General features: G+C 40.5%; 3 protein-coding genes across 3 annotated transcripts; 2 read left to right on the plus strand and 1 right to left on the minus strand.

Annotated features, from left to right (window-relative positions):
- The first annotated feature begins 12,548 nt into the window (after window positions 1-12,548).
- Window positions 12,549-45,780, plus strand: gpt2 (glutamic pyruvate transaminase (alanine aminotransferase) 2). The gene is made up of 11 exons (XM_043706909.2): window positions 12,549-12,903; window positions 27,262-27,351; window positions 28,546-28,654; window positions 29,590-29,723; window positions 29,877-30,120; window positions 32,102-32,181; window positions 32,330-32,466; window positions 38,016-38,190; window positions 38,973-39,128; window positions 42,134-42,246; window positions 44,759-45,780. Exons 1-11 carry the CDS (start codon window positions 12,604-12,606, stop codon window positions 44,847-44,849), a joined length of 1,629 nt encoding a protein of 542 aa, XP_043562844.1. The 5' UTR covers window positions 12,549-12,603; the 3' UTR covers window positions 44,850-45,780.
- Window positions 45,781-63,268: 17,488 nt separating this feature from the next.
- On the plus strand, window positions 63,269-72,159 carry LOC148147321 (uncharacterized). Its single transcript, XM_087996142.1, has 6 exons — window positions 63,269-63,398; window positions 63,993-64,105; window positions 70,117-70,197; window positions 71,276-71,366; window positions 71,828-71,832; window positions 71,993-72,159. The coding sequence occupies exons 1-6, from the start codon at window positions 63,269-63,271 to the stop codon at window positions 72,098-72,100; spliced, it is 528 nt and encodes a 175-aa protein (XP_087852268.1). The 3' UTR covers window positions 72,101-72,159.
- A 20,382-nt stretch (window positions 72,160-92,541) lies between these two features.
- On the minus strand, window positions 92,542-121,592 carry dnaja2a (DnaJ heat shock protein family (Hsp40) member A2a). Its single transcript, XM_043706912.2, has 9 exons — window positions 121,446-121,592; window positions 113,215-113,274; window positions 112,290-112,513; window positions 112,129-112,209; window positions 106,430-106,563; window positions 102,736-102,932; window positions 94,874-95,018; window positions 94,068-94,195; window positions 92,542-93,848 (listed from the first exon to the last, which is right to left on the minus strand). Exons 1-9 carry the CDS (start codon window positions 121,521-121,523, stop codon window positions 93,657-93,659), a joined length of 1,239 nt encoding a protein of 412 aa, XP_043562847.1. The 5' UTR covers window positions 121,524-121,592; the 3' UTR covers window positions 92,542-93,656.
- Window positions 121,593-136,922: the final 15,330 nt, after the last annotated feature.

Below are 136,922 nucleotides of genomic sequence, written 5' to 3' on the forward strand. Positions count from 1 at the left end.
ACTGGAGGCCTATGACCAGTGGAGTGCCACAAGGATCAGTGCTGGGTCCTCTACTTTTTGTCATTTATATAAATGAATTTGATGCGAGCATAAGAGGTACAGTTAGTAAGTTTGCAGATGACACCAAAATTGGAGGTGTAGTGGACAGCAAAGAAGGTTACCTCAGATTACAACAGGATCTTGACCAGATGGGCCAATGGGCTGAGAAGTGGCAGATGGAGTTTAATTCAGATAAATGCGAGGTGCTGCATTTTGGAAAAGCAAATCTTAGCAGGACTTATACACTTAATGGTAAGGTCCTAGAGAGTGTTGCTGAACAAAGAGACCTTGGAGTGCAGGTTCATAGCTCCTTGAAAGTGGAGTTGCAGGTAGATCGGATAGTAAAGAAGGCGTTTGGTATGCTTTCCTTTATTGGTCAGAGTATTGAGTACAGGAGTTGGGAGGTCATGTTGCGACTGTACAGGACATTGGTTAGGCCTCTGTTAGAATATTGCATGCAATTCTGGACTCCTTCCTATCGGAAAGATGTTGTGAAACTTGAAAGGGTTCAGAAAAGATTCACAAGGATGTTGCCAGGGTTGGAGGATTTGAGCTATAGGGAGAGGTTGAACAGGCTGGGGCTGTTTTCCCTGGAGCGTCGGAGGCTGAGGGGTGACCTTATAGAGGTTTACAAAATTATGAGGGGCATGGATAGGATAAATAGACAAAGTCTTTTCCCTGGGGTGGGGGAGTCCAGAACTAGAAGGCATAGGTTTAGGGTGAAAGAGGATATAAAAGGGACCTAAGGGGCAACATTTTCATGCAGAGGTGTGGTACATACATAGAATGAGCTGCCAGAGGAAGTGATGGAGGCTGGTACAATTGCAACATTTAAAAGGTATTTGGATGGGTATATGAATTGGAAGAGTTTGGAGGGATTTGGGCCGGGTGCTGGCAGGTGGGACTAAATTGAGTTGGGATATCTGGTCGGCATGGACGGGTTGGACTGAAGGGTCTATTTCCATGCTGTACATCTTTATGAATCAGCTGTGTTTTTACAATAGCCAACAATTTAATGTATTCCACAACTGAAGTGAGCTTTAAATTTCAAATTTAAATTTCCCCCAGCTTCTGTGGAGCAATTTGAACCATTATTCCCCAGATAAATGATCCATGACTCTATAATTAGTCCATTAACACTAAATGTGGTCACTATCTCGATCTAAATTTAATAAATTGAGTCATCTGCTTGTAGTTTACAGTTGTTGGGTGTTGAAGCTTGCAGATAATTTCTAATATGGACAGTTACAAAGCAGGAATAGAAAATTCTGGAAATAATTAGGTCGGGTAATGTCTGATTGAAGGCATCATCAATAGTGCTATCAAAGAGCTCTTGCTTGTCACAATAACTTGAGTCTATTATTTTTTGTCATTTATATGAATGATTTGGATGTGAGCATAAGAGGTATAGTTAGTGAGTTTGCTGATGATATCAAAATTGGAGGTGTAATGGATAGCCAAGAATATTTCCTCAGATTACAATGGGATCTTGATCAGATAATGGGCTGAGAAGTGGCAGGTGGAGTTTAATTTAGATAAATGCGAGATGCCGCATTTTGGGAAAACAAACCTTAGCAGGACTTTGACACTTAATGGTAAGGTCCTAGGGAGTGTTGCTGAACAAAGAGACCTTGAAGTACACGTTCATAACTCCTTGAAAATGGAGTTGCAGGTAGGATAGTGAAGAAGGTGTTTGGTATGCTTTCCTTTACTGGTCAGAGTATTGAACTTACTTTGTTGGTTGCTATGCTAGTTTGAACAATGGAGGGCACTAACTAAAAAGGAAAACCTCAGTCAAAAGCTGTTTAGTAAATAGCAACTATTCAATGAATAAATGTGTTTTCTTTGAAATGACAATTGTGATATAAAGTAAATGTCCAATGATTAAATTTGTTACAAGCAGAGAGAATACGGAGAAGCTCAGTAACTCTGGTAGCATCTGTGGAGAGAGAGAGACAGAGTTAATGTTTCGTGTCGTGTACGTCTTCTTCAGAGACCCAAAATTGTTTGCATCTGGCTGTGTAAATGTATTCTTCTTATTTACCTAACAAACTGTTCCTAATTTTGAACAACAATATAAAACATGTTAAACGTCTTTAATAACATAAAACATAACGCAATATAGCACAGGATCAGGCCTTTTATTCGAACAAAAACAACTTTAGTCTCTTCACATAACTGAAATCCCAATACTCGTAAATGTGGACGCACTGGTTACAAAGGTCCAAAAACATTTCTTCTTCCTCAGGCAGCTAATGAAATTTGGCATGAAAGCGAATAGCCTTGCCAACTTTTATAGGTGCGCCATCGAGAGCATTCTATCTGCATGTATAACTGTCTGATATGGCAACGGTATCATTCAAGATCGGAGACAGTTACAGGGAGTGGTGAACTCGGCCCGGACAATCACAAAGGTCAAGCTTCCATCTATAGAATCCGCTGTCAAGGAAAGGCCGCTAGCATTCTCAAAGATCAATCCCACTCTAGCAATGTTTTTCAACAACCTTTTCCATCGGGGAGAAGGTGCAGAAGCCTGAACACATGCACCAGTCAGTTTCGAAACAGTTTCTACCCGACTGTTGTTAGATTACTGAATAGACTCACAAACTCTTAACATTCGCCTGTACCTGTGTTTTTGTTTTTGCTGCTATTTACCTATTATTTACTTATCTATGCTACTTAACTCTGCCTGTATTGCTCACAAGACAAAGCTTTTCACTGTGCCTTGGTACACGTGAAATTCAATTCGATTCGATTCAATTCAACTTGGCATCTTTCCAAAATGTACTTTCAAACCTGTGTTTTGCACAACTTCTTCATTTCTTGCTCAATGCTTCCAGTAATTAACTCAAAGATCCAAAGTGTACTTCTGCGGTCTGTATGGTGCAACCAACCCTAGCTTCCAGTTGCCAGCTATTTCAACTCCTCCTCCCATTCCCTTGGCGACATGGCCATCCTGGACCTCCTCCTCAGACAAAATAATGTCGCTCACACTGGAGGAACAACAACTCATAGTCTGCCTCAGGAGCTTACAGCCCAATGACCTTAACATAGAATTCACGAGCTTCAAAATCCCTCCACCCCCCCAACCTTATCCCATGGTCAGCCTTCCCTCTCCTCTCCACCTCCTTGACCTGACCTAACCTGTCCACCTTCCTTCTCACCTATCCACTCCATCCTTCCTACTCGGAGGAGAAAGTGAGGACTGCAGATGCTGGAGATCAGAGCTGAAAATGTGTTGCTGGAAAAGCGCAGCAGATCAGGCAGCATCCAAGGAGCAGGAGAATCGACATTTCGGGCATGAGCCCGAAGGGCTCCTGAAGAAGGGCTCATGCCTGAAACGTCGATTATCCTGCTCCTTGGATGCTGCCTGACCTGCTGCGCTTTTCCAGCAACACATTTTCAGCATCCTTCCTACTCACCAATCACAATAACCTGCTACCTGTATCCACCTATCACCATCCCAGCTACCTTTTCCCTCAACCCAACTATCCACCCTTTATTTATTTCTCTGCTCCCTTCCTCCTCCCTCATCCTGATGAAGGGTCCCGATTCGACACATCCACTTTCCTGCTTTCCCGATGCTGCCTGACTTCCAGGGTCTTTCCAGCTCCATGTTTTATCGACCCCGTTTTTTTAAAAAATCAGCCTTCACAGCTTGTCCTGCCACCTTCACTCATTTGTGATCTTTCACTTCCAGGTTAACAGTCACCATGCTTAAAACGTGAAAATCTGCTTTCTTCCCACAGATGCTGCCAGACTTGCTGAGTTTCACCAGCAATTTCTGTTCTTGTTTCATTGATTCTCTGTGCTTTTAAAATTGTACCATTTAGTTCATGTTTCCCTCTCCTGTTTCTTCTGCGTTGTGGACAGCAGGTGTAGGTTATTGAATTTGAATGATTTATTGTCACTTCCATTTGACAATGAATAATTCAGTTACATACAATGAAGAGCTTGAACTGCGCCACAATCTAGTTGAATAGTTTAAGAATAAAAAGATGTAACAGAAACAGAATCTATCCTTGTTTCGCCACTTCCACCATGAGTCCTAAGTTGGCTGACCAGCCACATGACAACTCCGCCACCACCCATCCTCCATCGCCATCTACTCTGGACTCACCATTGTAGGAGTCGCCATGCTTTAAGTGCCATTTTTTTGTCACTCAGCCCATCTTGTTGACACCTTTTCAAGTCCCATGCTGGTCCCACATCCGCCCCCCCAAACAGCTGCCACCATTGCCTCACCAACAGCCAGGGGTCTGTGCTCCCAGCCGACAGTGGCTGCATCAGGAGTTCCTGGCTCTGCCCCTGCCAAGAGTCCTGCTCTGGGCATGCCACCCTGCTTTGACTGCAGCCACCACCTCGCCAATGCCAGGAGCCTCCACTCTTGCCGAACTACAACCAGGAGTCCCTGGCTCTGCTGCGGAGCCAGAGCAGCACAGCTCCAAGAGTCCTGCTCTGGCCACCCTCCTTTGAGATGTTGCCTTGTCGGCACTGCCACCTTGAAGAGTCTGCTGCTGCTCCTGCCGCCACTGCCTCTGATCACTGGAGGGGCTTTGCTGCCACTGCTTCTAGCCCTGAACGCCAAGAGGGAGTTCTTGTTGCCTCTGCTGTCACCTCCAATTGCCTGGAAGTGCCATGTCTACCTCCAGCTGCCAGGAAGCTGCTGCCAATCCGTGCATAGTCTGCTCTCACTACTGTGCTGATGCCACCAATCAATGCACCAAAGAAATAAAGATGTATGGAAAAAGAAACAAAAGAGAAAGAAGTTAAAAAAAGAAAGAAAGCAGATGGGAGTGGATGAGCACCCAGCAAGAGGCTGCACACAGCCTTGCTACCCTGCCGCCATCTTGGAATCAGGCCAATTGCTCTGAGGAACCTTTGTTTCATCTCCAAGCCTCTGGTCAACTATCACTTTAATTCCCCATCCTTTTCTCCAATCCAGTTTTTCTCAAGTTCCTGCATTGTCTCATTGAAACTCAATGAGTAACACCTCGGTTCAAATAGGTACTTTACATCCTTTTGACTTAACAATGAGTTCAACAGTTTGAGGTCATGAGTTTGCTGAAAAAGGGACATAGTTCGTCTTACACACATCAGGACAGTTTGCAACAATTTGCAATTATGATCATCCCATTTTGTCATGCAGCACTCGTTGATACAGATTCTACTGTTGTTGTTTGCATCTCTCCAGATCCATTTTAATATTTTATATCTCCCACTTACACTTTCTTTTGCCTTGCACCATTATTTCTTTTCTCATTTAATCTCTCCGGCCTTCCAGTTTTATCACAAACCTTCCCTTTTGTTACTAACCAATTCTTCTGCTCTGTATTTGCTTAAAATTGGTTTCCTGTTAAATGTCAACCTGAATTGATAATATTATTTCTCACTTGACAGATGCTACACGATCTATTAAGTATTTCCTGGATTTCTGCCTTTTTTGCTGATTGCCAGAATGTACAATGTTCTGAAAAAGAAACAGAAAGAGTTGGAACTTCGCAGTAGTGTTATGCTTTCCTGTAATCACTGTTCTATGTTATGCAGACAGCTAATTTAAAAGTCACAAGTTGTAAATGTCAGTATATTCAGAAAAAGTTTCACCCTAATTTTTGTTTTTTCTAAAGCTTTTACTTCAATGATTTGTACAGTATTGTAGTAATAAATCAGCAAGGCGAACTTTGTGTGGAGCCACAGAAAATGGGGGAGATGTGGAAAAGGATAGGGAAGATACAGACTGTAGGGAAATAGATGGTTACATCTTGCAAAATGTCCAGATTACAGAGGAGGAAGTGCTGGATGTCTTGAAATGGGTAAAGGTGGGTAAATCCCCAGGACCTGATCAGGTGTACTGAGAACTCTGTGGGAAGCTAGAGAAGTGATTGCTGGGCCTCTTGCTGAGATATTTGTATCATCGATAGTCACAGGTGAGGTGCCAGAAGACTGGAGGTTGGCTAACGTGATGCCACTCTTTAAGAAGGATAGTAAGGACAAACCAGGGAACTATAGACGAGTAAGCTTGATGTCGGTGGTGGGCAAGTTGTTGGAGGGAATCCTGATGGACAGGATGTACATGTATTGGAAAGGCAAGGAATGATTAGGGATGGTCAACATGGCTTTGTGCGTGGGAAATCATGTCTCACAAACTTGATTGAGTTTTTTGAAGAAGTAACAAAGAAGATTGATGAGGGCAGAGAAGTAGATGTGAGGGTTGTTTTTCAGACTGGAGGCTTGTGACCAGTGGCGTGCCTCAAGGATCGATGCTGAGTCCTCCACTTTATGACATTTATATAAATGAATTTGATGCGAGCATAAGAGGTACAGTTAGTAAGTTTGCAGATGACACCAAAATTGGAGGTGTTGTGGACAGCGAAGAGGGTTACCTCAGATTACAACAGGATCTGGACCAGATGGGCCAATGGGCCGAGAAGTGGCAGATGGAGTTTAATTCAGATAAATGCGAGGTGCTGCATTTTGGGAAAGTAAATCTTAGCAGGATTTATACACTTAATGGTAAGATCCTAGGGAGTGTCGCTGAACAAAGAGACCTTGGAGTACAGATTCATAGCTCCTTGAAAGTGGAGTTGCAGGTAGATAGGATAGTGAAGGCGGCATTTGGTAAGCTTTCTTTTATTGGTCAGTGTTAAGTACAGGAGTTGAGAGGTCATGTTGCAGCTGTACAGGACATTGGTTAGGCCACTGTTGGAATATTGCATGCAATTCTGGTCTCCTTCCTATCAGAAAGATGTTGTGAATCTTGAAAGGGTTCAGAAAAGATTTACAAGCATGTTGTCAGGGTTGGACGATTTGAGCTATAGGAAGAGGCTGAACAGGCTGGGGCTGTTTTCCCTGGAGCATCGGAGGCTGAGGGGTGATCTTATACAGGTTTACAAAATTATGAGCGGCATGGATAGAATAAATAGGCAAAGTCTTTTCCCCGGGATCGGGGAGTCCAGAACTAGAGGGCATAGGTTTAGGGTGAAAGGGGAAAGACATAAAAGAGACCTAAGGGGCAACATTTTCACGCAGAGGGTGGTACATGTATGGAATGAGCTGCCAGAGGTACTGGTGGAGGCTGGTACAATTGCAACATTTAAGAGGCATTTGGATGGGTATGAATAGGAAGGGTTGGGAGGGATATGGGCCGGGTGCTGGCAGATGGGACTAGATTGGGTTGGGATATCTGGTCGGCACTGACAATTTGGACCCAAGGGTCTGTTTCCGCGCTATACATCTCTATGACTCTAATAGGCAGGGGATGATATTAGTGTATTGTTCTTCCAGAGAGCTAGCACAAACACAATGGGCCAAATTATGAGGAGAGTTTGAGTTGATTGGGCCTGTATTTGTTGGAATAGAGATGAATGAGAGGCATACCAGATTCTTAAGGTCTCGATTTGTAAAGGTTGGTTCTCCTAATGGGAGAACCTAGGACTCCTTAGAAGGCATAATCTTAGAAACAGAGTCACAAATTTAAAACAGATGAGGGATTTCTAGATGCCTTTTAAATGTTGCAATTGTATAGCCTCCATCACTTTCTCTGGCAGCTTATCCTATACACGTACCACCATCTGTGTGAAAAAGCTTCCCTTAGATCTTCCCCTCTCACCCTCAACCTATGCCCTCTAGTTCTGGACCCCCACCCCCCCCCCCCCGGGAAGAGACTTTGTCTATTTACCCTATCCATGCCCCTCATGATTTTATAAACCTCCAGAAAGTCACCCCTTAGCCTCCGAAGCTCCAGGGAAAACAGCCCCAGCCTATTCAGTCTCTCCCTATAGCTCAAATCCTCCAATCCTGGCAACATCCTTGTAAATCTTTTCCGAACCCTTTCAAGTTTCACAACATCTTTCCGGTAGGAAAGAGACCAGAATTGCACGCAACATTCCAACAGTGGCCTAACCAATGTCCTATACAGACGCAACATGACCTCCCAACTCCTGTACTCAATACCCTGACCAATAAAGGAAAGCATACCAAAGCCTTCTTCACTATCCTATCTACCTGCGACTCCACTTTCAAGGAGCTTTGAACCTGCACTCCAAGGTCTCTTTGTTCAGCAACACTCCCTAGGACCTTACCATTAAGTCCTGCTAAGATTTGCTTTCCCAAAATGCAGCACCTCACATTTATCTAAATTATACTCCATTTGCCACTTCTCAGCCCATTAGCCCATCTGATCAAGATCCCATTGTAATCTAAGGTTACCTTCTTCGCTGTCCACTATACCTCCAATTTTGGTGTCATCTGCAAACTTACTAACAATAAGTCTTATACTCACATCCAAATCATTTATATAATTTATGAAAAGTAGTGGACTCAGCACTGATCTGTGTGGCACTCCACTATTCTCTGCAGATATTTCCTTTTGAGATAATGATCCATTTAGCTTTTGACTGTCTCAATTAGCACTGCCTCAAATAGCACTGCCTCAAATAGACTAGCAATTTACTGTCACGTGTATTTTTACAATAAGTGAAACGTTTCATAAGTAACCATACTACGGTGCCTAAATTAATGAAATCATAAAGAAGAATGAAATCATCACAGTTCAATTAACAACTCATGAGTATGGAGCTACGCTGGTAAAACTGGGCCAAAAGCACCACGCCAGGCTGAGACTGCCATGCCAAGACAAGACCTCCACGCTAGGTCAAGACCAGAAGCTGCCTCCAAAGCAAGGACGAGACTTCCATGCCAAGATGAAACCTCCCTGCTGGGACTAGACCTTCACACTGGGCTGCTGGAGTATCTGGAAGCCACGGCAGAAAACCTCCATGACTTGATAAGACCTCCACACCAGGACAAGAACACCAATACAGGCTAAGAATGCCACTCCAAGAGAAGACCCTCCCACCGGGAGACCACCACACCGGGAGACCGGCACGCCAGGCATCAGGCCTGTACCACAATTCCAGGCTGTTGAACCACTTTACCTGGCCTGGGCTGGGAGAAAACTCCTTCCAAAGCCATTAAAAGACAATAATGTACACACTACTATACTTAGGAGCAGTGCTTTCCAATTCCTAACTACTCTAGGCATGAAAAAGGTTTCCCTTGTATTACCGTTTTCTTTTTGTCAATTATTTTATATCTGTGCCCTCTGATACACAATCTTTTCATTAAGGAGATCAGTTTCTCCCTCTGTTCTGGAGCCACAGCCAAGAACCCTCCTGAATTCGAATACTTCTATCAGCCAACTTCTCCAATCTGTCAGCCTAACTGATGTTCCTCATATCCTGGAACAATTCACCTAATCTTTACTGCATCACCTTTAATGAATAACCACATATTATGTGGTTGGGTGAGATAGATGCTCATGATTCACCCAGGACATCCCCAATGATTTTATAGATATTACTAAAATCAAACAGCAAGACATGTAAAAATGTGATTCAGGTGTACAGTAGGTGGGACTTGAACCTGGCACTCCTAGCTCAAAGGTAGAGACATTACAACTTTTGGTAATGTTCTCGCTCAGAACTGTGCCACACGAGCCCTACCCAAGCTCTTTACGCACACTTTTTATCCAACCTGTCCAAAGCCCAGTAGGACAAACCAAATAATACTTTGTTAAAAATCACACAACACCAGGTTATAGTCCAACAGGTTTAATTGGAAGCACCAATTAAACCTGTTGGACTATAACCTGGTGTTGTGTGATTTTTAACTTTGTACACCCCAGTCCAACACCGGCATCTCCGAATCACAAATAATACTTGGAAGTGAATGTGCTGGTCATATTGGTTATCCATTATAAAGTAGTCAAAAGTCTGGTGCTGGAAAAACAAGCAGATCAGGCTGCATCTGAGGAGGTGAATCAACGTTTTGAGCAAAAGCCCTTCCTCAGGAATGGGATTTGAACCTGGCATTCCTGGCTCAGAGGTACTGGCATTACCACTTCTGGCAGTGTTCTGGCTCACAGCTATTCCTGATTACCATTCCCGACGAAGGGCTTATGCCTGAAACGTCAATTCTCCTGCTCCTCAGATGCTGCCTGAACTGCTGTGCTTTTCCAGCACCGCACTCTTGACTCTGATCTCCAGCATCTACAGACCCTACTTTCTCCTAACCTATTATAAAGTACTCAAGATGTGTGGGACCAGTATGTCTCAATAACTGACTTTTTTCCCCCCCTTTTTTTGGAAAATATTAACAGAGGAGGGTAGTGAATCCTGGCCTCCCAGCTCTGCTATGTTATCACAATATTCTCATCTCAGCATCTTTAAAATGTAATTACGAACAGCATTTACATCCACTTTGAATGCTCCAGCAAAGTGCTCTAGGCTTGTGTTCACTGGACATTGGTTTGGCCAATTTTGGAATATTGCATGCAATTCTAGTCTCCTTCCTATTGGAAGGATTTTGTGAAACTTGAAACGGTTCAGAGAAGGTTTACAAAGATGTTGCCAGTGTTGGAGGATTTGAACTATCGGGAGAGGCTGAATAGGCTGGGACTGTTTTCACTGGAGCATCAAAGGCTGAGGGGTGACCTTATATAGGTTTACAAAATTATGAGAAGCATGGATAAAAAAAAACAATGTCTTTTCCCTGGGGTGGGGAGTCCAGAACTAGAGGGCATAGGTTTATTTAAGATGAGAGGGAAAAGATAAAATAAGTTGTCCCTTAGGTCACTTATATCAAGCAGCGGGTGGTACGTGTATGCAATGAGCTGCCAGAGGAAGCGGTGGAGGCTGGTACAATTGCAACATTTAAAAGGCATCTGGATGGATATATGAATAGGAAGAGTTTAGAGAGATATGAACCAGGTGCTGGCAAATGGGACTAGATTAGGTTAAGATACTTGATGGGCATAAGACGCGTTAGACAACTTCACCAACACATTCCACCCTGACCTTAAATTTACCTGGACCATCTCTGACACCTCCCTCCCCTTCCTGGACCTCTCCATCTCCATTAATGACGACCGACTTGACACTGACAATTTTTACAAACCCACCGACTCCCACAGCTACCTGGATTAAACCTCTTCCCACCCTACCTCTTTCAAAAATGCCATCCCGTATTCCCAATTCCTCCGCCGGGTCTGCTCCCAGGAGGACCAGTTCCACCACAGAACACACCAGATGGCCTCCTTCTTTAGAGACCGCAATTTCCCTTCCCACGTGGTTAAAGATGCTCTCCAACGCATCTCGTCTACATCCAGCACCTCCGCCCTCAGACCCCACCCCTCCAACCGTAACAAGGACAGAACGCCCCTGGTGCTCACTTTCCACCCTACCAACCTTCGCATAAACCAAATCATCCCCCGACATTTCCGCCACCTCCAAAAAGACCCCACCACCAGGGATATATTTCCCTTCCCACCCCTTTCCGCCTTCCGCAAAGACCGTTCCCTCCGTGACTACCTGGTCTGGTCCACGCCCCCCTACAACCCACCCTCCCATCCTGGCACTTTCCCCTGCCACTGCAGGAATTGTAAAACCTGCGCCCACACCTCCTCCCTCACCTCTATCCAAGGCCCTAAAGGAGCCTTCCACATCCATCGAAGTTTTACTTGCACATCCACTAATATCATTTATTGTATCCGGTGCTCCCGACGCGGTCTCCTCTACATTGGGGAGACTGGGCGCCTCCTAGCAGAGCGCTTTAGGGAACATCTCCGGGACACCCGCACCAATCAACCACACCGCCCCGTGGCCCAACATTTCAACTCCCCCTCCCACTCTGCCGAGGACATGGAGGTCCTGGGCCTCCTTCACCGCCGCTCCCTCACCACCAGACGCCTGGGGGAAGAACGCCTCATCTTCTGCCTCGGAACACTTCAACCCCAGGGCATCAATGTGGACTTCAAGTTTCCTCATTTTCCCTTCCCCCACCTCACCCTAGTTCTAAACTTCCAGCTCAGCACTGTCCCCATGACTTGTCCGACCTGCCTATCTCCTTTTCCACCTATCCACTCCACCCTCTCCTCCCTGACCTATCACCTTCATCCCCTCCCCCACTCACCTGTTGTACTCTATGCTACTTTCTCCCCACCCCCACCCTCCTCTAGCTTATCTCTCCACGCTTCAGGCTCTCTGCCTTTATTCCTGATGAAGGGCTCTTGCCCGAACCGTCGATTTCGAAGCTCCTTGGATGCTGCCTGAATTGCTGTGCTCTTCCAGCACCACTAATCCAGAATCTGGTTTCCAGCATCTGCAGTCATTGTTTTTACCGCGTTAGACCGAACAGTCTGTTTCCGTGTTGTGATTTTGTTGTCGGGAGTGCGCGTGCGCAATTGGTAGATGGCCTGTCGGGAGCTGTAGTTTCAAGGTTAGCCGCTGACGTCGCGAGGTGTTTATTGTAGAACTACAATTCCCAGCCTGCTCCATCGTACTGAATATTGTTGGTGGGAGGGCGCGCGTGTCATTAGTGGATGGCCTGCCGGGAGCTGTAGTTTCTCAGGTCAGAGCTGACGCCGCGAGGTGTCTGTTGTGGAACTACAATTCCCAGCCTGCCTCAGGTAATTGGCTCTGTTATTTGACAGTGATGTGGTTTTGAAAAGGGGATGCTGTTATCCCGGAGCCGCTCTGAAGTGAACAACTCACCGAGGCAGCAGCAATGTACGCACTGGGTGCCGCGGCGAGGCCGGCGGTGGTGTCGGGCCGGAGCGCTCGGCGCCTGGCCGGCATGCGGCTCAGCTGGCGATTCGGGGACCGTGGAGCCGGTCTAGCCGGAGCCTGGGGCTCCGCCGCCGGCCTGATCACCGAAGGAGCGGCCTCGCTTCTCCGGGACAACTGCAGGAATGGCGACAGGGTCCTCACCATCGCGAACATGAACCCGCAGGTCCGGGCTACTGAGTACGCGGTGCGGGGACCCATCGTCATTAAAGCGGGAGAGATCGAGAAGGAGCTGCAACAGGTTGGTGGGCGGGCTAGCGGAGCAGTACTGAACCATGTACTGTACTTGACAGATTAACGCAGTTTAGGGTGAGGCCATTCGGCCCATTGTGCATTTGCTGGCTCTACCCAGTTAGCTCCGACTTTGTTTTCACTGTCCCGCACAAGTGTGCCTCTTCAAATACAGTTCCCTTTTTGGAAGCATCTTCTCTCCCTGTTTATTTTCTCAGACCTCAGTTTGTTTTTCATTCAGCGCCTCAGACTGAACACCTGCTAGTACCTCTTTAACCTTAGTTAACCAAGACTGACCAACTAATTGCACCCCCTTTTAGACCAAAGAAACAGAAATTGCTCTAAATGCTCAAGTCTGGCAACATCTCTGGAGAGAAATCAGACGTGTTGGGTTGAGTGACCCTCCGTCAGAACATCGTCACTACTCCCAGTCTCTTCTAGACCAACATTGGTGTCAAGCATGTACATCCAAAGTTGCTCAGAAACTGAGTTGCACTCAGTCTTCTACAGACATCTTCTACAAACCCACCGACTCCTACAGCTACCTGGACTACACCTCCTCCCACCCTGCCTCCTGTAAAAATGCCCCCTTATTCCTAATTCCTCCACCTCTGCTGCACCTCCTCCAGGAGGACCAGTTCAACCACAGAACACACCAGATGGCCTCCTCCTTCAAAGACTGCAGATTTTCCTCCCACATGGTCGATGATTCCCTCCAGCGCATCTCATCCACTTCCCACGCCTCTGTCCTCGAATCCCACCCCTCCAACCCCATCAAGAAGAGAACCCCTGCCCTCACCTTCCACAACCAAACTCTGTATACATCGCATCATTTTCCGCCACCTAAAACAGACCCCAACACCAGAGATTTATTTCCCTCCCCACCCCTATCTGCTTTCCATAAAGACCATTCCCTCCACGATTCTCTTGTCAGGTCTATGCCCCCTCCACCAACCCACTCTCACCTCCGGGCACCTTCCCCTGTCACCACAGAAATTGCAAAACCTGCACCCACACCTCCTTCCTCACCTCCGTCCTATGCCCCAAAGGAGCCTTCCACATACATCAGAGTTTTATCTGCACTTCCACATATGTCATTTACTGTATTCGTTGCTCCCGATGCTGTCTCCTTTACACTGGGGAGACAGGATGCCAACTTGCAGAGCGCTTCAGAGAACATCTCCGGGACATCTGCATCAACCAGCCCTACCGCCCCGTGGCCAAAAACATCTACTCCTCCCACTCTGCCAAGGACATGCGGGTTCTGGGCCGCCTCCATCGCCACAGCCTAACCACCCAACACTTGGAGGAAGTACGCCTCATCTTCCACCTTGTGACCCTCCAACAACATGGTATCAATGTAGACTTCACCAGTTTCCTCACTTCCTTCCCCCCACCTTTTCCCAGTTCCAACCTTCCAACTCGACACTGCCCTCATGACTTGACCATCTTCCTTCCATCCTATCCGATCCATCCTCCTCTCTGACCTATCACCATTACCTTCACCTCCAACTATCTACCTATAGCATGTTCAACTACCTTACCCCACCCCCTCCAGTTCCACCCCCTCAGCTCAAAAGCCTCGTTCTTGATGAAGGGCTCTTGCCGGAAGCGTCGATTCTCCTCCTTGGATGCTGTCTGAGCTGCTGTGCTTTTCCACTCGACCCACATTTGCTCCCTCAGCCTGTTCCACTAGGTTGTGATTAATCTGATGTGACTTTAACTCCATTGTTGCTGTGAGTCCTCCACAGTCCTCGAGGCCCTTGACAATAAAACAAAACTAGGCAAAAGTGAGGACTGCAGATGCTGGAGATTAGAGTGGTGCTGGAAAAGCACAGCAGGTCAGGCAGCATCCGAGGAGCAGGAAAATCAGCATTTCGGGCAAAAGCCCTTTGTCAATAAAACAAAACTGTCTAATCCAATGTTGAATAAATTCAAAGACTCAGTTTCTGCTGTTTTGGGGAAAATGTCTGTAAACCAATGATCCTTAAAAGGAATTCTTCCTCCTCTTCACCTTCACTGAGAATCTCCTTTTGAAACTGCTTCTTGACTTCTGCTTCTAGATTGCTCAATGCATGCCCTATGCTGGGGTAAATATCACATACTTCAAAATATTCTTTGTAAGTTCTTAAAATGATTACACGCACATTAAATCTAGGAGAAAATGAGGACTGCAGATGCTGGAAATCAGAGTCGAGAGTGTAGTGCTGGAAAAGCACAGTAGGTCAGGCAGCATCCGAGGAGCAGGAGAAGTGACGTTTCGGACATAAGCCCTTCATCAGGTCAATTTTCCTGCTCCTCGGCTGCTGCCTGACCTGCTGTGCTTTTCCAGCACCACAATCGCGATGCAAATTAAACCTAGCCCTGAATAGAACAGTCAAAGTTTAAACATTAGAACCAGCTGTGACTTAATGGTTAGTAATCTTACCTCAGAATCATAATATAAAATTCTACATTTACCATATATCAGATCACAGACTGGAGGTTTATGTTGAATTTGTGAGCCTTGCTTTGTGGAATGTTATGTTCAATGAGAATTTTAACTCTGAAACTTTGTTCCTGTGGTGGAATGATAGCAGATATTATGGTTTATTTAAACATTAAGATAACAGGTGTACTGAGTTTACCTAATCCTGTCATAAAATGTCTACGTCTGTATTTTATGAATTCAGTTGTGAAATATCCACAGATATTTCTATTTTAGCTGTGATAGACAGAAGTATTTGACTTCTGATAAGTTGACCTTAACAATGATAAATAATACCTTGAAGAGGGAGAGTGAGAGAGGCCGTGGAGGAAAAATGCTGATGATCTTTTACTGTGCATTGTAGACATTGAAATACATTAGCTGTTTACAAAATCTTCGACTTCAGCAAACTGATTTTCTTGTTCTGTGTTTATGGTTATGACTAGATTGTAGAAGTTGTATTGGTGTACTAGGAAGTCTTAATCACAAGTTTCAGATGAGCCCCTTAGCGAATCATGAAACCAATGTTTCTTCATACCTCCCCAAATAGACCCTATATAGGGGCAGGTCTTTAGGAGCTCCTGCCATTGTCCTTATTCTACAAGTACAATGTTTGTTCTACCTTTCTAATTAAAACTCTGAAAATTGGAAAGCAAATTGCCCGTGCTACAAGACACCATTCACGTCAAAGCAAAAGAAAAATGTAATAGTGAAAAGGAATATGTTAGCAGAAGGATAGATACAGCTATGGAGTCATGACTGAGTATTCTGATGGTTGTGTTGCCTCCCTATGACTTAAAGGGATCGTCCCTTCCCCTGCTCCCCCACAGTTGAAAAAAGGTGGAATTGAAGAAGATGGATTCGTCTGTTGTCGTTATTTGAACAACATGAGTAGGAATGAAGTTACTTTGCAAGATCTTGAGCTAAAATTGAAATTAAATCGCAAACCATTATAGTAATAATCTCTGGATGCTTACCTGAGCTACAACTAAATTGATGACAGGTCAATTAGATAAAGGACAGTTCCATTGGATACAAGGGTTTAGATTACATTACTTAGTGTGGAAACAGGCCCTTTGGCCCAACAAGTCCACACCGACCCGACCCGCCACCCACCCATACATTTACCTCTTCACCTAACACTACGGGCAATTTAACATAGCCAATTCACCTGACCTGCACATCTTTGGACTGTGGGAGGAAACCCACGCAGACACTGGGAGAATGTGCAAACTCCACACAGTCAGTCACCTGAGGCGGGAATTGAACCCGGGTCTCTGACGCTGTGAGGCAGTAGTGCTGACCACTGTGCCACCATGTCGCTCACTCGGGTGTCAATTCTTAGGGTACCTCCACTAGTTGGGGATAAGGAACCAGCTTTTCCATTGTGACAAGCTTCATTTAACATGAACCGAGATCATTGGTCAGGTGTAATGAATAACCAGGGCATTAGGAGCTGAACTGATTTGGAATGAGTAACAAGCTGTAGAACAGAATAGCAATTTTGAATCAAAATTCGACTAACAAAAGTATACAGAGCTCAGTAAAGGAAATAGCTAGGGTGAAATCAGGAATTTTTTAAAAAACTTGGTGTTTTAAGGGATGCCATAATCATGGAAAACATGGTCTGCAAATAGACTGGGAAATCAGAATTTGCAGCAATAGTGTAAGATGACGAGTTTATGAAGAACATTCAAGTTGTTTTGAAAGAACCAACCAAGCAACAGGCTGTTTTGGATCTGGTGCTGTAGCATGTTAGCCTTAATAACTAATTCGTAATGGGAAGTCCAGGAAAGGAAGTTCATAATATGTTAGAATGAATAACTTTAGTTATGCCCAAAATTAAATTTTTTTTAATGTGCAATTAAACTATGTGAGGGGAGAGTTGCCAAAAAATAGGCGAGGAAATTAAATAATATTGTTGTAGTTAGGCGATGATGGGCCCTTTTAAGAATTCATAATTCAGAATAAGGATATGTTGCCGTAAGCAATAAAAATCACAGGAAACACGATCCGATAATGGTTTGCAAGAGACACTAAAGTATTAGGTTAAAAGAAGAGGCTTAGCGTGTCACTGGGAAAACAGTGTTAGGTCATAGAATCTCAAATATAGGAACAAGTCCTTCAGCCCACCATATCCATGCTGACGAACAAACATAATCTCATTTACCTGCACTCAGTCCATTGCCCATTATGCCCTGGCATTTTAAGTGCTGGTCCAGAAGCTTCTTAAATGTTGAAAATACCTGCCTGCACTGCCCTCTCAGGTTCCATATTTCTACAACCCTCTCGGTGAAAAATGTTTTCTTCAGTTCCCCCCTAAACTGCCTAGTCCTCACCTTAAACTTTTGCTCTTAGACATATTTGCCATGGGGAAGAGACTTTCATGATCTACCCTATCTATGCCTTTCATAATTTTACATAGCTCAATCAGACTCCATCCCCCCCTCCCCAAAAAGCCTCTTCTGCAAATCCAATTTCTCCTCATAACTGAGATTTTATTGAAAATTGGGAGAGTTTTATAAAGTTTAGCAGAGGAGAAATGAGAATTTGATGTAGAAAGGGAAAATAGCAACAAGATTGGCTGTTAGGGATGTAAATAGATTGTAAGAGTTTCCATAAGTAAAAAGAGATTAACTTGAGTAATTGTGGGTTATCTGGAAGCAGACATGGGAGACATTATGATGGGGAGTAAGGACTGAAAGATGCAGTAAGTATTTTGTATCCATCTACACCTTCAGAAGAGAAAAAAATTGCAGATGTGTGGAACTGTAGACCTTGTGGGAATTAAGAACTTAAAAGAATGCGTACTGGTGAAGAAATAGTATTGGAGAAATTAATTGGAGTAAAAGCCAACAAATCTCTGATTCAATGGTCAAGACCCTAGGATTTTAAATTGTGACTTCAGAAATAGTGAATACAATGTTTTGATTTTCTAGAATTCCCTGTTCACTATTAATTGAGGTCAGGCACGTACTGGTTTATTCCTTTGGCAGTTGGCTGCCAGGAGATTTGAGAGCATCCCCTGTTGATTGGAAGATAGTATTTGGAACCCTAGTTTTAAAGGGAGGAGGGGGAAAGAGAAAACTGAGCACTATAGGCTAATAGTGCCTTTTGAAATGAGTAATAGATTTCAGCATTTCCACTATCATTTGGGATGTAATTTCAGGATATTTATGAAATATTAGAATAGAATCCCTACAGTGTAGAAACAGGTCCTTCAGCCCACCAAGTCCATGCCTACCCTCTGAAGAGTAACCCTTCCAGTCCCATTTCCCTACCTTTTTATCCTATATTTACCCATGACAAATGCACCTAACCTACACATCCTTGAACACTATTGGCAATTTAGCATGGGCAATTCACCCAACCTGCATATCTTTGGATTGTGGGAGGAAACCGGAGCACCTGGAGGAAACCCACGCAGACATTGGGAGAATGTGCAAACTCCACACAGATGGTCACCCGAGGCTGAATTCGAACCTAGGTCCCTAGCACTGTGAGGCAGCAGTTCTAACCACTGAACCATGTTGTTAAACCGAATCAAATGAATTAATGAAAGGCAGATTGTCTGATACATTCATTGCAGTTTTTGAGGTTGTAACTATTGGGTGAATATGGGGGGGGAAACCTAGATTTTCAAACATCATTGATTAAATGACACAAGGTTTTTATGCAGTATTCATGCCCATTGGAATTGGAGAAATTTATTAACATAGATTGAGTAACATATAAAAGAAATTTAAAATAAATACGCCATTTCCAGGCCAGCAGACAGTAGCTAGTGGAGTATCACAAGTGTCATTTTTTGGTCTTCTCAAATACAATTTGTGTTACTCACTTAGATGCGGGCACAAAATGCAGTGGATCCAAGTTTATTGATATTGCACAGTTAGGTGGAAAAGTAAGCTATGAGCATAGTCTGCAAAAGGAGGTACACACATTAAGTGACTGAGCAAGAACATAGCATGGAATACAATGTGGAGAAATTTTGAAGCTTTTCAATTTGTTAGGAAAAAAATGTGAATCTGAGAGATCTTGGAAACGCTTACTTGAAAATTCTGTTCTGCACATTGTGATTTTTAAAATTGTGCTGTTGTTTTCAATTTTCTGCCGAGCCACAAACAAATTATTTATTACCAAACTTGTACTGTTCTGACAACCATGGGCCATAATTGTGTAGCTTCATGAGCATCTTGGATCTGGGTGTCTTTGGTTCAAAGATAACATGCAGATACAGTAATCAGAATTAGAAAATTAGTATAGCAAGTATTGGTGGAAGAATGTGGTGGTGGTAACCAGGTGGAGGAGGGATGGGTGTCTCGAGGCCAGAGTTGAGTTAGTGGAGGAAGGCTGGCCAGGGAGGAGTTGATAGTGGAAGGAGGTGGTGGCAGAGGAATGCTAAGGGGGATAGGTAGTCAGAGGGAGGGGAACCCTCCAGAATCTCTGATTTACACAGAGACTCTAGGATGCTTCCAAGCATAGAGGAATTGTCCAACAGAATCCTACATTTCCTTCAGAATATGCTACAATGGAGATTCCACATGTGCAACTCCTACCCACGTTACAATAATGTTTGTCTGGCCAGCAGAAAATCCAGGCCCAGGAGTTCCGTCTTTTCTACAGCTATCTGAATGGGTCCAAATGAAAACATCTTGACTGGAAGGGAGTATTTACACTGGATAATGTATTGTGCTTTTTACAGTCATTTGTTTTTCTATTGCAGAGATAAAATCATTCTGGATTTTTTAGGTCCAGCGTGTGTTCGATTTATAAATATTTAACTTGATAACCACAGCCCTCTCCAAATAGCGCTGCGAAGACCTTTCATTTTTTCCAACATTCACAGGATGTGAGCTAGGCTAGCATCCATTGCCCATCCCTAATTGTCCAATTGTGTTAACATAGTTTATATTGTAATATTGTGTTGTGAGAACAAATGTTTTTCATTTTAAGATGCTTTCCTTCAAAAATCAGTTCATTTGAAATAAGATATCATCAATTAATGAAGCTTTTTAAAAAATCATCTAGTGTAGCGTGTGAATAATAAACGTGCATAATTGAGAAATAGTATTCTGAAAGATTGAGCCGGTTTAGTGATATTTAAATGCATGCCAAATTCAAGTCTTCCAAGGACAAGACCATCCCCAGAGCCACACCACAAGAAGGCAAATGATCTTGGAGCTGCAATTTCTTTAATTTCCAGCTTCATGATATCATCCCATGTCCAGCACTTCTCAGCTGTTGTTACTCCAGTTTCTCTGTCGTATTCTTCCAAAGGTGACTCTGCCAAAATAACATCAAACTTGCAATTTAGATCTGCAATATCAAATGTTTCTAGCTCGGGTAGTAAATAGATGGGGGGAGTATTGGGATCTTTCAGGAATTGCTAGAATCAGGGAGGGTCCCAGAGGACTGCAAAATCGCTACCATGACTCCCCTGTTTAGGTAAGGCAAAAGATGGATAATTGCAGACTGATTAGTCTAACCTTGGCCTTGGGTAAGATCTTGGAATCCATTGTGAAGGATGAGATTTCTGAATACTTGAAAGTGTATGGTAAAATGAGGCAAAATCAGCATGGTTTCATCAAAGGGAGATAAAGCCTTACAAATCTGCGAGAATTATTGGAGGAAGTAATGAGCAGGTTAGACCAAGGAGAGCTAATGGATATTAGCTACCTGAACTTCAAGAAGGCCTTTGACAAAGTGCTGCACAGGAGGCTACTGAGTAAGATAAGGGGCCATTGTGTCAGAGGCAAGATGCTAGCATTGATTGAAGCTTGGCTGTCTGACAGAGATTGGGGATAAAAGGGTCCTTGTCAGAATGGCAGCTGGTAACAAGTGGTGTTCTGCAAGGCTCAGTGTTGGGACCACAACTTTTCACTTTATACATTAACGATCTAGATGAAGGAACTGAGGGTTTTCTGGCTAAGTTTGCAGACAAATACAAAGATAGGTAAAGGGACAAATAGCATTGAGGAGGTGGGGAAGCTGTAGAAGGACAGGTTAGGAGAGTGGGCAAAGAAGTGGCAGATGGAGTACAACATTGGGAAAGTATGAGGTCATGCAGTTCGGTAGGAAGAATTGAGGCATGCACTATTTTCTAAATAGGGAGAAAATGCAGAAGTCTGAAGTGCAAAGATACTTGGGATTTCTAGTCCAGGATTCTGTTAAGGTAAACTTGCAGATTGAGTCATTTGTTAGGAAGACAAATGCAATGATGGCATTTATTTTGAGAGGACTTGAATATAAAAGCAGGGACGTATTTCTGAGGCTGTATAAGGCTCTGGGCAGACACACAAATATCATGAACAGTTTTGGACCCCATATCTCAAGAAGGATATACTGGCCCTGAAGCGTGTTCAGAGAAGATGCATGAGAATCGTCCCAGAAATGAAAAGTTTAACAGCAGGGAACATTTGAGGACTCTGGGTTTATACTTGATGGCATTTAGAAGAATGAGGGGGGATCTAATTGAAATGTACAGAATATTGAATGGCCTGGACAGCGTGAATGTTGGGAAGATGTTTCCATTGGTATGAGAGACTAGGACTTGAGGGCACAGTCTTGGAGTAAAGGGAAGACCTTTTTGAAACGAAGGTAAGAAGAAATGTCTTCAGCCAGAGAGTGGTGAATCTGTGGAATTCATTGCCCTAGAAGGCTATGAAGGCTGGGTCACTGAGTATATTTAGGCTGAATGGCCTAATTTCTGCTCCTATGTCTTATGGTCTTAGTCATATTTTGATGAGGCCCACTTTGCAATGTAGTTTTGTTTTTGTTGTTAACAAGGCTTTTGAAGTTTCAATAAGGGTTTCCATTGTAAGATTGTCATACTGTATATATTGTTTCAAACCCTTGGGGGGGGCGGTGTGGAGGGTGGGTTTGTAGCGATCATGTAGCTTCAGAAATGTTTGGATCATAGTGAATAGAATGCGATTGAGTAATTTTTTCATTGGATTTCCAAATCAGTCAAAAATTCTTGAATCAGCCAGTCTCAGTTGTGTCGTGAACACTTAAAAGGTTCAGTTATACTATGTTTTAGCATATCCTATATCTATATATTTTTTCCACCATTCCCAGAGTGTCAGTTTGTATCACGCAATGATTAAGTTTTCTGAATCCCCTGGCAGTTGTTTTGAAAGTCTCATTTTACAGTTAATACTAGTCATGAAATATTCCCACATTGCTTAGAATGTCTAAAATGGATTCAAAGACAGTTTATGATCTGGTTTAAAAGACTGAAACACTTGACCTATGCTAGCTAAATTGGTAGCTCCCTGAGAAAGCACTGTCTTTAGAGACATGTTGAAAATCTGTTTGGGTACACTGCTTCTTGTTCACATTGTATGACAGCGCGTTCAAGAGTAAATTTCCTGGAGGAATTTGCCAAATAAATCAATTTTGGTTTTGAATTTAAAGATACTTTTCTTGTCATAGATACTAATTGATGCTCGATGCTGCCTTAATTCTTGAGGTTTTCTGTTCGTTCCTCATCAGAGTTCAGTTTCCTTTCTGCTGTTTTCCTGCTTATTGCTCTGTCATTGCCTAATATTGGTTGCTGTTCCTGATGCCCATCAGCTGCCAGTTTCTTGGCCTGGTAACAGCCCATCCTGAACTAACCAAGCTCCTCTTTAGGAATTATGGGATGGCCGTATTGGCCTTCAGCTTTGCTGTATCAAATGCATGTGTTTGAACTCTGATTTTGGCTAGAGAAGCCCAAATAATTTCTGGCCAGTCTGTATATTTTGACACTTGCCCATTTCTTTCCAATCCCTTCCTCCCATCACCAAACCGTACTGGACCACTGAATTATTGCATTAGGCATCAAGCCTTTGCAGTTAGTAACTCAGTCTCTCACAGTGCTGCAGATGTCAATTTTTCTGATCAGAAAATGGTTTCTGTCTCCCGTCCTGGACACTTTACCCTAAATTCTGGCTATTTTGCTCTTTCTGCTCTAATGCAGTCTTTCATTTACATGTTCTTACTCTTCTGTTTCCTTCCATTTTCTAATTTTGTTTTCTTCTTTTCACTGCTTTGTCCCTGTGTATTTTGTCATGCCATTTCAGCTACAAATCCCTCATGGACTTTTCCACCATTTTCCTCTGATGTAGTTACCACTTGCTGCTCTCTCTGTAGACCAAAGCACACCCTGACTTTCCAAGCAACTATCTCCTTCGTTGGATAAAGTATCATTAATCTCCTTTCCATTCCTTGTTTCATGCTTTCCTTCCTTACCTAAAACATGAGAGCTTGAGTGTGTAGGTGTGGGAGTTGGAAATAATCAACATCCTCTTGTTTGTTCACTTGTCTAAGTTTAACTCTGTGGCATATTTCTAATATTAGTTTCCCTGGATCTTGCATAGTTGCCTCCAGGGTACTGCAAGATTTTATCTCTGGTACCTTTTTTTTGGTAGCATTTTGTACTGCATTTCACAACTGCTTTATACATTCAATCCCTACTTCACCACCTGCCAACGTATCAATGCCATACTCTGTGAAGTTTTGATTCAGTCAGCTTTCTTTTTTTTCCCCCACCATCCCTGACTTTCCTCACTCATTGGTGGAACTTGTAGTTGTCCTTGTCTCATGCTGTGCAATTCCTTCTATAAACATCCCCCTCTCTCTTTCCCCCCCCCCCCCCCCCCAACCTTGCTGATTGCCTGTGCAAATGTTTTTAAAAATCTTTCTCTTTGAGTAATCTCAGCCATCTCTCTTAAGTTCTCTACTGCTTGGCTCGGTCACTCCTTCTTGAAGCATGAGAGACATTATATTATGTTAAAGACACTATACTAATCAAACTCATGTAGAAAGAATGCTTCTATCTTTCAAAATGGAAATCCACGTTAAGACTGGATTTTAGAAATGCTGATCTGAAATCGCTTGCTTTTCAGAACATAGAATTCACATTTAAACCCAGTTTTATACTTTGCCTTCAAAGTCATTGACAATGAAGGTTTTTGATTCTTTTTCTGGTTGTTTGTTATGACGTGCCATAAGTGACAGAAATTAGTAGCTCGTTTCAAGTAAGATAATTGTGATTTTTGAAAAGAATGTCAATTTGAAAACATTGTCAAATGAAAACCTATAATTAAATCTTTGGTTTTGTATAGTCCTTTCACTTATTTCCAAATCATTGATATTATTTACGTTTTTAATATTGGATTTTCAAAATGAACTGAGATGCAAGTGGCTGTTCTGAACAGAGTTCATTTTTCTTCGTGATTGGTAGCTTGTGCTTTTTTTAATAGTATCTTGAACCCTGCTTGGTTCCCCTGTTATCCAATATAATACAAAATCCAAAGCATTAAAGAGTAGTCTGTAACCTTTTGACGAAGAGAGATTAAAGGAAGGAACAGTTTAGGAAGGAAACAGCAGAGCTTTTGGCATGGCTACCATTGTTGAGACAAATGGAACGTAGAATGTGCAAAAGACCACACTGGGAGCATGGAAAAAGTGAGGCTTGCAGATTCTGGAGATCAGAGTCGAAAAGCACAGCAGGTCAGGCAGCATCCGAGGAGCCAGAGAATCAACATTTCGAGCATGAGCTCTTCATCAGGAATGTGTGTGGGGGGATGGTGGCAAGGGAGCTGACTGATTAAATGGGAGGGGCTGGGGGAAGGTAGCTGGAAATGCGATCAGTAGATGAAGCTGAGGGGTGATGGTGATAGGTCGGAGTGGTGTGTGAAGCAGATTGGTGAGAAAGAAGATGGACAGTTCAAGAGTGCCTTGAGACAGTTCCCCCGCCCCCCCCCCCCCCCCCCCCCCAACCTCCATCCAAGGCCCCAAAAGATCATTCATTGTCCGGCAGAGATTTTCCTGCACCTCCAAACACCTTATCTAATGTGTCTGTTGCTCTTTATGTGGTCCCCTGTACATTGGGGAGGCAGGACGCCAACTTGCGGGACATTTCAGAGAACATCTCTGGGACACACTCACCAATTAACCCCACTGCCCGTGGCTGAGCAGTTCAACTTTCCCTCCCACTTCACCAAGGACATGCAAGTCCTGGGCCACCTCTCCCACCAAATCCTAACCGCAGAACATCAATGTCGAATTCACACATTTCCTCATCCCCCTTCCCCTCCCCTCCCCACCTTATCCCAGATCTAATCCGCCAACTCTGCACCGCCCTCTTGAAATGTCCTACGTGTTCATTTTCCTTCCCACCTGTCCACTCCACACTCCACTCTGATCACCATCACTCCATGGAGGAGTTGTAGAGATGAAGACAGTCAAGTCCATTTAGGTATTTGGGGTTAAAAGAGAACTTCAGAGTTAAGATTCAAATAAAATGAAATGAACCTCTATGAGAACAGGCTACAAAGGGCCTGTTTCCACACTGTAATGTAATCTAATCTAATCTAAACTTGGTACTGGTTAGTGTACAGACAGCAGAGCTTTGGATGAGCTCAGATTTGGGAGGCATAAGATGGAATATCTGTCAGCAGCCCATTGGAATAGCAAAAGTGCAAATTATGGTTGAGGATACTCTTCGAAAGTTGGATTAACATCTTTGGCCTCCTTTTCCAGGGTGCTTTGGAGGTACAGTAAATATGAAAGATATTTCAGGCTGTTTTTTGGACACCGTACTATTGAACAGTATAAGGTGACAGATGTGCTGTTGATGCAATACTTCTGTTACATATTTCCTTTCAGTTCTTTATAGTGTTAGTTTTTATGAGTTTGCATGAAGTGCAGTGGATTATAATTTATTTTATTTTAATTTATTTTCTAATCGTGGGTGGCACAATGGTTAGTACTGCAGCCTCACAGTGCCAGGGACCTGGGTTCAATTCCCGCCTCAGGCGACTGATTGATTGATTGTGTGGAGTTTGGAGGTTCTCCTGTGTCTGCATGGGTTTCCTCCGGGTGCTCCAGTTTCCTCCCACAGTCCAAAAATGTGCAGGTTAGGTGAATTGGCCATGCTAAATTGCCCGTGTTGTGAGTTGAAGGAGTAAATGTAGGGGAATAGGTCTGAGTGGGTTGCGCTTCGGTGGATCAGTGTGGACTTGTTGGGCCGAAGGGCCTGTTTCCACACTAAGTAATCTAATCTACTCTAATCTCAGTTGTTAATGGCAACACATTTGGTAACCCACTGAATCACAGAGTGGTGAGCCTATGGAGTTTACACAGAAGGCTGGAGGCAAAGTCATTGGATGAATATATTTAAAAAAGGAATTATTTTCTAGTTGCTGAAGGTGTGAAGGAGTATGAGAAGAGTATGGCATTGATGCAGAGGATCAGCCATGATCATGTTGAATGGTGTAATAGGCTCATATAGACCTAATCAGCCATACATTATAGTAGCCACTGTGCTGGCTGACCAAACACCAAATTGTACTAATCGCATTTACCTGCATTTGATCCATAGCATACTATATCCTGCATTTTAAGTGCTCATCCAAATGATGCTTAAATGTTGCGAGAGTACCTGCTTCCTCCACCCTCTCAGGTAGTGCGTTCCATATTTCTGCAACCTTTGTGGTTTAAAAAAGTTTTTTTCCTCAATCACCTCTAAACCACATACTCCTCACCTTAAACTTGCATCCTTTGGTCTTTAGACATTTCTGTCATAGGGTAGGTAGTGGGAATATCTTCCCTGTCTATGCCTGTCATAATTTTGTCTACCTCATACAGATCTTCCTGTACCACCTCTACTCTAGGGTAAACCAGCCTATCTAGTCTCTACTCATAACTGAGATTTTTCATTTCAGGTAACATCCTTGTGAATCTCCTCTGATCTTACTCCTGCACTGGTCTTCTGTGTTTCTGAGTTTTATAGCACTTGTGCTGTAACATTACATGGAACTGTTAACCTTAGCTATCTCCTTGTCCAGAATACGTTAAAGCAAATAGTTACATTGCACTTAATTGATATTGTTCTGTGCCCCTTGTACATAGGGAGCCCAGAAGCCTTTCACGGAAATAATCAGAGCTAACATTGGAGATGCTCATGCGATGGGACAGCAGCCAATTACATTTCTGAGACAGGTATGTGTACGTGTGAGGGTAAAATAAGTGTTATAGTGCTTTCTGAAAGGTTTTCATTTTAAATTCATTTTTTATATGACAAAAACAGGTTTCTCTCAGCCAGGTCCTAATTAGCATTGAAAGTTGCCTGTTTCCAAAATGTGTTTGGATTTCCTTTGTTGTTGCAAATTTGTGTTATTAATCTGGACTGCTTTCTCTTAAATCTGTGGGATGGTGGAGAGGTGAGTGGTTCACCTCTGTTCACGTACTGTTTCTTAGCATAACTATACAACTTCAATAGCCACCTAAAATGTCTTTTTTAATTCTATGTGGAATTTATTTCTGGGTTTTGTACAATATTTCAATACAATTTTTTGAACAGTTAATCATTGGCTAATCGCACATACAGTATTTATCAGCCAAGCTGAAACCTTGGACACTGGCATCGTTGAGGTGAAAGTGGAGCCAGGAACTCCTGGTTGTAGCAGGCCCAGAACCAGGAACAAAGCAGCAGTGGCAGCGGAGCCAGGGACTCTGGGTTGCAGGACGATTGTAGATTCATCAAGGTACCTAGTATTGGCGAGGTAGACCCGGGGCAAAGATATAGGACCTAAAGAGTGGTGACTCCTATGTTGGTGGGTCTGGCGCAGACAGGAGCGAGACAGTGGAGGTGGTGATCTGGCTCAGGACCCATAGTGGAGCTGGAGAACAAACATTGACTCTCTTTTGGTTTTTTTTTTATTATTAAACTATTTAAAATGGTGCTGGATTGTGGTGACAGTTGAAGCTTTTCACTGTATTTTATTGTAAGTGACAATAAATTGTTCAGTTCAGAAGCAGGTGTAACAAGTAGAATGAGCAATTGAAAGTATAAAATGTCAAAAAAATACATATGTGACACTTTCCAAGTCAGAATCTGATGAATCAAAGTCCCATTTCTCCAGTTTATTTTTTAACAAATGTCTTTATGACCTTTGTTTTGAGCTCTTTTTGTAACAACTACGCATTTGAAAAGGACCTTTTGTTTGCAACAAATATGAAATATGAAGCATTTCCTGATAATTGTTTACAAAATGCAATGAACGTTTGTAGTTGAGATGTTCAATAAAGTTATGGCTGCAGAAGGTTGCTTATTAACGTTGTTGGCAGAAGAAAAGATATTAGAATGAAATCTGTTTAAATGCTTAATTGGATTGTATTTCTTTCCCAATTTAGGTTGCTGCTCTTTGTACTTATCCAGAACTGCTTGAGAGTCAGCACTTCCCTGCTGATGCAAAGGAGAGAGCCCATCGTATCCTGCTGTACTGTGGGGGTCAAAGTCTAGGTATCTTTGTTACATCCTCCTTTGTACTTTTGCATTGATATTTAGGATAGTACTGTTCAGCAAAACTGATGCTATAAAAGTGAGTGATAAGTGTAAGATTCTATGGAAGGTGACTAGTGAAACTTTCATGTAAGATTATGACTTAGAATTGTTTCCAAGTTTGTCATGTTCCAGTAATGAGGAATAGTGGACATTGTTTCCTCTTCCTCCTCCAATGAGATCATGGTATGTGCATAATACAATCTATGGAATTGGTTTATTTTGCTGGGACTGGTTGGGTTTTTCCAGAATAGTTTTGTCTGCCTGCTGATTTTAATCAGAATTACCTATTGGGCACACGTAGATGTTATTGGAGTAGTTGCTGATTCAAGACCAAAATAGAATATTTGAAAGTTGAAATAACTTGGGTGGAAAGGCAATTGACCAATGACCTGCAGATAATTTGGAAGGGAAGGTTTATATATATATAGTGTGTGTGTGTGTGTGTGTATTTGATGCCCTCACACAGTAGAATGACTTGTGAAGACAGGATAGTTTGCTGTGAGGAATGAAAGAATTGTGATGAGCTTCATACTAATGATGAGCTTTACTCATCATTGTAAAGAGGGGACAGTAAAGATCCAAATAGAAAACATTCTTAAATTTTGACCAGTTGTGATCATCATTTCAGAGCCCAGTACTCGCTGTTCTATCTACAGCATTTAGTCAACCTTTGAAAAAGCATAGGGAATTAGCCAGCTGGCACAATACCTTGACCAAGCTGCCAATAGAAATTGAAAATATATCAGATGTCAGCTTGTGCCTCATCTGTATTAGTAACTACACCAGAGAGGTTGAGTAATACACATAGCCAAAAGTCCAGCACTTCTGGAAAGTTTGTAATTTTAACGAAATGTTAAACTGCAATATTTATCATCTATATTTTTTTTTGTCAGGTTCCTACAGTGCAAGCCAGGGTCTAGATTGTATACGTCAAGATGTTGCTAAGTACATTGAGACAAGGGATGGAGGAGTTCCTGCAGAATCTGATAATATTTACATTACCACAGGAGCAAGTGATGGAATAACTGTACGTAAAGCCGTGGCTCATTTGGTTAAAAACTTTAGTGTGGTTGCCACTGTTGAATTGTAGCATTAAATATGTTTGGAATTGCTCTATATTTGAATAGCTTTAATCCTTATCATTCTGAATTACCTGCCCCTCCATTTTTTTATTTTATAGACCATTATGAAACTTCTGGTGGCTGGAGAAGGGCGAATGCGGACTGGAGTGATGATTCCAATCCCACAGTATCCCCTATACTCAGCAGTCATCTCTGAGCTAGGAGCTGTCCAAATCAACTACTACCTGGATGAAGAAAATGGCTGGGCTCTTGATAAAAATGAACTGAAAAGAAACCTGAATGCAGCTAGGGAATATTGCAACCCCAAGGTTCTTTGTATTATTAACCCAGGAAACCCAACTGGTACTTGAACTATTTCAAAAATAGACATTTGTGTACTCTTGAAAAGCTAGTCTTTAGCAAATGTAAGGCATGCATTGAATTGTTGTAATGGTAAAGAAAATATTTAAAAGTCCGTTTTAGCAAAGGAATTAATATTGTTACAGGTATAAGTAAGGCACACTTTATTTCAGTAACACAACTTTTCATTTATCGTGGTAATGTGACTCAGTTGCAGCACTCCTGCCTCTTGTGTCTGGATGCACATAATCTTCACTGGCACTTCAATGCAGTACTGAGAGAATGCTGCACTGTTGACCTGTTCAGGTGACACTAAACCAAGTCCCATTTTATTCTTTCAAATTGATGTCAAGGATCCCATGGCATTATTTAAGGGAAATATACTGAGTTCTTTGATGCCCTGGCTAATGTTCCTCCTTCAATCAATTATATTATCTATCCATAGATTATTATTTATCTTTGTGTGTCATTTACCTGTATAATTGGACATTACAAAATGTACTACATTATCTCCGGGAATTATTGGATTGCCCTGAGATGTCAGAGGTGCCACGGTAATTCAGTTTTTAACAAATCCATCCCAGAAGTTATAGTTGTTTATCTTGCACCAAGGCATATGGATTTACCAATGATTATTATTTTATTACCATCTATAGCCCACTCAAAATGAAATTGGTATTATTGCAAATTCATTCTGAATTCTGCCATAATGTGAGGTACCCTGGATGCATACATGTTTTTCTTGGGTGAAGCACCTTTGGGTTTGAAAGTAACCATGGGAAAAAGGGATTGGGTCAAATATGTAAAATCACAAAACAGTTTTCAACCCACTGCCTATGTCTTTCCTTTTTTTGTGTGGCAATGGTTTTCAAGCTATATTTAAATTGCCCATAGTGTTAGGTGCATTAGTCAGGGGTAAATATAGGGTAGGGGAACGGGTCTGGGTGGGTTACTCCCCGGAGGGTCACTGTGGACTTATTGGGCCAAATGGCCCATTTCCATCCTGTAGGGAATCTAATCTAACAATCGATTAAATAAGACCGGAATAGTCAGCCATAAAATGCTAATACATTTTTATGTGCTCCTTGTCAATTAGAGAGAGTCTACCAATTGTGCTGATTGTGGTTGTCTTCATTGCTGTGTTTGATACTTCTCTCTCCTCCCCACGATTAATGTTCTATCTTTCCCTCTTCCTCCTAAATTGGAGATGGCTACCGTCGTTCCTATTCAATAGCTAGCCCCTTAATCTGGTTAATTGCCAGGCAGAAAATAGTGGGGAGTAGAAAATATGGAAGAGAAAAGGTAAGAGGTCCTGCTGTTTAGATTTTGTAGGACCTACATTCCCTTCCTCCCCCTGCTGCTGTGCTGCCCTTCTACTCTTTTTCTCCCCCCCCCCCCCAAACAAAATATCAGTACCCTTGACTTTGTGCAAAACTCCATCTAGTGACTAATTTGAGAATTACAGTAATGCGCTCGCTGTAAGTAAGGAATTAAATGATGGCTGTCTCCGGATACCTGAAGGTTCACATTATAGAGTCATAGAGATGTACAGCACGGAAACAGACCCTTTGGTCCAACTCATTCATGCCGACCAGAATTCCCAACCCAATCTAGTCCCACCTGCCAGCACCTGGCCCATTGCACATATATAAAGTACTCCGCAATCACACTTTGAAATGCACTGCTGTTTACAAACACAATGGTGCCAAATAAGTATAATAAATGAGTGAATGGGATGTAATGTTGTCACTAGCTATACTGGCAAGAGTGCTGCACATGTGTTTTGCACATAAGTGCTGAGAGCATTTTGGGAGTGTTAGAAAACCTTCTCTTAAATAATCAGATACTAGTGCAGCACCCCTGTCTTAGTGTTTAAACTTTTGTAAGAAGTGATGGGTCAAGCTGCCTGAAAGAGGAAAGCAATTCTGAAATGGAATTGCACAAAATTAGTTTTAATATGAGTAGCTTTTTGTTTTAATCACAGGCCAAGTACAAAGCAGAAAAGGTATTGAGGATGTAATTCGTTTTGCTTATGAGGAAAAACTCTTTGTTCTGGCTGATGAGGTAAGACAAACCTTGTTAGCTTACTTTTGTTTTCACGTTGTTTGATAGTTAAAACCTTGTGATTTTGGGAGAGTGTCGTATTCCCAGTCATGGATTGTTTAGCCTCAGAAAATAAAGTAGGCTTGGATGTTTATTTTCTCTATCCTAGGTATACCAGGAAAACGTGTATTCTGAGGACTGTAAATTTTACTCATTCAAGAAGGTGTTGTATGAGATGGGTCCGGAGTACTTCAATACAGTGGAATTGGTCTCATTTCATTCTACATCCAAAGGATACACAGGAGAGTAGGTGTTTCTATTCTGCTCAATGTAATCTTACTTGTGTGCAGTTTTTGTTTAAATTTGTAAACTTCACTTCAGGAGTTTTAAATGATACTGCGTTTATTCAGTTAATTCTTTTGTAGGGATAAATTTTAATCTGGTCAGAGTAGCCAGTAAAGAAGGCACAGTCTTAAAATTAGACCCATGTTATTTAGATGTGAAATCAGGAAACACTTACTCACAAAAGGTAGTGAAAATCTGGAATTCCTTTTAGCTAAAAGACTATAGATGTTGAGTCAAATTGAATTTTGCTCAAATTTCATGTTTATTATAAGATCATCAAAAATTAGCTATTTGGCACCTCAAGCCTGCCCTGCCATTCAATAAGATCATGACTAACCTATCCATGTCTCCTTTGTCTTGCTGGCATCTTTATAGCTCTCAACTTCACTATTTCAAAAATGTTTCAGCTCTCTAGTTTCAACAAGAGTCTGGGGTAGATAATTCTGGACATTCGCTACTCTCTAGGCGAACAAATTCCTTTGTATCTCTGTCCTCTAATTTGAGTCTCCCCAACTCGTGGAAACAACATCTAATCTGGAAAGCCTACTCAGAATCTAGAATGTTTCAATAAGATTAGCTCCTCTAATTCTTCTTGATTCTTTTTATTTACTCGTGAGTGTAGCTGGCTGAGCAGCATTTATTGCCTATCCCTAGGCTGCCTATCAGAAAGTAGTGGTAAGCTGCTGCCTTGAACCAATGCAGTCTATGTGCTGCAGCTTGACCCACAATGCCCTGAGGGAAAGAACTCCAGGATTTTGCCCCAGCTACAGTGAAGGAATGGCAACATGTTTCCAGTTCAGGATGGTGAGTGGCTTGGAGGGGAACTTGCAGGTGGTGGTCTACCCATGTATCTCCTGCTCTTGTCCTCCTTTTATGGAAGTGTCTGTGGGTTTGGAAGGAGCTATATAAGGATCTTTGGTGAATTTCTGTCATGCATCTTATAGGTTATACACACAGCTGCTATTGAGTATCCATGATGGAGAGAGTGGATGCGTTGTTAATCAAGCAGGCTACTTTGTCCTGGATCATGTCGAGTTTCTTGAGTGTTATTGGAGCTGCACTCATCAAGGCAATGGGGAGAATATTGTCACACTCCTGGTTTGTGCCTTGTACATGGTTGACAGACTTTGGGAGTCATGAGGTGAATTACTCGCTGCAGTATTCCTAGCCTCTGACCTGATCTTGTAGCCACTGTGTTATGTGGTGAATCCAGTTGAGTTTCTGTTCAATGATTTTGGATTTTGATAATGGGGGACTCAGTGATGGTAATACCATTGAATACCAAGTAGCAGTAGATAGACTGTCTCCTGTTGGAGACGATCATTGTCTGGCATTTTTGTGGTGCGAATGTTATTCAGCACACATCACCCCAAGCCTGGATATTGTCCAGGTCTTGTTGTGTTTGAATGTGGGTTGTTTCAATATCTGAGGAGTGCTGGAATGGTGCTGAATGTTGTATTGTCATTGGCTAACAACCTCAGTTCTGACCTTACGAGGGAGGGAGGGTCTTGGATGAAGGAGTTGAACATGTTTGAGACAAGGACACCACCCTAAGGAACTCCTGCAGAGATATCCTTGAACTACCATTTTCCTATGCGTCAGGTGTGACTGCAACCAGTGGAGAGTTTGTCCACTGATTCCCATTGAATCTAGTTCTGCTCGGGTTCCTTGATACCACACTAAGTCAAATGCAGCCTTGATGTCAAAGGTTGACTCACTCACCTCACATCTAGATTTCAGCTCTGTTGTCAGTGTTTGAACCAAGGCTGTAATGAAGTCAGGAGCTAAGTGATCTTGGCAAACCCAAATTGAACATCAGTGAGCCAGTTAATGAATGAAGTCCCATTAATAGCTAAAAGTCTAACTTGTTGAGCCATACTTGATAAGTCAATCCCTTCATCCCAGAAATTGGCCTAGTGAATTTCTTGATTTGCCTCCAGTGCCTTAATATCCTTATTTAAATATAGTGACCAACTGTACACAGTACTCTGGCTCCTCATTAATGCACTGTAATGTTGTAACAAGTCTTCCCTGTTTTTAAACTCAAGTAGCAATAAAGTTCAACATTATTTTTGCTATCTAATTACTTGCTGCACCTGAATGCTAATATTTTGTCTTTCATGCACAAGAACACCCTGATGCCTCTCAACATTTCGATTCTTACTATTAGCTGTCTGCTTTCTGACTCTCTGCCTTCCTCCTTGAACAAGAGTGTTACATTAGCAGTTTTCCAATATGTTGGAACACTCCTGGAATATTTTGATCAATATCTGCATTATCTCTTGAGCCACAGTCTTTAACTCCTTGGATGCTGACCATCAGGTCCTGTTCATTTATCAAATAATTTGACCCTCGTGATAGAAACTGTTGCACAATCTTTCTTCCCATTGGCACCTTAGTTATCCATTTTATTTGGTGTTTGTGGTGTTCTCTACTGTGAAGACTGATGCAGATAATTAAACTTATTGGTTCCCTGTTCCCCTTTTCAATTCTTCCATCACATCCTCCCCGTGTCTGCGTGAGTTTCCTCCGGGTGCTCCGGTTTCCTCCCACAGTCCAAAGATGTGCAGGTCAGGTGAATTGGCCATGCTAAATTGCCCGTAGTGTTAGGTAAGGGGTAAATGTAGGGGTATGGGTGGGTTGCGCTTCGGCGGGTCGGTGTGGACTTGTTTGGCCGAAGGGCCTGTTTCCACACTGTAATGTAATGTAATCTAATCTAATCTAATCTAAATGTAATGTAATCTAATCTAATCTAATCTAAATCTTCTCAGTCACTTTGAGCTACTCCTTTTCTTTTTTTATATACTGTGGACGTTCTTGCTGTTTGATTTCATAATTCTTTGAGGAGAAAGTGAGGACTGCAGATGCTGGAGATCAGAGCTGGAAATGTGTTGCTGGAAAAGCGCAGCAGGTCAGGCAGCATCCAGGGAACAGGAGAATCGACGTTTCAGGCATAAGCCCTTCTTCAGCCCTGAAGAAGGGCTTATGCCCGAAACGTCGATTCTCCTGTTCCCTGGATGCTGCCTGACCTGCTGCGCTTTTCCAGCAACACATTTCCAGATTTCATAATTCTTGTCAATTTAGTTTCATCATCAACTTTCTCCCTCTTTATTAGCTACTGATTCACACAGCTATTTCCTTTATATATAAAAAAAATCCTCAACTAGCATTAGTTTTCTTCCCCTAGTCTGTCTGGGCTTTTGAATTGGATATTCTCCTTGGCAACCTTTGTTAGCACAGATGTTTCATCCTTCTTGCTGAGTCATTTTTGACTAGAATGATTTATTTGCTGTGCATTTTGAAATATCTGCTTCTGCTACTGCTCGTCTGCTGATTTTACCCTTTGTCTATTCTCCTAGCTAATTTTAGACAATTGTGTCTTCATACCTCTATAATTGTCTTTATTTAATTTAAAGGCACTAATTTGAGACCTGAGTGGCTCTGCCTGAATTGAATTTGAAATTTTATTATGTAAGCATTTATCAACCTTTTGGTCAGTTGCTGTTGTTCTTTGGTTGTACATGTTAAGCATCAATTTCATAAATGCTGTTTGGTCTCTTTCACTTTACCATTATTATTTTAACACCTTGAATTAATATGCTTTTGCACTTCCTTCGTCTTTGACATGCAATAATTTCCATTTGACCATATTAAATTCCTTCCATTTTTCTGCACATATAATATTTCTAGTTCCTTTGTAATCTGTCCACTGTCTATACTGAGCTGTTTTAATTTAGGAATCTTTATGCGAATTAAATCAAATTGATAATTTGATCTAAACTCTCTGTTCTGCTCCCAGTATTAGGGCCTTAGAGCAACGGACATGGTATTCTCCCTCATTGACTTGACTACTGCAAAGAGTTCCTCTTATTTGCAACCCTTTAGCTAATTTCTTATCCATCACTAAATTTTATTTTAGATTTTTGACCTTAACCACACTTCAGGCAAAACATGACTTGTGTGCCTATATTTATGGAATCTTGTACCTTTTGTGCTTTGTGTTCACACATAATTGGGATTAATCAAAATTTATCCCTTGCGTTGTATTTTTTTTAACTATTTAAACTCTACAAGTCAACCTTGATCTCTTATCAGTCCAAGAGTGTGGTGCTGGAAAAGCACAGCTGGTTAGGCAGCATCCAAGGAGCAGGAGAGTCAATGTTTTGAGTAGAAGCTCTTCACCACACTTTTCAACTTTCATCTCCAGAATCTACAGTCCTCACTTTCTCCAAGTTGATCTCTTTTCATTACAGTAATCCCACATTGGCCAGGATATTTTGCTCATTTCCTCTTTATGAATATGAAGAGAAAAATACTTCAACTATTTGTGGTAACCTTGCTCAGTTTTTAGCTCATTTGGCTTTCTTATCATTCGTTTTGAACGTTTATGAAGGGCTTTTGCCCGAAACATCGATCTTGCTGCTCCTCGGATGCTGCCTGAACTGCTGTGCTCTTCCAGCACCACTAATCCAAAATCTGGTTTCCAGCATCTGCAGTCATTGTTTTTACCTATAGATGTGCAAAGGCAAAGCAAAACCATTATAAAATCTATCATTATTGATCGGGGTATTACACAAATATCTTCCATTTTTTTGTATTTTTAAAACTATCCATTTAGCCGCTACTGCGTTATGGCATGAGCCCAAAGAGTTTGTCTTAATCATTCTATCATTTCATTGAATGTAACTTATGTGTGATCCTTCATATTGCGGCTGATATTTTTGTATAATTGAACACACAATAGTAGCAGTTACTATGCTGAGGAACACTACAATTTCTGCTGACATGGATGAATGTCAATGAATTGTTAACAAATACCACATTGGAAGAAAAACACTCGAGTACTGAAGTGAATAAGTCATGAAACAAATGTGTGTTCTGTTAACCAACCCTGAAAACTGAAATAACTGCTTAATTTGAAGTCCGTAATCAGAATAATTTTTCTGTATCTGTATGTCCTTTTTTTAATCAGTTCATTGTGAAATTTGTATTCCATATGCTGACTTTATAATCTGCTTTTAGTGTCAGTTTGGATTTCTTAGTTTAGGTTTTTCAAATAGAAAATAACATCTTTGGAGTAAATAATAGATTCTTCTCATGTACATGTTGACTTGTTTTGTGTGGTTCCAGTGAGACTCGTTAATCTCTGGAGGCTATTTGGGTATGGAGAGCATAACAGCACAACATTATCTGATCATGCCTTCACCTGACTTCCATGTGGTTGTTATCAGGTGAACCCAACTGAAAAATGGATGAACATAAACCCATCCTCATGTAGAAATTATCTTTCTTTTCAGGTTCAACAGTTGCCTTAAAATGTTCAATTTATTCGACAGTAATGTAGCAGATTATCCTGAAGATTTCAAATCCTGTATTTCACAAGTGATTCATGTAGTCTGTAACAATATAGTTCTGACTCTGTTATTTGTGCTGTTTCTGTATGATTGTTAGTTTTGGCTGTGCAGTTTTCCAATAGTCAGAATATATAACTTAATTGTCTCATATTTTAGGTGTGGATTCAGAGGTGGCTATATGGAAGTTATTAACATGGACCCTGAGGTTAAGGCTCAGCTTGAGAAGCTATTATCAGTTCGGCTGTGCTCCCCTGTCCCAGGGCAAGTTGCCATGGATGTTGTGGTAAATCCGCCAAAGCCTGGAGAAGAATCTTATAAGCTGTTTACATTGGTTAGTCAGTTTTATGGTTTCAGTTGAATTGATTGTGTTGTTTCTCCATTACAAATGATTTAGTCTTAATGTTGTGCATTTTACTGCTTCAGTGTTATGTGTGTTTTAACTAGGAAGCTTTGCCAACAATTTCACTAATATTAGTAATTTTTCTGGAATAAGGTATTATTTATCTGTGCTACTTTCACATCTGACAGCATGTGAAGTGCATGTAAACAAAGTTGTCATCAGTACTGAGGACCTGCACAATTAACGACAGTCTTGCCAATGTTTCTAAATACACTGTCTGCTTCCACACCCTAAACTCCAAAATACTACATATTGAATGCTTCTAGCCATCTTCCCTCTTGTCCCCTAAAATGCTCTGGAAAGTACTGGTTATTCAGTCACTGAACTTTCCAGTCCAATAATGAAGTTGATTCAGCCAATAGTAACAGTTTCAATATAAGCAACACATGATTAACTGATTCCCAGCTACGAAAAGAAAGAACATCTTGAGGTTAATAATCTGAAACTTCACTATCACATAACACATATAAAATGTCTTTTAATGGGAATTGCAGACAGTTTTAGCTACTTATCTCCTTTGCGTACATCTGCATCTAAAGTTTTTTCAGTCCTTACTGTAAATATTGGCCAACATATTGGATTTAGGACTAATTTAAATGTTCTGCATTTGTAGGCGTGTTTGATGTACAGGCACAAGATATTATGTTGTCTCCACTGAAGTATAAATGTGCTACATTGTTATTTTTAATAAGGTGTGTTTGTTTAACATGCAGGAAAAGATGAAGGTATTGCATGACCTCGCTGAGAAAGCTCAGTTAACAGAGGATGTCTTGAATACAATTCCTGGAATGCACTGTAACCCTCTGCAAGGTGCTCTATATGCATTTCCAAGAATATTCATTCCTTCCAAAGCAATCAAAGAAGCTGAGGTTTGTAATTCCAGAACTGAAAGCATACATAATCTGGTTCTATATTTTGCAGATCATAATGACTATTTAAGTTATATAATTTTGGAAAGGGACTTCACCTTTTCTTTTCCTATTTGGCAATCATTTCTTCGACTGTGATTTTGGAGATTTGTGGCTCAGGTTGTAAGTTTGCTCGCTGAGCTGGTAGATTTGTTCTTGGACATTTCGTCACCTTGCTAGGTAACATGCAATAAAGTGCTTGTGTTCTGTCCCACTTGCTATTTATTTGTCTTGGTCTGTTATGGTGGGTGCTGTCACTTCTGGTTCTTTTTCTGAGAGGTTGGTAAATAAGGTCCAAATTGATGTGTTTGTTAACGGAGTTCCGGTTTGAATGCCAGGTCTCTAGGAATTTCTGTGCGTGTCTTTGTTTAGCGTGTCCCAGGATGGATGGATGTCCCAGTTGAACTGGTGTTCCTGTTTGTCTGTGTGTGGATACCAGTGATAGTTGGTCATGTCTTTTAGTGGCTAGTTGGTGCCCATGTCCTGGTAGCTAGCTTCCTGCCCATCAGTCTAATGTAAAGTTTGTTGCAGTCCTTGCAGAATACTTTGTATATGCCGTTTGTTTTACTCATTGTTGGTATGGGGTCCTTTAAATTCATCGGGAGCTGTTTCAGTGTGGTGGTAGGTTCATGGGCTACCATGGTGCCTCGGGGCCAGAGTAGTCTGGTTGTCATCTCTGAGATGTATTTAACGTATTGCATTATGTCTGCCATACATTATGTATGGCTACTCTGGCTCCTAGGCATCATGGTAGTTCACGAACCTACCACCACACTGAAACAGCTCCTGATGAATTTAAAGGACCCTGTACCAACAATGAGCAAAACAAACGTCATATACAAAATATCCTGCAAGGACTGCAACAAACTTTACATTGGACTGATGGGCAGGAAACTAACCGCAAGGGTACATGAGCACCAACTAGCCACCAAAAGACGTGACCAACTATCACTGGTATCCACACACACAGACTAAGAAGGTCACCAGTCCAACTGGGTCAATACATCCATCCAGGACAGGCTAAACAAAGACACGCCCAGGAATTCCAAGAGGCCTGGCATTCAAACCGGAATTCCGTTAACAAACACGTCGATTTGGACCCCATTTACCAACCTCTCAGTAAAAGAACCAGAAGTGATATCACCCACCACAACAGATCAAGACAGATAAGTGGCAAGTGGGACAGAACACCAGCACTTCATCGGAGGCATACTGATGATGTTACCTAGTATGGTGGCAAAACATCTGAGAACAAATCTACCAGCTCAGTGAGCAAACCTTTACAACCTGATTTTTTTTCATCTGTTCATCTTTCTTTAACCATCTGTCAGATCTGAATTTGGTGGATGTATGAGCTACAAGTGCATAGCACTGCTATAACTTCCTTTTGTTCAAACAGAGATGCATCTTTCACTCCATGCCTTCCCCATTGATCTTGCCGAGCATTAGAATGAAATAGTGTGACTTTCAAGCTTGTTCCTACTTTTGCTCTTTATGCACTATCCCTAGGAACATAGTTTTGCCCTGCTGGTTTTAAGAGGTTGTTGCATTGAATGATGCTCGAACTTAGCACGAACATTATTTGCTTGCTCCCTCACCAATCCAGAGTTCCCTGGCTTTTCCTTATAGCCTTTCTTAAATAATACCAACCCCTTAAGCCAGTCTTCTGGCATCTCACCTGTGGTTATCAGTGATACAAATATCTCCGCAATGGGCCCAGTAGTCTCTTCCCTAGTTTCCCACGAAGCTCTAGTAGAGATGGCAATGTTTAGTTGGACATTTCAATATGGTGACATCTAATGCAATTTGTTTTTAAAGAAATGAAAGAATATTTTGTGTATAGGGTTCAGAAGTTATGCATTTTGCAAATGAAAGTGGTTATGTTCCAGTTAAAGTACACCAGTTTGTATTATATGAATTGTTATTTCTTGCCTTTGGGTTATGATTAGAACTCCTCCTGTGCACATTTGCAACTTGCATTAGTTGTAAATTGATCCAGATTTTGCATATCTGAATAGTAGCTAGGCCACTATGTATAGGTTCACTCACCGATTCTTGCGAGCAGAGGCCTATTCTGATAAGTGGTGCATGTGTGCTCGGAATTTACAAATGTATAATCCATCTAGTCTACTGACTACCATGATCTAACAGAAATAACAAAATAGACTGGGGTCTGGATACACAAGACACAGACGCTGCTACGTTTTGTCACTAGTTCCATTGAGCATTCCGGGTGGAATCTTCCCTTCTCCTTCAGATGGATATACATTGGAGGTCAAATGGGAAAGGTAGCCCCTTTTAGAACAGGAGTTCTAAGTCTGCTGTCTGGAGGAAAAGTGGCGAGCCTATACACACAAAAATACACGTACTGGTAGATGAGTTCCACCAGTTTTGTGAATTTAATCCCAAAGCTTTGAGTATAGTCTTCAACTTCCATATAATGGTGTCATCCCCTACCCCATCCCCCATTTGAAATACATTTTTGATCACACTTCATTCATCTATCATGTGTCATTCAGTCCTAGGCCTGGGTGCCTAACTGGTTTATTTTAATAGTTTGATCCACCTCTGAATTTAAACCTTGACAGGGTGGAGTCCTTAATGGTCACCCTAGCATTTTTGCTAGAACAGCTTTACAGATTTTTGTCAAGTTTTCTGGGACTGATTTTGGAGCTGTATTCTTGGGAGGCAGTGTTTTGCCATCAATGATTTGTTTCAAATAGATAAAATAAGTTTTGCCATTAACTTTAATTGTGTGATCACTTGTTTTTATTTTTTAAAAAAGTGTAGGCAAAATTGTTGGTACGATAATTGTGTTTTGGTAGGCTTTCTGTGCATGAACTGTTCAGTGAAAGTCCCTGGATTTTTGTTGGACTGCATACTTGCTACAATCTTTCAATTGGCAGATAATTATAATGGTCTGAAGTCTGTTTTGACTGTCCTAATTGAAGTTATTCTTGATTTAGACCCATGGGATGATACCAGATATGTTCTACTGTATGAAACTCCTGGAGGAGACTGGAATTTGTGTGATACCTGGTAGTGGATTTGGACAAAAAGAAGGAACATATCATTTCAGGTGAAGTCTATGCAATCATTGTTTCACAATATGTCTGACTGCTCTAAAAGCTGATAATTTATAGTTTCGGCTAATTGTATACTTAATTACCTGAACAATTTGAATTCCACTGGATATTTTTTGAGTTTTAAGATGAGACTACATATGTTCGATGCACTGCCTTTTTCGGTGGTGATGGCTCACTTCGATAATGAGATTTAGTAGGAAGCCAAAAAATGCTTTGATAACCAGCGTTGAGAGATTTGAGGTGCTAATAGACCTATGGATGAAGTAGAAAAGTCACTAAAAGTAGCAAAACAAATTAATAAGGCAAAGCAAGCAAGATAGAGGGTGGGAGGGGACATTATTTCTGAAGAAATAGGAAATCAGTTATAACAAACTTTTGATTAAGCCATGCTTGGAGGACATTATCGAGATAATAGATAGGTTAGGCAGGAAATCTCTTGATGGAGGGATCAAAGAGCTGGGGGCACAGATCTGTGCCTAGTTCTGCTAAAAATTAAATTGAGATGAATGTTACAAGAACCTAATGAATACATTTATCAGGAAAGGCTAAAGAGACTGAGATAATTTTCTTTCAACACTACAACTGTAAAGTGCGGTGTGATAGAGACCTTTATGATTGTGAAAGTCTTTTTATAAGGACATGCAAAGGGTAAGTATTTACACTTTGGGAACATTTAAAACTAGTGATTATAAACATGGCTGTCTGCATTTGCAAGCAGTTGGCCTAAGCAGTTTTCTGAATCACCCTAGTGAAGGACAAAACTCTCCCAACAGTTTGTCTACAAAATGTATTCTGATACCCATTGCCGTATTGCAATTCTGCATTGTCTGCAAATGTAATTTAATCGGGCATTGTCCCCACTCTGTGTCCTGCTTGACTCAGTATAGTGCTGTCACCTGATTTTACAGAACAGATGTTTATTATACTCACTGACTAAGAGATTGCAAAACCCCAACACACTGCCAACTTCAGAAAGAATCAAGACGGTGTATAGGTTTAAACATAATGAGAATTTAAAAATTGTAGTTTTGATGGACTATAAGGCAATGTAGATAAATGAGTAGAGACTGATGATATGTAGTTTGTATGCTTGAAACCAGACTTCAAAACAACAGCTCTACTCTCTTGGAATCATAGTGTCGTAGGGATCTACAGCACAGAAAAATGCTCCTTGGCCCCTAGTGTCTACATCAGTCAAAAATAACCACTGGATTATTCAAATCCCATTTTCCAGCATTATATGCCTTGGGCATTGAAAGTGTACATCTAAATATTTAAATGTTTTGAGGATTTTTGCCTCGACTACCCTTATAGGCAGTGAGTTCCACATTTCCATCACCATGTTGGAGAAAATGTCTTACTTCTCATTTCCCCCTAAACTTTAGCTCAAATCTTTGTCCCCGATCTTTGATTCCTCCATTTATGGGAAAAGTTTCTTCCTGCCAACTCAATCTATTCCCCTCATACGTCTCAATCATGTCCTCTCCAAATTTCTTCCGCTGTAAGGAAAACAACATCCAATCATTCTCTCCAGCCCAGGCAACGTCCTGGTAAATATCCTCTAATCCCTCTTCAGTATGGTAGGGAATTTGACATTCACTTTAATAATTACTCAGGAATTGAAGTAGGTTTCTAATTCTTCAACTTTTCCTGGATGACTGGTCACTTAACCGAATTAGAACCCTCCAAGTTATTCAACTTTAGTGTATTTTTTTGAGGATTCCAGCCGCAGGGAATTATGCCATCAGAATGTTCAGTTTCTCAGGTAATTCCCGTGGAGCTATTTTGTCTGGATCTGCATGTTCCAAACAGGTGACTCCAGTTTACACTGTTACAACTCCTCTCTGGCCAATGTTTGACATTGCTGATGTTTAAAATTATGACTTTTCGATCATCTGAAGTTAGGTATAAAAATTGGGCATTGGAGAACCACTGCACATTCCCTTCCAATTTGGAAAGTAACTTCACAACTGTTTACTTTGGTCCCTTAGCCAATTTTATACCCATGCAGCCCTTCACTTTCATGTGTTTTAGTTCTGTTAATTGTGTTATGCAGTATTTTATCTCCCTTTTTTTAAAAGCTCATACATTCACTACATTATCTTCTTCAATCTTCTTAATTACTTTAGAGAATGCAAGCAATTTAGCCAAAAATGACTTGTTTTTTGTACATCCGTGTTGCCACTCAATTATTGGTCCAAAGTTTTCCACATGCCAATTAATATTGTCTCAGAGTATTGACTCTACAAATTTCCCCTCTACCAAATTAGACTTGTTAACCTGTAGTTTCGATGTTTATTCCTCTATTTAAACACTGAAAAATAATTTTTACTGAATGACTCCATCCTTTTCCCTTTCTTGAGATTTTTCTTTTTTTTTAAAGTAATTATCTAAAATAGTGGAGATGAAGTAGAAGGTTGAGGAATCATGAATTGATAAAATTTGCCAATTTTTATTTTATTAAAACTCTGCACTGGTATTTGTAATGTTATTTTTTTCCTCCAGAATGACCATTCTCCTTCCTGTTGAGAAGCTAAAAGTGCTGTTGCAGAATGTGAAGAATTTCCATACTAAGTTTCTTCGGAAATACGCATGAGCACAGTTGATTTTTTTTTCACCAGAGGAAACTCCATCAAAATGTTCAGTTTACTGTTTCTTAATTTTATTAGACTGTCAAATTAATGTTTACTGAAATGAAATGGCATAACTATTGGCCTACAAATCTCACTTGTTACAGCTATTTGCCAGTTTGGTATTGTGATACCAACTTGTGCTGTACTTTTTGATAGTACTTTTGTTTACATTGGAAATAGTTGTTGGAAAGATTGGTTTTGTTGCACTTCAAGAAGTTTTTTTATAGTTTAACAAAAAATACATTTCTAGCAACAACAATATGATATCAAATATTTTTCTAGGTTCAAGCCTCTAATTGTCAGAAATATGCTGTGATCAAAAGCAGATATTTGGGGTTGTGCCTTCTTTTTGCCTTGTTGCTCACGTATTGTGAGTGGCAGTGCATTATCTGGACTAGTGAACAGCTTTTATTACACTTGTACGTAGCAAGACCATATCTTCAATCAAGGTAGAGTTTTGGTGTGTATGCAGATGGATTTTCAGCAGGCTAAGGGCTGCTGCCTGAATTGACTCAAATGCTAACTTCTAACATGGCCAAGTGAATGGATTTTACAATAATTCAAAACATCTGGCAGTGAGATTTTTTTTCTGAACAATAGAGATGTAATGTTTACGTTTTTACTTTGTAAAGTTTGGGAAGACAAATGTTACAACTGTCTTTGTAAATGATATGATTCTGAATTTGTTTTCTATTCAGGGGCTTCCAAGTAGATAAATTCAAATCCAAAAACGAATTGGCTTGTGCCAGGAGAGGGAGCAAAAAATAACTGCAGTCTGCAAGACTTTGTTCAGGAAAAGGGATTTTTTTATGTCTCTCAAAAATGTTTTGAGCTTATCCATATTAATGTCAATGAACAAGAAGTATCTCTGCCAATAAATTGCCTTTTATTGCTCTTAAAGTTTAATTGTCTTTCAAAAGAAAGTTCAATTACATATCTGAATGAGTTCTGCTCTGCCAACATCCCTTTCTGTCTCTTCTTCTACCCTCCCCAATTGAATTTGTAGTCTTTTCTAATCATGTGACAACTATAACCACTGTGGGAGGGGCTAATTTCAGCAGATCTCTTGGAGAAACTAAGTGCTCAAGCCTCATTTGACTCAAAATGCTGAGTAACCTCACCGGTGTTGTTAATCAGGTACTAATGGATGAACATATGCTTTTCAGTGAAGATTCATTCACTGGCTAAGATTCATTTAATGTGTGCAATGGTTCCCCAAATCATCAATAGACAAATGTGTTTCAGTTACAAAGGCAGATCTTGCAGGGCAGCAAAGTCTCAATGAGCATAAACCTTTGAGCCAGTTGACTGCAACAGGAATGCAACAATTGGATTTGATATATAGATAAACATGTCAGAGATTCCAGGGATTTATACTTTATAAGTAGGTTTAACTATTGGATTCATTCTCTAATTTCACATAACATTTCTCGCATGATTGAAAACCACAATTCATATTGCACCTTTTAACATAAACATCCCAGAATATTTCACAGAAGCATTAGAAAACAAGAGATGACGTTAATATATTTTGTCAGATAACCAAAGATTTTGTCAAAATGATGGGTTTTAAGGAATATTTTAAGAGGAAAACAAGGTAAAGGGCAGCCCAGAGCTTGACTGTTAGGAATAGTAGGAGAGGTAGCCAGGTACTGCAAGAGTCTCCTGTGACTAACCTGCTGTATGTAGTATGTTATTTTCGATACTGAAGGATGGTTGGTGATGGGCTAGTCTGTCAGGAGAGTATAGGATCCACACCCAGCTTTCTGGTACTGTGACTATTTCTAACGAAGAGTATGTCAGGTTCCAAGTGATCGGCTTGTAATAGGGGACTCTCTAGTCTGGGGCACAGACAGACACTTCTGCGGATGACAGCAAGGCAACAGGATGATGTGTTGCCTTCCTCGTGCCGGAATCAAGAATATCTGAGGGTGCAGAATATTCTGAAAGGGGAGAGTGACCAGCAGGCGTCATTATGCACATTGGTACCAACACAGAGGAAAGGGAGAGAGAATATGGCAAGGTGGACAAGATGTTTAAAAACTTTTGAGGGTAAATAATATCTGTACTACTGCAGGTGCCATGTGCTAGTGAGAGTCGGAGGATAGAGCAAGTGAATGTGTGGCTGAGGAGGTGGTGCAGTGGGGAAGGATTCATATTTTTGGATTATTCTGATTTCTTTGGGGTAGAAATGGCCTGTATAAGAGAGATTGGGTTCCATCTGAATTGGAAGGGAGCCAATATCTTTGTGGGGAGATTTTCTAGAGCGGCTTTAAACTAATGGGTGGGAGGGAGAGCCAAAGCGATAGTGAGAAAAGGCTGGAACTGGTACAGTAGATAATGGGAGCAAGTCTAACCCAAATCTAATAATCGTGGCAGACAAAAGTTTGACTGAGAATGAGGTAAGACTGAAATTCCAATTACTTTCAATGCAAGAGGTCTGACTGGTAAGGCAGATGACCTCAGGGCATGGTTGGGAACATGGCACTGGAATATCATTGCTATTACAGAAACATAACTCAGGGAATGGACAGGACTAGTAGCTTGATGTTCCAGAGTATAGTTATAGGAAGGATAGAAAGGAAGTCAAGGAGTGTGGTGTTTTGATTAGGGAGAACACTACGACTGTACTTGGGGAGGATATTCTGGGCAATCGTCCAGTGAAATCATATGGCTGATATTTTTTTTTAAAGTAAGAAAGGGATGATCACTTTGTTGGAATTGTACTACAGGCCTCTTCAGTAATCAGCTGGAAATTGAGAAGCAAACATGTAAGGAGATCTCAAATATCTAAGAAAAATAGGGTTGTCAGTGTTGAGGGCTTGGATGAGAGTAATTTAAGTGTATACAAGAAAGTTTTCTTATGCATTGCGTGGATGTACCTACTAGAGAAGGAGCAATATTTGACCTTCTGTTGGGAAATAAGGCAGGGCAAATGATGGAGCACTTTGAGGCAAGTGATCATAATTCCACTGGTTTTAAAATAGTTATGGAAAGGGATAGATAGTTAATGTTCTAAATGATAGTAATGCCAATTTTGAAGGTATTAGGAACTTCTAAAAGTTGATTAGCTGAGTCTATTTGCAGGTATAAGAATGTTTGGGAAGCAGGAGGCCTTCAAGAATGAGATGGTGAGTGTGCAGAGACACTGTTCCTGTTGGTGCAAGGCTGGGAGGTGTAGAGAATACTGGATGACTGGAGCAATTAAGGCTCTGGTCAAGAAAAAGTAGGAAGCATACAATCAGGAAGGTACAGCAGAGATTAAGTGAATTCCTAGAAGTGTAATGACCGTAGGAATATACAGGGAAATCAGGAGGGCAGAAAGGGGACATGAGATATCTTTGGCAAATAGAGTTAAGGAGAATCCAAGGAGATTATGAGCATAAGAGTAAATAGAGAGAGAATAGGGCCTGTTAAGGTTCACCATGGCTCCCTATGTGTGGAATCACAGATGATGAGTGAAGTACTAAAGGAATATTTCATGTCCTTTTCCAGAGTAAATACTTACTTGGAAGCTTGGAAACTTTGGGAAATAAATACTGAGGAATCTCTATTATCCGAATGAGACGGGCAGGCAGTATTTCGTTTTGGATAATTGATTATTTGGATAATCGATTTGACCTGAAATAAGGGAAGCTATACAGATCTAATTCTGTGCTCTACTTGGAGGATTTGTTTAAATCTATAATTTTGATGAGTCTGCTATTTAAACAAACTAATCTTTGCATTCTGTAAATTGCAGGTTAAACTGAGAAGGACTAAATCCTTACTGTCACATAAATATAGGAAATCCCAGCATTAAGCAAGGTCCCGAACAGCTTCTACAATCCAAAGAGCATTTGTCAGTGTCGTGAAAGAAAGACAGAAGCACTGCCTTGCGCAAGTGTCTACTTTCTCTGCTTTCTTTTTTGTGAACGGCCCGGTTTCCATACTTTAGGGAATCTAATCTAAAGTGATGGGAATAAAGCACATACTTTTGCAAAGGACTGTTTAACTAACCCTTACACTAAAAAAAATCCAGTTGCTGTTGCTTGAGGTGTATGTGTTTCTTTGTTTTTGCCAGCATTTTCACATGTTTTTCAGTACAGGTAATCCAAACTCACTTACCTCTTTGTAATGTTTTTATGGGACCTTGCGATCTTGTTCGGATAATCTGATATTCGGATAATTAAGATTCCGCTGTAGTGATGGCTTAAAGACTTCAGATTACAGAAGAGGTGGTGCTGGAGGTCTTAAAATGAATAAAGCTAAATAAATCCATGGGACCTGATCAGGTGTTTGCTAGAATTTTGTAGGAAACTATTGAAGAGATTGCTGAGCCCCTAGTTGAGGTATTTGCATCATCAGAAGCCCTCATCAGGTGCTGGAAGAATGGAGTTTGGCTAATGTGCTATTAATTAAGAAAAGCTCTAAGAAAATGCCTTGGAATTATAGACCAGTGAGCTTTATGTCAACGATGAGAAAGTTGTTGGAGGGGACTCTGAGGGACAGGATTTACATACATTTGGAAAGGCAAGGACTTATTAGGGATAGTCAGCATAGCTTTGTGCATTGGAAATTATATGTTACTGATTTGATTGAGTTTTTGAAGAGGTAACAAAAAAGACTGATGAAGGCAAAGCGATACACATTATCTGTATGGACTTCAGCTAAGCTTTCAACAAGTGTCCTCATGGTAGACTGGTTAGTAAGGTTAGATGTCATGGGGGATAAAAAAGCAAATTACTGCGGATGCTGGAATCTGAAACCAAAAGAGAAAATGCTGGAAAATCTCAGCAGGTCTGGCAGCATCTGTAAGGAGAGCTTTGACAAAGGGTCAGTTGGACTCGAAACGTCAGCTCTTTTCTCTCTCAGATGCTGCCAGACCTGCTGAGATTTTCCGGCATTTTCTCTTTTTTGGTTTCAGATCCCGTGGAATCTGGGGGAGCCAGCCCAATTGGATACAAAATTGGTTTGGAGAAAGAAGGTGGTGATGGAGGATTGTTTTTCAGACTGGAGGCCTGTGACCAGTGGTGTGCCAAAAGAATCAATGCTGGGTCGATTTTATTGTTTTTTTTGTCATTATATAAATAATTTGGATGTGACTATAGGAGGTACGATTTGTAAATGACACCAAACTAGGTGGTGTAGTGGCCAGTGAAGAAAATTATGTCAGAGTACAAAGGGGCCTTGATCAGATGGGCCAAGAAGTGGCACATGGAATTTACTTTAGATAAATGTGAGGCAAAGCAAACCAGGAACATATACAGTGCAGCTTAGAAGGAACATTGCTGGGCAGTGCACATAAATTTTTCATTTAAATTATTGATGTGGATGATCGGGTTGTGTTTTATGAAATAAAAAAAAACAACTGGTTCATGAATCGCCTTTGGGAACAGAATTAGCTGTCTTCACCTGGTCTGGCTAAAAATGGACTCTAAACCACAGCAATGTACTTGAGTCTCTACTGTCCTCTAAAATGTTACAGCAAGCCACATACACTTGGACTTAACTGCTTAAAAAAATTTTTTTTCTGGAACGAGGCCAAATAGATCATCTGGCATCCACTTCAGCATTGAAAATGACAGTGGTACAAACACAGTCCTGTCAATTCCGCAAAAACCCCTTGCGACCATCTGGAAGCTTGTCCCAAAATTGAGAGAACTGTCCCACATACTCGTCAACAAGTGACCGTCAAATACACTCAATAACACCTTATAGATAGTGTTCTAGACAGCACCATTACCATTCCTTGGTATTGCCTGCCAAATCAGCAGAGGCATCATTGTGGTATACAGGAGAGATTTGCCCTCAAAATCCTCAACGTTGATTCTGGTCCCTGTGAAACCTCACGGCATCAGGTCTAACTAGAGCAAGGAAGACTCCTGCTGAGCACTATTATCTCAAATGCCCCCTCCCCCAGAAAAACTATGGAAGCAGTGAAAGTGACAAGGTCACAGAATGTAGTGTTGATGAGGTACTTCAATGTCAATTATCAAGAATAACAGTAGTATGACTACTAAGTAAGCCGCAAAGGACACAGCAAGATCAAGTAGAACCAGCCTAGCAGCTGTCACTGATTTGTTGCCAATCGATCTGACTGTGACAGTATTAATAGGAATGACAACAGCACAGACCTTGTGTAAAATATGGCTAAAACATTCACATCGATCTTCATTCAAAAGTGTTGAGGCACTTGCCTTGAGGTTCCAGCATCACATGCCAGCCTTTAATTTGATTCACTTAACATTAGAAAGAAATGCCTGAAGGTCCTGGATGCTGCAAAACAATGGACCTTGGCAACATTCCAGGATTAGTACTGAAGACTAGTTAAGCTGTTACAATACAGTTACAGTGCAAGTGTCTCCCCAATAACTTAGGAAATTGCTCAGGTATGTCCTGTGCACAAAAAGCAGGACAAATCAAACCAGGCTAACTATCTTCCTATTGGTCTATTTGTGATCATCAGCAAAGTGGCGGAAGAGGCCACCAACAGTACAATAAAGCATCCTTTACAAGGAAACAATTTGCTCACTGATGCAAGGTTATAGCCTTGGTCCAAACGTTGACAGTGAACTGAACTTAAAATGAGGAAAGAGTCACATTTAAGTCAGCATATGACCTATTGTGGCATCAAGAAGCTCTATCAAAGCTGGAGTCAATGGAACGGGGAAGAGTGGTGGAGTCATTGCTACTAGTTACGGTCATGTCTAAGACAAAGGAAGAGGGTTGTCATTGTTGGAGATCAATCCCATCAGCTCTGGGCACCACTGCAGGAATTCTTCAGGGTATTTTCCAAATCAACCTCATCAGAGAGGTTTTTATACATGTCTGGAACAGGTCATACTTCAAAAGACCTCCTGGCTCAGAGGTATGGCCACTACCACTAAACCACAAATGCCTCCATAGTTCCTCAGGGTGGTGTTTAAGATCTAATCATCTTTGGCTGCTTCAATGACCTTCCCTCCATCATAATGGTAAGGTGGAGAATAATTACACTAATAATTGCACAATGTTTAGTATCATTTTGTTAACTCCTCAAATACTGAAGCGGTTTGTGTCTTATGCCTCAAGACCTAGACAATATCTAGACTCTGGTTGCTCAAATGCAAGTAATATTCAAGCCACAAAAGTATCAAGCAATGACCATCTCCAACCAAAAAGAATCTGACTATCACCCTTTGATATGGCATTATCATTGCTGAATCCCCTATCAACATTCTAGTTATTACCATTGACCAAAAGAACTGAACTAGACAAACCTTATACATACTGCGGCGCCAACAACAGGTCAGAGTCTAGGAATTCTATGGTGAATAACTTATCCCTTGTCTCCCTAATACTGGTCCATCATCTACAAGGCACAAATCAGGAGTGTGACCATAAGATATAGGAGCAGAATTAGGCCAGTCAGTCCATGGGGTCTGTTTCACCATTCAATTATATGTTTCTTAGACCCATTCTCCTGTCTTCTCCCCATAACCTTTGATGCCCCTACTCATCAAGAACCTATCTATCTCTGACTTAAAGGTACTCATTGACTTGGCCTCCAGAGCCTTCTGTGGCAATAGGTTCCACAGATTCATCACCCTCTGACTGAAGAAATTCCTCTTCATCTCAGTTCTAAAGGGTAGTCCCTTGGGTCCTAGTCTCTCCTACCAGCGGAAGTATCATCTCTACTTAAACTCTGTCCAGGCCTCTCATATTCTTTGGTTTGATGAGTACCCTGTCATCCTTCTAACATAATTGAGTACAGATCCAAAGCCCTCAACTGCTCTTATGACAAGTCCTTCATCCCTGAGATCATTCTTGTAAACCTTTTCTGGACCTCCTCCAAGACCAGTAAATCCTTCCTTGGATACGGGGCCCAAAACTGCTCACAGTATTTTAAATCCAGCAGAATGCTGTCCATTTGACTGGATGTGTGCTGCTCCAACAACACTCAAGAAACAACACCATACAAGATAGTGCAGTTTGCTTGATTGGCAAAATATCCAGCACCTTCAACATTTATTCCTTTCACCACTGATGCAGGTGGCAGCAGGGCATTTCTTTTGCAAGATACGCTAATAGTAATTCATCAAGGTTTCTTCCAAAGGATCTTTCAAACTCATGACCTCTAACATCTAGAAGGAGAACAGCAGCACGAATAAGAGCACATCCATCTGAACATCCCTCTCCAAGCCACTCACCATCTTAGTTTAGAACTATAATTTCCATTCCTTCACTTTTGCTTGGTCAAAATCCTGGAACTACTTTCTGAATAGCACTGTGGCTGTCCCAGTTCCCAAGAATTGCAGTGATTTAAGGCCACAGTTCACCACCAACTTTTGCAAGGCACTTAGGGATGAGCAATGAATGCTGCCCAATCAGCAATGCTCACATCCTACAAATAAATATTTTAAAAATCTATCAATAAATTTGAAAACTACTCAAGTTGTACTGTCCAGAAAAATCAGGCCAAATTCAATAAGCAAATTATTGATTCAGTCTACTCTCAATTGTAAACAAACTGATGGAATGATGGAAGTGGTATTAGAGAAACCAATAGGATTAAAGGCTAACAAATCCTCAAGGCCCAATAATTTAAATCCAATAGTATTTGAGGAAGTGGCCCTGGAAATAATGGATGTATTGGTGGTCATCTTTCAAGATTCTATCAACTCTGGAACAGTTTCTTTGGATTGGAGGATAGTTAATGTAACACAACTAACCAAAAAGTGTACAGAGAAAACAAAGAATCACAGATCAGTTGGCCTGACATCAGCAGTAAGAAAGATGCTATGGGAGAAGGAAGAAGGCCATTATAAAAGATTTAATGGCAGAGTATTTGGAAAACACTGAGAGGGTTGGACACAGTCAGCATTAACTTATGAAAGGGAAATCATATTTGACAAATCTAGTAAAATTTTGAGGATGTAATGAGTAGTGTTAATAAGGGAGAATCTGCATATTTGGTTTATTTAGACTTCTCAGAAAGTGTTCAGTAAGGTCCCACCTAAGAGATTAGTATGTAAAACTAAAGTGTATGGGATTGGGGCTAGTATACTGACATGGATAGGCAACTGGCTAGCAGATAGAAAACAGTAGGAATAAATGGGCCATTTTCTCATTGGCAGCCAGTGACCAGTGGGGATGAGTGTTTAGACCCAGCTAGTCACTATGTATATTAATGATTTAGATGAAGGAAATAAATACAATTTCTGCAAATTTGCAGGCAATGCAAAACCGGGTGAGGGAGTGAACTGTGGGGATGTAGCAGAGATGTTTCAGAGTGATTTGACGTTGAGTGAGCGGGCAAATACATCGCAGATGAAGTATATTGTGGATAACTGATTTTGAGTTGCTGGTGTTGGACAACACCAGTTTATAGTTCAATAGGTTTATTTGGAAGCACTAGTTTTCGGAGTGTTGCTCCTTCATCAGGTGGTTGTGGAGTACAAGGTCATAAGACACAGAATTTATAGCAGAAATTTACAGTGTGATGTTACTGAAATTATATCTTGAAAAAGACCTGGATTGTTTAAGTCTCTCATCTTTTAGAATAAACATGTTGGTTTCAGTTCTTTCATATGTAAATTGCAGGATTTTTTTTAAAAGTTACATTCTCAAGTGAACGTTAACAATTGGTGTCATGTCGGCTCAGATAGTGCGTTTAAGGTGTAAGCTGCCCTGTGTAAGACTCTCTGTGCCACAATATTCAGACTGATTCTAATTTAAAAAACGGATTTACAGAACCTTACATGGCTTCATGCAGTTTTTGAGCAAAATAAAATGCAATTCTGCAAGTACACACAGGTTTATGGGGTAAATTTGTGTGTGTGTGTGTCTGGGTGAGGGGTTTATGGGTGTCTGTGAGAGAGTGTGCGTATGTGTGTGAGTGTAAAGGGGTATAAGTCTGTGAGAGGATGCATGTTTGTGGGAGTGTATGTCGCATGAGAGAGGATTGCATAAGTGTATGGGTCTGTTGGAGTGTGTGTGTGTGTAGGAGTGTGTATGTGTCTGAGTCTGTCTGTGTGTGTGCATCTGTCTGTGTGTATGGTGCAGTGCGATCACCTGGAGTGTAACATGAACCAAAGGTCCTGGTTGAGACCATCCCTATTGGTACCGAACTTGGCTATCAGCCTCTGCTCAGCCACTTTTTGTTGTTTCTTGTCCCGAAGTCCGCCTTGGAGGATGGTCACCCAAAGGTCCGAGGTTGAATGTCCTGGAGAAGTATTCTCCGACTGGGAGGGCACACCCCTGTCTGATGATTGTTGTGCGGTGTCCAGTCATCTGTTGCCGTCGTCTCTGCTCGGTCTCGCCAATGTACCATGCCTCAGGGCATCCTTGCCCGCAGCGTATGAGATAGACAATGTTGGCTGAGTCACATGAGTACCTGCCATGTACATAGTGGGACGTGACCCATGTGTAATGGTGGTATCTGTGTCAGCACTCTGGCACGTCTTGCAGCATCTAGCATGACAAGGTTGTATGGTGTTGTTCTGAAAGCCGGGCAGTTTGCTGTGAACAATGATCTGTTTGAGGTTTGGTGGTTGTTTAAAGGCGAGAGGTGGAGGTGTGGGGAAGACCGTGGCAAGGTGCTCATCCTCATTGATAATGTGTTGCTGGCTGAGAAGAACACGACATAGTTTTCGGCTCCTGGGAAGTACTGGACAATGAAGAGTAGCCTGTCGGTTGCAGCTTGTGTCTGTCTCCTGAGGAGGTCATTGTGGTTTCTCGCTGTGGCACGTCAGAACTGGTGGTCAATGAGTTGAGCATTGTACCTCGTTCTTATGAGGGCATCCTTGAGTACTTCCAGGTGCCTGTCACATTCCTCCTCATCTGAATAGATCCTGTATGCATAGGGCTTGTCCATAGAGGATGGCTGTTTTAATATGTTTTCCTGGTGGAAGCTGGAGAAGTGTAGCATTGTGAGGTTATCTGTGGGTTTGCGGTAGAGTGAGGTGTTGAGATGCCAATCCTTGATTGAGATGCATGTGTCCAAGAATGAGACAGATAGTAGAGAGTAGTCCATGATGAGTTTGATGGTGGGATGAAACACATTGATATCACTGTGTAGTTGTTTGTGACTCTTCGCCATGGATCCAGAGGAAGAATATGTACCTGGTGTATAGTGTTGGTTGGAGGTCCTGCATAGAGAAGAAGTCTTGTTTGAAGCTGTGCATGAAAATGTTGGCATATTGGGGGACAAATTTGGTCCCATTGGCTGATCTATGTGTCTGGATGAAGAACTGGTTATTAAAGGTGAAAATGTTGTGGTCGAGGATAAAGCAGATGAGTCGTAGGATGGTCCTTGGAGATTGGTTGTTGGTGGTGTTGAGTACTGAGGCTGTTGCCGCAATGCCATCATTGTGGGGGATGCTGGTGTAGATGCTGGTCTATTGTGACAAGGAATGTTCCCAGTTCGACTGGTTCCTTGGGTGCTGGGGTCCCCTGTACAATGGGTTTCAAGATGCCTTTGACATAGCCAGAGAGGTTCTCACACAGGCTCTATTACCTGATACATTGGTGTGTGGCTTTTTGTATCTTTGGAAGGCAGTAGAAGTCGCCTATGTGGGAAGTACATGGGATGAGGGTATGTAGAGAACTCTGAAGTTCTGACCAATGTGTTTAGTTCACGAGGGTGCTCTTTGGTTAGATCGGCCGGTAGTTGCCTGTAGTGTTCCTGTTTGTTTAATTGTCGGTACACTTGCTCACAGTAATCTGTTCTATTCTGAATGACGAACGTTCCTCCTTTATCTGTTGGTTTGATGACAATTTTGTGATTGGTTTTGAGAGCATGGATGGCGTTGTGTTGTGATCTGGTGATGTTCTGCTCTACCTTTGGGTAGTGCTGATGAATCTGGCATTTCTATATTTCCTGACAGTTTGATCTTTATAGTCATCTTTTGCTGGATTCTGAATTTATCCTGGTCAGAAAATCATACAGCACAGTCCAAGTTGACTCCTTTTTTGGTCGCTCCTCTATAGATCCCTTTGATGACTGCTCCAGTTTCTTCGTGAGCTCACTGGGATCACAGCTGGCATCTTGAAAGAATTCTCAGAGTCCTTTTGTCTGATAAATTCCTCCATGTCTGCTGCAAGAACTATGGGGTCCATTTTGGTGGGGCAGAAATTGAGACCCCTGCTAAGAACTTCAATCTCTTCCAGTTGAAGGATGTGGTCCGATAAGTTGGCAATCGACTTCCCTGCAGTGATAACGTTTTCCACTATGGTGCCAGGATGGCCTGGCTACTGCTGGTGATGATGCCAAGTTTCTTGTTCTTGGTGTGCATGTATGGAGGGTTTCCACTTTAGTAGCAAAAACGGGTAGGTAGATTATTATTTGATTGGTGATAGATTGGAAAGGGGGAGGTATAATAAGACCTGGGTGCCCTTGTACACCAGTTGCTGAAAGCAAGAGTACAGAACAGCAGGCGGTGAAGACTGTAAATGCTATGTTGGCCTCCATAGCAAATTGATTTCAGCACAGGTGTGGGGATGACCTGATGCAATTGTACAGGGCTTTGGTAAGACCACACCTGGAGGACTGAATGAAGTTTCAGTCTCCTTATGTGAGACTGAACTATGGAGGGAGTGCAGGATTAGTCAGGATTATATTCATTAGAGTTAAGGAATGGGAGGGTAGTAGAATCTCAGAAACCTATAAAATTCTACCAGGATGAGACAAAGTAAACACTAGAAGAATGTTACTGACAACCAGGGAGTGCAGAACCAGGGGTCACAGTGCAAGGATATGAGATAGGCCATTTAACACTAAAATGAGGAGAAATTTCATCATCAGAGTGGTAAGAGTCATAGCATCAGAGTTGCACAGCACAGAAACAGACCTTTCGGTACAACTCATCCATGCCGACCACTTAACTTTTCGGTTAATGCAGCTCATTAGCAGTATGCTTTACAGTACTGGTACACAGCTTGCGTAAAAGTGAAAGAAAACTACAGCTGGATAATGTAACAGCTATTTCCACAGTCAACAAGCACTCCAGTCATCAGCATGGTTTAAAAATAAAATGTCCCGAGGCATGGGGCATGACTGTACAAATAACTGTCACATTTACAGGTTTGTGGTTGAAAGATTGAATAATAGCCATTTTCATATTTATTATGTGCTGCATTTATGGTCTATTTTCATACAAACAATAAATTGCATTTTCAAAAAGCTAGGAAGCAAATAACTTGCTTTAGTTTAAGAACTTAGAAGTATCATTGACCTGCAATCAAGAATTTAAGCAAATAAAATATGGAAGCAATTATATACAACAGTAATTGTGAAAAAAATCCAATTCGGAATTGGGAACAAAAGTAGTTGGCACAATACCAGGCAGCAAGGACCAGAAATATATGCTTTGAATGATTGTGAAATACCATGGTAATGGTTCCATAAAACAATTCAGAAGTTGGTATACCTGCTTTAGTTACAAAGAGCCTTTGTTTGATATCAGAGTATTCAAGTGAACAACAGTTCAGTGAAGATCTCTGCCAGGCCATTCAGATACTCTTTGACACAGTTGACCACAAATAGTCCTTCACTCACTTGCAATGATCATGAGGAATGAAGAGAGAAAATAGGGGAGCGGAGGGGAGGGGAGCAGAGGAGTCAGAGCAAAGTGAAAGCAAGAAGAGAGGAACACACAATGGTATGATAGGGATGAGAAAATAACAGTCAGCCTCCCAGTTTTGCATGATACAAGTGAGGAAACTACAACCCAAGTTCTTTCACCATATTCAGAGTTAACTTTGCGCTTACAAGTAATTCCTGATGTGCATGAAAAAAGTTTATTATGACAAGAATTTCTAATAACAGCTAAATTTACACTCAGTTTATGTACATCCATCTTTCAAAATATGACTTTGTTAAGGTAACATGTAGGTTAACCATTCCAAACTGTTCTTGCCTATTTAATAATGGAAAGTTAATTGGCATTCTGCAGTGACCTTGTGGCTTCAGTAATAGCATTAAGGATTTCATTCTGTGTAGAACAGGAAAAAAACAAGTGTTGTTAAACAGAAGTCACTGATTAACAACAAGTGTGCCTCTAGCAACACTATTTTAGTCATGTGAACTAATTTTAGTAGAAAACACCATATGCATAATAGAGATAAAGTACTTGAAATGCAAAACATCCACCACTATTCAAGGTTTGACATTCTGATATGAATTGATCAGACACAGCACATCTCAGTGCAGCTTTTAGTTTGCTGTCCAGTAGTTGCAGATAGCATTTGATGGGAGTGATTGTTGAGAATATTAACTCAATTAGACCCACCAAATCCAATTCAGCTATCCAGAGTACAACTTTACTATAATGTGTTTGATTAGAGCAGTTAATTCTTGGTTAAACCTGTTTTCTTCTGCTGTCTTAGAGAATATTTCAGATTGGTGAATTTAGCATTGGCCATGTTTCCACGCTGAAATTTGAGTTTTCACTCATATTGCACACCATTCCCACAAATACACAAGCTGTAACCAAAGACAGAAACAACACATAGTGAAAACACTCACACTGCTATGCTTTTTGACCTTGTTTCCAACCTTCAATTATGAAGAAAACAAAGAGGAGGCACAGGCCTAGTGGTGTATCACTAGACTATTAATCCAGAAACTCGGCTAAAGTTCTGGGGACCTGGTTCAAACCCCGCCGTGGGAGATGGTGGAATTTGAATTCAGTAAAGAATCTGAAATGAAAGGGTCTAAAGCTGACCATGAAACCATTGTCAATTGTTGGAAAAACCCATCGAGTTTACTAAAGTCCTTTAGGGAAGGAAATTGCAATCCTTACCTGGCCTAGCATGTTGTGTGTGGAATCTAACAACATTGGGGAAGCGCTTAATTAATACTTGTCATCAACATTCACATTGGAGAAGAGCAATGTTAGTGAGAATACAGAGTTACAGGCTACTGGATTAGATGGAATTGAGGTTGACAAAGAGGAGGTTCTAGCAATTTTGAAAGATCTAAAAATAATTAAGACCCGGGGGCTGGATGGGATTTATCCTCAGATTCTCTGGGAAGCCAGGGAGGAGATTGCAGAGTTTTTGGCTTTGATCTTTATGTCATCATTGTCGACAGGAGTAGTGCCAGGACACTGGAGGATAGCAAATGTTGTTCCCTTGTTTAAGAAGGGGAGTTGGGTCAACCCTGGTAATTATAGGCTGGCGAGCCTTATTTCGGTTGTGGGTAAGGTGTTGGAAAAGATTATAAGAGAGAGAATTTATAATCCTCTGGGAAGGAATAATTTTATTAGGGACCGTCAACATGATTTTGTGAAGAGTAGGCCATGCCTAATTAACCTTATTGAGTTCTTCAAGAAGGTGACAATACAGGTGGATGAAGATAAAGCGGTTGATGTGGTGTATATGGATTTTGGTAAGACGTTTGATAAGGTCCCACATGGTAGGCTATTGCATAAAACACAGAGTTTTGGGATTGAAGGTGATTTAGCGGTTTGAATCAGAAATTGGCTAGCTGAAAGAAGACAGAGGGTGGTGTTTGATGGGAAATGTTCATCCTGGAGCTCAATTACCGCAAGGATCTGTTTTGGGTCCACAGCTATTTGTCATTTTTATAAATGATCTCGATGCAGGCGTAGAAGGATGGGTTTGTAAATTTGCGGATGACACTAAGGTAGGTATAGTTGTGGATAATGCCGAAAGATATTGTGGTTAACAGAGGGATTTAGATAAGATGCAGAGCTGGGCTGAAAAGTGGCAAATGGAGTTTGATGTGGAAAAATGTGAGGTACTTCACTTCGAGAACTAACAGGAATGCAGAGTACTGGGCTAATGGTAAAATTTTTGTTAGTGTAGATGAACAGAGATCTCAATGTTCAGGTGCATAAATTCCTGGAAATTGCCACCCAGGTTGAAAGGATTGTTAAAAAGCATATGGTGTGTTGGCATTTATTGGTCGGAGGATTGAGTTTCGGAGCCATGAGGTCATGCTTCAGCTATATGAGACACTGGTAAGGCTGCACCTGGAGTATTGCATACAGTTCTGGTCATTGCATTATAGAAAGGATGTGGAACCTTTGGAAAGGGTTCAGAGGAGATTTACTAAGATGTTGCCTGGTTTGGAAGGAAGGTGTCACAAGGAAAGGCTGAGGGAACTGAGGCTGTTTTCGTTGAAGAGAAGAAGGTTGAAAGGTGACTTAATCAAGGACGTATAAGATAATCAGAGGGTTAGATGGGGTGGACAGTGAGAGTCTTTTTCCTCAAATGGTGAAGGCTAACACGAGGGGACATAGCTTTAAATTAAGGGGCGATAGATTTAGGACGTATATCAGGGGTAGTTTCTTTACTCAGAGAATAGTAAGGGCATGGAATGGCCTGTCTGCTACAGTATTAGACTCGCCGACGTTAAGGGCATTTAAATGGGCTTAAGATATGTGTATGGATAATAATGGAATAGTGTAGGTTAGATGGGCATCAGATTAATTTCACAGGTTGGCACAACATCGAGGGCCAAAGGGCCTGTAGTGCACTGTAATGTTCTATATTCTATATATACATGTGACTCCAGACCCAAGCAATGTAGTTGACTCTTAACTACACTCTGGGTAGTTAGGGATGGGTAATAAATATTGGCCTAGCCAAAGATGTCCACATCTCATGAGTAAATTTAAAAATTACCATATTGAAAATGCCATTGAAAAAAAGTGCAAACACAACATAACTAAACAGGTTATTAAAATAAACTATTGCTTATTTAGCAACAACAAGAACTTCAATACTCACAGTACCCACTGATTGCAAAAGATCTCAAGCAATGGGCTGAGATCAGAGTGGGCACAGGTATAACTATGGAAGGGAGTCAGGTGCGGAGAACTTGATTGCCAGCTTGGATCTAGAAATGGCCACTTTGATCAGATGCAGGAGCTGAACCTTCCCTTTCCTTTGCAGACCAGGTGATCAATGATCTGGAGCAAAGGTTTGAAATAACACCAATAAAAGGTAGGAGAGCTGGAACCCTCGATACTTGACATTTGCTAAAACCACAGCCTCATCCAGACCTCAAAGAACACAGGTACGGGAGCAAATTACTGCAGATACTGAAATCTGAACTTAAAACAAAAATTGCTGGAGATCACAGCAGGTCAGGCAGCATCCATAGAGATAATCATAGAATCCCTTATGGAAATGGGCCATTTAGCTCAACAAAAGTAACCCACCCAGACCCATTTATTCTACATTTACACCTGACTAATGCACCTAACCTGTTTAGCATGTTCTATTCACCTGACCTGCACATCTTTGGATTGTGGGAGGAAACCAGAGCACCCGGAGGAATCCCACGCAGACACAGGGAGAATGTGCAAACTCCACACACAGTCTAGATGACTCTTCGTCAGAGCTAAAGTGAACGTTACAGTTTTGGAGTCCATATAAAACTAGGGGGACAAAATTTGGCATTGCTTCAGCTAATAGATTTCTATTGGAACAAGGCAGGGCACTTCTTTACAAATCGTGTCCTCATTTTTAAAATGTACTAATAGGGGCTGTTGTAAAAGTGATGATGTCACTAGGCGGCCCAGGTTCAAGTCTCATCTACTCCTGATTTATATAAACATATTTGACCAAGTTGATTAAAAATATTTATAATTTTCAGATACAGGCAGGAAAAGGTTGAAAGTATGTGTATTGAAATCACGTGGCTAACAACAGAGCCTGTTAGTCATTACTTTGCATTAACTAATCAAGCTTCCACATCTGCATACCGATTAGCTGCTTGTTGCTGGTGATTATTCTAGATTAGATTACTTACAGTGTGGAAACAGGCCCTTCAGCCCAACAAGTCCACACCGACCCATCGAAGCGCAACCCACCCAGACCCATTCCCCTACATTTACCCCTTCACCTAACACTATGGGCAATTTAGCATGGCCAATTCACCTAACCTGCACATTTTTGGAGTGTGGGAGGAAACCGGAGCACCCGGAGGAAACCCACGCAGACACGGGGAGAACGTGCAAAATCCACACAGTCAGTCGCCTGAGGTGGGAATTGAACCCGGGTCTCTGGTGCTGTGAGGCAACAGTGCTAACAACTGTGCCACCGTGCCATACTACAGTGTGACTATATATGGTCCCAACATCATAGTTCCAGAGATGAACATGTGTCGAGCAGCAGCAGAATTTCCACAATATGTACTTCCTAACAATGCCCATTTATAATTGATAGTGGTGCTAGATTTCGAGATCACAAATGCATCTGTGACTACTTCTGCTCTGACATCTTCTATCCTTAAATCATTTGGAACCAACTGCCTGTGCGATCGCATGCTCCCTTCTCGTTATTTGAGTGGATTAAGTGAAAATACAATTCTGCTGCACATTATAAATAGAACGTGCATTAAACGAAGAGTTTTTTAAAAAGTATTTGTGACATTCATGTACTGATTATGGCGTTTGGGAATAGTAGGGAGTTGAAAGCCCCACAGTGGGATCGTGAGGAGTCGGTGCAAATTACCCTGGCGCAGGAGAAAAGCAATGAGAGGATCCAGTTATTTATGAAGTATTTTGATACGAGACGTGAGCCCAATCTCCAAGCGGAATATCAATAACAATTCATTTAAATAACTATAAATCCTGGAAATACGCAGGTTCGATCATATCTGTTGAGGAGGAAATGTTTAAGAACTCATCCTTCATTGAAATTTTCTATAAATCTGTCGTTGGAGTTTCTTTTATAGTCCATACTATACGTCTGTAACATTTTTCATTTTGGGGTGATATGCACTGATTTAAGCAAATATCTCTTTCTAAGGTTTTGTTTTATTCCTGATAGTTTTCCTACTTTTAAAAGCAAGAGGGTGTGGGTCGTCCCAACTTAATCTGTTAATTTTCTGGAGATGCTAACTGAAGATCGAAAAGGGAGGCTTTTTGGCTTACCTTTATCCATTATTTCTGGTTTTTATAGTAGTTCTGTTAAAGTCTGGATAGGTTAATCTCTTTGTAAAATAAATGAAAATTCTAACACTGCTATTGAACTTTTTGTGGTCTTCTGGTAAAGTGGTTTGCGTTTTTCTAAATAGTGTACTAGTGGATACTAGTGTTCCAAGAATATTAGGTTTCATAACTGTAGAAAGAAAATCTCTGCTAATAAACTATTTTAATTTTTTTCAGCAAATAACAAAATAAGGGAAATAGAACAATCATCTGAAAAATTAATGGGTATGTTTGATAGTGTCTGTTTACTTGTTAAAGTTGCCAGTGGCAATAAAACAAATGAAGCTGAAGTATGTCCTTGATAATTCTTGACTCTCTTGTCTTTTTATACCGTTGACCTACTTATTCTAATCTGTTCACAGCTGATCTTCTATCTCTATGACCTTTCCTGTGTTGTCCCCTTTTATATTTAATTGTATTCAAAAGTAGGCCTTTGTCTTGATCCATCCCTGATGAAGGGCTTATACCTGAAATGTTGATTCTCTTGTTCCTTGGATGCTGCCTGACTGGCTGTGCTTTTTCAGCACCACACTCTTGACATCGTCTTGAATATAGTGTGTTTCCAGTTCTGAATTTTAAGACTTATGATTTCTCCTTCTCTTGGTACTCCAATAGTTTGCATTTCTAACCTGAGATTTCAGACTTCATCACTGGGATAAATGTCTGCCCCCTTAAATCACATGAGAGTTTGTGCTTAATGATCACTCTCTCCATCTGCATACTAGAAAATGCCTATTCTACTCAATATCTCAGGTCAAGTCTCTTGTGGCAGGCATTCATACATAAACCTTCTGTTGTACTCTTGAGTTAACTATTAAATGATAAGAAGACCTAAACTGTGTGCAGAACGTGAAGGCCTGAGTTAATTGTACTAACTACTTTAGGTTCCAATTACCTGTTAATAGTTAATGCGCCATAACCTTTCTTGTGGAATGCACTACAAGGAAATGATACTCAGTCAAGCCTATTGAAAATGCTTTTGTTCTACTTAAATTGCCTCTATTCCTTTTATAATATTGGCACATCCCTCTGTTCCTTTCTCCATGGTGTTCAAGTGCTTTGCCAGTCTCTTGAATGACTTGCAGCAGGTATCACAGTCCTGACCATTCAAATTCCTTGTCTAGAATCACACTCGTGACTATTTCTGATTCTGGTCCTCGAGATGACAACTTCCACAGTTGTCAAACTTTTTCTTTTTGTTTTTCTGACTAATTTCTCTGTTACTACTTTTTTCTTTGTCATTTTATTTAGGAACATGTTTCCACTCCCACCCATGCCCCCCCAAAAAACCTGTTTGCCAAGTTTAACCTGTGTTGGTGGTATCATCCTTCTAGTAAATTTGTAATCTGATCTTTAGAGACCAGAAATGCAAGGAATAAATTTCAAAGGAGGGAAAAAAACTGGCAATTTTTTTAAAGCCACTTACCAAATCAATTATGGTTGCCAGGGCATACAAGTATGGAATTACAGAATATGATCTAACACATGGGTGGGGATATCATAAAATCTCTTGCTGCTACGTGTGAAACCAAAGATGAATTATTTAACTGTCAATGAATTATTCAGTCACCAATCAACATAACAAATGGGCTGAAATGATTAGTGTACATCCAAAGCACTAATTTGAAAAACTTTAATTCTTGAATGTCATGTAAATAAATTTTGATCTGTTTAATAGTACCATTTATGTAACACTTTGTGTAACATTTCATATCACTTCACAATCTTTCTACATGCCTTTTGTAATTACAGGAGGAAGTGATCAAGTTGCAACTGCTGCTGTAATGGTGAGCAATTTATTTTCTTGAATTTGCTGTCCAGAACTTTTAAAATTTAGAACTCCAAAACATCATATTCTCACTTTAAAATGGTGATGTTACAATCCATGTAGTTGAACAAATTTACTGTTTTAGTTCTGAGTACCTGTAAATATTTGCTAACTAGTTTGTAAATTCACTTTTAATTTTCTACTAATGTAAAGAACCAAGGTGAATTGCCACCCTGTTTGTTTGTTGTGGTGGTTAATGGACGTTTTCTATTCATTAAAACTAAGTACTTTAAGGTGTTGGAAACTTGAATAGGAAATAAAGGAACATTTGTTCAAATTAGCATGTGGAATGTTATGAGGTTACCATTTCAGATTGCTCAAATTACCTTTTTAAAGCAGCTAGGTTGGGAGAGGAAAGTCTAGGTAGACTGCAAAAGATAATGTGGTAAAAATAATGACTGCAGATGCTGGAAACCAGATTCTGGATTAGTGGTGCTGAAAGAGCACAGCAGTGCAGGCAGCATCCAAGGAGCTTCTTGGATGCTGCCTGAACTGCTGTGCTCTTCCAGTACCACTAATGCAAAAGATAATGTGACAAGTGGTGCAAGACAAAATTTAAAAATCTAGTTTATTACTGTAGAAATTCTATCTAAGTGAGAAGCATGGAAAATTTGGCCAAGTGGAGTAGGAATGAGGCTTAGTTTGTAGACAAAAGATAGGTGCTTTCCCATTCTGCTTTTCCTTATCTGTTTATCCACTATCTCTGGTTGAGCTGACAAAGGCCCTCGAGCCCTTTGAAACTCCCAGAAGCAACGGCTTACTGGTTGAGTTCTATTCTGCTCTATGGGACTTGATTGGCCAGTATATGTCAGTATGCTTCTGGCAGGTACCATGAGTGAATCCATGTGGAAAGGCATCATCACTCCCCTCTACAAGCAGAAGGGGAAGAGGGAGGAAATTAGAAATTGGCGATTAATTTCGCTGCTAAATATAGACGACAAAATCTTGTCAAAGGTCATCACCAACTAGGTCAGATCTGCTCTGGGATTGGTGATTTACCCTGACCAAACGTGTGCTGTACTGGGCAGGAAGATCGCTGAGAGTCTCGTACTCCTCAGGGATACGATCGCCTACATGCAGGACAGGGGGGTGGACACCTGCCTCATCAGCCTGGACCAGGAGAAAGCCTTTGACAGGATATTGCACACGTACATGAGAGATGTTCTCTCCAAAATGGGCTTTGGGGAGGGAATCTGCAATTGGATCAGACTGCTCTACACCAACATTGTCAATGCAGTCTCAATCAATGGGTGGGTATCAGACAGCTTCCCAGTCAGATTTGGAGTAAGGCAGGGCTGCCTTCTCTCTCCTGCCTTGTTTGTGAGCTGCATAGAGCCATTTGCTGAGTCCATTAGGAAGGATACGAGCCTGAGAGGGATGACTAGTCCTGGCAGGGGGGGCCTACAGGTTAAGGCTTCCCTGTACATGGATGAAGTCGCTGTTTTCTGCTCTGATCCGCTGTCCATGCACAGACTCATGTGCATCTGCGACCAGTTCAAGTGGGCCTCAGGGGCCAAAGTAAACCCAGGCAAGAGCAAGGCCATGCTCTTTTGGAACTGGGCATACCAATCCTCTTTCCCCGTCACCATCAAGACTGACCACCTGAAGGTGCTGGGTATTTGATTCGGTGGGGCTGGAGCATGCGCCAAGTCTTGGGAGGAGCGTATCAGGAAAATGAGGCAGAAACTGGGCAGATGGGAGAAACAGTCGCTCTCCATCATGGGTAAAAACCTGGTAATCAGGTGTGAGGTACTCCCAGTATTGTTATATGTGGCACAGGCCTGGCCTATTCCCATAACCTGTGCTGCTGCAGTCACCTGGGCCATCTTCCACTTCATGTGGAGATCAAAGATGGACTGGGTCCGAAGCGACACCATGTACAAAGATCTGAGCAACGGGGGAGAAAACACCCCCAGTGCAACCCACACCTTGTGAAATTCTCTTCACAAGGTAACATTTTTAAAAAAACTATATAAATGTGATAGCGTTTCAACAGTAATTTTTTTTGCTTTTTTTAAAAAAATTCAATGCATACCCAAGTGGTCTGATACTGAACATGAAGATTACTTCATATCAAAAAGCTACATCAAAGTTGTCTAATGGTTTTAAAAAGTAAATGGCATTTTTGAAAGCCAAGAATGTGTAGTAGCTAAAGCTGCTTATGAAAGGATGACACTGATTTTCTATGTTGGATTGGCCAAAACTCTTAATGATGCTTGGCTGTCTTTCATAAATTTCAATGAAATTGCAAAAACAATACCCTACACATTGAGTTTTACTGGAGTCCTATCTGCATAGTAGACCTCTGCACTCTTCTAACCTTGCCGTTGAGGGTATATGTCACTTTCATCTGTATGCTGCCTTTATTATTTTGATAAATCCAAAATGGCCATGTGTTTTCTGATTTTGGAGTATCCTGGGTATTTTGAATGCAAGATTTGGAAGTGCATTGAGATGTAGCAGAGAATTCTGTTCATACACATTGATTTCTTTTAGTACTTCACTGAAGTGAATTAATGTGTAATCCTAGTTTTAAGTGGGGGAATGGGGAGGAGAAAGATAGGAAATGATCAAGACCCCATTAAGATGAGATCATCTTTGCATTGAACCTCAGGACAACGAGAGAGACATTTAATGGATGTTCGATTCATGTCAGTTTTTACTGTGGAGAAAGAAATGGAGGGTAGAGAAATAACTGTTTAAAATATCAATACTTCACATTACAGAAGAGGATGTGCTGGAAGTCTTAGAAAATATAAGAGGTGGATAAATCCCCAGGACCTGATCTAGTGTTTCCCACGATGTTGTGGGAAGTTAAGAAGGACATTGTAGGGCCCCTTGCAGAAATATTTGTATTATCTTTAACTATGGGTGAGATGCCAGATCACTGGAGAATGGCTAATTGTGCCTTTTTCCTTGCATCTCCTCTTAAGAGGAAAAGCATGGGAACTATAGACCTGTAACACTGATTTCAGGGGTGGTTAAGTTGGCAAGTCTGAAAGTTTTGCAATTAAGTGCATTTGGAGAGGCAAGGACTGACTAGGGATAATCAGCATAGCTTTGTGTGCAGGAAATCATGTCTCTCAAGTTGATTGAGATTTTCTTTGAGGAAGGAGCCAAGAAGACTTGAGGACAGAGTGGTAGATATTGTTTACTTGGAATTTAGTAAAGCCTTTGACTAGCCATATGGTAGCCTAATTAGTAAAGTTAGATCACTTGGAATTCGGGGTGAGCTTGCCAATTGGTTGCAAAATTGGCTTAATAGCAGGAGGGGGTGGTGGAGGGTTGTTTCTTCAACTGGAGGCCAGTGATTAGTGATGTTCCACAGGGATCAGTCCTGGATCTGTGTGTCATTTACATAAATGATTTAGATGAGAATAAAGGAGGCATGGTTACTAAGTTTGATTTCAAAATTGGTATAGTGACTGGTGACAAAGGTTATCTAAGATTACAAAGAGATTTTGATCAATTGGGTCAATGGGCTGAGGAGTGACAGGAGTTTAATTTAGATAAATGTGAGGTATTGCATTTTGGTAAAACGAACAAAGGCAGGACTTGTACAAATTAAAAGTAGGGCCTTGAGTAGTGTTGTAGAACAGAGGCAGAGGGGTTCAGGTACATATTCTTTAATGTTTGTCATATAAGGCGGTTAAAGTGTTTGGTGTATATACCTTCATTGCTCAGACCTTTTTGAGTATGGGAGTTGAAGTCATTTGCTGAAGTTGTACCAAGTGTTGGTGAAGCCTCGTTTGGTGTACTGCCTAGTTCTGGCTGGTCTGTTATAGGAAGGATATAAAGTTAGGGAGGATTCAGAAGAGTTATCAGGATGTTGCTGAGAATGGAGAGCTTCAGTTCTAAAAAATATGCTGGATAGAAAGGCTCTTTTCATTGGAGCTCAGAGGTTTATAAAATCATGAGGGGCATAAAGTGAATAGCAGGTGTCTTTTCCCTAGTGAATGATTCCAAGGCTAGTGGGCATATTTTTAAGGTGAGAGCTTTTAAAAAGAGGGTTTTCTTTGTGATTAGTGTGGAGTGAACTGTGGAGGAGGTGGTGGATTTAGGTACTGTCAAATGTCTAAGATATTTTGATAAGTATATAAACATTTGGAGGAATATGGGCCAAGTGCAGGTGGATGAAACCAGTTGAGTTTGACATTGTCCACATGGACTGGTTGGACTGAAGGCTCTGTTTGTGCTGTATGACAAACCCTAATCTTCCCAACCATGTAATTCAGCTGCTCATCATTTTTTCTTTTTGTGCCTCTTCATTTTAGAATGCCTTCTTTTCACTAATTTTATTATAGGACATTTGGCTATGAAAGTTTGTTTGTATTTGGCGACATTGGTCCATGTGTGCCATAATGTGGAGACTATCAAGTTTTCTCTAATGTACTTTAGATATGCAAAGTTCCAAACCTGAGTTCTTTTGGGTTATTCCACTAAACTACTACTTGTTTTATTTGATCTAGGTGAAAAATTCAGAAATTTTCATATCCTTCAGCCTCTGTGGATAAGTTACTGCCATTTATTAAGATACCTCTGACTGATGAACAGGTAAACAAATGAAGACAAATTCTAATGCAGGATGCATTGGTTTTAAACATGGAGATTTTAAAGATCACCAATTCATAAAACGTTTGATCATAAGCAGGTGTAAACTTGATTAATGATGACACTCAATGGCTATAAGATCATATTCGATAACCTCACTTTTACTGCTAATTCACTTACTTTGTTCGAAGAGCTATTTAATTTTGCTTTTTTAAAAATACTGCTTCATTGATCCTATTTGCTGTTTTTCTGTTTGTACACTCTGGTAGTCCCAGCTATTCAAGTCACCAGGACATTGGTCCCTGCAGAGTTTACTGAAGTCCCCCTTTCGAACTGCTTACTCTGCCCATGAATAGAATTAAACCTGTTGGACTATAACCTGATGTTGTGTGATTTTTAACCATGAATAGAATGCCATTCTTCCCAAGCTAAGCTTTTGAGACATGCACTCAAACTCCATTTTACTTATCCTAAGTCAGTGTTCCTGTGGCTCAAGTAGTAATCTAGGTTATGTGGGTATTATTGTCTCTGACCACAACTAGTCTCATTTCTGCGTTTTTCTTTTTTCTGTTCTTGAAAATAGCTTGAGACCTAAATACAACGGCCTTATTTTAAAGATTAGAAACAGTCTCACCATTGACCGCTTTTCCCAGCAGCCATGTCAAGTTATGGTTTGACTCCACTTCTGGTCCCATTGCGGGTAGGTCCTTGCTTATGATAAGGTGTCCAAATAATTTTCCTCACCCCTGTGCCAAAACTCCAGATACTCACTTGGCCATTCTCTCCCCATTCTTCCTGTGTGTATTAACATATCTCCACAGAATCTTTCAATGAATGGAAAGTGACCAGTCCCAATACAGCTACCTGAGACAAACACTGACTGCACCCCCTCCAATCTACTGGGATGGGACCTTTACTATCCCTTTATCTCATGTATCTCCATCAATAAACACATTCTTGTTGCATGTTTGTCAAGGTACATATTTGGTGATCTGCAATTGCATCTAGTTACTGAAACTATTTGTAAAATGCCTCTTCAAATCAAAGATTTGCTATCTGACCTAACATTTTATTGTTTTAGGCAATCAGTGCAGTTGGTGATGAAGTAAATAATATAAATGTACAGTCACTTGATCCACATGCTCTTCAGCGTATTCGGTTGCTAATGGTAAGTTTCTTCACCTTTCTTTTTGGTCAGAGCTGTCTAGTTGGAGTCCATTATCTAGCTAAATGCAAAGTTTGGTGTTCAGCATTTTGAAGCAAGAAAGGCAACAAGTGATTCTCAGAATCTGAATGTCATTTTCACCAATCATTAATGGAGATTTTGAATATTTCAAATTGCCCAAGGATGAGCTAGAAGTTAACGTGAGCGCACAATGGACCAAAGATAATCATCTGGTCTTCAGCCTGAGCTATTTCATCACTGAATCTAATGAGTGTACTCCATCATGCAGAAGCTGCAATCTCCACAAGGCAAAAGTGAAACTATAGAAAATGAGTTGTGGTAGTGTTCCTTGCAAGCAGTCAAATTAGTGCAAATGAAGGGTTTATTGGAGACTGTGTGTTCAGCCTCCTTGTCCGCAATTATATCTGCATTGGCTTTACTCAGAGACTCATCCGGCTGATCTTTGAGCACTTGTTGCAGATCTGCACGTCCTGCATAATAACCAAAAGATTTGATTCCTGAATGCGACGACTCTTGACAATTAATCAAGTAAAATACTAGCATAACTAGTATATGTCCTCCTCCTTATCCAATCATAAGAAGGGAAATTTAATAATTTTTATCCTCCAACAGACTGCCTTGTACAAAAAAGCCAAAAATAGTGCAAAACATGCCAACACTCTAAGGAGAATTCATGTTTTTAAGTTTTTAGTAATTAAAGAATTCAGAGTTGTGTTTTAGTCCAAGTATGAAATTGTTTAATCTTTCAGCAAGTCTATTTTCAATTAAAACAAGCTTTAAGTGTCAGTTTGAAACTATAGTGCCCTTCATTGGGAGAGAAAGAAGTTGTACAAAGAGTTTTGTAACCCCTAGGATCTTTGCAGTGGTTCATGTTGCTTGGAGCTAAAGATCTGTCCGAGAGATGTCATAACTTATCTCAACAGGTTGGCCCAAAGTAGTTGAATTACCTCTAAGTGGTCAAAGATCATCAAGAATTTGATTCTATAGAGTTTTTTTGCTCTGAAATTATTTTCTTTAGTGGCAGAAATGGACCGTTCTACCTCTTGAGCAAAAAGAATCATTGGTGATCTTTGTTTTAAATTGCACACTTCCATCTAATCCAAGATGTTGGTTCCCTTGCCTTAGTAAAATCTTGCCTCTGCCTTATGCAATAGCCTTCCTTCCACAGTTCTCTATTGTAGATTTTCAAAGTATCTCAACCTACTGATTTTTCATTTGTCCTAAAAGGTGACCTGTTACATTTCAAAGTGCCCTGCCCTAATTCTAGACTCAGCCACATGAAGAAACACTTCAATATCCATTTTAACACTGTTCAGCTTCTATACTTTGATTAGCAATCCATTGCTCTTTACTACAGTGGTGACTGGTTTGTCCATTCTCTGCTGTACAATGACCACCTCTTATCAGGAAGCAACAGTGTGTTGCACTAATTACAAATGACCCTTGTGAATAAATAAACCTGCCTGACACGTAGCCAAATGCTTCCAACCTTCTGAGGTATTTGAAGTTGATTTTGCCCGTTAAATGTAGCTGTGCTTCAAAGTAGAATAAAAAATGAAGAGAAAATGAAAGGACTGCAAAAAGTGCTCAACCTTTTTTAGAATTCTTTTAATTCCATGTCAATGGATGCATACAGATTCCATTCACCAATAGAAAAATGGTAACTCAACTGAATCCCTTTGGGCAGGTTATTTCTGACTCAATGTTTCTGGATAATACTATGTGGACTCGTGTGCAGATAAAAGATCAAGACATTAGTGATTTTGTTTTTCTCCTGTTTTATCTGTGCTGGTCACTGCCCTTTTAAAGGAGTAAAGTTGATTTTTATTGTAGAGAACAACTTGCAAAGTGTTTTTAGTATCAATAAATCTTGGTTATGTGATGTCAAAAGTTGTTTATATGCTTTAACCAGAAAGTAAATAAGCAGCAACTTTCACCAAACCCCTGGAGCCTTTTCTTTTCACTCCTGTCTCCCTTTCTGCTTTCTTTCCCCTCTTCCCACAACCCCCTCACCCCAAAACAAACACCAGATATTTCATTTCCCTTTCTCAATGTTGCCCTCTCACTCCCTCCCCCCAAAAAACTTGAATGATTGAAGGAAAATCTGATTTATCCAAAGTTTGATCATACAAGTTATGGATATAGAGCTAGCAGGTTTACCACATCAATTTGGAACTGTCAACTGAGTGACAGCATATGGAGCTTGAATTATTGTGCCATTACTATAAGGGGAAGAGACGCAATGTGCTATTGGTGGGAGGAACCAACTGAGGGTATTCCCTCAGACAGAACCCTACCATAGACTGAAGGAAGAATGTAATTTCACAATTATAGTTCAGCTGACTTGTGCATAGTTTATAATTTTGATTATTGCTCAACTTTACTGATTTTACATTTCTGAACTTTACCCCAACCATTTGTATATTAGCATGGTCAAACATCTGATGTGGGGTTGTGGAGGGAGGTAGTATAAACAAACCCAGAATGCTGAAACTACAAATGCTGGATAAGGTTTCAGAAATAAGAATTGGAGGGCATGATCTTTGGTTTTTAAAGAAGTAGTGTGGCATCTCTAAAAGATAGAAGTAACAAGATTGTTGAATGAGTGTTGAGTCTCCAAGTTCTAAGAAAACATCAACATGATCAAATGTGAGCTGTTATGATCCCAGCTGATGCTATTACTGAACAAGTTAAATCCCAAACACAGATCTTGATGATCATGATTTGCTTTTAATAAAGTGGCCTTTAACTGAAGCATAAGCACACAGTGCTGCAGATTTTGTAATAATGATCACACCAGTTTAAACAAGAAATTGTAACGATATACCTAGCCATCTATTTGCAATGCACATTTAAAGATTTTAAAACTCTCAGCAAAAGTATAATTCCAAAACATGAAATATAAAAAAAACTTTGCATCTTGCCCTAAAATACCATTTGTACAATACTCAAACAAGCATCCCTATGTCTTAACCTTCTAGGTTTAAGTCACTTGTGACTTCAACTTTTAGACTGGGACTGTAGATAATTTCTTTATTGAGCTATTTTATACCTGATTTTTTAATGTACTGAGCTGTAAGCGCTGACCCCTTGAAGAGGTTACTTAGGACCCATGCTCATCTTGTGACTTTAACAGAACCATAGGTTAATGTACAAAGAGATTATGCAACCCATCATGTCTGCACTGACTAAATAAACTAGCTACTCATTCTAATCCCACTTCTTGTGCTATAGCAGGATTAGTGTTCTTCTCGTGGTGTTCCAGGTTCTTCTTAAATGAATTGAGGGTTTCCACGTCAATCTCTGGACAGCGAAATCCAGATGACCATCTCTGGTTTTAAAAAAAACTTTTCTCCTGTAACCTCTAATCCTTCTACTAATAAACTTCAAGCTGTCTGTTGGCAATTGACCTCACTGTTCAGGAACACTGGTTTTGCCTGTCCAATCTATCCAAGCCCCCTCATTATTTTACACTTAATTAAGTCACACCTTAGCCACCTCTGTTCTGCATGAAACATCTCCAACATATCTAGTTTTTTTTTCTGCTACCATTTTCAAGACTCTCCTATCGAACAATTTTGTTCTTTCTGTAATGTGATGGTCAGAACTGTACCCAGAACTCTAGTTGTGATCTTACCAATGTCTAGTGTTAACTCCTGGCTTTTTGTATTGTGTATGAAGAAAGGTCCCTTGACACTCCGCTGCCATTGAATAAAATAATCTGTTTGTCTTTTGAAGACCATATTGGGGGGTTATGTTGACTTAATGGTATTATCTTTGAACTAATACAGAGACAAAGGTAATGTTCTGGTGATCCAGGGTCATGACAGATGGTGGAATTTGAATTCAATAAAATGGAATTAAGAGTCTAATGACAATGAAACCATTGTCAGTTTTTAGAAAAGCCCATCTGGTTCACTAATTTCCTTTAGGAAAGGAAATCAGCTAACTATACCTGGTCTGGTCTACATTTGACTGCCAACCAACAGCAACACGATTGATTCTGAACTGTTCTCTGGGCAATTAGGCATAGGGAATAAATGCTGGTCTATCCAGTGATGCCTTCATCTAGAGAGAAAATATAAAAATCTCATTTCCCTCAATAACTTTTGCTTCCGTTGCCTAACAAGACTCTACCCATCTGTCTTTTAAAAAGAAACCCATTGCTTTGCCTCCAGCTCACCAAATGAAGAAAAGCATTCTACATGCCAAAGTCACCACCTTAACTACCTATCCTATCAATTTCAGGGACCTGTGGACATGTAACCCAAAGTCTGTCAATTTCTTCTACACCTCTCAATATCATCCTGTTTTATTATTATTCCCATGCCTTCCCCAAATACATAATCTCGACACAGATGCTGAAAACCACTTCTTCGTCCCTCACTGATTCCTTTCAAACTTATCAAACTCCCACTTCACACACTGTACAACCAAAGCACTACTCAGCACAGGCAAGGCAGTGTTGAGGGTGACCTATTTATGCTTCTTGAAAACAGTGGTTCAACCATGAAAAAACCAGTTTAAGTAGCTGTTACTTAAGTAACTTCACACACAGTTTGTATACTCCTGATCTAAGGCTGCAATAAAATTTATTTTTTTTCTTAGAATAATGTTTAATTACTAAATTTTAAAAAAAAAGTATTTAGTTTAAAAAATGCCCCTGTGACTCTCATTCATCAGTTCTGTGTTATACAGAGAAAACTTCAATTTTCCAATATCCTCAAAATTGATAAAGCTCTTGTTGGACCACAATTAGAACATTGTGTACAATTCTGGTCATCACTATTCAAAAAGGATGTGAAAGACTTTGAGAAGAGATTTATCAGCAGTGTTCCAGGGATGAGGATAGTAGCTACATGGTTAAATTGGAGACGCTAGTGTTCTCTCCAAAACAATGGAGATGGGAAGAGGTTTGATATGAGTGTACAATGTTGAATGAGAGGTTTAAATAGAGAGACAATGATACAATAATAATGCTAATGATACAAACACTAAGACAAAGGTTTAAAATTTTGGACAACAGATACAGGTGGGAATGTGAAGTAATTTTTTTTCTCACATAGCAAGTGATGACCTTGAATTTACTACCCAGTAAGATGCCTAGTCTTCCAAGAGGAAGAAGGAAGCTTACTTAAGGTTGAGGAGGCAAGGATCAGACAGGACTCTAAAGGATTACAAGGTAGCCAGGAAGGAACTGAAGAATGGACTGAGGAAAGCTAGAAGGGGGCATGAACAAGGTTTAGCAGGTAGGATTAAGGTAGACCCCAAGGCATTTTACACTTGTGTGAGGAACAAGGGGATGGACAGACTGAAGATAGAGTTTATCAGGGATAGTGGAGGGAACTTGTGCCTGTAGTCAGAGAAGGAAGGGGAAGTCCTTAATGAATACTTTGCTTCAGTATTCACTACTTGTCATTTGTGAGGACGGTGTGAAACTGGCTGATATGCTCAAACAGGTCTGATAAAGTTCCCCATGATAGGCTCATTCAGAATGTAAGGAGGCATGGGATACAGGGAAATCTGGCTGTCTGGATACAGAATTGGTTGACCCACATTGAGTGTGGTAGTAGGTGGAAAGTATTCAGCCTGGAGCTTGGTGACCAGTGGTGTTCCACAGAGATCTGTTCTGGGACCTCTGCACTTTGTGATTTTTATAAATGACTGATGAGGAAGTGGAAGGGTGGGTTAATAAGCTTGCCGATGACATGAAGGTTGGTGGAGTAGTGGGTAGTGTGGAGGTCTGTTGTAGGTTGCAACAGGACATTGACAGAATGCAGAACTGGGCTGTGTTCAGTTCTGGTCGCCTCATTATAGGAAGGATCTGGAAGCTTTAGAGAGGGTGCAGAGCAGATTTACCAGGATGCTGCCTGGACTGGAGGGCATTTCTTATGAAGAAAGGTTGAGGGAGCTAAGGATTTTCTTATTGGAGCGAAGAAGGGTGAGAGGTGCCTTGGTAGAGGTTCACAAGATGAGAGGCATAAATAGAGTGGGGTAGCCAGGGACATTTTCCCAGGGCAGAAATGGCTATCACAAGGGGACATAATTTTAAGGTGATTGGAGGAAGGTTTAGGTGAGGTGTCAGGTGTCGGTCCTTTATACAGAATGTGGTGGCTGTGTGGAATGCACTGCCAACGGTGCTCGAAGAGTCAGATACATTAGGGAGGCTTAAGCGACTCTTGGTTAGGCACAGGGAAGATAGTACAATGAAGGGTATGTAGGTTATTTTGATCTTAGTAGAATAAAAGGTCGGCACAACATCAAAGGCGAAAGGGCCTGTACTGTGCTGTACTGTTCTATGTTCATACTGGAAGCAAAGACAGTAGATGTTTTCAGAAGGCAATTGGATGGACAGGTGAAGGAAATAGTATTGTAGAGCTAGATGAATTAACCCCACAAAGGCCAGTATCCCATCACCAAGTCACCCTTTATTTACACATGGAGACTCCTTGACACTGATCCAGCTCCCTCCGAGCCAACTCAAGTGAACAGAATGATTAGATTAGATTAGATTAGATTACTTACAGTGTGGAAACAGGCCCTTCGGCCCAACAAGTCCACACCGACCCGTTGAAGCGCAACCCACCCAGACCCCTACATTTACCCTTTACCTAACACTACGGGCAATTTAGCATGGCCAATTCACCTGACCTGCACATCTTTGGACTGTGGGAGGAAACCGGAGCACCCGGAGAAAACCCATGCAGACACGGGGAGAACGTGCAAACTCCACACAGTCAGTCGCCTGAGGTGGATATTGAACCCGGGTCTCTGGCACTGTGAGGCAGCAGTGCTAACCACTGTGCCACTGTGCCGCCCACAATGGCTGACATTCCTTTTTTTTTCTTTTTCTTTTTCTTTTTTCAGAACTTCTAACACTTTTTTTTTTCTTTTTTTTCTTCCCCACACTATCGTCTGACAGCAGTAGTACTTATTTTTTCCCCGCATCCATGTCATGTGTGTGCAGGTGTTGGACACAGTGAAAAACAAGGGTGTAAATCTTTCTTTATATTCCAGCACCAGGAAGAAAGGAAACACCCGAGTGGCCAGTGACAAGCAGTGTCCTTCTCAGAGGGCATTGCTGCATGATCAAACAGTGAAGGGGAGGGCAAGGATTAAATCAAAATAGAGTTGGAGGGGGACATTCCTGTTTATTTTTTATTATTACACCCACACTGCCGCATAACTGCGGTAGTGCTTATTTTTTCCCCAGCACCCATGTTGTGTGTGCAGGTGTGAGACACAGTGAAAGACACAAAGTGTATGAATTTTTATTCAGTTTCCACCACCCGGAAGAAAAAAAACACCCAAGTGGCCAGTGACCAGCAGTGCCTTCACATCAAAGGGCAATGCTGCATGATCAAACAGTGAAGGGGAGGGCAGGGATTAAATCAAAATAGAATTGGAGGGGGACATTCCTGCTTCTCTTTCAGGCAGGGTTCCTTAATTGGACCAGATTAACAACCCCAATCAGGGAACTCATATTCTAGGAGGTCCACCTGGCTGACCCTGTTACAATCACTACATCCCTCTACCTCCCGCCCCACCGAGTCTGAGGACAAAGACCAGATTTTATTTTTGTATCTCCTCCTGGGGCATTTTAGCACCGGGGTCAGGTTCCTCTAACTCTGTCTCCAATATGAACAATGTATTCCAGATTTCCACCACTGTCTGGACCCTCTGTTGCTCAAATCCCCTTGAAACCTTTTGCTCTTCATCTTAAAATTTGACATCTTGTTATTGACCTTGCAACTAAGGGGAGCAGTTGCTTCCTGTCCATCTTGTCCATGCCCCTTATAATCTTCTCCATCTCCAGCAGGTCCTCTATTAGCTTTCTCTGCTCCAAACAAAAAACCGAAGCCTATCCAGCCTCTCTTCAGAACTAAACTGCTCCATCCAGGCAACATCCTGATAAATCTCTTCTGCATCCCCTCCAGTGCAATCACACCCTTCCTATAGTTTGGCAAGTAGAACTGCAAACTTTTCCAGCTGTAACCTAACCAAAATTTTGTTCAGCTCCAACATACCCTCCCTGCTCTTGTCATCTGTGCCATGAGTGATAAAGGCAAGTGTCCCAAATGCCTTGTTAACGTTCCCTATTAACCTGTCCTGCCACCTTCAGGGATGTGGACGATCACTCCAAGATCCCTCTGTTCTCCTGAGCTGCTTCGTGTCCTGGTTTACATTGACTACTCCCTTCTCTTTTTACTACTTCCTAGGTGCATCTCATCTCACTTTTCAGAGTTAAATTCCATCTGCTACCAAATTGCCCATCTGACCAACCTGTCTAAACTTCCAAAAATCTAAGACCTCCTTCCTCATTATTAAGCAGAGTAAGCAACATGTGGGGGGTCGGCAGGGCTTAGCAATCTCATGACTCCTGGATCAAACAGAGGTGTGTAAGACACTGGAGGACATAGATAGGGTTGATAGGAAGTTACTTTTTCCATGAGTAAAAAGATCAATAACCAAGAGGCATAGATTTAAGAGGTGGAGCATATGGACCATCTGCAAACTCGCAAACTATGTGGGAACAAAACATACCTCGCTCCTCAACTGTCTTTCTGACTGTTCCAGAACAAATGAATTCTCCCTGTTAAGCATTGAAGAGACCTCAGAATCTGCGTTGGACATGACAGACATTGCTGTCTTGATACTTTTGTTCCTGAAGAGAAGAATGAATTTCTTCAGAGATGCTATAGGTGCAAGAGGTGAGCTACTGTTCCTTACATGCCTACTAAATATTGGGAAGATTGAAGGCATTGCTTCTGCTCTCCTCTTCCAAACTCTGTTCCCTATTCCTCTTCCTGGGAATGTTGTGAGACTAAGCCAATCTGTTCACAACTTTGGTGTTACACTTGATCTTGAGAGGAATTTCCATATTCCTATTCAGACCATCTTTTTGATTGTTCTTTCCCACCAACAGTAACAATACGTGATTTCATCCACTTCAACTGACCCACTTCTGAAACTCTCTCATTCATGGTTTGATTACTTCTAGACATGACTATTTAAATGCCACTCATTAATTAAGCCCCAAACTCTGGAATTCCCACTGTATACTCCTCTATCTTGATTTTTTTCAATTAAGACAGTTCTTAAAGCCTCCCTGGTTGACTGGGTTTTTGATTAGTTGATCTAATGTCTACTTGTCTGGCTCAGTGTCATTCTTTGTTAATAACCCTCTTGTTGGAAAATATCATTACATGAAAGATGCTTTATTAATATAAATTATTATTAGTGAAAGGGTTGAGAAGAAGAGAACACCAACTTCAGGTGATTGGCAGAAGCACAGTGATTAGATGTAAAATCTTTTATGCACTAAGTGCTTAGGTTCTGCAATATACTGCCTGAGTGTGTGGTGGAGGTAGATTCATTGTGGCTTTCAAATTACAGTGGAAGACTTTGCAGTGTTTTGTTGCAAAACTGGTTTGGAATTAGGCTAATTAGTTTTGCTGAGAGCTGACATAAAGACAATAAGGCAAAGGTCGTCTTTTGGGTTGTATACAATCAAGAAGCAGGATTTTTCAGATGGTAGCACTTCCCAGCCTGCTCCCTGAAGAGTCACTGAATGCACTCCCACCTATCATAACAGCTCCCAAGAGTAACTTAACTTTGAGGAGTATTAATTGACTTAAACAAGATTTTTCATCCCCAACTTGGTCAGAAATTCCACTTCACAGAGCTGCCAACCAATCTGATTGGTCATTAGTTCCATAGCATCAACAATGCCAATAGCAGCCAGAACCAGGTCTGGGACTGCAAAAATGCTCCCAGATTCTGAGTCCAAATCTAGGCAAATATGAACAGTCCCACGATGGTAGTGTGGAGCGGGACGGGGTGCGGAATACCTTGAGGATGGGTGGGTTCAAGGATTTGATGGAGAGGCTAGAGAGAGAGAAAAGACCATGGTGACAGTATTAGATGGTGAGGAACCAGATGTGAAAAGGAGCTTATTGAGAAAGGCACCCCAACTTTGTGCCTGAGCATGAGCAGAATGATTTGCTTGGCCTCCTCCTTACTCCTGAGTTCTTTATCAGATTTTGAGGCTGGGATGGGAAAGGCCACATCGGGAACTTTACAGGCTCCCTCCAACTACAAAGCAGCCAATGGGGGGCTGTGAAATTCTACCCCATGCTAATAAACAAAAGGAATGTTAATGCTTATGGCTGAGGGCCCACCTGTCAACAATGTACACTGGTAAACCAAAATGAAGCACAAGATGCCAGAATAGGAGGAATACAAGACCGGAGGGTTGTCAGGCTAAAGGAGATTAGAGATATTGGAGGGCTCAGACCATGGAAAGATTTGAAAAAGAGGATTTGTCTGTCAGCTGCACAGGTAACAGGCAAAAATGACCTTTTTATGAAATTAGGATAAAGCCAACAAATTGTGGAAAAATAGAAAGATACAATAATACTGAAATGGTTTTAATGTGAACGTACAGTAGATTGAGCCCTGGATTTTCTAACCTTTTAGTTTCTTTTGAACGGATTTTCCCAACAGATGACCATTACAAGTGTTTGGAGCACCATCTGAACCAAGTCTATAAGAACTGCATGTCAGAAAATACTCCAGCAAGAGAGAACTTGTACTAGAAGTTTCTTCGTTAATATTTTGGCTGCAGTTATATTTAAATTTTCATATTCAGTTATTTTGAAATTTCTTTATACTGAGATACACAACAGAAACTTCCTGTGATGTTGACATACATTACCACATTGGTTACAATGGACTCAGGAATTAGAGTTCAATGGAGGGTATGAAATAAAGTTCAAAAAGGGAATAGAAAATAACAGATGACATACCTGATAAAGATTGTTTGGAATCAATAAGCCGGTAATGTTAAAAGAATTATTGGGTTGATGAGAACCAGTGAGCTGTATGTTCTTTTTGAATGCTTATGTTGATAGTATGGCTCACAATATGCCAAGGGGGTGACATTATAGAGATTTATAAAAATCATGAGGAGCATGGATAGGGTAAATAGGCAAGGTCTTTTCCCTTAAGTAGGGGAGTCCAATTCTAAAGGGCATAGGTTTAAGGTGAGGGGGAAAAGATTCAAAAGGGATTTTGGGGCTTTTTTTGCACAGAGGGTGGTTCATGTGTGGAATGAGCTGGCAGAGGAAATGATGGAAGCTGATACAATTATAACATTTAAAAGGCATGTGGCAGGGTATATGAATAGGAAGGTTTAGAGGGACATGGGCCAAATGCTGCCTAATGGGACTACATTAGTTCAGGATAACTGGTCTTCATGGACCAATTGGATCGAGGGGTCTATTTCTGTGCTATACAACTCTATGACTTATTATTTGGAGACGTATGTGCAATGTAGAAAACAATGAATTTTAATTTTTGGTGCTGTGCGCCTGACACCGTTTTAAAAAAAAAATCTTATATTAACTTTGAACTGAAAGCTACAAACAGTTGAAGGAAGTGTGTAATTAAAGTGAAATGACTACCAAGCCCCTTGGGAGATGATTAAGGCATTTGCTGGCTTGAGTTTTACAATTCAGGACAGGTTGACAGAAAAATATTGACATATATCGTTCACGATAAAAGCACTGTTAATAGCAGTCTCCAAAAAGAGGACAGTGATGGGGGTGGGGTCTGATGTTTTCTTCAAAGCAATGTAAGAAGACATTGGCGTTATTAGAGGCGAAGGCATCTTACAAGACTGTCAGACATAAGTTTGTAGAACTCTGGTTCAGAAGTGTTAGTGACTTGAGTTAACTGCTTATTTAAAAGTTTTGGGGAGATACATTAATTGAAGAAAACAGAACAAGTGAATATACGAAAATTTACCTAAGAAGAAATTAAGTCTTGCTAGATGAGCAAGAAGCTTTAACATTAATATGAGCAATTCTTCACTGAGGTTTGTCTTTTTAAGGTAGTGCTGGGTGAACAGGATTAATTTTTCTTCCTGATGTTTGTAATGTGTGTTTCAATTATTCTTGAGTATAGTTTGTGTTTTCTTTGTGTAATAAACTTTAATGTACTTTGAACAAAAGAACATGAGACATCTTGTGAATTTGTTTAGTGACTGACTTTCATGGTAAATAAAACAAAATCAGTCTAGGATTATTCAGTGTCACCATCAACTGGGATCTTAGTAACATACAGAACAGAAAAGCATCTACATTTCTGTTTATTAGGCTATAAGCACAATACTGGGACAATGGTCTAGAGATAATTGAACAAAAAGCTATAAATCTCCTGACTAGCCATTTCCCTTTAAAGCAAAATATTTCTATTTCTTTATCCAATTAAAATGATTCTTCTATCAACTACAGACATCAGCATAATGTATAAATTCACAAAATGTAAGAATTCTCGCTTCAACACATTAAGTCCAACTTCGGATGAACAATTATTTATTTGTACAAAGTCAATTAACAGTTCTCACACGTGGACCTGTTCCCTACATTCTAGATGTGTTTTTAATATAAGTAAATATGTGTTCCACCTCTCATTAGACGGTTAACTTGCCCAGTATGCAGATTCCTTCCATTATGTGCAATCCTAAAATACTGCCTCAAAGCCCCTCTCAAAGATGCTTTGGTGTATGTGGATTTACATACTTCTCATAATTAATAGGTAAAACTTATCAAATATCTTTACTAATGGTTTAAAAAGCTAAATAGTGAGGTCATATAGTGTCTTCCCATCTTTTAAAAGTTTCAAATTAAAAATTATGGTTTTCATTTAGAGAATGAGACTGGTTCAATCATCCTAACAGAGGATGTGATTCGTCCAGTTCATTTTCTTTATGATCCCCAAAACGTCTAATGCCGTAGCATCCAATAACTATGAGATATTAATTCCCTAGCAACTTTCATGAGTTCACATTTTAAGACATTTTCTGTAACAACTAAAAGCTGATTAATATATTATCCAAGTAAAATTTAATCTAGAGAAAAGGTACTTTTTAAACTTAAAAAAAAACAGACCTTGTTTCGAATTATACTGCACACTGGAAATGTTTAAAATCGCAGGCTCCTCCTGGATTGGCTCACTACTAAGATTCCCAGCTGATGGTGACACTGAATAATCCTAGACTGATTTTTGTTTTGTTTACCATGAAAGTCAGTCACTAAACAAATTCACAAGATGTCTCTTATGCTTTTTTGTTCAAAGTACATTAAAGTTTATTACACACAGAAAACAAACTATATTCAAGTATAATTGAAACACACTGGAAAAAAAGTCCTCTTTGCTCAATCTTGAGCATACTCAAATGGACTTCTAGTAGCAGAACGCACTCCAGCAATTTCTTATTCTTCAACTCTCCACAAATCTCAATTCATTGAGCTCAGAATCAATTATCACCAGCACTCTGTGTCTGGTGATTAACCTATGACATTTCTTTCACGTGGATAGAAGCACCCATTTGTGGTTTTCTTTCCAAAACACACCGACTCAGAGTTTGCATGCAACAAAGCCACCTGCCGTCTCCGTTATGCCTAAGTGTCAAAATTACTAAAAGGTCTAAGTATTGATCCACAACCCCAAGGCAACTAAATCACGTGGGCCAGGCAGATTGCCTTAAAACATGATTCACCCCTTCAAACTACTCCATTATACCATGAATTAAAGGAGACCATACAAAAAAAAAATCTTAAATCCAGTATTTATAATACTTTCAAAAAGTCATAGCAGGCAAAATCTAATTTGCCATTCTCTGAAAGTAACGTGCAGCATGGTGGCTCAGTGGTTAGCACTGCTGCCTCACAGCACCAGGAACCTGTTTGATTCCTGCTCAGGAAATTGTCTGCGTGGCGTTTGCACACTCTCCCTGTGTCTGCATAGGTTTCCTCCTAGTCCAAAGATGTGCAGATCAGGCAAATTGGTCATGTTAAATTGCCCATAGTATTAGGTGCATTAGTCAGGGATAAATATAGGGTGGGAAGGGGGAGGGAGAGAATGGGTCTGGGTGAGCTACTGTTCAGAGGGTTGGTGTGAACTTAGGACAAATAGTCTGTTTCCATAGTGTAGGAAACCTAATCTAATCATAACATCAACTCCTCTTAGATTTTGGAGGAATGAAAATAATCCAGTGTGAAGAGTGTTTAACATTTTGTAATCATAGGTTCTTCAGAGGTTCTTAAGCGCTTTGTAAAAATGAGGTCACTGTTGTAGGGGAGGATCACAATAAGACCCCAGAAACCAATAATGAGAAATGGCCGGTTGATCTGTTGTCATGTTGGAAGCTGCATGTTAGCCAGGACACACAGACTGCTGTGCCTTTAACAATATTGCCTGGAATGCCTGCTTAAGGGCAGGTGGTACCTCAACGTAATGTGCCCATCCCTCCTCAATGACAATGTGGCTTTTCTACTCAAGGCATTAAATTGGACTTTCTTCTGACTCAAAATGCTTTTAGGCAGTAACTTCTACAACTTCAAACACCAAATAGACCAGTGCTTAGGTAGCTTGCTAAAATCTAAGAAATGTGACAGCACATTTGTAGACAGCTTGATAAAATGAAAGCAAATGCTTTGAATCAAAGAGTATGGTGCCGGAAAAGTACAGCTGGTCAGGCAGCCTCCAAGGAGCAGGAGAGTCGCCGTTTCCAGCATAAGCGATTCATGAAGAATGAGGGAGATAAATGGGAGGGGGGGGGGGGGGGGGGTGGAGCTGGTGGGAACATAATTGGGAATGTGATAGGTAGATGAAAGTGGAGGTGAAAGTATGAGTCAAAGAGAAGGGAAGGAAGATGTGGGATGTCAACTTGCAGAGAGTTTCAGGGAACATCTCTGGCATGCCATATTGCAGAATGTTTCAGGGAACATCTCTAGGACACGCGCACTAAACAATGCCGCCACCCTGTGGCCAAACATTTTAACTCCCCCAACCCACTTCGCCAAGGACATGCAAGTCCTGGGCCTCCACCACCACCAAACTCCAGCCACCAGAGGCCTGGAGGAAGAACTGCCTTGGGACACTCCAACCACACAGGATCAATGTGGATTTCACAAATTTCACCTCCACCAACCTTATCCCAGATCCAAACTTGCAACTCAGCATTACCCCCTTGAACTGTCCCATCTGTCTTCCCACCTATCTACTCCGCCCTCCTTCCCGACCTATCACCTTCATCTACCCATTCCCAGCTTAAACCCCAAGACCCACCCCCCACCCTCCTATCTCTCAGCTCCTCCTCTCCACTTTCCTGGTGAAGGGCTTATGCCCAAAATATTGATTCTCCTCCTTCTTGGATGCTGCCTGACTTGCTGTGCTTTTCCAGCACCACACACCAGTCCTCACTTTTCTCCTAGTTGAAAATACTTTGAATGCTGTGCATTCATATAAAACCAAAATATGCACAAAATCTCACATCTTACAAAATAGTTCTGAGCAAGAAAGAATTGAAGCTTCCAATCCATGGAGCGCTGGCACTAGTACTGGAGGGTGTGGGGTCTGTATCTTTGGGATATTCTACGCCTGTGCAGTTCACTAAAATTCTGGCTCCAGCATAACCAGGGAAGTGGAGTGTGCTTAAGTAATGGGGTTAATGGATCAAATTTAGGAAAATGTGGTAGAGAAAAGGCAAGATAGAAGAGTATTGCACAGGAGGTAAAATCTAAGTGTAAATCAATAGATAAGGCTAGAGGTTACAAAAGATTAAAGGGCAAAACTAAAGAATGCACATAGGATTCAAAGCAAAACAGATGAACAAATGAGTCCAGGTTGACAGATTTGAGACCTGAACAGACTTTAGGAAGGGCAGGAAGCTAGGGAAAGCTGGAGGAGTGATTCTCTTAATTATTCAGTATTGGATCATGCCTCTCTGTTGAGCTAAGTTCATGAAATCTGGATGAAGAGATTTAGGCAGATGAGAAATGATAACATCAAATCACTTGTGGGAGTTACATACATGACTAACAGTAATCACATACTGTAATGATTGGAGTATGAAAGAAGCTTCACAAAAACATTGATAATCATGGGCAAATCAAGTTAAAGGATAAGTCAATTCGGCTTTCCCTGAGCCCAGGAGCTGTTAACTGAACTGTGATGAACCTTGCCTGAATTTAGTTCTGTTTCAAGATGCATGGCTTCGGTCATTGATGTTGGTACCATGGAGGGGTGACTTATACATGAAAGATACAAAACTTTTCACTATGTCAAAATAAATTTCTATTCTATTCTAAAACATATAGCAGATATTGAAGGGGATATTTCAGAATACACAATAGTTATGCTCTATAGCAGTGAAAAAAATCCAAGCAGAGGAGCCACCATTCATGATTAACTAAAAAAGATAAAAGATAAAATCAACTTTAAAAAGTTCCATTGGCACAAAGATCACAAGATTGGGCAGAATACAATAAAAATTCAAACGAGAAAAGACTCGAGTATGAAAGAAAGCCAGAAATATAGGGACAGATCTATAGATGTTTGCAAAAAAAAAAGCATTCACATTGAGTGCGTTGGTTATGAAGAAAATAAATCTAGAACATTAGCAAGGGAGATGGCAGATGAAATGAACATTTTACATTGGTCTTCACTAAACAGGATACAGGAAAATCCCAGTACAGCAGTAAATTAGATAATGAGAGGGAGGAAGGAACTCAAGCAAATGACAATCAATCAACAAGGTGGTGTTACTGAGCAAACTGTTGACACCACAAGCTGACAGTTCTCACGTCCTGATGAGCTTCATCCCGGGGTCTTCACAAGAGGCTAGTGAGATTGCTAATACTCAGATTTGAATTCTTCAAAACTCAGGTTCATGCAAGGTTCTTTTAGGTTAGAAATACACAAATACACACTAGTATAGAGAAGATATTATAAATTAAAGGCATTAGAGCAGGGTACTTCAACAAATTCAATGTAACCAAAGTCAACATGGTTTTGTGAAAGGAAAACTGTTGAACCAATTTACTGGAGTTCTTTGAAGAAATAAGATGCTTGGATAAAAGGAAACCAGTGGATGTATTGTATTTCCAGAAGACATTTGGTAAGATGCCACAAATATTTTTGGCTGCAATACATTTGCTAAAACCAATGCTCTAGTGGTGACTGCACAAGACTTGCTGCTAATTATTTCTGAAGTGTGCACGTGCACACTATTAAGCCTACATTTAAAAGAAGTTCTATTTTTACACTTTTTCTAACTCAATATACTCTTTCATTAATATGTTTACTAGGTATCTGTCACTTTGTTAAAATGAGAGATATTCTGAGTGCACGTTCTCCTCGGTGTCAACAAGGACAGCCTATCAGCTAATAGCAAACTACAGGCAGAAATGGGCTATTTTCTGGTGTTTGTAAAACCCTTTATAAATGATACAAATGACTTTGAAGGGACTGAAGGTATAGTTTCTACATTTGCGGATGACACAAGGATTGGAAGAAAGGTAACTCCTGAATAGGACCAGAGACTATAAAGGGATAAGGGGAGTAGGTAAAGAACTGGCAAAGAAATTTAATGGGAAAAAGTGTAAAAATGTCAATTTTGACAGGGACAAAAAAAGGCCTATTATTTAAATGGTGAGCGACTGCAGAGCTCTGAGATGCAGAGGGACCTGGTGCCCTAGAGCATGAATCACAAAGTTATATGTAAATACAAAGTAATTAGGATATCTAATGGAACATTGATTCAAGAAACGGAATAAAGACACCTTACTTCAGTATTACAGGTCAATGGCAAAAATCACACCTGGTGTATTGCACACAGTATTGGTCTCATCACACAAAAAAAATCAAGGTATTGGAATGGGTGGGGTGCCTTATATGAAAAAGGTGTATAGGCAAGGCTATCATCCATTGAAGTTTCAAAGAGTAGAAAGGGATCAACAGATCTCCTCTGATCTGACAGCATTTGGCCCATTTCCCTGTAAACTGTTCCTATTCAAGTACCTACCCAGATGCCTTTTAAATGTTCCAATCAAAACCAGCTCAACTTCCTCTGGCAGCTCATTCCATAGACACACCACCCTCTGAAGGAAAACATTACCCCTCAGGTCCTTTTTAAAATCTTTTCCCCCTCACCTTAAATCTATGCCCTCTAGTTTTGGAATCTCCTACCCTGGCTATTGACCCCACCCATGCCCCTCATGATTTTATAATCCTTAGCGAGTTTTGAGAAGATTTGTAGCTCAGGTTGAGGTTCTGGATGTAGGTTTGCTCGCTGAGCTGGAAGGTTCGTTTTCAGATGTTTCATCACCATACTAGATATCATTAGTGAGCCTCCGGCTGAAGCACTGGTGGCATGGCCCACTTTCTATTTGTGTTTGGATTTCCTAGGGTTGGTGATGTCATTTCCTGTTCTTTTTCTCCAGGGGGTGGTAAATGGGATCCAAGTCAAATGTATTTGTTGAGAAGAGTTCCTGTCAGAATGCCATGCTTCTATGAATTCTCATGCATGCCTCTGTTTGGCTTGTTCTAGGATGGATGTGTTGTCCCTGTCGAAGTGGTGTCCTTCCTCATCTGTATGCAAGGATACTAGTGAGAGTGGGTCATGTCTTTTTGTGGTTAGTACTAGCCACAAAAAGACATGACCCACTCTCACTAGTATCCTTGCATACAGATGAGGAAGGACACCACTTCGACTGGGACAACACATTAGATTAGATTAGATTACATTAGATTACATTACAGTGTGGAAACAGGCCCTTCGGCCCAACAAGTCCACACCGACATCCACCCGAGAACAAGACAAACCAAACAGAGACACACAATTCCTAGAAGCTTGGCATTCCAACCAGAACTCTATCAACAAACACATTGACTTGGATCCCATTTACCACCCCCTGAGAAAAAGAACAGGATATGACATCACCAATCCAAGATGATCTTAACACGTAAATAGAAAGTGGGCCACGCCACCAGCGCTTCATCCAGAGGCTCACTGATGTTACCTATATGGTGATGAAACACCTGAAAATGAATCTTTATAATCCTTAAGGTCACCCATCAGCCTCTGATGCTCCAGGAGTAAAAGTCCCAACCTATTCAGCCTCTCCCTATAATTCAAACCCTCCAGTCCAGGCACCATCCTCCTATGTTTGACCAAAGCTCAAACCTCTGGAATGGTAATTAAACCCACAATCTAATCCATACATGAGGTCCTACCAAGTTCAAAGAAAATTGCTAGCCATGAGTATTTCCACTTAGTGACTAACAGTCACTGGATGGAAAAAAATAGGCTTCTCAAACACCAAATTATGATTAGAAACATCCACTGAAAACAAAAGCAAATTGCAAATATTAAACAATTTCTACTTATTACTATGGGAAACAATAAATTCTTATTAAGCTTGGAATATGAACCGCTGAAAGCACATTTCAAACTTTTGTACAAACAATTCAAAGTCGGGAGCATTCTTCCAGTTCAATTCAAGTGGTCTCATCACACATCAACTCCCTCTCCCAGGACATACAGGTCCTGGGCCTCCTCCATTGCCAAACTCTAACCACCCAACACTTGGAGGAAGAACACCTTATCTTCCGCCATGGAACTCTGCAACCACACAGGATTAATGTGGATTTCACTAGTTTCCTCATTTCCCCTCCCCCCCACTTTATCCCAGTTCCAAGCTTCCAACTCGGCACCGCCCTCTTGACCTGTCCATAGTCTTTCCCATCTTTCTGCTGCACCCTCCTCTTCAACCTATCACCTTCTCCCCTACCTTCATCTACTTATTGCATTCTCAGCTACCTGTGCACCCTCCCATTTATCTCAACCCCCCCCCAGCCAACATGTTTCATTCCTGATGATCCTCCTGCTCCTCGGATGCTGCCTGACCTGCTGTGCTTTTCCAGCACCACACTCAATGTCTCATATCAATCGCAAAATGTCCACTTCATTCACTCTTCCATTCCTCCCCTTCTAAATGTGGGACCATTCCAGTCTGTACTTCTGATCTATGCCAGAGGTTTCTCTATTGCTCAACATTCCCATGTACTTTCATGTAGGACTTAAAATAATCCCACTAACCTGGGTGGTCAGATGATGCATCATGAAATAAGTCACAGCATTTTCAAAGTACATTGCATTTATAAATAACTTAGAATTCACCAGCACAAGGTTTATTGATTAATGAGTGCAGCTTTGCTGTATATTCATAATTATATGGAATCCACACATTTCAGTAGCTGTAGAATCATGTTCCACTTTTGTCGCCAGTCAGCTCCTTAGCCTGCAACATACTTGGTGATTAGTATTTTTGAAAGGTTTCATCCCAATAACAATTAACTGCGATATATTTCTGTACTACTATAGTGCAAATTTGCACAAGACCTTAAATACTCAACTGTGTTTTATTACAAAAAGATAAATGGAACATGACTCTGAAGCTTGCCAATGTCAATTTCTGATTTCTATTTATTTGGACAGGAAAAACTACACTTCTGTTACAAGATATTGGATACCAGCTCTTTATATGGTAAATCCATATTCACCCAATTATCAAGACATTTTTATTATTGATTAGTGTACGATAAGTACTGTGCAAAATAGTCTGCTTTTAACAAAGTTGATACTAATTACATTATTGAGCAGGAGGAAACTATATGCAGAGAAATGGAGGACAAAAGGCCTTTTTTTAATGGACTGATTTGAAACTTTCGCCCCACACTGCATTTTGTTTTTCAAAAATGAGGCACAATAGTAGATTCATTTGCCCTGAAAAGCTATAGGCACACAGCTAATCTTATATTACTGTCAGCTTTGCTACTTAATTTGAGAACATATACTGAAGCCAATGAAGTAAGCAAATAAAATGTGCTGCTGCCTCAAATTAATTTTACTAAATGCACATGTTTAATTTATTTATAGCCCCATCTCTAGCCATACCAAATTTGGGGTCCTCTGATTCAGCCCACTGTACCCTATTAGCAGTAAGTGTACTATCAGTCACCTGCATTCCATTCCATCAACTCCTCCAATTCCTCTGGCCTTCAAACATCTTCCTCCAAACCAATCTCTTGGTTAATGTTTCAATGACTTGACGTTCTTTGTTTTTAAGAAATCTAAAGCCATGGGATCTTACGTTGTAGTATGCACTTCTAGATATATGAACACACCAGTGATCGCTTTTTAAATGCCGTTTTCCCATCAACATCTCACCAATGAAAAAAGTGATCAGGTGAGTAGCATGTTGATTCAAACCAAATTCACTGCCATTGCCCAATGATTCCATAAAAATAAATGTCTGTCCACACTTTTAATTGATTCCATTACTGAACAATTGCCTGCATCCACAATGACCACCACTGCAAACGTCAATCTATTCAAATTTCATACAGGGAGCTTTTGCCATACATTCAGCAGACTGCACATCATTTTCAGCAAATGGCTGTTACACGTGTCACAGCTAAACAAAAGTCAGCCCCAAAATTCATAAAACAGCCAAATATTTAACAGTGCATACAAATGATTCTAATTTTTTCAAAACTTTTAATTTGAACAAACATTTTAACAGATGACTCAATTTTGGACTTCAGAAATAACTACTTACAGTTTGAGCATGAAAAAACATTTTAAATCATTGTCACAACACAGAATGGTCCAAAGGCTTTGCCAAAATTTAAGGCAATGGGAAGGATGGAGAAAAAGCAAAATAAAACTGCCCAAACTTTATAAAACAAACAGAACTGAGCCTCCTTCCAAGCATGGGTTCAGAATAAAAAATATTCGCCATTGCAATTTGAATTTATTACTTAACAACCACAGAACTTTGAGGATTCTGGAAAAGAACCGCATAACCACATTATCTGTTACTTTGCTTTAAACTTTTTTTGTTGAAGCTCTAGAAAACTTATAGATGCAGCTTCACTTGGGTTGACATGCAGCTGTTGAGATATGCGCACCACTAAATTCTTTATTTCTACGTATGTTAGCAGCTCATGTGATTTCAGCCCATACATCAAGTGTACACAAATAAGGGCCACACAACATCAGGAAAACTTTTTTTTAAAGTGGTGGCAGAAGGAAAGCAAAGAATTTACAGAAACTTTTCTTTAAAAAAAGCAGAGATACAAGGACAGACAAAATTTGAGATACCAGTTTAATTCTCACTAGCTGCTCCCCTGCAAAGGTCTCAAAGAATTGAGCACCTCACACTGTGCCATGGTTAGTTTACTTTAAATTATACATTCGGTAAATATAATTAAAAGTTACATATACAGCAAAGAGATGTCCATCAGAGTTCCTCTGGATTGAGTTGTGACATAAAGTCCAGTTTGGCTCTTAACAAAACCAGATGAAATCTGAAAATATCCAAAACTGAACAGAACATAGTTTGCAAGTGTGTTTTACCAAAGTTTACTGATGGGCACACTGTACACCAGGGCCAGTGTGGTGGCCACTTTCATCATCAGAACTATCATTGTACGCTTCCCGTCGGTGTCCTCCTGCAGAGCCACGGGTGCTATCAAATTCTTGCAGATCAACTTCCTCAATGTCACCAATCACATCAGGAACATCAGGCCGGGCAGGGAGCAGATCTTCTAGTTCCTGAAGGTAACACAGGTATTAACTTTGCATATGCATTTTTGTAAGAAAATGTTAGAAACATGGAGATAAAAAATATTTTAAATCTTCCTGGTTTATAGAGGCATATTAGATGCTGCAGGCTTACGTCCTTCCAATACTAAATGACAAAATATCAGACTGGGTGACTGGCAGAAAGCAACCACCAAACAAGTGAAATAAGAAACTGGATTTTCCACTTACAGCTATTTTTTCAGGGCTTATCCAATTATTTTCAGGGAACTGAACATCAAACTTGATATACAAGTTGCCTTTTTCAAATGGATTACGATACTGTGGCATTCCTTCACCTTTAACAACACGAACACAACCTAATAGAAAATATAAAATACAAATATCAGAATAGTGCTTTGGGAACTTAGCGCATTATAAACTGTAATGACAACCAAATACTTCATGGTCATCATTACTAGTGTCATTTTTATTGCATATTTATTTCATTACTTGAATCTGAATTTTTGAAAATGTTTATCCATATTATTAGTCCAGTAATTTGATCACTATACTAACAAATCCCTTGGGCTGTCGTAAAAGTTGAGTGGGACAGTGAATTGACAGTGAAGAGAGGGGGTAAACTCAGGAAGGATGTTCCTGATGACCAGAGAGTCCAGAACCAGGGGGTCAGCCTAAGAACATAGGGTATATGCCATTTAGAACTGAGACGAGGAAAACATTTCTTCACAGAGTGGTGTTCCTGTGGGGTTCTCTGCCATGTAAAGTGGCTGAGGCTAAAACATTGAATGCCTTCAAGAAGAGTTACATACAATTTTCAAGGCAAATGGGATCAAAGGGTATGGCGAGAAAGCAGGTACTAAGTTGGATGAGGAGCCACCATATTGGTGGAGCAGACTAGAAGGACTGAATGGTCAATTCCGGCTCCTGTTTTTAATTCCATTAATGTTGGAACATGCTGTACATTATCATTTTCATACAATTTTTGATGGGTTGGTTTGAGAATAAAATATTTCTTCAATATTCTTATCTATTACCTGGTTCAATAACTTTTCCTGGAGGATATTTCACAACAATCTGCCGTCCATCCAAATGTTGGAATGTGAACTGAAAGCCACAGAGTGCCTCAACAAGACCAATTTTGTGGGTCATGTGCAAATCATTTCCCTCTCTTTGAAACACCTAGGAATTAAAGCAAAACGTTATGTCTTGTGAACTAAATGCAACTTTACATTTAAAAAAAAGAGAATAAAACACATGAAATTAGATAGGTCAAGCATCACGACAGAACACTAAGTTTGCTCTGCGTGATATTCCTAAAATATTAGGTAAAATAAAAAGACTCAAAGCTTCCGTTAGTTTCAAAGAATAAGAATATTAGGTTGCTATTTAAAGATGATAGTAGCTGCACTATCTGTAAGCACTTAGCACCCAGGCCTAAATTTTCATTTAGCAACTCAAAACATGCCCATTCACAGTTTACAACTAACTATTTTATATGAGAGCTATTCAGCCAACTGATCACAACAAACCACTCCAATCCGATATCAAAAAAGAAAATGCTGGAAATATTCAGCAGGTTTGGCAAATTTTGAAAGAGAAACAATAATACTTCAGACTGACGGCTTTTCACATGAGTAGTATTTTATTTGTATTTCAGATTCCCAGCATGTAGTTATTTGCTTTTGCAAGTCCATAGATGATCACTAGTCTGAATTTCTTGTGCATTTTACAAAAGCCTTTCAATTGGGTTGCTCAAGCAAGATTTGGACCAATTTGTATATCTGGTCCAGTTAGATCAGAGGCAAATTCTTTGGCACTTCATGGGAAAGCACATTTCATGCTGTCAGAAATGTTGGTTCAACAAAGGATCCACAGTAGATTTTTCTCTCTCAACAGATGCACTCTAACCTGAGTATGTCCTATACCTGCGATTTTTACTCTGTATTTCAACACTCTTGCATAGACCATCCCAGAGATGACTGACCTAGTCTAGAATGCAAATGCTGTGACAGTAATTCCGACTCAAAGTTAATAGCTATCTTGCATATTGTGGTTATGCCTTTGACAAAGAGCTTGGGAAGATCAGTAGGCCTAGGAATTTCAGTAACAAGGGCATGAACTCCAGAAGTAGTATGGAGCAAGGCAATATAACTTTTGAAAAATTATTTAGTTTGGAATTTTGGACAAAATGGGAAAGTGACAGTGCTTTAAACTAAGAAAACTGTGGAAGGAGATGTTGCAGTTTTAAAACAAGTAACTTTAACTCATTATGAATCGTATTGGCTCTGTTGCTTCCTTCAAGCAATGGGGAAAGATATTAATGACTCAGCTTTGCCCCGAGAGAATCTGTTAAGTGGTATTTCATCAGGACCAGTTGTAGGGGGTCAGGACTTAGCAGTACGAAAACTGACTGGCTGCTTGGCAGGCAGACACAGAAAGACAATCTCTGAGAACAACATGGGGCAGAGAGCCTTGGCATGCAAAAAGAAAGTATCCCTCTCCTTGCAGATAGGTTACAAAGAATTGGAAGACAGTTAGCTGCTGCCTCAAAACAGAGACTGAACAATTAATGAGCCAACTGCCCTATGTCTGTCGTAAAGAATTGAATACACTTGGAAAAACAACTGGAGATCAGAAAGACTAAATAATAAGGACTTCATTTTATCCTGCAGACTGGTACAAATATTTTTGTCCACTCAAAACAATTTATTTTCTTTGACTGTTTGCATGTGTTGCGATTGAGAGTTACAAGTTGTTAATTCATATTTTGTCTGCCTGTGCCTAATTTCAAATTTATTGATTTAATTTCAATGTTAAATACAGAAAGCTAGTCAATGCTTTCTGTTAACCAGAGTACTTCAGACACAAAAATTAAAGAATTTGAGTAATTTAAATCTCTAACTTGATGAACACAAACCATGCACTTCCTGAAATGCTCTGTAGTAGTAATCAAAGTCAGGGCACTCTCAGGACAGATGCTTTAACATTTTGCATTCCATATTCTGTAATTTGAAACATATTTCTACTGCTATCCCCCTAATTACTAACTTTATAATAGAAATACAAAGAACTTTAGCATCTTACCCATAGTTAGCAGTTTGCTGGTTATAAAATTGCAATTACTTATACAGATATTTAAAGAAACATTAACCAAAAGAACCGTCTGAACACATACATATTAACCAAGTCATCTTAGCATGATGTAACACTGGACCACCTCCACAAAATGGCAACATTTCCTTTTGAAGTTCATTGCATACAACAATGATAACAATTCAGGAGTATATCATTAAAATCTATTACTTTCAATATAGTATAGTCAACAAAGACCCAAACAGTCAGATGTATCCACTTGCCAAAATACTTTCTGCAATAACTGATGTTTTATGATAAAAAAAAGTGGTTGCCACACCTACTCATTCCTATATGAATTGTACACTTGCCCAACAGTAGTGGTGCCTAAAAGCTAAAGTGAAAAAACAGAAAATTGATAGAACTGTTTCAGCAGTCACCTTCAATTTTCTGGATTAAAGCAAATCAGGACAGAGTGGTCACAGAATAGCACGCATCGTGAACATGGAAATTTTGTGCAAGCATGAATTGGGTTTGGAACTACTCAGCTGTATTTTTTTGGTTCTAGCACTTGTTGCGTTTTGTGTTACAAGCAGCCGTTGAATGTTACATACCTACAACTCAAAATAGATTAAGCAATCAGTTAAGAGACAAGAACTCTAAGACAATCTCAAAGAGACATAAAGACGGCCAAGGAATTAGGCTTGAACAGAGGTAATAAGAATTTGCCGACTCACTGTTTTTTAAATTCAAAGTGATGTCACAAGACATTCTCCCCGCCTCTAATCTTCAATGGGAACGTTAAGCAACCTAGTTGTGGGCGGCACGGTGGCACAGTGGTTAGCACTGCTGCCTCACAGCGCCAGAGACCCGGGTTCAATTCCTGACTCGGGCGACTGACTGTGTGGAGTTTGCACATTCTCCCCGTGTCTGCGTGGGTTTCCTCCGGGTGCTCCGGTTTCCTCCCACAGTCCAAAAATGTGCACGTCAGGTGAATTGGCCATGCTAAATTGCCCGTAGTGTTAGGTAAAGGGGTAAATGTAGGGGAATGGGTGGGTTACGCTTCAGTGGGTTGGTGTGGACTTGTTGGGCTGAAGGACCTGTTTCCACACTAAGTAATCTAACCTAATCTGTAAATAATCTAATCTAATCTAGTTGAATAAATAGATGCACCTCAGTCCTATCAAATGCAAATCTTGTGCCATCTGGGAATTCCACAATCTTTGTATAACTGACAACATATAAAGAAATATCAAGGGGAGCGCAAAGAGGATGAAGTTATCACAGCAGCAATAGCTAAGGGATTCAATAGCCATTGGAAAAGAAATACACCAACAAGCAGAGTAATAATTCCAAGATGGCATGCCATTTTTCTGGTGCCAAAGTCAACGAGGTCTCTTAAGCAGCTGTAGAACATTGAAAAGGGACGATTAAACGCCTCTGCAAGGATTTGCAATGCATTAGCAGGGTGCTTGCCTCTGGGCCACGAGTCCAGGTTCAAGTCCCACTTGTTGCAAATGTGTGTAATAGCATCTTTTAACAGGTTGATTAGAAAATATCTAAAATGCCAAAGATTGTGGTCTATGTCTATATCAATGAGACCTGTTACAAAGATGTGGGTTCAAGAGAGTTAAAAGCATCAGAACTACTGGACACAGCACCAAGTGTTCTCAATAGGTAACAATGTACTATTTAGTCGAACAACTTGATTAGATTAGATTCCCTACAGTGTGGAAACTGGCCCTTCGGCCCAGCAAGTCCACACCGACCCTCCAAAGAGTAACCCACCCAGACTCATTTCCCTCTGGCTAATGTACCTAACACTATGGGCAATTTAGCATGGCTAATTCACCTAACTTGCACATCTTTGGACTATGGGAGAAAACCGGAGCACCCAGAGGAAACCCACACAGACACTGGGAGAATGTGCAAACTCCACACAATCGCCAGAGGTTGGAATTGAATCTGTGAGGCTGCAGTCTAACCACTGAGCCACTGTACCGCCTAGCGCATTGCCTGGAGACTAAAACAAATTGGAATTTGGCCAGTTTAAAAAATACCCCGAAAAATACCAAATGCCAATCCAGTTTGAATTTAGTTTATCAACAATCTTAAAAGCCAATGACACAACCGACGTTTTGGGGTTATAAGTCTGGGGAAAATTGAACAGTTGAGAGGAGAACTGTCAAGTCCCAGTGGGTAAAATACTGCCTGAAAAATAGCACTCTTAAATCAGTAACCTGTGACGCAGAAATTCCTAAAAAGAAAAGATGACAGGACGATCCAAACAGAAGAACTGAAAGCTGCCTGGTTTAGAGATAAGAAGTGTTGTTTTATAGATCTTAATCAGAAGTTTTATCAGACTAGTATTATAGAAGGGAAAGTAAGAGATAGGTTAAAGTAAGGACTTGTACACATTATTCTCTGTTATTTCTTGAGGAATAAAGTTGTTAATTTTTACTTTAAATAGTTCTTGGACACTCAAATTTTTAGATTGCATGGGATAAATCTTTTGTGTTGCTGCTTTTAAATTAAGCAGGAGGGTTTACCCAGTGTCGTAACATACCTGTAGAAAGACGCATGATGCCTTGCAGAGTTTAAGGAGTTGGGAGAAAAACTGAAAAGCAGGAACTCAAAATCAGTCCCGGTTGCCTTACATTACTGAGCATCAAAATAGGACAACTCAGCAATACTGAGAGAGATGTTGCAAAAGTGAAAAACTTCAGATTCCTGGTGTATTGAGACCAATGGCTTGCATCTCAATAGGATGGGATGGCCTGTTAAAGATATGGGGAGCATTTAAACTGTAGCAAGATTCTTTACCCAAGATGGCACCATAAGCAACCTTTCAATAAGTAAACCTTTTACTGTATTCATGTAAGTACATGTGATAATAAACCAAATTCAATTAATTGGTATGGTGATAGGAAGCATAACTTTTGTATTCAGAAAGAAGTAGTGAAGCAGGGACCAGATGGCAGAAAATTAAGAGTACAAACAGTTGAGAAAACAAAAAGGAGAGAAAATAAACAAACAAGTTGTTTTGTGCTTACCATTACTGAGTTTAATATGTTACAAATACACATTAAGTCATTTTAGCTATTATTAAAATAGTGTCGCCATGTTGGCAAATTGTTAAGTGCAAATGAAATTAAATTGGTGTAAAAGGCATTAAGGGAGCAGAGTTCTTCAAATGCATTCAAAAAAGCTTTTTAGCCAGTATGTAGGAAGGGTATCAATGGCAGATCTATACTTAATTTTAGGGAAATAAACTGGGCAAGTTGAAGCAGTACCCTCGGAGGAAGCCTACAAATAGAAATTGTAGGGGTGAATTTACAAAGGAAGTAAGAAAAGCAAAGAGGAACATTAAACTATATCAAGTAAAAATCAAGGAATATCCAAAGATGTCCTAAAGAACAAGAGGATGACAAGACAGAGTTGGGCATAAGGGACTGAATAAAAACAGCCTGCATGTGGAGGGAAAAGATATGCAGTTAAGATATAATGGCTGTTGGCAGAAATATATCATGGCAGTTAAGGATAATTCTGGGACATTGAATGAGATAAACCTAAAATATTAAGTGTTTAACATTTGGAAGCAGATAAGTCACTCGATCCACTATGCATTGCAGGTGCTAAGAAAGGACATTAGTAAAGGTATTTTACAATCCTTTCTGGCTACAAGCGTGGTACCAGAGGCTTGGAGGATTGCTAACATTGTATCTTGGCTTAAAAGGAGTAAGTGATAGACCAAGTAATCAGATGTCCTACCTATTATTTTAAACAATTTAGTGAGACAGTATCTAATCTCTGCCTTTCTCAATAGTAATAATCAAGCCCAGACTTGCTCAGGGAAAGTCTGACTAACTCAACTGAATATTTTGAGAAGACTAATGAGTTTGATGTAGTCAGTGTGGATTGTTACTCAAACGGTTAACAAAATCACACTTGGCAATGACATTAAAAAGCAAAATTACAGGTGCTCGAAGGGAAAACGAAACATGAATCTAAACTTGGCTCAGCACTAAGGCACTTTTTGCGGTTCACGTCAATGATTCAGAATTAAATGGAGAAATGACAGTCAAGACATTTGCAGATGAAACAACTGGCTCTCATAGGATTATACCATAATGGAGGAAGCAGTAAACTACAAGATATCAATGGGCAGCTGGGTAGGAAAATGGCAAACGGTAGGATAATAAATTGTGGAAGGAGTAAAGAGGCCTTGGAGATTCCGATGACAAGGTGATAATGTGGGATACTTTTTTTCTAAAATTAGCCAAGGCTTAGAAGTCAAGGTCTAGGAAATGATTCTAGAATTGTATAAAAATTAGTTAGGCTACAGTTAGAATACTGGCTATAATCCTGCATACCATATTACAGAATGAATTTAATTGCACTCAAAAGCATCTTCTCAGCATGCTGAATGTACATACAACTAGAATTCAACAGTTCACTAAGGCATTTTACCATGGGTAACAAATGCTTAAATAAGGATTTGAGGACACTGCCAGGAATGGAGAACATTAGCCTTGAGGGAAGGTTGATTAAACTGGGGTTTTCTTCCAAGCAGGGAGTGTTTAAGGAGATTCAAAACGTGTTTCTAAAATCGTTCTTGGGACACAGACTCAGCATTTATTGCTCATTCTTACCCACCTAAAGTGGTGTTGAGCTACCTTGAAGCACTGTAGTCATTAGAGACTTTTAAGGACACCCACAAATGACAAATGGAAGGAAATTCCAAGGTTTAGAGCTAGTAATAGTGAGGAAATGGTAACATTTCAAAGTCAAGATGACAAAAAAAACTTGGAAGGAATTTAGATGGAATCAATTGGAAGGACCTATTAACTGTTTAGCATAAAAGGTCACCATCACTGCACAGATTCAAATTTACCCATGGAAGAATTAGAATTCGGGCAGAATTTACTTTCCCCAGAGACCGGCTGAGAACTCAATGCAGAAATCTTCAGTGTTTAAAAAAAAACATGGTATATGTACATAAGTGGGGTAATTTACAGGGCTACAGCACAAGCTCGAAGAAGTGGAAACAGGCCTGAAAGCTCTTCAGCTGACACAGGCAGAATCAGTCACATCGCTTCCTTTAGTGCTGCAGGATGTCTACATATCTGTAAGTTCTAATGCTTCACTTGCAAGATTTAATAAGCACCTCAAGACTTAAACCTTTTCTAAGACGGCCGATCAGTAATTAGAAGCAAAGAAAATTGGACATAGCCACCTAAATTTCAAAACTGGCATATATGACATTAATAAAGAAAACAGTGCTAAATACATGTTTTTTTAATGGGTATTGTATGAATTGAGAGATATGATGGGAATACTATTTTAGTCCACTGTTAAACAGATTATCTTCCATATCTTACTGTACAAGATCACATACACCACCAACATATAGAAGCATAGAACGCAGAACAGTAAGCAAGCTTACATTTCAGAACTGCAAAATGAAATATCAAATTTTTAGTATATACCATCAACTACTTAAGTTGCTGAATGCTTAACATAAATAATTGAATACCTCTTCCCTTTGCTTCTAGTTTAAAAATGCCACAAGACTTTTTGCCTCAAATGCTTGCATTGTCAAATCAGACCAGCTTTCTTTTAAAGCTGCTTCCACCATGAAATCTGTCACAAATGAAACAACACAGCCACTGGGAAATATTGAATATACTAGATATTTTGATTCATCTAATGTATTTTCACCCTACTTCAGGCTAATTCAGCTGAACACCCACTAAGCCTCACCAATACTGGAGAAATTGAAAATATATTATTAAAGCGAAGGTCGCACTTATCAGTTAGATACCTCATGATCCTTTTCTTGTAGTACAAGGATAATATCACCAGGTTCCACACCAGGAGATTGGTCTGCTTCTCCACTGAATGTAATACGTTGCCCATGCTTCATGCCTTTATCTATGTGAACTTCTAGAATCTTCACTTCTTTCACCACCTTCTTTCCTTCACATTTCTTGCATCGATCTTTTTCATTAATAACTTCACCTGTAATATTCAAACATAAGGCCCGAATTCAAAGAGTATAATTTAATAATTCCACCATGCATCTTTTGTTCAGTTAGTTTTAGGGATATAATAAAACTAGACCTAAAAACAAGATGTTTTTGCACACAATAGAACTAAAATCAGTTCTGAAAGCTGTACCATATACATATTTAGATTAAAACCTTAGATTCCAGAAAGTTTTGGTATTTCATGTTTAATTTTTTACAAAAAGAATTTAATGCAAAACAAACTATAAGGTACTTCAAGTGACTTTTCTGATAGATACAACACTGTAGGTCTAAATCTTTAATCACACACTTTAATGAAATCTTGGATTGAAACGAATTCTTCCTTAAACTAGATTTCCAACAATGTTTTCATATGGAGAAAGATGCATTGAATAGTCAATAACGCACAACTCAATGTAGCCTTTGCACAAACATACATTTCTTTCTTACACAAAAGGTTTACTTTCGACACATAGCAAGGCAGAGATAGAGTTATTTTTGGATTTACAACAAACAGCAGTGGAGGCATGGCATGGGAAAAGAGAGTGTGCAGGTGTACGCAGAGGAGAAAAGGCTCAGTTACACCACTACTGACCCAAAAGCTGAGCCCCAACTGAAGAAGGTGCCAAACTGGGCTCAAAAGTAGGTATGGTAGAACTAATACAAGGGAAGAACTGACTTGACATCAACCTCGTTCATCTATAAACTCAATATGACTGCGTTATGTGAAGTAATTGCCAAAGTGTTGTTTAGAAAAAGGTCACTCTGCACACTGAAGACATTTTGCACAAACATTATGTAGAATGAAACAGTGGATCAGTTCAATAACTCAAATTGACTATGCACAAGGTGCTGTGGAACATCAACAGTAGAACAGTTTTCCACAACCTATCAACCTCTTAAACTGGGAGATACTTTCATGCTACCGTTCTTATCAAGCCAGCATGCTAATTTTCATGCTAGGAAACATGCTAGGAGCAGTACCAGCTGCACCTACAATGGAGGTGCCAAATTAGTGAAGTAACAACACAGTAAACATGCTTTAAACAGAATAAAGCAATCATACACCAACTGATCAAAGCTGTACAACTCTGGCACATCAGTCATGAATGGGGGCTGACAATAGAACAGGTAACAGTAAAAGAAGGTTCCATGATTCTCCCCAATTTTGAAGATAGTGTTACCCAGCAGGATGACAAAACCTGAAACATTCTCAATGATCTTCAGTCAGAACTCCCAATTCAATTCACTCCATGTGATAAAGAAAAGTCACTGCATATTACTAGTAGCGACTACTAGTCCTAATAAAATCCCAAGTTTAGTTTTCAAGACTTGCGCACCAGAACTTGCTGTAACTCTCACATTCCAATACAACCAAAACACTACCTGACAAAATGAAATTGCCAGGTAGTTCCTGCCATACAAAGCTTGATAAATCCATTTGGCTTTTCACTGGCCCATCAGCCTCATCAACAAAACAATGTCAGTGGTCTTTGACAGTGTAATCAAGTGACATTTATCTATCAACAGCACGTTTACTGACACCAGTTCATTTTTGAAAGGACCATTTGGCTCCTGACCTCATTAAAGACATATTCACTGCAGCAGAATTCTAGAGGTCAGGTATGGTGACGAGCAATCAATGCTGTATGTGATCGGGTACAACATTAAGACGACAGGTAAAATTGAAGTTGACATGTCGCACATCTAACAAATGTACTAAGGCACAAGGGAGATTCCCAGACATAGACGTTTCCTTGCCACTGGAACTGGATCAACTTTGTGTGAAGGACCATATGCCTGTTGATCTGCAACAGCACTATCAGGTTAAAAAATGCCCACACAAGGCATCTAGGACCTGCCAAATGTGTGGTCAGAGATGCGGTTCTAAAATCAGACAGACTCATTAGCCACACAAAGATCCAGAGAACCCATGACCAGGGACGCAGAATTTCCTAGATGGATAAAAGTAGTCTTCAATGATGAACGTAACAGCATTACAAGACCTCATTACATTTGGAGTCAGGAGATCTCTACAAAGAGACCCATCGCGCTCTATTGTGTAGAATATGACGAGATTAGACGCATTCATTATGGTTATTCTGCAGGATGGGCCCAGGAAGTGTATCAATTAATAGCACAATATGACCAATAAACCAAATCCTGACAGCGGGAAAGGAAGCAGAGTTAAAAGGCTTACAACTGTTTACGACAAAAGAACCTAAAGGAGGGTATGGGTGGAGAAAAGACTATTGCTGATGTCAGTCTAAACTGGAGACTACAAGAAAAACACCTGCAGCAAGCCTGATCAACCTGGAGATGACATACAGAGACAGATGAGGCTTGTTTGATTTGTGCTTCTGATATTGTGCTTTATGTGATAAAGCAATACTACATTCAAATCATAATTTGGGTCTCTGGGTTTTTACTCGATATCACTAGCAAAACTGTGGGACGCGCACCTGAACAGGCAGGTCAGCAGTGGAACAATTCAATAAAACAGTTACAGTGGAAACTCAATTAAATGCCTTTCCTCTGGGACTTGGAGTTTTTAAGTCTGCTCCTGGTTCAGGAGACTGCAGCAGCACACAAGGCCCCGCCTCCAACCCGGTCCAAACCCCCCCCATTCCCAACCCGGTCCAAACCTGCCCCCTACCCCCACCCCGGTCCAAACCTGTCCCCAGCACAGCCCTCCACCACCCCCATAACCAGCGTCCACCCCCGGCCTCTCTCCAGGGCATCCAGACTGCACACCAAGAATAAGATTGCTGCCTCTGTGGGTAAGTCTCCAAATAGCACACATAGCCACAAATTTCTACTGCAAATTTTTGACAGGTTCCACGTTTGCCATGCACAGGACAATGTTGGAGCGATTATTTCTTGGGGGGGGGGGGGGGGGGGGGCAGGAGGTTTAGGGTACACCCCTCTGTAGAACTTTAGGGAAAGTGTGGGGGGAGAGAGGGCGCGGGCAGGCAGTCAGTCATTTGGAGACGGTGCCTGTTTAATCACTGTAAGATGCGATCACTGTTGATGTCTTTGACATAATGTTTCTATCGGGACCTCAAGATCTCCTTAGGATAATCCTATTTTCGGACAATTAGTATTCGGATAATCAAGGTTCCCCTGTAAATGGCTCCACTGTGTTCAGATCTTTGAATATTTAGGGTTAAGATGAGAAATGGATGTCAAAATCCTCAGCTTTTTGTCTCCTGATTAGTATTGCGGACAACATTAACCAATTTGGCCAAGGTGTAGTGCAGTCATTGGATTATCAGTTAAAATTAAGTCCACATGAGATTAAACATATAAACGAATCAGCAAATGTAACCCTGTCATATTCGCATCATCCGGAGCACATTTGTTTACAAATCTAGATTTTTTCCCAACACACACGTGGAGATTTCAAATCAAAAAATTCCATTCGTTACATGATAATGGCAAGCTTACATCACAATCACAATGTATATGTAAACACAAGAACTTACTCACCCTCTCCATTACAATCAGAACACACAGATTGCATCTGTTGAACCATTCCTGGTGCCAACTGCCTAATCATAATCCTTATACCTCGTCCCCTGCAAGCACTGCACTTCTGAACAGCTCCTGCCTTTCCACCCTGGCTGTGTTTAAAAATAAACATTTCACGTTATAACAAATGACTGCATGTAAACATGTGATGGGAAGAACAGCTGAGGCGAGTAAGGGCTTCAATACTTAATTGACAGGTAGTTAAATTAATGCTACTATTTCAAGAATCACTTTGTTAAATGAAATACACCTTGGTCACAAGAGACATTTGAAAAAGGCTATGTACATTCCGAAGTCATCTCAGAATAGTCAAGAAATAAAGCTAAACCAAGAAAGCATTCAAATGATGGGTGATAGAGATAAACAAAAAGCAATTATTGCTCAAGTCTCTAAAATAGAATTACCAAGCGACACATTTTTAACATTTCCTCATCACCTGAACTGCCCAGGTTCATCTGCAATGCTATCCACCATTACTTGTGACCATCATTCAATGAATGGCCACTTGAACCAGGTTTGGGGGAAATATACTGCATAGATTGAGAGCTGGTTAATGGATAGAAAACATGGGACAAACAAACAAGTATTTTTTGTGCTTGCAGGTTGCGATCAGTGGGGCCCACATGAATCAGTAGAGTCATAGAGATGTACAGCATGGAAACAGACCCTTCAGTCCAATCCGTCCATGCCGACCAGATATCCCAAGCCAATCTAGTCTCACCTGCCAGCACCCAGCCCATATCCCTCCAAACTCTTCCTATTCATATACCCATCCAAATGCCTTTTAAATATTGCAATTGTACCAGCCTCCACCACTTCCGCTGGCAGCTCATTCCATAGACATGCCACTCTGTGGAAAAAGTTGCCCCTTAGGTCTCTTTTATATCTTTCCCCTCTCACCTTAAATCTATGCCCTCTAGTTCTAGACCCGCCCACCCCAGGGAAAAGACTTTGGCTATTTATCCTATCCATGCCCCTCAATTTTGCAAACCTCTACAAGGTCACCCCTCAGCCTCCGACGTTCCAGGGAAAACAGTCCCAGCCTGTTCAGCCTCTCCCTATAGCTCAAATCCTCCAACCCTGGCAACATCCTTGTAAATCTTTTCTGAACCCTTTCAATTTTCACAACATCTTTCTGATAGGAAGGAGACCAGAATTGCACGCAGTATTCCAACAGTGGCCTAACCAATGACCTGTACAGCCGCAGACATGACCTCCCAACCCCTGTACTCAATACTCTGACCAATAAAGGAAAACATACCAAATGCCTTCTTCACTATCCTATCTACATGTGACTCCACTTTCAAGGAGCTATGAACCTGCACTCCAAGGTCTCTTTGTTCAACAACACTCCCTGGGACCTTACCATTAAGTGTATAAGTCCTGCTAAGATTTGCTTTCCCAAAATGCAGCACCTTGCATTTATCGGAATTAAACTCCATCTGCCTCTTCTCAGCCCATTGGCGCATCTGATCAAGATCCTGTTATAATAACTATACCGCTTATGCTCGCATCCAAATCATTTATATAAATGACAAAAAGTAGAGGACCCAGCACTGATCCTTGTGGCACTCCATTGGTCACAAGACCTCCAGTCTGAAAAACCCCTCCACCACCACCAGTCTTCTACCTTTGAGCCAGTTCTGTATCCAAATGGCTAGCTCTCCCTGTATTCCGTGAGATCTAACCTTGTTAACCAGTCTCCCATGGGGAACTTTGTCGAACGCCTTACTGAAGTCCACATAGATCACATCTACCGCTCTGCCCCATTAATCCTCTTTGCTAGTTCTTCAAAAAACTCAAATCAAGTTTGTGAGACACGATTTCCCACGCATAAAGCCATCTTGACTATCCCTAACCAGTCCTTGCCTTTCCAAATACATGTACATCTTGTCCCTCAGGATTCCCGCCAACAACTTGCCCACCACCCATGTCAGGCTCACTGGTCTGTAGTTCCCTGGCTTGTCCTTGCCACCTTTCTTAAACAGTGACACCATGTTAGCCAATCTCCAGTCTTCCAGCACCTCACCTGTGGCTATCAATGATACAAATATCTCATCAAGAGGCCCAACAATCACTTCTCTAGCTTCCCACAGCATTCTAGGTTACACCTGATCAGGTTCTGGGGATTTATTCACCTTTATGCATTTCAACTCACCCAGCACTTCCTCCTCTGTAATTTGGACATTTTCCAAGGTGTCACCATCAATTTCCCTACATTCTAAATCTTCCATATCCTTTTCCACGTAAATACTGATGCAAAATACTAGGTTAGTATCTCCCCTATTTTCTGCGGCTCCACACAAAGACCTCCTTCCTGATCTTTGTCGGGCGCTATCCCCTAGTTGTCCTTTTGTGCTTAATCTATTTGTAAAAACTCTTTGAATTCTCCTTAATTCTATTTGCCAAAGCTATCTCATGCCCCTTTTTGACCTCCTGATTTCCCTCTTAAGTATACTCCTATTGCCTTTATACTCTAAGGATTCACTCAATCTATCCTGTCTATACCTGACAAATGTTTCCTTCTTTTTTCTTAACCAAACCCTCAATTAGGAGAAAGTGAGGACTGCAGATGCTGGAGATCAGTGCTGAAAAATGTGTTGCTGGAAACGCGCAGGTCAGGCAGCATCAAAGGAGCAGTTGAATCGAAGAAGGGCTGATGCCCGAAACGTCGATTCTCCAGCAACACAATTTTCAAACCCTCAATTGCTTTAGTCATCTAGCATCCCCAATATCTACCAGCCTTTCCTTTCACCCTAACAGGAATATACTTTCTCTGGATTCGCGTTCTTTCATTTCTGAAAGCTTCCCATTTTCCAGCCGTCCCTTTACCTGCGAACATCTGCCCCCAATCAGCTTTTGAAAGTTCTTGCCTATTACCATCAAACTTGGCCTTTCTCCATTTTAGAACTTCAACTTTTAGATCTGGTCTATCCTTTCTCATCACTATTTTAAAACTAATACAATTATGGTCGCTGGCCCCAAAGTGCTTCCCCACTGACACCTGCCCTGCCTTATTTGCCAAGTGTAGGTCAAGGTTTGCACCTTCTCTAGTAGGTACATCCACATACTGAATCAGAAAATGTTCTTGTACACACTTAGATTCCTCTCCATCTAAACCCTTAACACTATGGCAGCCCCAGTCTATGTTTGGATAGCTAAACTTCCCTACCATAACCACCCTAGTATTCTTACAGATAATTGAGAACTCCTTACTAGTTTTTCCTGACGATTAGGGAATCTATAATACAATCCCAATAAGGTGATCATCCCTTTCTTATTTCTCAGTTCCACCCAAACAATTTTCTTGGATGTATTTCCAGGAACATCCTCCTTCAGTACAGCTGTAATGCTATCCCTTATCAAAAACGCCATTGCCCCTCCTCTCTTGCCTCCCTTTCTGTCCTTCCTGTAGCATTTGTATCCTGGAACATTAATTTGTCAGTCCTGCCCATCCTTGAGCCATGTTTCTCTAATTGCTATGATATCCCAGTCCCATCCTCATAACCATGCTTTGAGTTCCCTGTTAGGCCCCTTGCATTAAAATAAATGCAATTTAATTTATTAGTCCTACCATGTCACTGCTTGCCCTGACTGTTTGACTCGCTTCTGTTCTCAATTGTGCCAGTGTCAGATTGATCTCTTCCTTCACTATCTCTCTGGGTGTTCCTCCCTTAATTCCTGCCTAACTCTTTAATCTCCTGTCAGAATCTCAGCCTTTTCCCTTCCTATGTCGGTGGTTCCAATGTGGACAATGACATCTTGCTGGCTGCTCTCCTCCTTGAGAACATTCTGCACCCTGTCTGAGACATCCTTGATCCTGGCACCAGGGAAGCAACACACCTCTTGGACTTTTCAGTGCTGGCCAGAGAAACATCTGTCTGTACCTCGGACTAGAGAGTCCCCTAACACAACTGATCTCTTGGAACCCTATGTACCCCTTACTGCATTAGAGCCGGTCTCAATACCAGAAGCTTGGCTGTTCGTACCACGTTCTGCTGTGAATCGATCACCCCCTGCATTTTCCACAACAGCATACTTGTTTGAAATGGGTATATGCACAAAAGACTCTTGCCCTAGGTGCCTACCTCTTACCTTTCCTGGAGTTCACCCATGTGACTGTATCTGAGACTTTCCCCCCTTCCTATAACTGCCATCCATCACATACTGATGCTGTTGCAAATTCCTCATTGCCTCTTACTGTCTCTCCAACCGATCTGATAGGATTCCCAACCAACAGCATTTATTGCAGATATAATCTGCAGTAACCCATAAACGCTCCTTTGGAGCCCAGCTATTCACAAATTTAATGTAGGGATTCAATGTAATATTTCCAAGTTTCCAGATGAGACAAAACTAGGAGATTCAGTTGAGAGGGGGATGCAAAAACACTTCTACAGAGGCTAAGTGAATGGCAATACACTGTTGAATGGAATATCAGTTATGTGGTCATTCATTTTGGTAGTAAAAGCAGAAACAAATTATTTCTTAAATGGAGAGAGGTTGGATAGTGGTGAGTTTCAAAGGGATCTGGGATATCCTTGTTCACATATCATTGAAAATTAACATGCACGTACAGCAAGCAATGAAGGCAAATGATATGTTGGCTTTTAGACAGGAGGATTTGAGCAGAAAAGTAAAGATGACTTATTACATTAATACGGAACTTTAGCGAGATCACACCTGAAGTATGGTGTGCAGTTTTGGTCTTCTACTTGGGTATCCTTACATTACTGTACGGAATGCAACAAAAACCCAAAATGATTCCAGGGTTGGAGGGATTGTGGGAAAACTTTAAATAGACTGAACCTTTATTTGCTGGAGTTTAGAATATGGAGGGGTGACTCCATTCAAATTTACACAATTCTTTGAGGAATCCAGACAGTGGAAGGAGGTTTCCCCTGGCTGGAGAAGCAGAGGTCTAGAACCAGAAAATAGTCTCAGAATAAAAGACTCAGGATAAAGCAGAATTTACTCAGAAGGTGGTGAATCTTTGCCCCAGAGAGGTGTGCCGGCTCAACCATTGAGCATATTCAAGACAAAGACTAATAGATTTTTGTATATTAAAAATCTTCAACCCATGTGGGGAATGTGTAGGAAAAAGGTGCTGAAATAGAGGATCCGTTTTAAATTAAATGGCAGAGCAGGCTCAAGGGTCTACTCCTATTTCTTATGCTGTACCAGAAAGTCGTCATCCTGGAACAATACCTCAACAAAAATAATTGTCTTCATGAAAGTGAACAACAGGAAAACATGTGCCATTCTGCTTAGTAATGGTCAAGAAATGTTTGGTACTAATAGAGTTCAAAATTCTTTTCCTTTGGTAGATACAATAATCATTGCTTAGGTAGTTAAAAAAAATTAAGAAGCTTAAATGATCACTCTCTTTGATGTTAAACATAAAATGCAAGATATGCCAAGAATGTGTACCACTCCACATAGTACCAGTTGAATATCACATTGCTCTTTCTTGCCGAGCCTCTAGCACAAATAGTAGCTATCACTGTTAAGTAGGAAAGCCTTACAAAAGTGATATTTTCAATGCCTTCACTTAATGGATAGTAAGTTGGGAAACTAATACTGAGGATAGAAAATCAAACAAGCATTTAAATGGTTTTAAAATGCTACTTCACTCAAATCATTCAAGCTCAACTTACCCATTACATGCACTACACAGGACATTTTTGCTTAGTTGCAGCTTAGTTGTCTTTGCATTATACAAGTCTTCTAAAGAGACCCTGTTGAATTTGGAAAACAAAATATTAGTAAGGCAATTCTTATGGTAAACTAAAGATTTTTAAATGAAAAAATAACTTACTTAAGAGGATGCACCATATCTTCTCCTCTTCGTCTACTGTTACGGTTTCTACTCTGACCACCCATGAATCCAAAAAGACCCCCACCAAAGATATGTGAGAAGATATCATCCATCCCACTTCCAACGCCACCGCTTTCTCGCAGGCCTTGCTCACCATATCGATCATAAAGTTCACGCTTCTCTGGATTTGATAAAACTTCATATGCAAAGCTTATTTCTTTAAACTGCAGATAAAAGAACAGTAAGTTTTAAGCACTGTCCAATTTCAATCCAAAAAGAAGCACTAATTACTGTTAAAGACTACAAAACACTTAACCAGATATGTTACAAATCAGTATTTTTAACATGGAAACTTCATATATGGAGTATTCATAATAATAACTCCCCTCTCAAAATGACTTGCCCTATTTGAAAATGAAAATTAATTTATGCACTCACTTAATCCATAACTCTGCTCAGTTAACCTTCACTACAATGAAGTGTGGAATGGTAAATCTGCCATCCAACTTGAAGAAAATCCACCATGAGCGATTTCTATTCAAGATTTAATGACTCCTGCTGGAGGTACAAATATGGAATATACTCTACAGTCCAATAATCTAGCATGATGATGGAACCAAATCTCAGTAAGGAGCTGTGACTTCATGATTGAAAGTAAAGGTTATGTTTAAAAGAAAAAGCATGTGTACTTTCAAGTATAGCAGCATGACTATCATTTGAAATTTTCACAGGCTCACTATATCAAGTTGTATTTTCATAAACAGCTGGACCAGGATTAGGATTTTGAAAGTAGTATCTGAACAAGGAGCAAATCCAGCTATGTGCATGATCCACACTTTTCATTCAAAATTTCTCAGTCAAGCATAGCACAATGTCAGATGCAAACAATTTTTTTTTAAAAATGAAAAAAGTTATTCACTTTTACCTTGTCGCCAGCATTTGGATTTTTATCTGGATGGTATTCCTTAGCCAATTTGCGATATGCCTTAAAAATGAATACATTATCGGTCAAACAAACTCTCAATCAAGTTGGTCAGCATCATATTCCACACATTTAAACACGTATAATAAGAAGTTGAGTGCATGGTATTAGAAAAGCACAGCAGTTGAGGCAGCAACTAAGGAGCAGCAGAATCGACATTTTCTCCATTACTGATAAAGGACTTATGCCCAAAACATCAATTCTCCTGCTCCTTGGATGCTGCCTGACCTGCTAGGTTTTTCCAACACCACACTTTTGACTCTGATCTTCTGTTCTCACATTCTCCCAGTAAGAAAGGTGGAGGGACTTCTTTATTCATAAATTGCAGTTTGTTCAATGAACCTAATGACATTTATAGATGTATGATAAAAATTCCTTCAAGTATAAAAGGCACCAGTTATTTCTAATAAGCAAATTCCATGAACAATTGATTTAAATAAGCAGACAGTTCACTCTGTCATACCAGAAAGCTGGCTATTGTCCACATTGCAACAATATGCACAGATTAGTACAACTATACATTGATATATCTGGAACAAATTGATCTGAAAATAAGTATCTTGTATCATGGAACAATTATACCATCTTGTCCATATTGTCTTCCTCCCCTTTTATCTGTGACTCCAGAAAAATAGCTCTTGGTGTGACACTGCATTGTAATGGAATGTGGCTTTTTGACTGAGAAAGGCAAGACGACCATCCTTGCTATCAAAGCAACATCCAAAAAGATAATTCCCACAAATAAGGATCACTGAATAACATTAAGCTGTAATCTTTCTTGCTCAGGAGCAAACAACAATTTTAAAGATTCCACTGCGCTCTCACCTAAGTAGTGCGCCAGTTCAGGTACAGAATCTAGGAACACTGGGTTGTCTGATACTATGCAGAACTAGTCTGGATTGAGTAAAACGTGGTGAAGCAACACCATTAACTTTGAAGTGGTGGACTTTCACTTTCCTGATTACAGTTTAAATCTGGCCACAAACCAAGTGGAGTAGTGAATGCAGTGATGCCAGCAATCAAAGTGGCAATCACATGAATGCATTCTGCTCATAGGTATAGGGAGTTCACTCCCACCTTCTCAAGGGCAAACAGGGTTGAGCGATAATAAAACCCATATGCCCTGAATAATTTAAAAATTCTCTCGGAAAGCAACCAGGAATTAAAAATTCTGAACCTCTTCGCTTTTAATTTAAATTTAAACAGTGAAATAAATTATGATTGATTGGATTAAATTAGCAGTTAAAATAATATTAACAAATTTCAAAAAAATCAATCATGGAATCATAATGGAGAAATCTGCAATTCTACAAACATAAAAACAGAATTAAAAAAGAGTATTCAGCAAGTAACATTTTCTAAGGTTTTTGCTGTGAGACAAAAAGTGAATGCTTTTACCAATTCACTGATGGCTTAGGGACTGGAGAATACGCAATAGTGTATTTGCTAGAGCAATACCATCACTGACAGAAACTTCTGCATTTGTTTTGTTCTGCACATGTGCAGACTGCCAGCTTCAGTGCAGCATTGACAATGAATGCAGATAGCTTTGTCATTATCATTGTGAAATCTGGACCAATGAGAACTCCATTTAACGCATGCCCTTCAGTGATTGGTACAATGAAAACATCTACCTCAATCCAAGAACAATCAAATGTGCACTAAAATGTATGAAATGGTACATACCTACAGCACTATACCTGTATTTTTCTGGCTATTGCTCACAATTCAATGCAGCAATATGAACCATTCAATCTGAATACTTTCCTGCAAAATCTCTAATTTAGTTAACACGGAACAGTTAATCTTTCAGATGAATGACCTTCTGTCCAAATGGACTGAAGTTGGATTTAACAGAGGAATTTTGATACAGACATGTAAGGAGAAACTGTTTCCAGTAGCAGAACAGTCAGTAACCAGAGGATACATATTAAAAGTAAAGGCAAAAGAACCAGAGTTAAGATAAGGAAACTTCCCCACCTCTGCCCTAAATCAATAGACAACAGACAATAGGTGCAGGAGTAGGCCATTCTGCCCTTCGAGCGTGCACCGCCATTCAATATGATCATGGCTGATCATTCCTAATCAATATCCTGTTCCTGCCTTATCTCCATAACCCTTGATTCCACTATCTTTGAGAAGTCTATCAACTCTTTCTTAAATGAATCCAGAGACTGGGCCTCCACTGCCCTCTGGGACAGAGCATTCCACACAGCCACCACTCTCTGGGTGAAGAAGTTTCTCCTCATCTCTGTCCTAAATGGTTTACCCCGTATTTTTAAGCTGTGTCCTCTGGTTCGGCACTCACCCATCAGCGGAAACATGTTTCCTGCTGCCAGAGTGTCCAATCCTTTCATAATCTTATATGTCTCAATCAGATCCCCTCTCAGTCTTCTAAACTCAAGGGTATACAAGCCTGGTCGCTTCAGTCTTTCAGTGTAAGGTAATCCCGCCATTTCAGGAATTGACCGCGTGAACCTACGCTGAGCTCCCTCAATAGCCAGAACGTCTTTCCTCAAATTTGGAGACCAGAACTGCACACCTCCAGGTGTGGTGTCACCAGGGCCCTGTACAGCTGCAGAAGCGCCTCTTTGCTTCTATACTCAATTCCTCTAGTTATAAAGGCCAGCATGCTATTAGCCTTCTTCACTACCTGCTGTACCTGCATGCTTGCCTTCATTGACTGGTGTACAAGAACACCCAGATCTCTCTGTACTGCCCCTTTACCTAAATTGATTCCATTGAGGTAGTAATCTGCCTTCCTGTTCTTGCCACCAAAGTGGATAACCATACATTTATCCACATTAAACTGCATCTGCCATGCATCTGCCTACTCACCTAACTTGTCCAGGTCACCCTGCAATCTCCTAACATCCTCATCACATTTCACCCTGCCACCCAGCTTTGTATCATCAGCAAATTTGCTAATGTTATTGCTGATACCATTTTCTATATCATTCACATATATTGTAAAAAGCTGCGGTCCCAGCACGGATCCCTGCGGTACCCCACTGATCACTGCCTGCCATTCCGAAATGGAGCCGTTTATCACTACCCTTTGTTTCCTATTAGCCAACCAATTTTCAATCCAATCTAGTACTTTGCCCCCAATACCATGCGCCCTAATTTTACTCACTAACCTCCTGTGTGGGACTTTATCAAAAGCTTTCTGAAAGTCCAGGTACACTACATCTACTGGATCTCCCTCATCCAACTTCAGAGTTACATCCTCAAAAAATTCAAGAAGATTAGTCAAGCATGATTTCCCCTTCATAAATCCATGCTGACTCCGTCCTATCCTGTTACTACTATCCAGATGTGTCGTAATTTCATCCTTTATAATAGACTCCAGCATCTTTCCCACCACTGAGGTCAGACTAACTGGTCTATAATTTCCTGCTTTCTCTCTCCCACCTTTCTTAAAAAGTGGTACAACATTAGCCATCCTCAGGAACCGACCCTGAATCTATCGAACTCCGGAAAATAATCACCAACGCATCCACGATTTCCCGAGCCACCTCCTTCAGTACCTTGGGATGCAGACCATCAGGCCCCGGAGACTTATCAACCTCGTTGAAGTCTGAATGCATTGCCTGAAAGTCTTAAATGAGGTACTAAATATTGCAAGGATGCGGGGCTGGGGAACAGAACTAATGTTCAGCACCATTCACAATTTATCAAATAGTGAGTCCAAATCCACCCACAGCAAGACCTGCACAATATTCAGACTTTGGCTGATAAATGGCCAAGAGAAAGCAAGGACTGCAGATGCTGAAGATCAGAGTCGAAGAATGGGGTGCTGGAAAAGCACAGCTGGACAGGCAGCATCTGAGGAGAAGAAATTAAATTTCGGGTATAAGCCCTTCATCAAGAATGAAGCCATGATCATTTTTTAACAAAAAAATTCTACTGGTCATTCAATGGCACTACCAACATTTAATACACCATTAACAAATTCAGAAATTGAACTGGATCAGCTGTGTAAATACTGTGGCAGCAAAAGGAAGTCAGAATTTGGTAGCAATTTGCTCACCTCCTGACTCCCCAGTGCTGCCCACTATCTACAAATTCCAGATGTCATCAAATATATTCAATTTGCCCAGGTGATTGTATATCTATTAACACTCAAGAAGTTTGACACCACCAAGATAAAACAGCCCAATTGATCAGCATACCAGTGAACATTTTAAACATTCATTTCCTGTACGAAGGATGCAAGTGGCACATTAAACCAACTACAAAATCACACTGAAGTTATCTGCCCAGTGTGACAAACAATTCGGTCAGAAGGGAAACTAACTCATCAAACAGTCCTCTCACCAACGACCTTAAAGCACAGAACAAATTTCATGAAGATTCTAAGAATTAACTTTGTTCCCTAATGTTGCAATAAGACATAGCTTTGTGGTAAGAAACAACTTAGTATCTTTGCTGCTTATAAAAATCAAATGCACATTTGACATATTGGAGCTAACTAAAACTTTCAGCTTTCCTCTAAATACTGGACTGCAGATTCGGAGTACAACAGGCTCATTTTAAAATATCCTGAAAGGGTGATGTGGAAGACTACAACACCAATGAGGCAATTTCAATATCCTCTCCCCGTCAGAGTAATCCAGATAGAATCCCATTTTCCTTGTTAATTTTTAATCTTCTCTCAACATGGAAGATTTGACTATTTTATCTACACTCACACTTTGAAGCAATTTTTTTTGCATACTTATAACTGTTCCTCCAGGTCTCCGTTTAGATTATAATTATGCATTATTTTACAATTTCCCACACTGGGTTTATTTAATCTCACCTGAGATCTTTAATGAATACCTGCCTTAATCCAGTGTAGAAAATGGATCTAGTATTACCCCTCACTGAACATCAACCCTTCTCTTCATTTATTATGTTTATCCCAAAGCCAAACTTCTACCAATGCTATTACAATTCTTCTTAAATCATTCATCTAGTTCCACTTTCTTTTAATACTGAAGCAATTGTATGTTTTAATGTTTTGAACCAAAAACAATTAAATGGGAAGAGCAACTTTTAGTGGATGATACATTATAAAACTAACAAACCTAACACTTTATAAGCTGAAACTTTATTGCTGGAACAGCACAGGTCAGGCAGCATCTAGGGAACAGAAGATTCGACGTTTCGGGCACATGCCCTTCTTCAGGAATATAACACTTTATAACACTACTTGGTGGGAGGAGGCAGTGAGTCTGAAAGAGGAAGCAACATTGTTTGATCATCAAAAGGCTTAGCTACCAAAAAAAGGAGCGACGGATAAGTAGAGGGATGCACAGCAGATCAGAGTTAAAGAAAAAATTGCTGAGAGTTGTGGGGTTAAAGAGACAGGGATGTACAAAGTAGATGCAAGGACGAGAATTTTAAATTGGAGCCTGTGTACATCAAAGAACACGAGCCAACAGGTGAGCACGGTTTACTGAAAAATTAGTATATATATGAAGTTGACTTTTGAATTAGATGATTTTAGTACATAAATGATAGGTCAGCCAAGACATCTGAATCAACTTTAAATGCTCTAGTGCGTAGCTGACAAATACACATGATTCAGCGGATCAGTTTGATATTTTGCTAGAACCTAATGGGTTCATTTGATAGAGATGTATCTTAGCATAATAAAGTAAGGTTATGAAGTTCCCACATGAAATAGGATATTCAGGTTTAAAGAGCAACGTGGACAGAGTTCCTTCACCCCAACTAACGCCACAGTTCATGGAGGCAGTTCATCACATTTCCAGGGTTATTAGTAATGGGTAATAAATCCTGGCCAAATGCCTAACCAGCAACACCTACATTCCATGTAACAAAATAAAACACCAAGGTACATGAAAATAGACAATGGGAACTGTGATTTAAAGGGTTCCCCCCCCCTCTACAACATAGTGCTTAAACTAGGTAACATGTTGTGGAAAGATTAAAAGATGATCTTTCATTAAAAATTGCCTGAATTAGGAAAGCACACAAGAAATTTGCAATTTTTTTTGAGAACGTTCTTAACAGAATAGTTAACACGATACAGTATAACATGTAAAGCCATGCAGAAACAATCTTTACAAAAGCAATCAGGAATTGTAAGCGTGAGCATTGAAAAGAATCTCTGCCAGGCTAAAACACAAAGTAAACCAACTTAGCTTCAACATATATCTCATGAAATTTCACCAGATTAATGTTCTGGATTGGTTCTGTTAAAGTACATACTGTTTTTCTAAAAACAGTTACAATAAGCTGCACATTCACAATATGTTTAACTAAATTTAAATTTACAGGATGTATTTTTCTCCTTTTGCTTTCTTCCAATCCGTTCCTGTACGAAAACCATTATTGCAATGTACTGTAATCCCACTGACTCCAGGACTTTACACAAAAACAAACTTTTATAAGAAAGTGGGCGGCAAGACGGCATGATTTAATGGCCATAAAAAGACATGACAAAACTATTTCCTCATGCTAAGGCCAGTCAGAGTCAACAGAAAGTTAGTAATAACTCTTGCCAAATTTCACTCCTATCCCAGCAAAATTACATATGCTCACAACGAATTTAACAGTCTCATAAATCAGTCAGGTTAGCACAAGACCAGCCTCAAATTTTTGTGGTATCATTCAGTTGTTGTCACTTAAGCAAGCAAACTACCATGACCCTTTAGTTACTTTAATATATACAACACTGTGATTCAGTAGTTAGTACTGTGGCCTCAATGCCAGAGACTGGGTTCAATTCTACTCCTAATGTGGTGGTGGTTACACATTCTGTGTGTCTGAGAGTTTCCTCTGGATGCTCCAGTTTCCTCCCAGGTGGACTGGCCATGCTAAATTGCCCAGTGTTCTGGGATGTGTAGGTTAAGTGGGTTAGCCATGGAATATGTAGGGTTACTTTGTAGGGAAGTAGGTCTGGGTAGGATGCTTTTCTGAGGGTCAGTGCGGACTCATGGGCCAAATGGCCTGCTTGCATACTGTAGAGATTCTATGATTCTAAGCACCAAACACAGGAAATTCTGTAAACGATTATAAGACCTCTAAGAGCAAGGTACAAATATACTCAAAGCATCTCAGTTCAGAAAGCAAGAAAGGTAATACCCAAGTTTTCAAGCGATATGGAGAAAATCTAAACTAACACAAAGAACAGTGAATGCTGGATATCCAAATCAAAAACAAATTGCTGAACAAAGTCGACTCGGTGAAGAAGGGTTCACTGGATCCGAAACGTTCTCTCCACGGAAGCTGCCCGGCCTGCTGAGTTTCTTCAGCAATTTCTACTTTTGATCGAGTCAGATCGATATGTGCATTCCACCTAGTATTTTGCTAATCTTCCTCATCCAACAGTAACGAAAACAACGTATCGCTTGGAGCAGTCGACCCATCATAAAATCTTTCCAAATCATTCATCAAGAACATGGAAATATTTACATAATAAGCGAAAATGCGACTTCAAACGCTGGTCTGATCAGCTTTATATTTACGACTAACCTCACAGAAATACAACTTTGTATTTCTAGCTAACCAATCTACCTGCACTTGAACTCTCCGGCCGCGACAGAAGACATAAACTGATATATTTCCAGATTACTGCCCGGCTAATTGTATCAGCAGCATTTCAAACGCTTCCGCCATCACCGTCACTTCCCTCCTGAAAAGCCTCGCTCACGGCCCAGGCGCTGCGGCTACGGTGAAAGACGGGCCCGGGGTCCGGGTGGGGGAGTTGCAGTTACACAAAATGGTGTCGCGGTCAACGAAGGGTGTTTTTCTAATCCCAGGCGAGCTGCTTCGAGGAAGGGGAGGGGAAACTCGAGCGGATGCCGGCGACAGCAGTGCCGGCAAATCCACCTCTCCCTGTCCAACCCTCCCCCTCCTCCCCCCCCCCCCGCAAAGGGAGACCCGGTGAGGCGGCCCCGCTCTGCTCATAATCAGGGTGAAAACGGCTCATTCCTATTAAACCCACTCAACTTTCGGGGTTTTTTTTCCGCCATTCGTTCCCCCTCCCCACACGCCGCCATTCGTCTACCCACAACACACCAACCCAAGGCAGCGGCCTAACCGGTCAGGCCTCAAGCTTAAAATTTTGCCGAGAGCCACCGGCTATGGGGGGGGGGGAAAGAAGAGGAATTTTGTTTTCCATTTTGATCATTGCGTATCGCCGGCGGCCTGTGACTGACCTTCTTGAGTTCGTTCTCCGTGGCTCCGGAGCTGACTCCGAGGATATCGTAAAGCTTTGTGTCCACCACCGACGCCATCGTGACAGAAGAGAGAGAGGGAAGAGAGGAAGAAGCTCGAGCACCGGCCGCAATCTGGCAGGCTCAGGAAGTGACGTCCGCCCCTGGCTCACATAGAGCGCGCTGGCGTCACCACCGCACGGCGGAGGGGGCGGGGCCTCACTGTCGTGTCATAGCAACGCGAACAGAAATGGTGGACCCTTCTCGTTTGACTCATAATGAGTGGGCCTATCGTCACCAAGGAGTCCATCACCGCCCGAATGCCAAAGCATAGTCTCACCGTTTAAATGGAAAATTAAAATTAAGCGGGTGCTTGAAGGGCCCAGCAACATCGGTGCAGAGCAAGCTAAAAAAAAAGGACCTCACCTTGAACTTTGTCAGAACTGGCACTGAAACAGAAAGCAAAAAAAAGGGTTCGGGGACAGAAAGTGCTGGAAGCACTCAGCAGGTCATCCAGCGTACACACAGAAATAGTGCCAAATAGGCCTGTGACTAGTGGTGTTCCACAGAGATTGGTTCTGGGTCCTCCTTTGTGTGTCATTTAAATAAATAATTCGGATGAGAATATAGAAGGCGTGCTTAGTACGTTTGCAGATGACATCGAAACTGGTGACATTGTAGACAGTGAAGAAGGTTTTCTAAGGTTACAAAGGGATCCTGATCAAATGGGTCAATGGACTGAAAAATGGCAAATGGAGTTCAATCTGGATAAGTGGAGGTGTTGCATTTTGGTATAAGGGTACAATTATACAATTAGTGGCAGGGCCTTGAGTAGTGTTGTAGAACAGAGAAATCCAGGGATGGAGGTACAGTACATACTTCTTTAAAGTTTGGGCCTCATATAGTAGACAGGACAGTTAAAAAGACGTTTGCCACATTTACCTTCATTGCTCAGTCCTTTGAGTATAAGAGTTGGGATGTTATGTTGAGGTTGTACAGGATATTGGTGAGGCCTCTTCTGGAATACTGTGTCCAGTTCTGGTCACCAAGTTATATAAACAATATGATAAAGCTGGAGAGGATTCAGAGGAGAATTACTAGGATGGCAGGTTAGAAGGTATATGGAAGATTTGAGTTAAAGAAAGGCTGGATAGGCTGGGACGTTTTTTCACTGGAGCATAGGAAGTTGAGAGATGACGTGATAGAAGTTTATAAAATAATGAGAAGTGTAGATAGAGTTGATGGTAGTTGTCTTTTCCCTAGGATGGGGGATTCTGAGACTAGGGGGCTCACTTTAAAGGTGAGAGATTTAAAAACAACATGACAGGTAATACAGCGGGTGGTATACGTGTGGCAGATGCAGTTGAATTTAGATAAATGCGAGGTGCTGAATTTTTGGGAAAGCAAATCTTAGCAGAATTTATACACTTAATGAGCTGAAAAATGTGTTGCTGGAAAAGTGCAGCAGGTCAGGCAGCATCCAAGGAGCAGGAGAATCGACGTTTCGGGCATAAGCCCTTCTTCAGGATTCCTGAAGAAGGGCTTATGCCCGAAACGTCGATTCTCCTGCTCCTTGGATGCTGCCTGACCTGCTGCGCTTTTCCAGCAACACATTTTTCAGCTCTGATCTCCAGCATCTGCAGTCCTCACTTTCTCCTTATACACTTAATGGTAAGGTTCTCAGGGGTGTTGCTGAACAAAGAGACCTTAGAATGCAGGTTCATAGCTATTTGAAAGTAGAGTCACAGGTAGATAGGATAGCGAAGAAGGCGTTTGGTATGCTTTCCTTTATTGGTCAGAGTATTGAGTACAGGAGTTAGGAGGTCATGTTGAGGCTGTAGTGGACATTGGTTTCGGCCACTGTTGGAATATTGCATGCAATTCTGGTCTTCCTATCGGAAGGATGTTGTGAAACTTGAAAGGGTTCAGAAAAGATTTACAAGTATGTTGCCAGGTTTGGAGGATTTGAGTATAGGGAGAGGTTGAATAGGTTTGGGCTGTTTTCCCTGGAGCGTCAGAGGCTGAGGGGTGACCTTGTAGAGGTTTATAAAATCATGAGGGGCATGGATAGGGTAACCATGGGGTGGGGAAGTTCAGCATTTGAGGGCATAGGTTTAGGGTGAGAGGGCAACTTGTTTTACGCAGAGAGTGATACATGTGTGGAATGGGCTGCCAGAGGAAGTGGTGGAGGCTGATACAATTGCAACATTTAAAAGGCATCTGGATGGGTATATGAATAGGAAGGGTTTGGAGGGCTATGGGCCGGGTGCTGGCAGGTGGGACTAGTTTGGGTTGGGATATCTGGTCGGCATGGATGGGTTGGACCGAAGGTCTGTTTCTGTTTGTACCAGTGCTGTACATCTCTATGACTCTTAAGTAGTGGATGTGATTGCAATTACAATGTTTAAAAGACATTTGGATGGACATATGAATGGGAGAGATTTGGAGGGATATGGGCTGGAATCAGGCAAGTGGGGTTAGTTTAGTTTTGGATGATGTTCGGCATGGACTGTTTGGATTGAAGGGTCTGTTTCTGAGCTGTATGATTCTATTTGAAGGGGTGGGGCCGGGGGAAGTTGCTTTTGCAGGAAATGTTATATTTCTTGCATATAACCGTCTGATTTCTGGGTCCTCTGTACCAGATTTCCTGGAAATTCTATTTTCCGATTTAATGTTTCAATGGCAAGTGTTTAATTTCGCTAAAGCGGTGACTATTTTATTTCCATGCATTTGCATCTCATTATTAATTAATCTACCTCATTCTCTGCTCCTATTTCTTTGCGGCTTGCGATTTTCCTCTCTTCTCCCAAAAAGCTAGACAGCAACAATTCCTGTTGTAAAAGTCAGAGCAGTAACTTGATGAGTGCTGCTCACCACATGCTTCTCTGGGTCTTCATTTTATTGTTTCTTCACTAACATGTTCTTGATTGCACCATGTGTAGCATTCTTCTCCATCCTTTCTTCACCAAAGTCAGAATCAGCATACCACCAGCAACATGGCTGGGGTTTAATCATTTCAAAGTCTATTTCAGCTCTTCGGGACTTCATTTTTGAGCTCAGGAATATCTTCGACATGCATGCCTTTGCCAGGTCACTTTATGTACAGGGCCATTCAGCCATCTAACACATACACAAGATGCATTTTACAGAATAAAAATGATAGAACTATGGATACTGGAAATCTGAAACAAAAACAGAAATTGCTGAAAAATCTCAGCAGGTCTGGCAACATCTGTGGAGAGAAATCAGAGCTAATGTTTCGGCACTGGTGACCCTTCTACAGAACTGCTGCCAGATCTGCTAAGATTCTCCAACAATTTCTGATTTTGTTATGCAATTTATGGATCTTAGCTTAATTTCTTAGTGCTTACTCGATGGCTGCTAGTCACTGAGAACTGTATACCTTTTTTGACCCAGAGTGCAGGAAGGTTTAGTAGTTGCAACCTCTATTGGTCCACCTGATAGAAGATGGCCTTCCACTGGAAAACCCACCCACCAAGATTTCCAGGGTCTTCTTTGTAAAGTAGGGTGACAATTTCTGTTCCAAAGATATAAAGACCAAAACTTTTTTGTTTTCCTGTATTTTTGATTGTGGACTCAAATGAGAAAAGGACTTTTAAAAACCAATGATCATGGAAGGGTTGCTGTATTTTTTAAAAGCAAACTGCTTGTATTTATTGTAAGTGCTGTTTACAAGATTTGTTCAGCCACTGGCAGAAGTTTAGATGCAGATGTAGTGGCATCAGGGAGTGTGTACAAAATGTGATTGAGTTGGCAACAAGTAACTGATAGATCTATGCAGTGAAGGCCAGTTATTGATGGCAAACACTCTGTTAGCAATTATGTGATTGGCCCCCAGGTAGATGAAAAGCTTGTGGGTGTGAATGAGATAGCCAGAAGCTGTCAGTTCTCTGAAAGGGGAGGTAGTATTCTTTTCTGTGCTGTGAAGAACACTTAAAGCCTGAAGAAATCCATTTATTATCCCTCACCAGTTGCTATAATCTTAAACTGATAAATAAGATACTTTATAGGTTGTGAACCAGTCACTCTGTGTCCCCTGTAAGCCAATGAAGAGACAGATTAGGGAGCAGCAGGTTCTGGCAAGCCAAAAGGATCATCTCAGCAAACCCTGTGAACAGGAATCATTGAATCGCCTTTCCAGTTTTTCCTTCCCATAATGTCAATTGGTTTTGTATCTGTCTGCACATGTGTAAGGGATGTTTGAAAAGAGTTAGTTTTAATCAGTCAAAATATATTTTGACCATTCATCTTTATTTATCTATAACTAAAATCTATTTATTTGTCATAAATAGTAATTCAGAAGTAAAATACAGGAACGTGGTCCACGCTTATGGTTAACCTGAGTTGAAAAGAAAAGTGAATTGGAGAAGTTTGCATACTTTGATAGCTTTAACTTTTGTGTTGACTCCAGGAAAGCAGAGCTTAGTTTGTTGTGTGCTGCCCCATTGAGGCTTGACAAAGTTTGGAGCTTGTCTGAAATCACTTTGAAACAAAGACAACATTTGATGTGGGAATGATATTAGTAAATGAAACCAAGGAAAGAAACTGCAGGCTTTGTCCTGCACTTAAGACAAGGCACTAGAAATGGCAAAAGGTTTCCTGCAGGTGATAGGGTTGTCCATAACATTTCTTAAGCGAATTTTCAAAACTCAGGTTGACTGAATTGAGGGTAATTTGGATATAACATTGCCTGACAAATGAGAAAGTAAGTATTATGGAGGACAAAAGAAAATGCTGCGGATATTGGGAATCTGAAACAAACATAGAAAATTCTGAAGAAACTCAGCAGCTATGCCAGTATCTGTGGAAAGAGAAGAAGTGTTAATGTTTTGAATCCAGTATGATGTCTTCAGAATTGAATAGGATTGGAATTTTATAAAAAATATCCATTTAAAAGTGATGGAGGAGGAGCAAGGGGAACAGGTGATGTGGCAGCCCAGTGCAAAAGACAAATGGGTTGTTAATTGTATTGAACGAGAAATAGAAATATAAAATTTGTGTAAATTAAGGGAGCAAATGAGTTCTCCTTCTTGAGATATATTCGAGGCACTGGCAAGGCACTTGGGTTTGGAGGAAATACAAGTTGGGTACCAGTGATGAATAACTGCACTAAAAACACATCTACTTTGCAATACAGCACCTAAATATGGCATTTGAATGCAGGAAGCACTTCACACTTAACTTTTCAGGATGTTACGTACGCCCAAGAAAGCTTCTATTTCCTTCATGAAAGCTCAATTCTGACTGCTTTTTATGGGCTTCCAAAACACCATGCCACCAGTAATAAATGGTGTGCAAGAGGAAACTTGAGTTAAAGTGGTATGAGGGGAGGAAGTGGGTTCCGCATCCTGACTACTCAGTAAAGGCAGGAGAAATGGAGTGGTTTTGGAATTGTTGATAAAAATTTGATTTCCTCCAGAATCAAAACATGTGTTCACAGCAGAATGAAAATTCAGTCCCTGAAATTTTATTATAATATGACTAAACTGTTTTCAACATTTGTGGATTTATATATTAGCAATCCATACTCTTTAATTATTTCTTATCAAGTCCTCTTAGCCATATGCACACACTGCCCACATTCACCTTTTCTCCTCTCTGCTGACTGCAGTGCTAGTGTCTGGTTCACTGAATATTTGCAGATCCTTGTACTTCATCCAAATCTCCAATTCCTCACTATGAGAGAGTGAGCAGTTTTAGAAATTAGAACAAACTAGGTATGTTGGTCCTTTTTTCTGAGACCAATTTCAACGACTCACTTTCTTTATATATACTTCAATCGTATATCACTGATAATACAGGGTGACCCCCCATCTGCGGAATCCTTTTCCGTAGTTTCAGTTACCCGTGGTTTACTGTGGCCTGAACATATTATAGAGAACCTTCCAGAACTGGGGGCTGCTGGGAAGGTAAATTTCCCATTTAAATGAATGGGTTCACTCCTACCCATGGTTGTGGGCTTCCGCGGTAAGTCTTGGAACATGTCCCACGTGGGTACGGGTGTCTACTGTACATTCAAATATTGTGTAAATGTGGTGAAAGTGAGGACTGCAGATGCTGGAGATTGGAGTTGAGAGTGTGGTGCTAGAAAAGCACAGCAGGTCAGGCAGCGTCCGAGGAGCAGGAGAATCAACATTTCGGGCAAAAGCCCTTCATCAGGAATGAGCTGTTTGTTTACTAGCTGCGAGTGGCCTTCAGTGTTTAATGCAAGTTCTTATTAGTTTGATGGAATGCCTGATTCCCCTTTTTTATTGACTTCCTAACTTCAATCTTATGCCCCCTGATATTTCAACTCCTTGCCAGAGGCAATAATTCACCCAGATGACTTTGGAAAATTATATTCATAACCTTGGAAACTTCAGTTCAATCACTTCAATGTCTCCTTTGACAAATAAAGCAAATACAGTTTGCTTAGCCTTTCCACAAAATTTGAAGTACTTGTTGCTATGAATCATTATAGTTGTTCAGCTTGTTGCATGAATTTTTGCAAAGAATGTTATTTTTAGTCAGTTTATGAGACAAAGGTACATTCTTTTGAGCTAAAAAGACATCTACATGAAGATAATGTGCTAAATGAAAACAAAATAAACACTCACTAGTTTCTCTGTGTAATCAAAAATAGCTTGCATCCATGTAATCAAATGTTCTTTCATCTCCATTTGTGAAAAGAGACATGAAGATGATGGCTGGAACACAGCCTGAGAGAGAGTTTCTTTATCAAAAAAGTAAATCTGTGAAGGCATTCAGATTTTATTAAAAGGAAAATCTGTGGCTTTTAATCTGATGAAGGCCTAAAGTCTAAAATGTTGAAGATCTCATCTTTTAACTCCAGCAAGGCTGATACTTGGCAGCTTGTGTCCAGTTCTGGTTGTCCAGAAATAGGCAGAATATTTTTAAGCTGGAGAGGGTTCGGAAGAGATGTAGCAGAATATTGCCGGGTATGGAAGGTTTGCATTATAAAGAAAGGCAGGATAGGCTGGGACTTTTTTCACTGGAGCATTGGAGGCTGAGAGGTGACCTGATAGAAGTTTATAAAGTCATGAGAGATATGGCTGGGTGAATGGTAGGTGCCTTTTGCGTAAGATGGTGTTTCTCAGGAATAGGGGCACATATTTAAGGTGAGAGGAGAGAGATTTAAAAAAGACATGGGGGCAAATCTTTTACACAATGATTCACATGTGGAATGAACTTCCTGAGGAAGTGGTGAATGTTGGCACAATTACAATGTTTAAAAGACATTTGGATAGAGACATGAATAAGAAATGTTTGGAGGGATCTGGGCCAGGAACAGGTAGGTGGGACTAGTTTAGTTTGGGATTATGTTCAGCGTGGACTAGTTAGACTGAAGGGTCTGTTTTCATACTGTATGACTCTATGATCCTATGATTTTGTAAGATAGACCTGGTATTCCAGATATTGAAATACCACAATCAAGTGATATTTTGTTATGGTTAAAGCAATTTGACTATGAAGAAGCCATGAAGAAACAAGAGATGGAGTTCCCAAAAGAAAGAAAAATTCAAGGAAAGAACAGATAAAGATAAGGAAAGGGAGGTAGGATCAAGAAGTCTGAAAATGAGAAAATTAGAATTGTAAAGAGAAGAGAAAGGTGAGAACATGAATATCAAATTTAAAATGATGACATTGAAACAGGAGACATCAAATGCTGATGAAGACTATGTTAAGGAGAATCTGAATCATAATTGGAAGTCCAGCAAGGAAATGTTTAAGTTCACACAGGCCCTACCAAAACTTGAGGGAAAAGTTGTGGAGGCATTCTTCATATCATCTGACAAAACAGTGAGTCGAACTTGGCATGAGAGGACCGAATACTGCTCATGCAGAGCAATTGATAGGTAAAGCAAATGAAATTTGGGCTTCACTGTTAGAGGAGGTTTCTCAGATTTATCACTCTGTAAAGAAAACTATATCAGCTGCATATAAGTTAGTTCCTGAGACATATGGACAAAGGGTCCAAAATTTAAGAAAATGGCCGGGGAAAATCTATTCTAAATTTGAAAGGGTAAAGCAAAGTCATTTTGACAATTGAATATGAGCATTCAACACAACTTAGACCATTGTCTTTGAGAAATTTAAAAACTCACAGCCTTCTGTAATAAGAACCCATGTTGAGGACCAAGGATTCACAACTGCTAGATGGACAGCAATAATAGTTGACAATTATAAATTGATGCATAAAAGCAAATCATTTTTCTGTCACTTGTAAATTTGAAAGGGTTAGAAAATACTACAGTGAGAGGCAGGCCAGTAGCCAAGATGAAGAATGGATTGCTGGGAAATCTCCCAAGGTCTTCATTTCAGATCAGAAAGGAAAGCACTGAGGGTGGAGGTTAAAATTGGAAGCCTAGATATTTCAGTTGTAACAAGGTGGGATAGATAAATTCATAATACCGGAAGTTATAAGAGAAACCTGTGGAGTTAATAAGAATTAATCCAAAAAGCAAACTCAAAATGAAAAGACCATGGGTCAGGTTGTAGCTTCAACTTCACCAAAGAGACTGGAATAAACACTACTGTAAATGTAGAAGAAGTATGTAGGGTTGCCGAGATAAATTAAGCATTTTTGTCTCACTGGAAGATCACTCCTTTTGTTCAAATGAAGCATCCAAGGCCATAAAATATAGGGCTACTCAAACTCTCCTGACTGGAAAAGGATTTTGCTTTTCCTCCGAAGAGTTCAATGAAAACTGAAGTGTTAGCAAATGGACTAGGTGGAGAGTGTATATGGGTTACATTGATGTGGAAGAGCTGGTGTTGGACTGGGATGGACAAAGTTAAAAATCACACAACACCAGGTTGTAGTCCAACAGGTTTATTTGGAAGCCTGAGCTTTCGAAGCGCTTCCAAATCAACGTGTTGGACTATAACCTGATGTGTGATTTTTTAACTGTGAATTATATTGTACAAGGTCCAAAGGCATAGAACAGAGAACAGTACAGCACGGGAACAGATTCATTAGCTGACTATGTCTGTCCCATCCATGATGTTATTCTAAACTAATCCCATCTGCCTGCACAAGGACGATATTCCTTTGGTCTCTGTCAGTTCATATATCTGTCTCAATGTCTCTTAAACCTTGCTATTGTATCTGCTTCTACTATCTCCCCTGGCAGTGCATTCTAGGCATCTACTAACCTCATTGTAAAAAATTCTTTCCTTGCGCATCTTCTTTAAACTTTCCCCCTCACACCCTAAACCTATGTCCCCTAATATTTGACCTGCTGAAAGAGTTGTTTTACTCCTGGGGAATGATTTAGTAGAAGTGAAAGTGAGAGCTTCACCTATTGTTAAGGGCAATAGAAGCTAAAGAGTCAGATCACTTGGTAGAATGGCTTCCAGGAAGAGACCAGAGCAATGGCTAAGTCAAGTCCATCACCAGAGGTCATACTTCTGCTGCAAGCAGGTGTTAGGGGCGTTAAAGGTCTAGATAAGAAGGAAGATAATTCAAATAGGTGCCTTCATTAATTAAGACTCAGGAAACAGATCCCGATATAATTAAGTTAGTACAGACAGCTCACACTGAAACTGAGGCAGAAGCATTTCCAGGAAGTTATTTTATTAAAATCAGAATTCCAATGAGGAATTGGAGCCATCTTCACAGACCTGCAGATGAAAAATGGATGGTTGTTCATCAAATAGTGATACTGTCCAGATCCATAAGGATAAATTGTGAGTAGCACATGAATTCCTTTGGAAGGACATAAGGGAAAATGGAAAATGTAGGCATCAATAAACAGCTTGGAAAGACAAAGGGGTTAGACTGCAGAATACACACTGAACTGTATTTCAAATTTTGCACATTAGAGCAGAGGGAAGGAAAAATAATTTTTGACAAGAGCTGGAATTCTTTCCCGGCCCAGTTGTCTCGTCGTCTTGGAATACAGTGCCTGGTGAAAAAGTAAATTAGGAAACCAACCATACACTGAGAAAACAAAGATATCTATATATTTTGCTCCTGCTGAAGTTGTACATTAACCAGTGAACTACCATGATTTCAGGTTAAGAATCTAAAACTTCAAGGATTCTACGATCTATTCAGAATTGTACAGTTTTCCTAGAAGTTTTTTAAAAAATCATTGGATCTATTTTGACAGTAATTTTGTGCTGTCTACACAGCTGCCAGTCTTGAAAACCAATAATTTTCAGGATGCAAAACTGCTTTGACATTCTGAAATGGAAATCAAATAGATTAAGTATGGGAAATAGTTTTGTTTGCTCACAGACTCATAAATTAATTTGAATAAATGGGCTAGGAAACCAGGAATGTTAGTCAAAGTGAAAGAAGACATCAGGTTCATGTTAGACATTAGTACAAGCATATAAAGGAGGAAAAGATAGAGGCCCTTTGGCCCCTTGAGCTTACTCTGTCACTTAATCAGATCATAGCTGCCTACCCCTGATAATTTTGCAACCCACTATTCTTTTCACACTCGCCTTAAAATATTCAAATATTCTGGTTCCATTGCCTTTTCATGAAGAAAAGTAACTGGAGTTCACCTCTTACAATAGTGCCAAAATCAGATGATTACAATGATTATGTATAGATTATTGCAAAGTCACTGTGGCAACAAATATAAAATATCCTAGACTGAATAGCCAAGGTCTTTTTCCCAGGATAGGGGAGTCCAAAATTAGATGGCATAGGTTTAAAGTGAGAGGAGAAAAATTTAAAAAGGGGACCTGACAAGCAGCTTTTTCACGCAGCGGGTGGTGAATGTATGGAATGAGCTGTCAGGGGAAGTTGTGGAGGCAGATACGATTACAACAATTAAAAGGTATCTGGATGGGTACATGATTAGGAAGGGTTTCAAGGGATATAAGCCAAGTGCTGGCAAATGGGACTAGATCAGTTTAGGATATCTGGTCGGCATGGACAATGAGGACTGAAGAGACTTCCCATGCTGTAGAATGCTATGATTCTATTTGATAGTATTCAGCCAAACCTGGGAGGAATATTTGCATATAACCATAAGAATAGGCCATCCAGCTCATTGATCCTGGCCTATCAAAGACTTCAATGCCTTTCATCCATATTATCCCCAGAACCCTTTATGTAATTGGTAATCAGAAATCTATCAACTCTATTTTAAAAATGTTCAAAGACTTCTCCAACTGGGGTAGGGAACTCCAGATATATCCCTCTGAGTAAAATAAATTCTCCTAATCTCAATACGGTGGCTCAGTGGTTAGCACTACTGCCTCACAGCACCAGGGATCCAGGATTGATACCTGCCTTGGGCGACTGTCTATTTGTGGAGTTTGCACATTCTCCCCGTGTCTGCATGGGTTTACTCAGGGTGCTCCGATTTCCTCCCACAATCCAAAGATGTGCAGGTTTGGTGATTTGGCCATACTAAACAGTGTTCAGGGATGTGTAGGTGAGGTGCATTAGCCAGGGGTAAATATAGGGTAGGGAAAAGGGTCTGCGTAGGTTACTCTTCGAAGGTCGGTGTGGACTTGTTGGACTGAAGAGCCTATTTCCGCACTGTAGGGATTCTATGATTCAATACATAATGGTATTGTCCATGTTTTTAAAATGTGCGTCCAGATTTTAGACTTGCCAACAAGGAGAAATAGTCCTTTAAATCTATTCCATCTATACCTTTGAGTATGATGTTAGTTTCAATTAGATCACCGTTCATTCTTCAAAACTCTCTATATATTGATATATATTCAGAACAGCTGGGGCCTAGGTCGGGATCCTTGTGGTACCCCACTAGTCACAGTTTGCCAACATAAAAATGATCCATTTATTCCTATTCTGTTTCTGCCTGTTGGCTAAGCCTTAATTCAAGCCATTGCATTAAGTCCTATCCCATGTGCCTTAACTTTACTAACCAACCTCTTGTGAAGGACCTTATCAAAAGCCTTCTGAAAATTCAAGTACATTTTGTTCATTAAAGGCTCTTGTGGCACAGTGATAATGTCTCTATCCCTGGGCCGGACGTCCTACAGTTCAAATCCCAGCTGTTGCATAAGTTTTGTTAGTAACATCCTCAAAAAACTGCGAGAAGTTCATTAAACATGAATTCCCATTCACAAATCCATGTTGACTGTGTCCAATCAGATAATTATTATTCAAGTATGCATTTATTACATTGTTTATAATAGATTCCAGCATTTTTCCCTATTACTGATGTAAGGCTGATTATTTTGATGTATTTCCCCAATATACTTCAGCAAATTTATGCTTAATGCTTTCATAATTTTCTTTATTTAAATTTATGAATATTAATTTAGATTAAACTATCTTATTTTTCAACATAATATAAATTATGTTATATTGTGGTCATCCATCCCGAAAAGTTCTTTAACACCAAGATTATTCATTAGCTCTCTTTCACTACATAGTGCTAGATCTAACATAACCTGTCCTCTATTTGGATCCTCAACATACTGTTCTAGAACACCATCCCATCCAGAAATCTTTCCTCCACAGCTTTAGTACTGGTTTGGTTTACCCAGTCTACACACAGATTGAAGTCACCCATGACAAATGTTTTGCCTATGCTACATATTTCTCTCAACTCCTGATTAATACCAAGCTCCATACTACCACTCCTATTTGTTGGCCTGTAAATAACTCCAGCCTACATTTCCTGCCCCAAATAGATTTCACATAAACAGATCCTCCCTTACTAATATACTGTTCTTATCTTATTGTCAGTGCAACTCCACCTCCTTTTCCTTCTTTTCTGATCTTTCTAAATGTTGAATATCTTTGAATGTTCAATTTGACACTATGTTATGGGATGTCTTTTCCTGCAATGATACACAGGTGCTGAATAAGGAAGACACAAAAGGGTGGCACGGCTCTTGTTCTGGTGCATGTGGGGCAAGAGAGTGAGGTATTCCAAAAGACTGAGGAGACAGTGCGGAGAGTATACATGGTTGGTGATGTGGGAGAATGTGGTGTAATGAGAGCAAGTGATGGAAGGTGTTTCATGCTACAGAGGGGGTGTCAAAGAATGAGCTTTGGTGGGAGGTGGCACATTGACAGAGGTAAATGTGAGATAGCACAGAGCAGAGCATTGCATTTGCCCTGATAGAGTGGATAAAAACAATGACTGCAGATGCTGGAAACTAGAATCTAGATTAGAGTGGTGCTGGAAAAGCACAGCAGTTCAGGCAGCATCCGAGAAGCAGTAAAATCAACGTTTCGGGCAAAAGCCCTTCATCAGGAATACAGGCAGAGAGCCTGATAGAGTGGAGAAGATCATTCGCCTTCTTCCTGCACTGCTGCCTAATCCTCCTCAATGTGGAGATAGCATGATCTGGATGGCAATCTCTGGCCATGCGAGCACAGCCGATCCTAAAGAAAGGGAATTCTTTCCACCAGCTCGTTCACAAGGAGCTCCAGGTCCTCCTCGTATCATGACAGTCTCCTGTTCTCCACCATCTCTTCTCACTCCATCCAAAGCCAATCAGAACAGCTTCCAGATAGCAGCAACCTGTAGATGTACAGTGGACTTTGAAAGATGGCATGACTGCAAGGAATGCCGACCTAAGGGAGAAACTTTGCTGAGCAACGGGTTCCCCTGTGAGCAGGATGTGGTAAGATGGGGCAGAAATCAGACATGATTCTTGCAATCAGTCTGGTGAGTTTGTTAAGATATTGAGAGGAAACATGCTCAGTCTTATAGTAAGAATCACTCCACACATCTTGATTTGACTAGCACTTTACCAAAATCAAAAATGTAAGATTCCACCCTCTGTTAAATGTCTTCTTGGACGACACTTCTTTAGTGGAAATAGTCATAAGTACTTTGTTTCTATCCTTGACATCCTCCTGGTGAATCAACATCGTACATGCTGTTATTGGCTTAGTATCTTTACTGTTGTGGGATTCCTGAAACTGCTATTATAGTGATTGGAATGATGTCAACCAGGTGAACATTATAGAATATGAGATTCCTGATTGGGACTGTTAACTCAGTCTAATCAGGGAGCTCTGGCTGTCAGATATAAACAGGAGTTTCAGGGAATTTGCTCGCTCTAGGAGCCGGCATTGAGCTAGCTGAGTCAGTGTCATGTACAAAGCACATGTAAATAAAAGGGTGACTTGATGATGGAATATCAACCTTCAAGGAGTTATTTCAACTTTGGAGTCATAGAGCAAAATATTCCTCTTCAAGTCAGGAAACAAGCGTCAGATAATTCTGAAAGTTAGTCTGTTCACCTTGAATTTCTCTTCCAGAGGTTAGCACTACCCATTTCTGATTCAGGCCTGAGGTGAAACAGGTGGTGAATGTTGAGGCTATTGGGTTAGAAGACCCATCTCAGTCCACTGGGACATTAGCCGAGTTCTCTGCATGGATGTTAGAACCCCAGGACCTCATCTCTCACCCAATGCATTCTCTGCTCCCTTCATGCCCCATGCATCCTTCATGCCTCCAATCCCTTACAGGCCTACCCTTACATCCTCCTTACTCAATCACTTAACATGTAGAAATGTAAAACCACCTAATAAGAGAAGGAAGTCTTTGAAATGCTCAGGAAAATAAGAAGAAATACAATCAACTGTTCAAACTCCAGCTGCAGTTCCGGTTCATAAAAGAAACTGCCCCTTAGAAAATAATAACGCTATGATTAAAACGTGCAGTAATTAAACTTGCCCTTGAAAAAATAGTTCCCTCGTTTCAAGTGCTTATTAACCTAAGTAAACAGCTCTTCAAAACCTCTTCAAACATTTAATCCTATTATCTGATCATAAAAATCGCAATTAAACAAACAAACAGCCTCCTCTACTGCATTTATCAATTTAAATTCAGTACACGGTCCAGCTGAACCATTGAAATCAAATCCTTAGTATTGTTAAATGCAGAACACTTTGTCCGCTGTGTAAAAACAGTGTCTTTTTTTTATTTTAATGATTTTTAAAACTTCAGACTGAAATGAAAAATAACTATTTTGAAACCTAGGATTATATTGAAAGCTCATGTTTTGAAAGCAAGGAATTTGATACTTATTCTGAACTCTACGAGTTCCATCAATGTGCAGATGAACTGGAGCTGAGTGGCTGTTTACAAGTGAAGCTGTTTGGTTGGTGGACAAAAGTCCTCTGCTGGCCAACTATATAATCAGTTACAGGTAGCTGAACGACTTGGTCTGTGAACAAAAATGGGAGAATCTTGCCAGATCAGCAAAGAAACCAGCAGATCTGTAGTGGTAAAAAAAAATATTTTACAATCCTCTGTAGTAAGCCATTCAAGCCAGAAGAAAACTAGCCTACTTTTCCTTCAGCAATTAATACAAATTATGACTTTTATTTGGATGGGTCAAAGATGTTGGATAAGGCTGAAGATAACAGGAATTTTCAAGAGACTTTAAAATGGGCTGCTATGTGAGTGTAATTAAACTGAGTGCTTCACTTATGTATGAAAGATCTTTGTTGCCTATCTCTGTGAAACAACATTATATATATATAGACAAAGATAC

Source organism: Chiloscyllium plagiosum, unplaced genomic scaffold, assembly GCF_037043375.1.
Source record: "Chiloscyllium plagiosum isolate Xiang-an unplaced genomic scaffold, Cpla_swu_hap1 HiC_scaffold_17, whole genome shotgun sequence".
NCBI lineage: Eukaryota > Metazoa > Chordata > Chondrichthyes > Orectolobiformes > Hemiscylliidae > Chiloscyllium > Chiloscyllium plagiosum.

Coding starts and splice junctions, on each gene's coding strand:
- gpt2 (XM_043706909.2), top strand. CDS start 12,604: ATGTACGCACTGGGTGCCGCGGCGAGGCCGGCGGTGGTGTCGGGCCGG. Junction 28,655..29,589: donor CTGTGGGGGTCAAAGTCTAG/GTATCTTTGTTA, acceptor TTTTTTTGTCAG/GTTCCTACAGTGCAAGCCAG. Junction 32,182..32,329: donor TCTTTGTTCTGGCTGATGAG/GTAAGACAAACC, acceptor TCTCTATCCTAG/GTATACCAGGAAAACGTGTA.
- LOC148147321 (XM_087996142.1), top strand. CDS start 63,269: ATGGCGTTTGGGAATAGTAGGGAGTTGAAAGCCCCACAGTGGGATCGT. Junction 63,399..63,992: donor GAAGTATTTTGATACGAGAC/GTGAGCCCAATC, acceptor AATTTTTTTCAG/CAAATAACAAAATAAGGGAA. Junction 70,198..71,275: donor TACCTCTGACTGATGAACAG/GTAAACAAATGA, acceptor TTATTGTTTTAG/GCAATCAGTGCAGTTGGTGA.
- dnaja2a (XM_043706912.2), bottom strand. CDS start 121,523: ATGGCGTCGGTGGTGGACACAAAGCTTTACGATATCCTCGGAGTCAGC. Junction 113,275..121,445: donor CGGAGAACGAACTCAAGAAG/GTCAGTCACAGG, acceptor TTCATTTTTAAG/GCATATCGCAAATTGGCTAA. Junction 94,196..94,873: donor AGGAAAAGTTATTGAACCAG/GTAATAGATAAG, acceptor ATTTTCTATTAG/GTTGTGTTCGTGTTGTTAAA.